The sequence below is a fragment of the Micromys minutus genome, assembly GCF_963924665.1.
Source record: "Micromys minutus genome assembly, chromosome: 2".
In the NCBI taxonomy this organism is placed as follows: Eukaryota; Metazoa; Chordata; class Mammalia; order Rodentia; family Muridae; genus Micromys; species Micromys minutus.
Window position 1 is genome coordinate 51,423,259 of NC_137971.1, and position 121,027 is coordinate 51,544,285.

A 121,027-nucleotide genomic window follows, 5' to 3' on the forward strand; every position below is an offset into this window, starting at 1 on the left:
TTTGCTGTCCTAGAAGACCAGGGCCCTGGTGTTTAAGGCAGGGTTTAGTGTGAGGTTTTGTAGTGTGGCAGTAAGTGGAGGGAACAGAGTAGAGGGACAGGTCAGGGAGGGGACAGAGCAGAACAGAGGCAAATGGAAAAGTCCTAAGAGACATGTGAGACAGGCAGCTGAGTTTCCTGGGTGTGAACTGTGGCTCCATTCCAGACAGAGGGCCATGTGATTACGGGCAAAAGAAATGGGTACTAAGACAAGGAGACCTGGGGAAGAGACAGAGGTCTCAATACTTTAGGATATTTGTCTTGAAGGGTATAGGGGTATGAGCTAATGTCAAAAAAGACTTAGTGAGGCTCAGTACAGGGAATCAATAAGAAAGAACAGGAGCAATGGCAGCTTCAAGAGGTTAATGAGGCCCAAAGACTGGGTGACATGGGACACATAATCCTCAAACATAGGATGCCACCACCCAAGCTAGGATCATGTCAGCTCTGAGGGAGGGACCCCCAGGCTCACCCTCTCCTGGATTAGCTCACAGCACAGTCATGATGTCCCCCAGAAGGCAGGTAGGAACACCAAGGGATGGCAGCCCCAACACCCTTAGTGGCAGAGCTAGTGCCCAGATCTTGCCACACCCTGACAGAGACCAGGGCCATGAAGCCAGGTTGGCAAGAAATTACCACTTTCATCTGCAATGGCACTGGGCTGGTTAAACTTTGAAGAAATGATTACTAAACCCTCTGCTATTAAATGGCTCTCCTAGTCACACTTTAATTCTAGCCAGAGTAACTTCTCTCTCCACCCTCCTTGCTTCCCAAATTTGGTTTTTTCTGAGAGCCAGAGTCTGCTGTGTCTCTGAGAGGTCCCCCATGTCCTCCAGGTTACCACGGAGGGTTCCAGGTCTCCGTGTGACGGGCAGCAAGCAGATATACAAGAGTCTTGGCTGGCTGTGACTTAGCGACATGGCTGTGTGACATGCATATGAAGAGGCTGGTATGGGCGGAGCCGTGGGAGAAGCAGGCTCACCACGCGAGCCCCGTGGTCCTGGGCCTGCCTCTGTAAAGAGGAAGCTGCGTGGTGGTACCCGGGAGAAAGCCATGGCGTTTCCTGAACTCCTGGACCGAGTAGGGGGCCAGGGCAGGTTCCAGCTCTTCCAGGCAGTGGCTCTAGTGACCCCCATTTTGTGGGTCACCACCCAGAACATGCTGGAGAACTTCTCAGCCGCAGTTCCGCACCACCGCTGTTGGGTGCCTCTTCTGGACAACAGCACCTCCCAGGCAAGTGTCGCTGGGAACGTTGGACGCGATGTCCTTCTGGCTGCTTCCATCCCACCTGGTCCTGATCAGCAACCCCACCAGTGCCTCCGCTTCCGACAACCTCAGTGGCAGCTTACAGAGCCCAACACCACGGCCACCAACTGGAGTGACGCTGACACTGAGCCATGTGAGGATGGCTGGGTTTACGACCACAGTACCTTCAGGTCCACAATCGTGACCACGGTAACAGCACTTGGGAGGCCAAAGTCACAGTCACTGTTGGCTGGACTTAAATGTTCCAGTCTCAAAAAGGATGCACCTCCCCAAGCCTCCTCACTTGAGGGCAACCATGTAGGCCTCTAGGGGACTGGGCAGCCGGAGTCCATCTGCAGTCATATTTAGTGGTACATACCCGTGGCTCCAGCACTAAAGAGACAGGAGGATTATCATGAGTCTGAGGCCAGCCTGGGGCACACAGAGATGTTTGTCTACACAGACGGCCTGGGGTGGCACTTCTGTTTCTGCATCACCCAAGGGCTTCACCCATAGTGGAACCTCAGCCATGACTCCAGGCCACTCAGACACAGAAGTCCGTGGTCTGTCTCTGGGCTGAACACAGAGGACCTGAGCCAACACTGGCCTCTTATCAGAGATGTTGGCAGGCCGGGGCAGTCAATCTGCAGACTGCCTGTCCTTTAAGCATGAAGACCTGAGGTCAGCTCTCCTGTACGCAGGGAAAAGCCAGGCCCGGTGGTGCTGCGATTGCAATGCTAACTCTAGAAAGGCGGAAACAAGTGGGACCCTGGGGCTCACTAGCCAGCTAGCCACCCTATAGTCCCAGGGTCATTGAGGAACCTTTCCTCAAAAATAATATAGACAGTTCCAGAGATTGAACTCTGACCTTCATAAGCATTACACCACGCAAAGGCACACACACACACACACACACACACACACAAAGACAAGGAGCCTGGTAGTGGTGGTATATGTTTAATCCCAGCACTCAGAAGGCTGAGGCAAGAGGATCTCTCTGAGTTTGAGGCCAGCCTGGTCTACAGAATGATTTCTAAGTCAAGCCAGCCAGAGCTACACAAAGAAACCCTTCTTGAGATGAAAAGCCAAAAGAGGAGTGGGGGAGGGGAGAGCCAGACAACCCAAGCCAGTGGAGAGGAGCAGCTGCCCAGGAAGCAGGAAGGATCCTGAATGAGGAGCAAGGGGAAGCAACCTCCAGGGAAGAGAGGTTTCTCAGCTAAGGGCCAAGGCTCTAGAGGGAGTAGATAAAGCCAGAGGGTCTCCACCTTTGACTGAGTACAGGGGTGATGGGATACTGCAGAAGAAACCAGGCTACTAAGCCTGTGGGTGCCCTGAGAGTCCCACACGGCTCAGCCCATGTTCAGCTCTGTTCTACCTCCTTCACCTCTTCTGCTCAGATTGCCCCCCCTGATCTCAGCTCTGCCCCTCTTTCCCTCCAGTGGGATCTGGTGTGTGATTCCCAGGCCCTGAGGCCCATGGCTCAGTCCATCTTCCTGGCTGGAATCCTGGTAGGAGCTGTAGTGTGTGGCCATACCTCAGATAGGTGAGTATGCCCACCAGGGCCATGCAGGCTCTGCTGAGTGAGCCCTACAGCTTTCCCAAGCTAGTTCACCAACTTTTCTCCAGGTTTGTGGGAGGTCACTGTTTCTCTGAATATTCATTCCTAATGTCCTCTCTGCCACAGCGCCACACAAACAACACTTCATCTGTTGCTTAGTGCCTCTGCTAAGGAGAAATTCACTTGCTAGCTCTCCTCATGTTCATGACCCTCCCATGGGTCATGTGACTTTCTACCTTCCTCATTGAAGGGCTCAGGGACAGAGGGCCCTTGGTGGCCGAGATCTGTGTTGCTGGCCAATGACATGCCTCCCCATGTGTACTGCAGGTTTGGTCGCAGAAGGGTGCTGACCTGGAGCTATCTTCTGGTGTCTGTGTCCGGCACAACAGCTGCCCTCGTGCCCACCTTCCCCCTCTACTGCCTGTTTCGTTTCCTGGTGGCCGCTGCAGTGGCAGGTGTCATGATGAACACAGCCAGTCTCTGTATGTCCCTATTTGGCGCTGGGTTGGGAAGACTGTATGCAGGACCCAGGATTGACCCTTTCCTTGCTCCTTGCAGTGATGGAGTGGACATCAACCCAGGCTAGCCCCTTGATGATGACTTTGAACGCCTTGGGCTTCAGCTTTGGACAGGCCCTGACAGGTTCTGTGGCCTATGGTGTACGCAGCTGGAGGATGCTACAGCTGGCTGTCTCTGCCCCCTTCTTCCTCTTCTTTGTTTATTCATGGTGGGTGCTGCAGCCCCCCTCCTTGAAAAAGGTTCTGCTCATTCTTGGGGATCAAGGTGGGAAACTCCTTTTCCTGCAGACAAAGGGTTTAGGAGTTCTAGTGATCAGGGCCCTGAAGATGTTCACCGCTGCTGCCCAAAGTCCAGGTGCCCCCTGTTCCATCTCACCTGCAACAAGCCAGGTGCCATCTTTCTGTAGTCCAGCAGCAAACTATCGCCAGCCCCTTTGACATGTTGCAAACCCCAAATCTCCACTTCACCTTGTATCATCCCACCCCTGCTCCAACCCTTCCCATCTACCTTCACACCTTGACTCCTCCAGCCTCAGGTCTCCAACTACCTGCCCGACTCCTCCTAACCAACTCCTTTCACCTACTTCCCAGGATGCCTTTCGCCCCTTCACTGCTTCCCAAGTCCAGCAGGCCACCGAGAATCACCGACACTATCTGTTCTCTCATTCCCTTCCCCTCCGCTGGTTTCAAAATCAGGAGTGCTCCAGGTCCTAGGGGGCGTGAACAGATGGGTCCTCTCAATTGCTGCTCAGAAGGGACAACCTGTGCTTCTGGGTGGGGAAGAACTTTTGTAATCATAGACCTGGATATAGTGTATGGTGGTTAACTACCAAAGGCTCAGAGGACTCAGTTTAGTGCATCAAGTGTGTGTGTGTGTGTGTGTGTGTGTGTGTGTCTGTGTGTCTGTGTGTCTGTGTGTCTGTCTGTCTCTGTGTGTGTGACAGAAAGAGAGAGGTTTGATTCCCAAGAGTATCCAGCAGCTATAACCTGACACAGAACCAGCTGGGCCCAGGGGAACAGTCAGGTACAATGAGGTCAAAGGGTCCAAGGATCAGTGGCTGCTGGGGTGCGGGTGCAGAGAGAAGCAGTTTGGTGATGTTACAGATACTGGTCCTAGCCTGAGACCGGGCAGGGATGGTGAAGCTGTTTGTAACAAGAAGACATATGACTGTGGGGCAGGGAAGGAGGGAACGTGTATGGCATAAAAAGATGCCATGATGCTGAGACACCCGGCAGCCTCTGTGGTCCTTCCTACATCCAGGCCTGCCTCATGGGTGAGGCTGAGGAGAGGCCATGGAGCAAGAAGGTAGAAGGGACAACAAAGGCCCTATTCTGCAGCCTCTTCAGGGACTAGAGAATATTGGGCTCCCCCAAACTCAGAGAAGGAGACTGGAAGACCACCTGCTGGTACAGGTGGGAATTCAGGTGTCCTTGCTACACAAGCCACTGTGGTCCCATTGTCCTTTTTGGCCTCCATTGACTTCAGCTGCCCGAGACTGAAGCTTTCAATACCCCCTGAAGCCACCCCATTAGGCAGAAGGCACAGAAGAACAGAACACAGAAGGGTGACCTAGGCCAGGCAACAGGGGCTGCAATCAGCGATCCCTCTTCCACTTCAGGTGGCTGCCAGAATCAGCACGCTGGCTCATCATGGCGGGCAGGCTGGACCAGGGCCTACAGGAACTACAAAGGGTAGCTGCTGTCAACAGGAGGAAGGCAGAGGGAGACACGTTGACCATGGAGGTAAGCCAGGACTAGGTCTTCCCTCAACCCTGTCCCCTTACATACTCTTCCTGGCTTCACACAGGAGCTCCCTTGGAGGTCAAGTAAAGGCCCCTGGGGGTGGGCCTGTGGGTACCTGGTGCTAACAGTCCCTATTCCCACAGGTCTTGCGGTCAGCCATGCAGGAGGAACCAAGCGGGAACCAAGCTCGTGCCAGTCTGGGCACTCTATTCCACACGCCTGGGCTGCGCCTCCGAACCTTCATCTCCATGCTGTGCTGGTAGATGCCCTAAAGCCAAGCCAGCTGCCCAGCGGCCAAGGATGGGGCCTCTGGCTAGGGATGCCTCTAGGATGACCTCAGGGTCCTTACTATCTACAGTTAGGCTCCTAGAGGAGACAAGCCAAGCTGGGTGGGCTGGTGAACGAGGATTGCAGGCCCATGTGCCTAGAAGGGATTGAAGGAGGAGATTCAGAACAATGATGCCGGAAAACCTGGAGAGGTGAACCAGACACAAAGCAACCCAGCAGACAGGCTGATCCATCTTATTTAGCGGTACTAGGCATGAGCAGGTTATCGCCCAGGCTTAAAGCTTCAGCCACCCAACGAAGATCAAATCCATGATGACTCTGGAGGGAGGGTTTATTCAGAGGATGCTTGAGCCAATGTGATAGCATTGCAAAGGGAGTGTCTGAGCAGAGAGAAATGGAGAGAGAAATGCCCAGTCTCCCATAGGCTGGCCCTCAGAGGCCACCAGCCTCTCTCTCCCTAAAGTGAGCCTGGACAAGGCAAACAGGGCAGACAGAAGAGCAGCCAACCCAGGCTAATCCATCCACCCTCACTCCTAGGTTTGCCTTTGGCTTCACATTCTACGGCCTGGCCCTTGACCTGCAATCCCTAGGAAGCAATATCTTCCTGCTCCAGGCGCTCATCGGAATTGTAGACCTCCCAGTGAAGACCGGCAGCCTGCTGCTGCTCCGCCGCTTGGGCCGGCGCTTCTGCCAGGCCAGCTCCCTGGTGCTGCCGGGACTCTGCATCCTGGCCAACATACTGGTGCCCCATGGTGAGCTGCAGCCTGGCTGTGGGTGAGCAGGAGGAGGTAAAAATGTGGTGCGGTAGATTAGGCTCTCCTACCCTCCCTGTGGGTGGAAGTGGAACCAATATACAGAGTGAGGGAAATGACAGAGAGAGGGTAATGGATGGAGCAGTGAGAATTTTAGGGGAGATCAGGAAAGCCTTAAGATTAACACGGAAATCACTAATACACTAGGGTGGGAGAGAAAGGGGACGGGGGCTCCTGGGAACAGATAGATTGGGGCCACAAGTTACTTACATAGGACACAGTGTGGGTCCTGGGGGGTAAGTCACAGGCGTTTGACAGACAAGCCTATATAGGACAGGAAATACAGGACCCCACTCTGCTGATGCCATTACTGTTCACAGAGATGGGGGTCCTTCGCTCGTCCCTGGCTGTGCTGGGGCTGGGGTCCCTGGGGGCTGCCTTCACCTGTGTCACCATCTATAGCAGTGAACTCTTCCCCACCGTGATCAGGTGAGGCTATCACAGGCTCAAGAAGAGCACCATAGCCTAGAGGGGAGAGCGCCCACCAGGTCTTCATGGGTTTCCCCGCTGCTGGCTTTGTTGGGCCTTCCTGGACCTAGGGTGGTCAAGGCTGTAGACAGGCAGAATGTGACTCAAGGGCAAATGTGCTTCCACAGGATGACTGCAGTGGGCCTGGGCCAGGTAGCAGCCCGAGGGGGAGCCATGCTAGGGCCTATGGTGCGGCTGCTGGGTGTCTACGGCTCTTGGCTGCCCCTGCTGGTGTACGGGGTGGTGCCCGTGTTAAGTGGCCTAGCCGCACTGCTGCTGCCAGAAACCATGAACTTGCCTCTGCCTGACACCGTCCAAGACATCCAGAAACAGTGAGTGGAACAGCCTGTGGACCACCTCCTCCCTTTCTCCCAGCTCTCCTCCCTCCCTCCACAGACCCCAAAACAGGCTGGCCTGGGAACTCACTCTTCTCCTGGAACAAAGGAGAAAGCAGAAGCCTAGGGAGGGCTAGGATGGCCCAGAGTTACACAGCACACTGGGAGAATGGACACCAGGGTAACAGGTGGACCTTAACTCTCCGCCCTCCATCCCAAAATGAGGAAAAAATGGCTGAGCCACCCAGGTCCACCTTGAAAGAGACAAAGGGGTGAAGGGAGAGAGAGTACGTGTGAGCAAGCTGGTGTTTGTCAGGGGGAGGTACTGGGGTGTCATTGTTGTTGCTGGGGGCTTCAAAGGTGGCAGACTCTGCCACTAAAGCCATTAGGTGGTTGGCTTGGTTGAACAACCCACCCCACCCTGATAAGCTCAGTAAGTTCAGACCTGAGCCCCAGGCAGGATGTTCAGTCCTAAACATGAACACGGGTCAAGGATCAGGGGTCATTCTGCTCCTTAGAGTCACACTTCTGTCTCTCCTGAACAGGTCAGTGAAGAAGGTGACACATGACACGGCAGACATCTCCATCTTGATGGCTACCCGGCTGTAGCCTTCCTGAAGAAGGACCATGACCACAACAACGGGAGGAGAAGAGAGGGAGAGAGGAGGGAAAGGGTAGGGCTGTCGGTAGTGGGTAAAAGATACCTGCCTCTAGGCTGAACCATCTGGAACCCACATGGTGGTCAGAAAGAAATGACTCCACAGCATTGTCCTCTGACCTCAGCATGGAACATGCCCCTTCCCGTGATACACACAAATAAATAATTTATAAAAGAATAAAAAGGAAGAAGAAAGGGATGAGAAAAAGGAAGGACAGTGGATGGGAGGGAGCAAAGGGAAGAAGAAGGGATAAGGGAGGAAGAGGAGGAAGCAGGAAGAGATGACTTCTTCCAGCCCCTGCAGACAGCCATGGAAAGCAGAGAGGTCCATCTCCAGGGACCTCTTTCGGGGGCTGCCTTTCTGGGCCTCCCTGTAATACAGTCCAAGGGCTAGAAGGCTGCTCCGACACCAACATTACTCTGGCTCCCCCAAGCAGCCGCACACCAGAGAGAGGCCCAGAGTAGGGGACACCTCGATGCCTACCACCCAACCTGCTGCAGGACTCGGAACTGAGTGTCTTCTTCTTTACCTCAGCTCAGGCAAAGAAGCATCAGCGTCTCAGGGTCACTGAGGGCCTTGATCAGCTGCCCTGGTCCCTCTCCATCCTCTCATTCCACATGCCTGTCCACAACTTCTGCCTGGGTCACCTTTCCACTTCCCACCTGACACCCTCCTAGGCCCTCCAGGGCCACTCCAGGGGCCTCCTTCCAGGGTTCAGGGACAATGACTTTGGCGGGATTGTGAACCATGGTTAGGCCCACACATCTGCCACTCCTCACTCTGTCAGGTAAGTTCCCTGAGAGTCACTGGTCCCTTGCCCCATATCATCACTCACAGAGGGCCTGCTGGAGGGTGTGACTGGCTAAAGATAAAGCCAAATGAATGGCAGCCCCACGAGTTTATGGCAATCTCCACGAGTCTGCAGGGTAAGAGACTGGATGGCCTTCCTGTGTTTTAGCCAGGTTTGGGGGCCTCTTTCTCATGCTGGGCCTCTCTGAATCTTGTGAAGTGTTGTTCTTTCTCACAGATGGAACAAATGAGGCCCACAACACACAGACTGCCCCTAACACCCAGCTAGAAGGAGGAGGCAGAATCACAATGCAAGTGCCTGTCTACAGGTCTCCTGAGCTCCACAGGAGCTCTGCCCCTCACAGAATCAGCCAAGATTCTTAGGGGTCCATTGGGACTGCTCACAGGAACGACCATGCGTTGTCCCAGAGACAGTGCTGCCCAGTGGACCAGTAGCTAACCCACCAGCTGCATCTCCTGGGCCAGTGGCTGCTCCCTGACACCTCAGAGGAAGGCTGCAACACACACACACACACACACACACACACACACACAACCACTTCTGAGTGACACTCCCCCAGACCAAAGGATAGAGCTAAGATTCAATTTGTACTGATGTCTCAGGACAAACTTGTTCTGTTGCTCTAGGCCCAGCTGCATTTCTTGGGGCTACTGGGTGCCTAGAAACTTCCAGGACACAGAGCTCAGCGCCAAGATGGATTCTCCTCTCTCCTATAGTATTCTTCTAGGTCAGGGTTGTTCCTCCATCTGTATTCAGAATGGCCACCCCTGGCTTATCCAGGTGGCTGAGATTATTTTTTTTTTAGGACAGAGGGTTCTGTCAGTCTGGGAGTGACAGCATAGCTGTCTAGAGTCACCTGACAAAGCTCTAGGCTGTGGCCCACACTCATTTAGATACACCTCTTTTTAATGGCTACTTTGGAGGTTTCTAACCTCAAAGCTGCTGAGATAGCTCCATGGTGGAGAGGCCAAGAGAACCTTTTGGAAAAATAAACTGAATAATAGGTACATCCAGAACCTTTTCTTTAGAAAACAAAGCCCTAGGTGACAGGTGTTGGCCTTCTGGTGCAGAGAGGAAGACGGAGTCCCAGTTACACAGAAACCAGGGTGATGAAGCCATCCTTTCTAACTCATTCAGGGTCACCATAACAACTGCTGCAGCTAGAGGAAAGGCATTCCTTCTAGGCTTGTCCCCAAGGAACTCCTGCTGTCTGTTTTCTGTGACCAACAGTGCAGGTGGGAAGAAAGAGCAGAGCCTGGGCTTTGAGAAGAAAACAGTAATAACGCAAGGCCCCAGGAGTGAGGCCATGACCAGCTAAGGACAGGACACCACAGCAGCACTGCCCCATGTCAAAGCCTCCCACAGAAGAGTAGGTGTGATCTCCCCGGGCTCTCAGACCGAGGCTGCAGGTATGGAATGCTGGAAGCCAGTAGGTTCAGAAGGCCAAGGAGAGGCCACTCTCACAGAGAGCTACCCCTGGAGTCTGCACTCCAGGGTGGCAGCATGCTACGGAGCCAGGAAGCAGAGCCAAGAGATGGAGGAAGAGGACAGAGGAACAAGTCCTCACAGGGGCTTGGCCACTGCTACACTTGAGGCCCTGAAGTAGCCACTGCCACCCACTTTGGCCACCAGGAGAGACCACTTTGCTCCAAATACTGGACAAGATGTCAGATATCTGGTACGACATGAGTGACCGGTGCACAGCCTCGGAAAAGAGGATAATATGATGCCATCAAGAAGTTAAGATCATAGAGCCCCAGCCAGATGCCAGTCTCCCTCCCTCAGCCCCACCCAGCAGACACTTACAAGTGAGACATACAGCAGTTGTCCAAGAGCCCAATGTTGTATTCAGTTCAAAGGTGGGGGGGGGGGGCTGGTCTAGGGAAGCGGCTCCGTAATGGTGCAGTGAGCAAAGCCACTTGTCATCAAGACTGAAACTTGAATCTCATCCTCAGGACCCGCATAATGGAAGCCGAGAACTGACTCCTGTAAGATGTCCTCTAATGGCACGCACATCTTCACACGCTAAATATTTAGAGGAAACTTAGCAAAAGTCAGGTGCACTCACTGAGACCCTGCACACAGACAGGCCAGGGCCCTGACCTAAGAGCACCCACCCGGAACAAAGTACACAGGACTGTTGGAATTTGGAAAGTTTTTTTCTTTTTCCCACACATTTCCGGGTTTGGGGTGTTTTCCAAGACTCAGACACATTTGTTAACAAAGAGAAAAAAAAAACTGGGGGAGCAGGGAGCCCATGGGCGGAGAAGTGACCCCAGCCATCCGCAGACACAGCCTCACTCCCGACATCCTCTGCGCCTGCAGCTAGCTGGTGCCACAGACGCAGCTCTGGTACCTCGATTATTTGTTTTTAATATATATCTGCATTTGCCTTTCCCACCCCCCGCCCCCCACCCCGCTCCTCCAGCGGCTTCCCAGCAATGCACGTTGCCCGGCGCAGCGACACACACAACAGGCCTTGGCCAGGTCCAAGCCCAATCCCTGGGCAGACCCACAGGAGTTTCCCCTCATGAGGGGGCTTGGGACACTAGGGGAATGACCCCCACTGCCCGGCCCCAGCCACCCAAGCTGGGCCGCTCTGGGTCCACCCGCCCACCCTTCTCCCAGCGACTCTGGAAACCCAAAGGAAGGGCAGCAGAGAAAACAGAATTTTAAAAAGGAAGAGAAAAGAAAAGAGAAAAGGGGGGAAAAAAGAGAAGAAAAGAAAAAGAAAAGGTGGGGTGGGTGGAGGAAAGTAGGGACAATAGACACAGCAAGCCTGAACCGGGACAGGAGGGCTGCGAAGAAGGAAGGCGGGAGGAACCGGGAGAAAGAAGAAAATCGAGGGAAAATAAACAAACGGCGCAGTGGACACTTTACAAAACCCCAGCCTTCCTTCCCGCCCAGCCCCACCAAAATAAAACTACCCCCCTTAAAAAAATAAATCAACCCAGGGCTGTGAGCACGTGCCCTGCCTGACAGGCGCAGAGCGGAGGACAGCCAGCCCCAGAGCTGACAGTGCGGCGCCGAGGGCAGCGGGAGGGAAGGGGATGAGCACGTAGTAGTTATATTCCTTTTCTTTTTTTGCGTTTCCTCTTCGTGGGAGAAAGCCTGAGGCAGCCGGGGAGAGGGTCCCCAGATCCCCCTGCAGGGAGAGGGCCGCACCCTCCTCCCGGGCCCTCCCGGGAGGAGCAGCTGGCAGTGGGGCGCGGTGCCTGGACTGGGTGCTCAGACGTAATACTCTTTGTCTTTGTTCTTCTTGGCCTTGCTGGGCGTCTTGGGGGCAGCAGGGGCCTTCTCCTTCACTACCGCCCCATTGCTCTGGGCCGAGTTACTGATGTAATTCCGGCTCTGGTCCACCTGGTAGGAGCCCTCGTCGCGGTTGCGGTACTTGTACATGGCATAGAGGAGGATGAGGATGCAGAGCGCCGCCGCCGCCACGATGCCCACCACCATCCCCGTGGTGCTGCTGGATTCGCGGATCACCTCCACCGCGCCCGGCGGGCCGCGCTCGCCCGGACCCGTGGGGTTGGCTGTGGGCAGACGGGGGAAACCGGGGGCTGAGGTCACGCCGGGGCGCAGGGGAGGCGGCCGCCGCGGCTCGAAGGCCGTGGGGACCCCAGGCCCCAGGGGTGGGTTCTCCAGCAGCGGCTGTAGTGGGTCTCGGTGGTTCATTTTGCCCGCGGGCAGGTTGGGGGCTGGGGCGGAGGGCGCAAGTAGCACCCCGGGGGCGCCCGTGGCCCCATCTGTCCTGAGGTTGGGTCGGGGCGCGGGCTTGCGGGGCGACAGGAGGGTGGTGCGGTCCGTGACCAAGGGGAAGGTGGTGTAAAAGTCCTCGTCGTCCGTGGGGGGGAGGCTGGAGTCAAAGACCTCCCCTGAGGCGAAGCCCGAGGCTTCCACGGGCTCCTCGCAGTCGCTGTCGTCGCGCTCGGCCTGACACGGGCCCCCCGAGGACGGGCGGCGCGCGGCGGGCGGAGGCAGGGTGTCTTGGGTGGCACCCACGCCCGTGAGAAAGGGGTAGAAGGTGGGGGGCGGGGGCACGAAGGGGGACCGGGTGGCCACGGGAGGGGGGTCTAAGGAGTCCTCCGTGATAATGGGCAATATTAACTCTCCTCCTAGAAAAAGAGAGAGAAGAGAGAAGAGAGGGCGTCAGCGAGGGCCGGGGCGCGGGCGGCCGGCACAGAGAGAGAAACAACAGCCTCACACCCAAATCGGTTCAATTGGCTTTGGCGGACACTACGCGGGCCGGGCCCGCCCGCCAGCCGGCCAGCGCCTGCGCTTTAAGCGCGCTGCGGCTCGGATGCCCTGGGCACCCCACGCGCGGGCTCTGTGACTCTGGGTTTTGGTCTTTTTGTTTCGTCTTAAGAAACCAAACGGAACAGAAAGGAAAGGAAATTTGAAAAGAAACGGAATTTTTTTTCTACTGGTTTAAGGTTTTAAAAACATACAACAGCAGCATTTAAACAAACCTAACAACAATATTTTTTAGGGTTTTTTTTATATATATTTCTTTTTGCTTTTTTTTTTTTTTTTGCTTTTGTTTTTAAAAAAGAAGATAGCATACCACGGAATTCAGGCAACTTACATCAACAAATAGGCCGTGTGATTTTAGCATGAAGAAAAAAATTACAAACAGAGCTGTGTAAGCGGGTTCTCCCGAAAAAAAATAAGAAAAAACAACTTTTCCGTACCACGTTTTCTGTCTATCTGTTTGGCATCTCCCTCCCTGAATTACTCCCTGAACAGCCTGCTTCCTCCAGAAAGCTCACTCTCCTCCCTCTCTCGAGCCCTCTTCCCCCTCATTGAACACGAGGTTGAAATTTGCACAGTGCGTGCGTGCGTGCGTGCGTGCAGGTTGGATCTGGGGAAGTGGAACCACTCGGTGCCATCGTGGGAACAGGAAGGGTCAGTGGAGAGGCCACAGAAAGGAGAGGTGGCATGCCTGTGTGGGTGTGAACTCTTGGGGTGGGGGTCTGGCCATGGAAAGGATCTTGGGACTAATTTCTGTGGACCATCGGAGGAAACTTTAAATAGGAACGCTTGTGTGGAACAGTGGGCAGGGAGGATCAGACACACTGGAGCTGGAGTTTGTCCCTTAGGATTCTGGGATGTAGTGAAAAGCTCAGACGATGCTTGGAGAAGATGCATGGAGGTGGGGAGGATTGGGAATGAGAGTGAGTGAGGGCGGAAGTCATGTGATTACTAAACTAAACCTAACTCTCCACTTTCTTCACCCTCCACCTCTGATTCCCACTGACTTCCCCCCACCCCCTCCCCAGAACCCCCATGGACCGCCAGAACCTGGCCAGGTTATGACTGCCTCTGGCCCTCTTATTATTGTTAAAACAATAATAAAACAACGGAAAGAAGGAGAAAGCAAAAAAAGAAAAGAAAATACATACACAGCCATGGGGGGGGGGGGAAGGACACGCTATCTAAAATAGGGCCCAGGATAACTAATTGGAAGGCCTGTGGTAGGGAGTGGGTATTTGTTTTCTCTTTAAGTCTGATAACTCGAGTACCCTGGGCAGAAACTGCAATTCCCATGAGTTCCCTGTGGGCGGGAAATATCGGTCCCATTAGCCCTTCAGGGGGCATGAACTACAACTCCCATCTGTCTCTGGGTCAACAACTACAACTCCCATCAGCCTCCTGGGCTTCTTCACTAACCAAAGCGCAGCAAGCCTCTGACCCCCGGTAGATAGAAGCTGAATAAGCAAGCTTTATGCTGTAAGGAGAGCTCAAACTCTGGCTTTGGAGGTTGCCTTTGGTTCTTTCCGTAACAGAGTTGAAGATTTCCTCTCCAGCTCAACCTACGCCCAATCCCTACCTGAGTTACTTCACTTGGTGTCTGCACCCACCGTCTCTCTCTTCTGGTTGCTCATACACCTAGTCTCACGTCCAGAGCCTTCTCTGCTCTGCCTACCCCAACCTTCTGGTTGGCTTAACTTCTCATACACCTCTGTCGAACTTTTACACCCGCAGCTCCATTAGTCTCACGGAGGCCACAGCAAAACCTTGCCACTGAAGGACAAACCTTATCAGAGTTCTCAAGCGTACTTCCTATTAGGTTCCCTTACACCACAAAGTTTAGAGCCCATGAGTTCCTAGCTCTCCGAAGGCTTAGTCATAGGAATTCTTGACCCAAGAGCAGAGAATGTTTTGTGCAGCCAGTATTGTCCAGTTCCACTGATGGAAGCCAGGAGAACCTCATGGATGCCAGGCAAAGCACTCTTTCTACCACTAATAGATCCCAACCCTCAACCCCAGCTTCTAGTGGATGAGGATGTTGATGCCTAGAAAAGGCAGAACTTCCAAGTGAGGTGAATGAATGACTTGACCAGTTCCTTCTGTGACTCCCAGATGCCAGGAAAGAGGCCAAGAAAGCCTGGATCATCGCCCTCATGCCTCTAGGCGGCTGGCAAAGTTGCTCACCCAAGAATCCAACCTGGAGGCTACATGTGTATCAACCGGATTCCTGTGTGACTACAGACATGTCCCGCCCCCACTGGGCCACAGTCCTCCTCTATGAAACTAGAATATTGTCATACATGGTGGCATATGCTTGTGATTCCAGCACTCAGGAGGTGGAGGCAGGCCGATCAGTTCAAGGTGATCTTCAATTACACTGCAAGTTCTGGCCAGCCTACGCTATATGAGACTCTGTCTCAAATAACCAAAATAAATAAACTAAGGGAGTGAGCTCCAGGCCCAGGTAAGCCTGGCAACGCTTCATTCCCATGACCTGGCCTGGCTCCTACCCTCTACCAGCTCTGCCTTTCACCTTTTCCTTCACAGACTGAGCTACTAGGAGGAACACCAGGGATTAGCCTGGCTTATGATTTTCACTCAGCTGGCTATCACTGGAGACCCAGAGAGGTGGCAGCCCCATGCTAGGGACATGTCCTTTCCTAAAGTCATCAGGCTGACTAAAGCCTGGCCCAATGGCTCTCTAGTCTGTGTGGTATCATGGTACATTCTTCCATTCCCATGTTCCTCCCCTTCCCAGTGTCCTCATCCCTGCACCGGGGCAAACTGCTTACAGGAAAGTAGTACCAGCGTGGGGCTAATCATGGCAGAGCCTCCTCCCTGCATGAATTCTGAGCTTGTCTAGGTCATTTCTGATCATTCACACCACCTCTTGACTCATGACCTCTGCCTTTTATTCCGAACAGGCTCCCTGTGGAGCCTAGAGAACAGCTCACACACACTCAGAATCCAGCCAGTACCCCATTTTCCAGGCTGACCCCAGAAGATGCCCTCTACTCCTGGTGCCTCTGACACTGACTTCCTACTCTTGGAGGCTCACTGCCAGGGAAGGCCCACAGGCCTGAGTGCCATCTGCCGATCTTACTAGCAGCCAGCAGCAGGCCTGGCACGAAGCTCTTCAAGGGGAAGTGAACAGCAAGTCCCCTGTCACTACCTGTCGGTGGGCCAGGTACGTGGGGAAGCAGAGAGTACCTTTTACGGGCTGAGTTGACACAGCCTTGCCCCACCTTCTTGGGCAAAGGGTACTGCTGAGAACTATGCCTGGAAGCATGTCCTTAGGCCTGACTTCTATTCTCTAAAAGCCCTGCAACCATTTGCATCTTAGACTGAGTTACCAACACCCTCAGAAACTCCGCGATCAAAGCTTTCCCTAACCCGACTTGTGATGGCCAACCTGCTGGCCATCACTAGGGACACATTAAAGTATCCTTAGTACAGCTCATCAGAAAAAGCAAGGAGCAGATCTTGGCTCTTTACCAACCTGTTGCCTCCAGCTGGGTGAGGGCAGATGGTAGATTCAGACCTGGACCACACATATCCTGCACTGCCTGTGCAGCTCCCACAGCCATTTGCCCCAACGCACTAGTCCTTGGTACACGCGGGTGTCCACGACCCACAGCCCCTGGCTCCCCTTTTAGATCTCAGCCTTATCCCTTCAGTCCTCCTCCCCTTAAAGGCTCTCCCAGCTTTTCTCTATCCATGGTCTGTGGCCATATTTCCCATGATTCTACCAATGTGCTTTGCATCGCAGCATCTTGCTCTGATACTACTTCCTCTGTGTGCCCAATACCCCCACACAAACCTCTTCCAAAGTGATTGATCGTGGAGAATCTCACATGGCTTCCCCACACCACCCTGGCCTGGGCTATGGTGCACTGGATATGAGCTTCCTTGGGGCACTGGTCTAGGAAAGATCTAGAAAACTCTACTGGGAAGGAACCAGTAGGGCATGAGCAAGGGAGGGTGCCCCAAAGGCTTCTGGGACCATTGGCTGGGATGGTCCCACTGCTGGCCCTCCCAGTAGACTTCTGAATAGGGGCAACACTCAAGGTGACTCATGGATGTTGGGGGCTCTGTGGTTAGCACTGCATCACTGGGAGACAAACGCGAGACTGTGGCCCCTGAAGCCATCAAACTCTGACAAGGACCCCAGGCAGCCTTTAGCCCCTCTCTCACATCTGGTAGTTGCAGGAGTTGCAAAATACAGGTGCTTATAAGAGGCACAGCCCACTCATCCTCTGCTCTTCTTATCCTAAGGAAATGGAACACCGCAGTGTACGTTGGGTCCACTTGCCAGAGAATTCCATTCTGGCTGGACACCAACCACCATCTCCAAGCAGCTCTTTCATCTCAACTCTTCCCTCTGCAGGGCACTCACACAAAGTAAGCTGGGCCCTTTCAACCTACAAGGCACGGGAGCCTTGATTAGAAACACATCCACAGAGTTCTGTGCAGTGGCTCATACCTGTCAAGCACATTACTCAGGAAGCTGAGGCAGGAGTATCACCATGAATTCACGAGTTTGACATCAGCTTGGATTACAGTGTCTGACTCTGTCTAAGAAAAAAGTCTACCTATGAGCCAGACCTTCTATCCAGTCAGAACATGTCTACCCCACAACCGAGTCTGAAGTTCTGAGTGATGCCGGCTAAGCCATCTGCTGGCTGGGAGCTCATTCACCAGTGCTGAGGGCCCTACCCAAGCTGGGGGGGGGGGGGCAGTGGGCAAGAATGTTAGCATTTCGGTGGATTAGGAGAAAAGGCAGCTCTTATACCTGAAAACAGCTCTGTAGGTCATGACTTGCTAAGCCACATGCCCACAGTCAGGGCCCAGGATACACTGCTAAGCAAACAGAACCCTGGCTAGAGTTCATCCCTACTCACCTGTTGGAGCAGAGAAGTATGCCACTGTGGGCTGTAGCGTGAAGGATGGTGTCCCTCCATACCTGTAACACCAGCTTGGCAAGGGCGGAGGCCACAGTGGTTTCATGGTCAGAGGCAGTGAGTTACTCAACAGGAGGATGTTTATGAGCACACACACTCAGATGCAGACCCCTATAAAGGTTTGTGTTTCTATATCCATGAGCATAAATTCCTAAGCACGGTAGCCTTCGTGGATCTGAGGTGCCTGTGTGTATATCAGTGAGTGTGAACAGATGTGTACATGTGAATGGGCCTCTCATGTCTGCTGCCCATGAGTCTGAGACATGTATTTTGTGTCTATGCTGTGTGATGTGTCCTTCAGAATATGTAAGCAAAATGCCTTGGCTCTGAGCACAAGCTGTACATTACCCCATAAAATAAATACATTTCTTCTGAACCTTGACATCTAGACTTCATTTCCCAGCAATCCTACCAATTGAGTATGGCTCCATTGTTGAGTGTTAGGCTCTGTCCGGTTCTTTGTCCCTAACAGCATTCAGTGGCCCATACAACAGCGATCTTGGACATGCTGTGTTAAAAATGGAGGTGCCACAGATGGAAAGAGGGTAGATTATTAGTATGCCCTCTGGGCAGAGCCCTGGAAACACACATCTGACTGAGAAAGCTCTCTTTCATTGACCACTGAGATTCAGGGCTTATCTGTTACAGAGATGAATGTTATCTTATACAGGCTTTGGCCCCTAAAATGGCTGTGGTGATAATAAAGGACCGTAGCACTCAAGTCGGCAATCCCGGGAAAGGATAGGAAGTAGAAAAGATAAATATCCACATGATACTGTGGCAAAACATTTGGTACAAACATTGCTTGTGCCAACCTGCTGAGGCAGAGGTGCTGAGGGAAAGTGTGGAGACAGAGCCCAGGACTGCCAGATCTTACTTTCTGCTTTTAGCAACTTGTTACAATGTAAACTTAAACTAGGGTTGGCTGTCTTGCAGGCAGGGAGGTGAGGAGGGAAGGTGTGATTTCTGCAGGGGTCAGAAGAGCCATTGTTCTCAGTCCCCACATGGGTAAAGACTGAATGGGCACAGAGTCAATGACAGAGACCTTTTCAATTGAGGGAGAGCCTTTTTCTGCCCAAGGGTCAGGGTTAAGAGCAGTCTCCCCACCTACCATTAAAGGGTCCTGGAGATAGCCATGGCTCCGTGTAGAGGATGGAGCAGAGAAACGAGAGAAGCCGGGGAAATAGAGACGAGGCTTAGGAGGGGCTGCAGTAAGACTGCAGTGACTAAGCCAGGTAACCACCAGAGGTGTGCAAGCTGGTATGGGATGTCTGCACTTACACACACCCAAAAACACTTTTCCCAAAACTCACTTCTGAAAGGGTCATGAGGATAAGGATGGGACATTCTGCCCAGCACAGCAGTAGCCTAAAGCCTTCCCAGAAACAGAAGCAGGAGTCACTGGAGACTCTGTCCTTACCATGGCGGGAGCAACACCCATCCGCTTGAGAGACGTCCTCCCCCATGCTCAGGCATGTGTGTTGTGTTGGCCAGCTTTCCCTACCCTCCGCTTCTTGTGGGGGGTGGGAGTAGACAGGCCTTGCTATAGACTCCGGGTTGACCTTGAACTTGCCATCCTGTTGCCTCGACTCCGTGAGCACCAGAAGTATAGAACTCACCACTATACCCAACCTCTCTCTTGTGACAAGCTCTTGTCGTAGGGGCTACCTCTACAGAACCACCCTGCTCTAGGGTATGTTGAAGCAGTGAGATAAATTATCTTTCAGTTCATAGTCTGCCGACCAGAAGCAGCAAGTTCGGGTGGCTCAGAGTAAGCCACCATCTACTACTTTGAAATAAACAATCTCCTGAGATGAGATATTTGCCATCCTTGGAGTGGCAGCAAGGGGCATTCTGGGACAGAAGGTAAAATTAAATAGATCTTTGGTGGCTGGACATCTCAGACCCAAGCACAACATTCTCTAGCTGGCCCCCAGATCTGCCTGCGCCTCTGCCTGAGAGCGTGGTACAGTGGTGGTTTATGGCCATCTCAGAAGCTCACTGTGGTCCCAAGATTTAACTCTAAGTTTGGAATGCAGTGTGGGCTAGAACAGCCTGTGTGGGCCCAGCCTGTGGACACCTCCCACTCCTGACCCCTTGCTCATTCTTGCACCTTGAGAAGTCATGAGATACAGATGACACCACCACAGGATGGAAGGAGACCAGGTTCTGAGTCATTACTATGAGGCTCCCACCGGATCAGCAGCATCGTAAGCCAGGGCTCTGTTAAACCACAGAGGTGTCGTTATAGAAACTAAAGTCACTCTGGGAGCTCCTAGGAATCCTAACGCACGCTTTGTGCATCTGATCAAATGTGTGTGCCAGTGGAATGAAGCCTGCCTATGCTTCTGAGGGTGGGTGACACTGTGGAGAAGTGCAGGTAGGGTAAATGCAAGATACTAATGCTCACCTGGGCACACACTAGCCTGTAGGCATAGGAAGGTTTGTGTGTACATGCTCCTGGGCATACAACCTGAAGGACATGTGTATATGTCTCTACAAAAACTGGGCGACCCTGAGCATGTGGGGATGCCCTTGTGGGCTTATTAAATGTATACATGCCTCTCAGTATGAGTGAACACACAGCAGACATTATTCTGAACTGGGTCTGAGGATGTACATGACCTACAAGTCTAAAGATAAGTGTGTGCCCTTTTATGTGCCACAGCAGGAGTATCACTAAGCATACAGTTACACCCATGTCTCTGAACATTTTAGGTGCGTGCGTGCACATGCATGTGTGCATGTGTATGTGTGTGTGTGTGTGTTCATGTGTGGGCCATTTTATACCTCTGTGTGTAGATGTGTTTGTATTCATATGCACCCCCTCTTTGGGGATCTGAAAGAATGTGGACATGGATCAATATGTGTGTGTCTCTGTGGGCTATAAACCTGTGAAACTGAGTGTGTCTGTGTGCATATGCTTCACAGGGTCTGAGGATAAATGTGTGAGTATGAATGTACACGCATGAGTGTGCCTCTCAGGGTCCCATCCAGGAGGACAGTGTAGAATGGGTGCAGGTCCATGAAGCTGAACCAACGTGTACATATGCATAGACTTCTGGGATCTGAACACAGACACCCCATTTTGAGGGCATGTACCCATGGTCCTTTGGTCTTAGTACATACTTACACTTCAATGTGTAGAGGCCACTTCTGTGGGGACAAACATGTGGGTCCATGATTCATCCCTCCACAGATGGACATATGTGTCTTGGTGAGTATCCATGGACAGAAGTATAAGTCCTGTGCACACAGACACGAGAGGCATGTCTGTGGATATGTGTGTGCACATGCTTCTATGAGTGTAAGCAAATGGTGTAAATGCCTGAACACAAATGTGTCTGCAGTTGGGAAACGTGTGGTCATCTGGCAATCTGAATGTGATCTGTACACATATGAGAGCAAGTGTTAATAGGGGGCTCAGTTCACAGATGTGTGCCTTTGTGAACTGAGCACGGATGTGTAAGGACATGTCACAAGGCATGTGTGTCTGTGATTCTTGAGCACAGATAAGCATACACACAAATATCTAAATGCACAGAGCATGCCCAGAGTACATGTTGTATGAGGAGGCTTTCTGGCTCTAAGCATGTCTGTATACATCAACAGATGCAAGCATGTGGGAGTTGCTGCTATGGGTTTAAGCATGCACTTCCACGTAGCTCTGAGCATATGTAGGGACCTGAGTGGGTTCAAGGCTCACAGCTCTGAATGGAGGAGCCTTTATGCAGCTGAGCCTGATGTGTACAGGTGTGAGTCCCCGAGGGCTGAGCGGGTGTGAGCTAGGCATCTCTAGGTGTTCTGGAAGCTCTAGGCACGTACGAGACACTCAGTGACTCTGGTACATGTGTGAGGGGGGGCAGGGAGGGAGAGAGAGAATATGAATATGAATATGTGAGCTTCTGGGCAGTATGTGAATTTGTATGCATAAGTGTACAAGTGTGACCCTTGTTGGTCACATGTGTATGCATACGGACGTGTGCCTCTGTGGATATACATCTTTGCATTCTTCCTATGTGTCTCAGGGGTGCAAAGCCCACAGTCCTACGAGGGCTGGGCTGGAAATACAATGTGTGGGCCAGGACAGCTGGGCTAGCAGGGGCGGTGTGTCATATTACCAACTGTAGGTGTTTGTCCCTCAAAGGCACTCCTACTAGAGAAAATTCTAATAATATTCTGTGTGACTGGACCTCCAGCCTCCAGGAAAATAATGTGCAAGATGACAGGCTCACTAAAAAGGAGGAAGACAGGGCCTGAAGTCTGTGGAAGGGATGGGGAGGTGAACAGGCCAAACAGAAGATTCCACGGCACATATTCCCACCCAGGTTGAAGATCTGAAAATGCGGAGGGTAGACAACCTAGGGTCAGGCTCTGAGCAGCCTGTCAGTAGCCAGGCTGCCTCCTCATTTGCCTGATGCCATGCTAGAAAAGGTTTCCTTATCTTGGAGCCTCAAAATGGACTCTAGTTGCAGAGGCCAGGATGAGAGGTGCAGAGATACGGTCCAGGCCAGCCTGACTTCCCATGGGGAGATGAGGACAGGAGGCATTTCAAGACTGTGGACTGAGTGGTGTAAGTGAGCACTGGAGACTCCAAGGTCCACTCTGTCCTCCCTCTAGGGCTTATGTTCAAAGACTCCAGACCCCAGCCTCCACCTCCACTATTTTCCCCTCACATGGCTCTTTTTTTTTTTTTTACAGAATTGCAAAATGCTCAGTGATCTTTTGGAGCCCTGACTTGGGGGCGGCTGACCCACCCACTTCAGGTCTACCTATTCTAATAAAGCCGGAAATGGCTCAAGATACCAGAGAGCACACAGTAGAACATGCTCATGCTTCAGCCTGGTGTGTTGTGTGAGTGTGTGTGTGTGTGTGTGTGTGTGTGTGTGTGTGTGAGTGTGTGTGTGTGTATGTGTGTGTGTATGTGTGTGTGAGTGTGTGTGTGTGTATGTGTGTGTGTGTATGTGTGTGTGTATGTGTGTATGTGTGTGTGTGTATGTGTATGTGTGTGTGTATGTGTGTATGTGTGTGTGTGTATGTGGTGTGTGTGTGAGTGTGTGTGTGTGTATGTGTGTGTGTGTGTGTGTGTATGTGTGTGTGTGTGTGTGTGAGATCTGTTTTGTGTTCTGGTTCTGCAGAGTTGAGAGAGAGCAGAAATCTATCAGCATGGAGTTTGTGTCCCAGAATGAGAAATGAGGCCGCACCCTTCCCCATACCATGGTCCCTTCCCAGAGCTCTCACAGGCCTCTCCTCGCAACCACTCACAGTAAACCTTGCTGGAGGCTGTGTCAGCACGCAGGTATTCCCAGACACTGCCTATCGCTTTAGTGGATGAGGCAGTGCTGAGAGGTGTTGTGGGCAAAGTCTGCCACAACTCTCCCAAAGTAATAGCTGGGCTTCAGGATAAAGAGATGGAGGGGTGGCTCCCAGCAGAGGGGCCTCCTACAGAAGACAGCATCTGTTCCTGAGGCACAGGCCCTGAGCTGTGTGGACAGTGAGGTCTTTCCTATCTAGCAGTTGGCACCTTCGTGAATGATCCTTGGCACACAGAACAATACCACTCAGCTCTTACCTACTGGGGAGGAGAGGGATGGTGGCAAAGGGCATCAGCCTCTGGTCGTGGGGGCTTCTACTGCTGTTCTGTGACCAGGACCCCAAGGCCCCTCAGTCTATGATTCTATCTACTCATAGTATCTGGGGTAACCACTCTTAGCTTCAGTGTTTCCTATGGAGCTGGTAGACACTCCAGACCCCTGACCTCAGGTCAGATTCACAGCCCTTCATGCACTTGCCCCAGCCTTGCTGAAACCCACAGCTCGGGTGCCACCATGGCGTGGTAATATAAAGAAGCCTCTGGGAAGCCAAGCAGGAGATGTGGGCGGCCCCTCTGCTCCAATTTCATCCAGGCCGCTGAGGCCTGTGCTTCCCTACTGGGAGTTCCCACCAGCCATATCCAGACCTTTTACCAGACCTGCTGTCAACCCCCAGTGACCACCTCCTGCTGTTCCTGCCAGCCACTGCCAACCTGCTCAGATGAGCAGCCCAGCCACCCCACCCTCATGCTCTTAGCCAGCACGCAAAGCTCACCCCCAACTTGCCCAGCTGCTCTCTGTAGCTGTAGCCTTGGCTTCAGCTAGCAACATTAAGCAGAGTCCCTGTGTTGCCACCACTCAGGATGCCCTTTCCCATAGGTTTTTCTGCAGCTGCTCTTAAGCTAGGATCTCCCCTAGGGGACGGTATGTCTGGCCTAAGGGGCACCTCTACCTAGTGCACTGCCAGATATAGAGGTTCCACGGAGGGAGCAACTGCCCTGCTTGACTTGGCATCTTGGGGACCCCATCAAGAACACCAGATACGTTCCTGAGGCTGAGTAGAAGGCCAAGGAAATGCCAACAGAGACCTCTATGAATGGCCAAGAGAGCGCCAGGCTTCAGGGCTGATGGGAGTTGTAGTTCCGGACCTGTGGGCTGATGGGAATTGTAGTTCCCCACCTCCCATTTCAGGACTCATGGGAGCTGCAGTTCCTCCTGTTTCTATAGCCACGTCTCCTTCTTTTCTCCCAGTTCCTCTTGATTCTCCTCCCCTAGGAGCCCAGGCTAAAGACTTCACTATCTCCAAGGATGGGATACCAAAAGGCACCTTGTCAGAGGGCATGTGAGGGACCTGAGGTCTTCTAAGTTACAAAGGGACTGCAGGAGAAAATAAAGCCTGCAGGACACCCTGGGCTGGGGCCAGGTGGCAGAGAGTCGCCCCCCTCCCCAGCAGCGTCGCAGGGGCCCGGGGCAGGGGAGGGGGGAAAGGCACTCACCAGTACTAGGCTCACACTCCTCCAGGTCCTCATCATCACTTGGACACTCAGCCGAGGCCACCAGGAGGTCATCTGTGTTCTGGGGGTGGGGGTGGTAGGGATGGCAAGAGGAGGAGTAGGGAAAGAGAGGGTTCCAGTGGGTGAGCAGATTCTACAGCTGCTTCTCCATGTATGGAACAGCACAGAAGATAGGGCCAAGGCCAAGTGCTCTCACCATTTGCTGGGTGACCTGGCATCTCAATTTCCCATGCTAAAGGATAATAAACAGATCTGTGGCTCCCAAAGATCAGACAAGTGTTAAACCCTTTACACTAGGAAGCCAGGGGATGGGATGCCAACCCTGGGCTGCAAGGTGTTTCCCACAGGTCCAGAGGGCCTGAGGCAGGGACAAGGGGTATTGAGAAGGCTCAGACACAGAGAGAGGGGACAGGGTCTGGAGGGTTTCCCATCGCCAGCTTCCCCACCCCATCACTTCTCAATCTTTCCCAACCCCCTTCCACAGAAAGAACCAGGCTCTGCACAATAATTAGGACTATGGTTGCTATGACAACAGGAGTCGACTTTGTCAGCATTTTCTCTGATTGCAAGAGGATCCCTGAGATGGAGTGAGTCTGAGGGGGGAGGGGATGTTCAGTGGGGTTAGGAAAGAGAGCCAAGGGGGGAGTCCCAAAGTCCAAGGAGGGGGGAGCTGGGCAACAACAGATGAGGAGAGAGCGGGGTGAGAGGGTCCCAGACTGCATCTGCCTAAGTTCCACTTCAGCCCAACAGCCCTTGCCCAAGGACAAAGTTATAAACTCCTCTTCCCGTCTACATCCTTGACCTTCTCTCTTTCCCACACAACCCAGGAGTGGGGCCGCCGTCTACTCTCTACCCCATGGCTGGTCTGCCTACCTTCTTCTACTAAAATCAGAGGGAATTTGGAGGGCATAGGTGGTCAAGTCGTGAGCCTAGGAGAGCCCAGGCCTTTCTCTTAGGGCTCCCCACTCCCTAGAGGAAAGACCCTGGGGTTTCTGGCCACTAAAGGTAGATAGGAAGGCGGATGGATACCTTGTCTCTCTAACCCAGCCACCTCAGCCCCAAGATTCCTGCAGGACAGACAGAAGGGAAAGAAGAGCCTGGAATACAGCCAGCCCAGCCCTGAGACAAGTTGAAGACAGACTGGTGCAGAGGAAAGATATATGGGACACCCCAAAATTCCACTGGGCCTACAGGCTGGGGCGGGGTGGGAGAGGCAGAAGCACTGTGGGGCTGAGGCAGCGAGGTCACTGTGGCAGGTACAAGTTCTCCATTACCGGTGCACAGACAATGGTGACAAGTAGGGAACCCAGCTACTGGGCAGTCCCACATTCAATTTTGACCAGCCACGATGCCAGGCCTGCCTGCTTCTCCAAGTTTGGTTTCCCATGTGTGGCCCTCACTAGACTCCCATCAGATCCAGGGAGCTCCTGAGCTGGCAAATGATCTTGTGTGGGACAAAGCACAGGGAGCTCTGCACAGCCACTCCAAACACACACTCAAAGGACAAAGCCAAGACCTGCCAAGCTGTGACCCTTGGTGCTTGCAGAAGTCCCATGCAGAAGCTTTGTGAAGCCAAAGCTTAAGGTCTCACTCAAAGCATCTCCAGCATAGAGAGGCTGCCCCTGGCCTCTACCAGCCTCTGAGAGGAGCTAACTGTCCCAGGAGACTGCATGTCACCATTCCACTGTATTATCTCTGCCCAAGATGTCATTATCCAACTCCAGTTGACCCACTGAGCTCTGACACAGTCGCCCTCCCCACTGTTCCCACAGTCTTCACCAGAATCTCCTTTCTCCTGGCTTTTCACAGTTGGTGAGCCGCTCCAGGTAACTGCCCACAACTTGATACCTCCTAGAGATGGTCACCTCACATAGTCAATATCGCTGGTCACTGTGTGAAGGCCTCCCTGTCCTAAACAATCACTGTGACTAGGTGAGGAACAGCTGTCTCTAGAACCAACCACCCCACCCCCAACCCAGACCTTCCCAGACCCAGGAGGGGTCTCACCTGGGTGGTGCTGTCCCTCATTGTGGGGGAGCGGCCCCTGCGAGTAGTGGTAGTGGCCATGGTGGTGGTGGTCTCCATGATGGTGGTGGCCATGTCGGCCAGCAGAGTGGTGGCAGTGGTCTCCGCACTGAGCAGCACGGACGGCCCTTCCCCTACTAGGCGTAGGTGGCCTTCGGTCCGCACATTGGGGTCGCTCTCGGCGGCCAGCGCCAGTACCTTGAGCCCATTGTAGTAGAGGCCGGACACCTGGCCCTGGAAGGGGCGGCCCTGATCCCGGCCCCCAATCTTGATGGCAGCCTGGCTGTTGAAGATGGTCAGCTGGCGTCCTGAGGATTGGGGATGGGGTGAGGGGGCAGACAGCGGAGAGGCCAGGAAGGGATGGAGAGTGGAGAGAGGAGGGGGAGGAGTATGGGAGCCAGGAAGAAGCCAGCACATGGATGGGGAAAGGAATGAGGAAGAGGCAGACAACCAAGGGAAAGTCATTGTTAACCAGAGCCCCTAGCTCAGCCTGTGGGACCCCCCACAAGAGAGGGTCACCAGGGCACACATGGGCTGGGAAAGGGAGCCTAGTCACCCCCTAACCCCACCATGCATATGCCTCTCCATTTACACCCACACCCCACCAATCCCACTTGGGGCTATCACCCCTCTTCCTTATCCTTCAGTTCCACCCCCATCTTTTCTCTCTATTCTCCCAAACATCCCACCCAGTGTCCAGCCTCAAGCCATGATGTCCTCCGAAGCAGTAGACAGTGGCGGCAGAGACAGAGACAGGAGTGGGTCCTGCCAGGCCAAGGTGGAGTTTGTGAGTGTGAGCAGAGGAAGCCATAAGATGAGAGACAGACTGTATGGGTCTGCTCCAGGCTGGCCCCACCCATTAGCACCCAGTGGCTGGCCAGGCTGCTTATCTTCTCCTGCCCAGCTACAGCCCAGCCACTGAGGCCCAGCCACTGCCCTGGAAGCAGGCCCCAGTGAGCTGAGCCCTTCCCCCAATATGAACGTGCAAGCCCAGATATGGAAAATGTTAAAGGGACCTTGCTTCGCTCACTGACAGCCAAAATCACTGCTCCAGCTCCAATCTGGCCCTGCACTTGGCAGTGTAATATTCCTCTGAATGACCCCTGTTCGGGGCTCGGCTGCTTGCTTTGGTTTTAGTGGACCTGGGGGTCAGTTTAACCCTCTGAGTTTGTTGTTTTTGGTTTGGTTTTTAGAAAAGACATTTATTATGTTTAAGTTTAGGTTTAACTTTGGTTTTGATGTTATTGGGTAGGGGCAGATGAAGGATGATTTTGCCCCGTTGTCCCATGGTCCTTCACTGCTTTCATTTAAGACCTGGCTTAGTCCTTGTTAGCCTCTGGTTAGTGCCTCGTTAGAGATCTGATTTAAAGTTAGAACCTGGGAGCCATGCCCCCCAAACATGGGCTGAGACAGTCCAACTTGTGACACATACCCTCTCTAGAAACACAGGCTCTCCAGGACCCCCGAACACCTGTCACTAGTGTGTCTCCTCCCCCAGGACCCTCCTACTTCTGGCTCAAGTAAAGATGTCCTCTCCACGCTTTCTCGCTTATGGCTGGGCCCAGCCCACGCCTTCTCAGAGCCTTTATAAAACTAATGTACAAGCGGGTTTCTAACAGAAGGAAGCCTGTTTCATTCCAAACCCATTTGACTACAGGTCTTATTATTGTGAGGTACCCCCTGGCAAGTTTTGGAAGTAGAAATTGGAGTAATTCCATAAACACTTATTGAGCATCTACTGTATCCCAGCAACTTACAATAAAATATCTGCTCCAAGAATGCCCAGCCCTGCCCTAGACTAGCCTATTCCTGTTCCTCTCATGGTGTACCTGGAGTGGAGCAAAGACCAAGAAGGGAGCTAGGCTCACAGGGTCAGTACTGGGCCAAAGGCCACACCAAGAGTGAATTTCTCCTTTTCTGTGGGAAGTTCAACCTGCCATTTTCTAGAAGAGTAGATACAAGCTTAAAGATAAGGTATGGCTGCCATAGTGGAAGGCAAAGAGTCTTCCCTTCCTTAGCCCCAGATTATCTTCTTTCAGCAGCACTCCCAACCTACCTGGGAAGTTGGGGGGAGGAAAGGTATCACAAGTTGTCCCAGCCTCAGCCCAGGCTCCTCCCTCAGCCTCTCTGATTCTTGGAGGGGGGGTGGGTAAAGGAGAGGAAACCATGGCCTCTGTGGCCCCTGCCCCTGCCTGCCATGAACGCCTCAAAGGGTTAAAGTTCACCCCGCTGGAGAGAGTGGCCCAGTGTGGCTGAGGGCTGCAGGTTTTAGCGATGTCTGCTATAGTCCCTTTAACTTTTTTGTCCTGCTGTGGGTTTATGACATCTGGTTATCAGTGTGTTTAGGCCCCTGGGTGCAGGGACTGGAGGTTACATTGGGGGATTTTATTGGGGTGAAAGCCCCGTGGACATTTAATGCACAGTTATCAGCTGGTTAAGTGGCTTTAGCACTTCTGCTCCCCACTAGAGTTTAGCCTTAGAGGTACAGAGCTTGCCCCTCCTCCAACTGGAATGACATGGCTGTGCCCTTGGCCCCCAACTTCTGGTGACAAGGACCCTTCTCCCTCTCACACAGCAGTACCACCTCACTTGTGCATAAGGGCCTCTTAGGGACCTGCTCTGTCTTCCTCCCTTCGTCCAGTCAGCCATCGGCCTGCGTTACTTCTAGGGGGCCTGAGACCAAGCAAGGCCTTTGGGATCTTTCAGTACGATCTGAGGCTGCAGCTCTTCCTTTCTCCTCCAGATAGCCCTTCTGAGCCTTTCTCTACTGGCTCTGCCCCACTTCCTTCCCAAATCTTCCTACCTCCAGGTGTCTTGTGGCCCTTTACTAAAAACCCCTGAGGTGAACTTGGTCAGAGAGACCCAACCTTCTAGCCTGTGTTTTCCTCCTACTGCAGATGTCTTAGCTCAGCAGCTGAGGGTGCTTCCATCTTCAGGCACTGAGGATCACTTTAGGAAGACACCAGGTTTTCTCTTCCCTGTTCCCCATCACCTCCCAGCAACAGACTGAATGCAGGGGGCAGAAGGGAGCGTCCTGCCCAGATAACACCCTCCACTCGGGGCTGGGCATGACAAAGGGGCAAAGGGGTCGGGGAGAGAGCTCTGCACCTTTAAGATAGTGTTTTTAGAGTTAGTTAGTTAGTTAGTTAATTAATTAATTCTGGTTAATTACCTTTGTCGAGCAGCCACTCATCTACTACTCGACCAAGCCGGTAGGGGATTCTCTGTCTAGCAATCGCCAGGCGCTCGTTATCAAAGTTTCCTTGGAAAAGTTTAGAAAGACAGTAGGTTTCTCAGGCAGCGCAGTCCAAAGGCGTTAGAAAGTAATTACGCAGTTCTCAGGGGATCCCCAGCAAGCAGCCACATTCGACAGAAAGGAGGGAGGCAGGGACAGGATGCTGGGCCCCTCCTCTCTTAGGGCCCCCTCCCTAGGCTCCATCCAGAGCCAGCCCCACCCTTGGGGGTGAGAGTAACCCAAAGGAGAGGGAAAACCAAGAAAAGGGAAGGGAAGTGTAAAGAAGAAAAAAAATAAAAATAAAAAAACCCACAGCTGGAAGGTCAGAGGTTAAACAGGTTTATCTTGTCAAGTTGTTGAGGCTGAGGCCCACTTCCTTCACCACCCCACACAGAGGGGTGGTGGGGTAGGGGTGGGGCATTTAGTAGGTTTAAGTTAGGGGGCTGTCCAGCTGGTTACTGCGTTTAGAGGGTGGTTTAGAAGTGGGAGGGGTGGGTTAAGCAGGATTTATGCGGCATTTAAGGGGGTGCCCGGCACACTCATTTCACAGAGCTTTATCTCAAAGCCATTGCTGACTCCCATTGTCTCCTGGACTCCCACTTCCCTCCACAGCCCTGGCTCACCAGACCCTTCCACCTCCGTCTCCATCCCTCACCCTGGACCTCCTCGCTGCACAGCTGCTTCTGCCTGCTCACCAGCTCCTGGCTCCTAGATAGTCATTCTCCTACAGAGGAGGGCTGGGGTGCCCACAGGCACTGGGGTGAGAGGGTCATAGGGAGAGAGGAGCTAGGTCTTACACTCTCTGCTATCCTGTTCTCCTGCCCAGAGACTGGAGCCTGGGTCAGCCTATGCACACCTCCCATGAACCTTCAGGAACACCTCCATAAATACGCCCTCCTATATTCACGTGTGCATGAGACGGCCTTCTCTATAGATCTAGGACCTCACTGCTGGTGTCCCCTAGAACCACTGATCCTCACCCAGACCACACCCCATTCTCCTCGGCCCTCTCATCCTATACCTGCAGGCAACCTTGGCCCAACTCTGATCCTGGCTCTGCCCTGGCCCGTGCCTTGCCTGACTTCTCCGTCTCAGTTCACTTCAATACGCTCAAGCGCTCTGTGCAAAGCCAGCTAGCTTCTGCACCTCGCCACCCTCAGAGCCCAGCCCCAGCCCCATTCTTCTCCTTTATCTGTACACCCTGCCTGCTCCCCGGCCCTTCTCCTTCGGACAGCTTTCCTTCCCCAGCTTTAGCCCCGCCCCTCTTCTCCATCCTTGGCTTCCCATCTGGATATCCACCTGTTCTCTCAAGCTCCAACCCGAGACATGAAAGGAGTGTGTGTGTGTGTGTGTGTGTGTGTGTGTGTGTGTGTGTGTGTGGCGCAAAGAAGTACATGCACAATCTATGCAGAAAGTGTCTTTCGTGTTTCTCTGTGAACTGTGGATGCTCCTAAGCTGCCATGGTGGACAGGGACTTGACTTCCTTTGAAAACATGACCGCTCTTTTCATTCAAGCCACTCATGCTGGGGCGGAAGCAGTCCTCCTGTCTGCATAACATGGCTACACTAGCCTAACGAGAAACCAGGGCAGGCCTGTGTCTGTTTATGAATGGCTGTTGGGACAGTATATGCCTGTGCTCATGTGGACACGCTTTCTTAAGCACTTTTAGGCAATGACACCCTGCCTTCCCTACAGATTCAGAGAGGCTGGCTGACTTGACATGGGTCACACTGTCTGTCAGTAGAGATCCAGGATTAAAGGTCAGGTCCCACAGGCTGTATCTGAGTTCTTCAAGAGTCAGGCGGGAGGCACACCTTTAACACCAGCACTCTGAAGGCAGACGCAAGTGGGCATCTGTGAATTCGAGGCCAGCCTTATCTACATAGCAGCAAGTTCTAGGCTAGCCAGGGCTACAGAGTAAGGCCCTATCTCAAACAAACAAACAGTGATAGGAATATGTCCATTCTCACTGCTTCAGTGACCTGTGGTATCGCTCAGGAGCCACCCCCACAGTGCACAAGGCAGCATTCGGGCCCTCCCTCAAAATACCCAGGAAACAGGCAAGAGGTGCCAGACAGCCTTTCCCTATACCTATCCAGGGGTCCGTGCCTTGCTCCTAGCCTCTGGCCTGATGAAGGAATGTGCTTAAGGCCCGACTGGGCACGGAGAACTCTTTATAACCTGTCCAGCACAGGCCAATGTCCCTATCACTACAAAGGACATACTTGTTCCTCCAGAGACAGAGGAAACTCTGATACCCAACGCTGCCTGTGGGTAGAGTAAAGGGAGCAAAGACGGGCCCGTGTAGGAGAGTTGGCATGTCTGACCTCTTATGCCAGGGCTCTGGGATGGACTACCATCCCTCACAGAGCTTTTATATGGACCCATCTGACCTTCCGTGTGTCTGAGATTATCTGAGTGTCAGGCTGGCCTATAGGTACGTCAGCCTCTGTTTATTAGGAGAATGTGGGAAGCTCTTACCTCAAGGGCTGCCCACAGCCTTTTGGGCTTAAGCCTCCGTGACTGCGAGTGAGCCCCAAGGGTTTGCAGGCCAGAGTGCACACTCTATCACTCTGCCTAGGAGCAATGGAGATCACAGGTGGCCATCTTGCTGCTGTGACTGGCACCAGGCACCTGCAGCTCTGGTCCCTGTCCTTCTCCCTGCACTGCCCCACCCCCTTGATCTGCCTCTTGCAGGGCTCTGTCCACCTCTCTTCTCCCTAGCTGAGTCTGTGTCAGCGGCTCTGCATCTTTGCGCATCAATCCTGGAGCTGCCTCCATCTCTGCAGATGTCTCTGTGACTATTTCCAGAACCTTCCATCACTCCTCCTCTGGCTTCCTCTCACTAGGCTCCCTCCTGAGCTTCCTCTTTTTCTTTTTTTTTCCCCCTCAGAGCCTCATCCTCCTCCCTCCCCTGGGTTCCCAAGACCTTGATTTGTCCTTGACCACCACAGCTGTAGCCCTAGGAATTAAGGCTCTCTGTGTCCTCATCTCTGGGGTCTCAGGCCAAGTACAGGTCCGGGTACCTTGGACGGTGCTTGTGAAGGCTACCGAAGGTGTCTGACCCTCCTTTGCACACTTGTCTCTAACTGTTATCCCGCATCTCTAAGCATTTTCTCCAGGGTCTACAGGGGCTAATGTGGGTCCTTGACTTTGAGTTTTTGGCTGGTTCTGTTTTTCTCAGCCTCCCACCCAGATGTGTTCATTTAACTTATAATCTTTCCTAGGCTCCTGCACGGGCCTCACCATTTCTGCTCTGCCGCTTGGTTCTACGTTCACTCTTTCCTCCATGGTACTGGATACTCTCTAGTTCTACACTTCTTCATCTTCTCTGCCCATGCTCAAACTGGCTTCTGGCTTTGCAACCTCATCCACCAAATAATACCTTCCCTTCTTCAAGGTCCTAACTTCTCCTTAGTCACACCTGGCCAGGGTTCCATCCAGTTTTTTCCGTAGCCACGCCCTTCCCCACCCTGCCCCACCTTGCTGTGCCTCTTCTGCGGACCTGTATCACCTACCTGCCGGGTACCGCTCGTTGACGGGCCAGCTGTCCACCTGCAAGGTGGCATTGCCACCACTTCGAGTAAAGCGCACTACGTGATATTTGCCGTCGCTCACGATGGCGTTGGGCTCATCAATTGTAATGTCGTCCGTGCCCACATTAAAAATCACCCCAACAGTGCCCTGGTCCTGGGGACAGGGAGATAAGGGTCAGCAATGGGGAGGAGGCAAGTATCTCTGTAAAACTCCATCTGAGGTCCCAAAATCCTTTCACAGGTTTTATAAGACACCTCTTCAGGTCTCAACTACCTAAGGCGGTGGGTAGGTTTGCCCCTAGCATATGCAGGCAATAGAGTACCCTGCAGGCTTATCAGTTAGAGACAAGGAGTGCAGAACCAGACACAGAACTCTTCCCACTAATGTCTGTCTCTTGCCCTCAAGAATATTTGAAAATGGGTGCCTGTGTTACACAGGGCCCCTAAGTCCATGTAAGGATGACGTGGATGTAGCAGCCTCTCTAAAAGATCACAATTAGGAAAGTTCACAGTCTCAGAAGTCAGCCTGACACCCCCCGCCCCTGACTCCAGCCTGGTCCCAATCCCAGGTCTGCACAGCCTCTCAACCCTGACCTCTACAATTGCAGTGTTGGGGTAGCCTGGCCCCTGACCTCTACAATTGCACTGTTGGGGTAGCCTGGCCCCTGACCTCTACAATTGCAGTGTTGGGGTAGCCTGGCCCCTGGAAGTGTAGGGGATGATGGGCAAGGGAAGGGAACGGGACTGTAGAGGTAGGCCAGCTTTATTAAGGGAGGGAGATCTTGGCGTATTGGGATGGGATGGGATTTGAGGGGCAGGAAGAAGACGGATAACCTGTAGAAAGGAAGCAAAGAGCCTGAAACTGTAGGAACCAGGCTCTCGAGGAAGCCTGAAAAGGTCATCAGAGGTCCAACCTACAAATAATCTGGCCAGCGGTGCTGGAGAGGAGGAGCTTTGCTGGGATCTCAAAGCATGCACAGCGACCCTGAGGAAACTTGTAGTGTCACATTTATCCCAGGAAAAAAGTAAGGCTGGGGGTGAAGTAACACCTCAGTCTCAGGGCTCAGAAGAGAGGACCTAGCATCTGCGTCCCAACTGGCCTACCTCCAAAACCAGTGTCCTTGTTCTTGTCTCATGCCCACGAGTCTGGGCAGACACTCACTTAAAGAGCTGAGGGGCAGAGCATGAGAATACCAGGGCAATCCTGCCTTCAGGACCAGCTTACCTCACCAAGCCGGTGGAAGGCCCACTAAACTCAAAGCTAAGCATCAGTTCTGCCCCTGAATATCCCAGCAGCCATCACACACATCAAGAGTCAGCCTGACCCCCTTCCCACACAGGGCAGACACAGGACCTTTGGACCCCTGGACCACTCTCAAGAGATCTAGCCTAGCACACAAAAACACACTGAAAAACTCTCAGTCCTGCCTGAGCAAGACAAACCCTTTGGCTGTTAGCCACATTGAAAGAAAGCTCAAAGGCCTGGCAATGGGGGTAGGGGAGGTTCAGGGAGGAGAGCAGAGGAGAGGGGTGGGTTGAGAAAGAGGACATGCAGCCATGTTCCCTATGGCTATTTGTGGGGTCCAGTACTCCCCATCCCAAGATCCTGCACAAGCCACACACACCTGTATGCACAGACTGTCATCCACCTCCAGGGAGGCAAAGCAAGGAAACTGAGGCCGCCTCGCCTTAACCATCTTAACAAGCCCCACCCATGCACCACCCACAGACTGACAACATCCCCAGGGAGACTCGATCATCATCTGCTCCTCACACAGGCAAGGGAACAGCCAAGCCTCCTGGTTACTATTGTTAGTAATGATACCACCCAGAATAGTATCAGCCCCTTGGATGTCTCTGAGGGTTTCTCCCCCTCACAAGACTCCACCGGGGCAGAGACAATGGTCAAGGGCACTGGCAGGCTGGGAGCTGGACTGGCACAGGACTGGCCAGGGGAGCTGGAAGGCAGGACACCTGGGTTTCCTAGGAGGCAGCCAAGCTTGGAGCTGTGCACTCCGGGGGAGAGGCAGCTCCCCAGAGCAGCTCCTGATGTGAAGTCAGTTGTCACTTCTGTTAAAGTCATTAATTCCTAATTCCCCAATTACCTCATTAGGCGGTGGTGGGGAGAACGCGGCCGCTCCTACAGCAAATAATTATGGGAGTCAAAATTAATTTGGCAAAGTGGAGCGACGCTTTATTAGAAACGTCAAATTGCTTTTCTCTTATTTTGCTGCCGCCTCCCCACTCTCTGAGAACTGCTAACCATGCTGTGGTGGAGCTGATGTGTCACTGGGGGAGGAGGGGGCTTGGGGGCTGCCCCCAAGGGGCTGTGAGCCCATCTGGTACCCAACTCCCCCTCGGTGCCTGCATCTCTTGGGACCTCCACCCTTCTCAGCATCCTCCCCATCTTCTGTAGCACCTAGGCCTAACTCCTCCACAGTGCTGCACTAGGGGAGGCTTGAGGGAAGGAAGATCCCTCTCTCCTCACAGACTTCCTGCCCCTCCTGCTAGGCACAGGTTACCAGGATGCTGAGTACCCCCACCAGCCTAGCCGTGCAAGGAGCACATTACATGTATAATCCCTATTGAAATAGGATCCCTATTGTCACAGCCTTTGCCCTCTCCGTGTGGGCACACCTGGGGAAACTGAGAGCTGCAGTGTCTTGCACAGACACAGAGCACAGCTAGGGGGACTGCTGAGTTCAAATTCACACCATCAGCTCCAAAGCCACACATGTCCTCACAGGACAGACTACACAGCTCAGAAAGTCTCAGTGAACCTTACTGACACCCTGCCACATGGACAGGTAGCTGAAACCACAACCCTGAGGAAAGGAGAGTACACAGCCACACTCTGCCAGGGGCATTGACACAGGGTCTCTCTGGGTCACCTAGACCCACAGCCACCTCTCTGTCACAGCTGTCTCCCGCCCATCACCACTCCTCTGTCCACAGTCCTCTCTCTCTCTCTCTCTCTCTCTCTCTCTCTCTCTCTCTCTCTCTCTCTCCTCATAGGCTGCCACACAACTCCAGGTCTCTTTCCCAAGCCTGCCTCTGCCTCAACCCCTGCTCTTCCTTCCATGTCCTTCCCCTCCTGAGAACCATGCCTGTCACCCCCCTCCACTGTCACCAGCCATGCCTGTTCTCAGGATTCCTTCCCCTTCACAATGTGATGTTGGAGGAGCTATGGAGTGGGAGAGGCCAGAGCCTATCCTTACTCAGATAGGGAAGTTCAGAACCTACTCTAGCCTCCTTTTCTGGTATTCTCTCTCTTCCCAACCAATTCTTCCCTCCACAAGACCCAGGACTCCCCACACAGATCTTTCCAGCTGGCACACAGAGGCTGGTCAGCCTGGTCTACCCTTACAGCTCAAGGCTTTGGCCAGGACCAGCATGTGGGATACAAACCAGAAAGTAAGGGGGAAAGGGGCCTAGTATAGAGCTGAAGGTTGAGGTCACAAGCTGGGGCCTAAGACCATGGAGAAGGAAGGGCTGAGGCAGAGGCTAAGTTCAGAATGAAATATGACAAGGCTAAGAAGAGGATGCAAGGCAGGACCAGAGGTCACAGGGAAATGTGTGGGGCAGGACTAGAGGTCACAGGGAAGAGTGTGGGGCAGAACCAGAGGTCACAGGGAAGGGAGTGGGGTGGGACCAGAGATCACAAGGAAGGGTGTGGGGTGGGACCAGAGATCACAGGGAAGGGAGTGGGGTGGGACCAGAGATCACAAGGAGGGATATGGGATAGAGATAAGTGGGTCATGGCCAGGGATCACAGGGAAGGGTGTCGTTTGGGGTCAGAGGTCACAGGAAGGGGTGTAGGGTGGGCAGAGAGAAAGGAAAGGGTGTAGGGTGGGCAGAGAGAAAGGAAAGGGTGTAGGGTGGGCAGAGAGAAAGGAAAGGGTGTAGGGTGGGCAGAGAGAAAGGAAAGGGTGTAGGGTGGGCAGAGAGAAAGGAAAGGGTATAGGGTGGGCAGAGAGAAAGGAAAGGGTGTAGGGTGGGCAGAGAAAAAGGAACTGATAAACCAGCAATAGACTAATGGATGTGAGGCTCAACCAAGAGATCAGTGAGGAATGAACTTGACTAGAATCTGTGGGAAAGACCTGGTCAAGGGTCTGCTGGGATGGCAAAGGTCATGGAAACAGAAGTCACAGGTAGAGCAAAGACAGAGTGGGGTTTAGAGTCAAGACAAAGAGGTACAGGTGGCCGCTGGTGGACAAGGAGGCGTGAGGGAGAGGACAGAGACAGCAGTGAATGGCCCAGAGACAACCTCCAAAGGTGAGGACATTTCTGAAGGCTACAGTAGAAGAGCCTGGAAGGCTCACAGGCCCTGGATGACTGGAAGACAGTGGCCAGGAGGGGCCTAGGTCTCAAAAGAACATCAAGGAATGAGGGAATGGGGCCCTGAGTCCTCCCCATGAAGAACAGTAGTAAGGTGACATCCCCAGCACTGAGGACTGAGGGGGTTGGGGTCAGAATGGTAGGAAGAGGGCTGAGCCTCGGTCCTTACAATGTGCAGCTGCAGGTAGTCCCCGAGGCCGGAAGCGCTGTCCACTCGCACCAGCACAGCACTCCGCTGGTGGGTGCTGAAGCCTACGGCCAGGCGGTCCATCCTTGTGCTGGGCCGGTCATTGGGAGGCCATGTATAGGTGATGAGCGCTCCCCCCTTCCCAAAGATGTACGTGGTCCCAGCTGCAAAGAGAAGAAAATGGAGAGGAAGAAGTGTCAGTAGGTTTGTGGAGTTGGTTGGGAGCCAGAGCCTGAAGACACTGGGGTTGGTGTACTAGGGCTTCAGTTAAGAAGCCCACAGAAGCCACCAGCCCTGTGACTCCAGGTACCCAGGTGTGGGTTGGTGTCTGTACATGCACACTGACAGATGTAGCTGCATCAAGAATTCTAGTTTTAATTACAGTGATTCAGAGAGTGGTCGCGAGCAGACCCAGACAGCAAGAATGTCCTGTGCAGGAAGGACCTGGGGTCTGCTTCTGACCAGCTCAACTTCTCCTAAGTGCTTCTTTGGGACCTGAGCCAAGCATCAAGGAGGTGAGAGGGAGCCTCAAGTGATGGCGGGAAGATGAGCAGGACTGTGGGCAGCTGTGACTCATAGGTCCTCTTTGGCACCTTGCCAATGCCAGCCCCTTTGTCCCCTCCCAGCCCCCTGGGAATCTTTCTGGTCTATCCAGGGATCCTTGCTTCCACCCTCAGGCAAGGGTACCTGGGTGCCAAAGCCCAGAAGCCTGGAACCCTGCCCAGAAAGGAGGAGGCAAACATGGGGGGATGGGGAAAGTTGACAGCCAGAGGAGGAAGGAGGCAGAGAGACAGATGGACAGAGAAGGACAGAGAGGGATGTAGGTAATGGAAGTGGGAGAGTGGGAGCCTAAGATGTAGGCTCCCTCTCCCAGCCCTCCCCCACCCCACCCTCTCTCCTCTTCGCCATCCGGCTGCCGGGGGCGGGTGTTAGGTCCCTAACGATCTCAGCCCCAAAATAAACCCCATTAGTCGCCATGTTCCCTCCTGCGGCTGACTGAGCTCCCTGGGGGTGGAGGTGGGAGTGGGAGGGGGGCTGGTCACCCAGTTTCCCGGAAGGGAGCATGGTCTGGGAGTCCTCAAGGACTAGACTCTTGGGCCTGCAGGAAGGGAAGGAAAGAGACTCATCTTGCATTCCTTAGGACATAAACAGAGCAGATGAGATTCATAAAATGCTTGATTAAACGATTAGCTACTAACGACTCCTCTCAAGGCTCTTCTTGGGGTGGGGAGAGGGGTTAAAAGGGAAGACTTAGCCAGGGAGAGAGGGATGCAGATGGATCCTGAACACACAAGCACGGAGCAAGCCTGCAGAGAACACAGCAGAGAACTCTAGACTAAGGGAAGCAGGGATCTGGGGTCTCTCACCCAGTAGGCCCCGTGTAGTCTGGGCAGTCGAGTGGAAAGAGGGATCCACTGAGGATCTCTAGGTCCCCACAGGAGAGGGAGGGGGACGTCTGAGTGCTTTGTGAGGCTGGGGAGGGGTCAGAGGTGGTGAGACCAGAACAGAAGGAGCATCAGTCCCCTGCTGCTCCCTTTAGTATCCGCCTGGTCTCCTACCCTCCCCACGGAGTAAGAATGGAGACGGGCCTCGGGGCAGGGCAGACGTAAGAAAAACCACGTGGATGTCTAAAACAGTCATCTTTTTTTCAGCCGGTAGTTCGGAACGCACCCCAGCAGACAGGAAAGCCAGCTCTACCCCTGCAGGCTCAGGTATACCTTCTACCTTAGGCTCTAGAGGCACAGTGAGGAAGGTTGGGCCTTCAGGTTGAGCAGAGGGCCGGTTCCAGTGAGGGGTATACAGTGAACATCACTTCTATACTTTTGGCAGGCTACCTGCCCGCCTAGAACAGGCTGGGTCTGGAGACCAAAGCCAAGAGCCTGTGCCTCAGCCAGTACAGTCTCTCGGCTCCCAACACTGCAGCACTCCAGAAAATCGGCTGTTTCCATGACAACCAGAATACCCAGGGTCCTCCCTCTCCCTTTCACTCACAAGCTACACGTTGAATTTGGGAGATTGGGTTTGGGAAACAAACATGTTGACCTTCCTCTACACACTCCCTGACCCCTGGGTTCCAGGGCCTTCCAGGGAAAGGGGTATTTCATTGGGCTGCTTGGTCCTTTAATACCAGGGAACGAAACTCCATCTGCATGGAGTCTGGCCCCAAATCTGTCAGGTTTAAGGAGGCCCTTCCTGCCGGCTTTCCCGCTGAATGCCTTCAGCGTGCTCATCACCATGGACAGCGCCATGCCTGCTCCTAAAGCACCGGAACAACAGCAAGCCAGGTGCTGGTTAGACCGGAAAGCCAGAAAGATCTGAGATGTGTGCCAACAACCCAAGTCCCAGACCTTACAAGGAGACACAGCTTCAAGTGACTCACACCTAGATCCCACACCCACGCGCGGCCCGCGAGGCACCCAACTGCACACAAAGCCCCAGCCCAGAAAGGCAGACCCCGCCACAGGAGTCGAAGCAGCCAAGGAAATATGGCGGTAAACGCACAAAGGCAGGCCTCCGCGGGCGGCCAAGGGCAGGGGCCGGCGAGGTGCAAACGGGCGCCTGCGCCCCAGCCCTCCCACTCCCCAGCCCCGGTCTCCCCCAGGATTTATGATCCAGCTGTTCTCACACTGCAGCCAGTTTACTGTGCTGGGCGGACCTGTTAAAGCCGAAGGGCATTTATTATACTGTGGGGGGAACCAGGGTGGAGAGACACTTCTTGGTCAGAAGAGGGAAAGGATGAATGGTTTATTGGGCTGGGGCTGCAGTAATTACCCCGGGGAGACATTTCTCTCCCCAGCACTACTGCTCCCGCACGGGCGGGGACAGAAGGCTTGGTTTACGAGGAGGTCGAGTGCAGGAGGAGGAGCTACTGCCAAGTCCCACCCCTCCGGCCACGCTCGGGAGACGCTTCCCGCAGCTCTGCCAGGCAAGCAAACTAACCTCTCTAGCCCTCCCCCAGGAAGGCACGCCAGCCTTGGTGCCCAGGACAACACTCCACATCTGTAACTTCTGACAGCATTCAGAAAGGGGTTGAGACGCAAAGGGGCCTAAAGCAAGTGCCAGTGTTGCCCAAGACTGTTATAGACCAATTGTTCTTTTCCACACTGGGAAACAGGGAGCTGACTGTGCATAGATAGCATTCTGGCCAGACCCACACCTCTGGAAGCCCAGAGCAAGAGTTTCTAATCAGACATAAGGTGTCACAGGCCCAAGATTGGCACCTTCTGTACATCCAACACAGTCACCTCAGTGCCTCCTAGACCCAAAAAGTCACAGTCATAAAACACTAGATCTGATCATAGAGTCAACATATGCATGCACACACACACACACACACACACTCACACACCTACATTCTAGAAAGAAAACAACTAACCATTAACAATGTTTCAGGAACCTAGAGTCGCAGCATTTCCACTTAAAAACTACCCATGCAGTCATGCCCCAGGGTTGAAAGTCCATGTGCAGGGGCTGTCTGCCAGTGCCCCAGGAGCATCAGAAGCTAGCACAAAAGATTTCTGGAAGATCCTGAGTGATCAGAGATAAGGCCTCTGCATAATCCAGAAAAGCCTGGGTCTTGGGTGCTTTCTATTATGAACAAATCTTCCCAGGAGGACCACCACAGGGCTCCTGCACAGGCCCAGACACCTAAACTCATCTCTTCATCTACATACCTCAACTCTTAGCTTCATCCTGGCCTTGCACCATTCAGTCAGGACTAAGTTATATACCCATCCCCAGACCCAAATTACGTGATAGCCCCCTTCTGCTGGAAGCCACTGACTGGGAACTGAGCTGAGAGTTAGTCTGCCTTTACCGGCTCTTGAGAGAACAAGAAAGGAACCAAGAGCTCATCAAGGATTCATAAACCAGGACTGGGATGAAGGGATCCAGGAGGACCAGAAAGGTATCATCTCCTCCATCCATTTTAGGTCTCAGGTGGTCACCCCATACCCTATAGTGACATCAGGTACAGAAATGTCAGTGGCAGGTGGGTAGGGACATTATGTAATGGGGAAGCTTGGGGGATGGGAGGGAAGGTGGGGAAGCAGTGAGGAGGGAGGAAGGTAAAGAGACTCAGAAGCAGAGAAGCAGCTGTCCATGAGGAGAGCTATCCTCACACTAGGAAACCTTGGAGCAGGAGGAAAGCTGGCTGGCCTCCAGCTCAGGGAGGAGTCTCAAGGGAAACTGGTTCTCTCATCTTCCCCATAGCTGAGGTGAGCAGAGGTAGGTTCAGTCATGACAAATTGCTTTCCCCACTTCTAGCTTTCCTTAGCCCCTTCCTTCCTCCTGAATCCTTCTCAGCCTCTCCACCACTTCATCATGTCCTGGGTTGTCCCCCTCTAATCCTTACCTCTTCTACCCTGAGAAGAAAACCCCCCAAAACAATGCTCTTGTCAACATGTGATAGTTGCTAGCCCCATTCTCTTGATGTTGTTCCCGTAGCATCAGGGGCTGTGACAAGAACCTTCTGGGAGACCTCACATTATAGAGGGATAAAGCATCCTGCACAGCCCAGGAAAGCCTAGACGGTTCCCTCCTGTTCCTTCCCCCTGCCTGACTCCAGCCCATTATACCTGAGCCAGCACTTGTCTCTCTTGCCTTCCTCCTTCACGACTGCCCCTCTTCTCCCCACAGGGCTCCCCTCCAGGCCCCAGGCCCCTTTCCTAATACCTCAAATCATTGCCTAGAATATCCATGTCTGGGTGCCTTTGGGAGCAACACTGGGCCTGAGGAGAACCAGAAGAGAACAGCAAGTAGGCTGGGGTAATGAGAGGCAAGAGAGAGCCCAAGGAGGCAGAGTTGGGATTCGAAGCATGGCAGGGTGAGGATGTGGGAGAGAAGAGAGTGCTGTCTGTGGCAGAGAGGGGACAGAGGGACAGTCCGGAGACACTGCTCCTGGGGAATAGAGGGAACAAAGTAGTGGCATATGGGAGGCAGGGAGGAACAGGGACAGAAAGACCACATGACATGAAACATGAAGTTCAGGGGGCTTTTTGCAGACACAGAGCAGCCCTGGGGAAACAGGCAGTTTGGAGAAACAGAAATGGGAGGCACTGAGGAGAATGGATGGAACACAACAGTGTGGTTGTAGACAGTGATGGAGGAACAGCAATGGGGCTGAGCAGGAAAGGTGAGGGACAGTCAGAAATAAGATGACAAGGGACTGAGAAGGGGGAGGGGATGGAAGCCCTGAGAGGGGAGAATGGTGAGAGCTGAGGAGAGGCAGGAGCGGAGGGTCTGAGATGAGAGGTGCTGGAGAGCCGGGAAGGGGGTCTGGATCAAGGAGGAGATGAGGTCTGGAGATGGGGCCCACAGGAACAGGGATGGAATTGGTAGGGGCTTAACTAAAGGACAAGGTGCAGAGAGATGGGTGCCAGGCAGAGCGGGAATGGACTAACAAGAGCTGATGGGGTCTCTGGGATGGGAGGTGGCTGAAGCCCTAAGATGGCATATGAAGGAGGGCCTGAGACAAAAGCAACGGACACTGCTGTGGATTGAAACCACCAAGAGGGGCAGGTGTGGCAGGAAATGGGGCGCCTGGCATAGATGTTGTGGGGTACAGTCATGGAAAGTGACAGACTCATAGAGTCTGAGGGACACGGACAAGAGGTGACAGGTACAGACAGAGCTGGGACTAGATGGCCTCCTGAGGATCCTGGGGGGAGGGTCTCAGATATGAAGGAATGAAGGCCGAGGACTAGGGGAAAGTGATGGAGTCAGAAGTGTAAAGATGGCCTGTGTAAGAAGGACGGGCAAGGGCTTGGAGACAAGAGGGTATGAAGGACCAGGGTGGCAATGAATGGGATGGACAGGACTGACACAGGAGAGGTGACAGGGACCCTGGGACAGAAAGACTGGGCCCCGGAGGTGACATATGGAGGGTCACAACTGGAAGCAGAGCAGAGATGGGGATCGAAAGTGAATAGGTACCAAAGATGAGAGTACAAGGGGGTGTAGATGATGGTGTCCGCAGACGGAACGGATCGTTTGAGAGGTGGTGGAAGGCCAGGAAGGGAAGCGAAAAGGGAAGGTTGCCAGATACGGAGAGGTGGGAGGAAGGTAGCACACCAGCCGCGGAAGGTGAGGGTAAGACAGGCTGAGAGATGAGCCGGCCGGCGGGGGGATGGAGGTGATAGGGAAAAGGGATTCAGGGAGGGCACAGAGACAGGGTGAAAGGACAGGCGACAGGGCTCTGGGAGAGACAGAGGCTAACAAAGCACAGGAGGAAGAGCAGGCGCAGGTGAGGCTAGGAAGCACTTAACGAAGACAGGGATGAGGGTGAGCAGGAGGAATGGAGAGATGGAGGTGAGGGTGGGGCTGGCATGATGGGAGCTGGAGATGGGAGGTGAAGGGGCTCCGCAGCCGCAAAGCCCAGCTCCGTGAGCACACAGTCGGGGTGCGGCCCTTGGAGCTCCCAGGGCCTGGGCGGAGCACCCAAGACCCCCGAAGCCAGTCCGCCGGCGTCGGGGCGCCACTTACCGTGCCCGCTGCGGGTGAGGAAGGGCATGCGGTTGATGGCGATGGGCACGGTGCCGTGCTTGCTGTGGAAGTGGTGGACGTGGTGGGTGGTGCTGAGGCTGGACGAGACCCGGGCCCCCTCAGCCGCCCCCAGCAGCAGCAGCAGCCCCAGCAGAAGCGGCAGCGGCGGCGGCGGCGGCGGTGGCGGCAGGGGCCCGGCCAGGGCGGGGGGGCGGCGCGGGCACCCCCCCTGCCCGCTCCCCCCGGGGGGCATCTCGGCCCGGGGGCGGCCACCTCACAGCCCCATGGCCGGGGGCGGGGACGCGGGGCTGCGCGGCCCCGCGAAGCCCCCCTCCGGCTGCGAGCTCCGAGAGGGGGGTAGGGGTGAAGCGAAGGAAAACCAGAGCCCGAGCCTCAGTCCGGAGCCAAGCAAATCAACTGGATCCCGCCGGGGAATCCGGGGTACGCGCAGCGGGGAGGCCAAGGTCCATGGAGCCTGGATCCATCGCGAGCGGCTAGGGGTCCCCCCTCAAGCCGGGGCCAGGCCGGCGCAGAGGGCCGTCAGCGGCCAGCGGGTGGGGGCATGGTGCTGGGGAAGGGACGGTAGGGAAATCCTGCGGAAAAACCCAGCGGGGCGGGAGATGGGGTGCGCAGTAGCGACGGAGGCCCGGCTCCCCCAAAAGCGAGAGCCCCGCGGAACCGACCCGGCGCCGCTGCTGCCTGACGGAGGCCAGAGGAGGAAGGAGGGAGCGGCCGGGGGAGGGGGCGGGAGGAGGGGGAGGGAAGCAAATCCGGGTGATGGGGGGGGGGGAGGAGAGGAGGGAAGAGAAGAAGAGGGGAGCGGGGCCAAGCAGAGGAAGGCGCGAGCCTGCGAGATTCCGGCGGAGAGATGGAGGCAGCGGAGTGTTGCTGCAGAGGCTGAGAGGGCTAGAAGGGAGAGGGAGGGACGGACGGAGGGAGGGACAGAGGAAAGGAAGGGAGGGGAGGGGAAGCGCAGGAGGGGGGGGGCAGGGCGGAGGGACCCGAGCGGCTCCCGATCTGCGGGCGGCGCTGGGCAGCTCCGCGGCGTGGCACCTGGCTAGCCCGCTCGGCGCTCGCCTCTCCTATGCGCGCGCCCCGCCCCTCCCCCGCACTCGGGAGCGTGCTTTCCACCATCACCATCACCATCACCACCACCGCCGCCGCCGCTGCCACCCCCCTCCGGGAGAAGGGGCCCTGCTGAATAATTGAACGGGACTGAGGCTAGCAAGAGAAGCCGCTCTCTTCCTCCGCCTCCTTCCCTCCCCTCCCCCATCTGGACGAAACCCAAAAGTGCTTGCTGGTCCAGCTCGCAGAGATGTGGCCACAGCCCTCTTTAGCTGTTCCCCCTTGAAACACATGTGGACCGGTTTGAGTATGAAAACACCCACGCGTCCCCGTAGGGACCAGTGTGCTAGGAGGCACACAGCTCAGACACATATATGCGTGTGATCAGATATTGGCATACCAAATGCTTGCAAAGGCACAGACACCCGTACATGTTTGATTATAGGTAATGGATGGCCAACATAAACTTCCCACCCCCTTAAAACTCAGCCTCCAAGACAGTCATCCATAACCATAGAAACAACCCATGCACTAGACACACACACACACACACACACACACACACACACACACACACCTACCCGCCTGCCTGCCAAGGTGCTTGTCTACCCCTACACAAGGCCCCCTTCCTTTTCTGCAACCCTCCCTCCTCCCCTGCCAGTCCTCCTGTCTCCTAGCCTCAGCCCCTAGCTCCCCAGGGTTCTCCAGGACACTTGTTCAGAAGGACAAAAGCTTCCAGGTCTGATTACATCCAGCTAAAGAAACCTTTCTGTCTTAGGATGCCCCCTTACACTGGGATCAGCTCTTCAAACTTGGGGGTAGATTAGAAAAGTACTTGCCGTGGCCCCAGAGATACATGCAGATAAAATCCCTTCCCCCATTTGCTTGGACAGAAGAGCCAGCAGGGCAGGAGGCAGAGGAGAAAAGGAGAACAGGGTAATGGGGACCCTGAACAAGTAGAACAGGTGAGTAGGAAGAAAAGGTGCTGACAAGTGGAGCTGGGAGGGGAGGCTGGATCCTACTTATTGGTTCCAGATCCCATTCTGGTGCAGAACTGTCACGGTGAGCTCACAGGTGCAATGAGATCCAGGACAAGCCAGGTGTGGAGCTAATGCCTAGAATTCTGGCACTTGACACACCACTACAGAAAAACTATCTCAAGCTAGGGTCTAGCCTGGGATATATAGTGAGACTCTGTTTCTGAGACAAAGCAAGGAAGAAAGGAACGAAAGAAAGAGAAAGGGAGGGAGCAAGCTCCCTCAGGACCACCAAGATGATGGGGCAGGTCCACACACATCACAGGCTTCAAAAGTGGAGAGCAGTCCTTGGAGGTGCATAGCCCCACAATGGGGTGGGGTTCCGCAAGGTCTTGTCCATCTGCCCACTCTCCCCCATCCTCGGGGCCCTGGCTCTGGAGTACAGATAGACACAGCTCCAAGCAGGCAGAAAATGTATGGCCCCAGAGGGAGAGAGGGAGGAGCTGCTGGTGGTGACAGGAGAGGAAGGGAAGCCGCCTAGAGGCCAATCGATATTGGTGAGTGGGAATTGGAGAGAGCTGGTGGGACGGCTGCTGGGGGGCGGGGGCGGGAGAGACACAGACGGAGGGTATAGAAGAGAGATAGAGGTGTGCAGGAGATCAATAGAGGCAGCAGAGATAAGAGATGAAGATGCAGGCATGGTGAGAGAAGACAGGCTGGGAAAGGCTAGACAGCAGGAGCCCAGGGACTGTGGTATGGAAGTTCTCTTCCACTGAACCCCCTTTTCTCTCATTGAATGGTCCCCATTTCGCTCTCCCTACTTGTCTCTTGATTGATCTTTTTTCTCCAAGTGGGCCAGAGTTGACTCTTGAGAGCTCCTCCCCCCCAACCTTCAAACCTCCCATGATACAGATGGAAAAACAGAGGCAAAGGGCAGGAAGAAGCTGTCCTAGTCTTTCTCCATCCAGGAAGTTCTGAACACCCTCACAGGGCCGACTCTGCCCTGCTCTCTTGTCCCATCCTTCCCATGCCCCTTCACACACACTTAACATCCATACTGTTCTGGCCGACAGTGTGCAGGGCTTGGAGTATACAGGGCTCCAAGAAGGAGCTGGCATGAAAACCCAGACAGAGAGGCCCCAGGGGGAAAGAGAGCGTGGCAGATACCCCACCCAGTCTCTCACCTTGCCCTTACAGTAGGGTAGACAACCAGAGCAGCTCCAGTCAGCCTCAGGACAGCACTGAGCCTTGAGGAGACTCCAGGTTTCACCCACCTTTTCTTTAGTTCCATGGCTTTGCTCAGGCTACACCACTAGATACACAGACCAGTGTGTGGAATGATGACACTTCCCAGGGTAAGGCTGAACTCCCAGCTCTGGTGTCTCTTCTTTCTCCCAGCCAAGAACCTAGAGAACTTTCTCTCCCCACCCCTGCCCAAAAGCAGACTGATTTCCTAGACACACATCCTGACTGCAGCTCTAGGTCCTTTCCCGACGCCTGTGTTCTCCGTGTAGTTGCACAGCAGTGCAGGGACAGCCATACTTGGACCAGATTCCCTATATCCTGAGCAAGAAAAACTCAGCATGGGCATTGCCACGGTTCCCAGAAACCCTTGTGCAGCCGGACATATGACAGCCAAGAGCCCCCCAGTTCTGGCAGGACACCATGACAGCCAAGAGCCCCCAGTTCTGGTAGAGCTCCATCACTGAGGTTTGGTGAAGGATCACATGGGAAGGTTTTGCTGGTGGCACCCAACTATCAGTGGGAAGGGCTACAGAGAACAGCTTTGTGCCAACTGGAACCAGGTAGAACACACAACAGGCTGAGGTGGTCCTGGGCTGGCTGGAAGGTTTAGGAAAGCACACAGAACAACAGGTCAGAAGGAACTCCCGAGGGACAGAGCTGGGAGGACTGGCCACAGCTGAGAACCAGGAAAGTACAGCGAGGTGGGGCTGGACATTTTATCAAAGGAAAAATCAACAGCCTACCAGGGGGTCCCATCCCCTGGTGTGACTCAGGACTCCTATCCGATGACACAGAGCCAAAGGAGTAACAACGAGACAGTGCTACCTGCTGTAACCACCCCAGGCACCCCCAGACCTGTTGGCTCACTTTCACTTTGTGTTTGAAAAGCAGAGAAGGCTTATGTGTGTCCTGGTGTGTGTGTGTGTGTGTGTTTTCTGCATGTCACCCAACCTATCCCCAATCATTAGAAAGAAAGGCCAAAGCCTCTACACCGTGCCATACTCCCATGGCTGGCCCAGCTGTTCTCCCTCTGCCCAGCAGTAAAGCAGACGATGGCCACCAACCTCTGGGGACTAGAAAATGCTGTCAAAGCTGTTATCTCTGGGGAGGGGCCTCAACAATATGCAAGCTGGCAAGTGAGGACGCTAGGGACTGACCTTGTGGCTCGAGGGGACAGCCTGCAGCTGAGATTCTTGGGGAGAAAGAGAGGGGAAGTGCAGGACCTGTATCTAGGGAAATCAGATGTCCAGCCAGCTCAGAACCTGGAGAGGCCACCCGGTGGCTCCAGAGACCTGGACGGCAGTGAGAGGCAGCGACCACTAGCCTCTATGGCTTCCGTGGCAATGGAGCAGAAGAAAGTAAAACCCCTCTTTCCTTCCGCCCAGGCAGCTCCTGGGCTGAGGATGGGATGGAAGCCCCCAGAGCCTAGGCCTGCTGGCACTCACGGTCATTGCAGACAGGGCCTCCATAGGAAGTCATGGTACAGTCACAGGTAAAGCCGTCCCACTGCTGCAGGCAGACGCCCTGGTTGGCACAAGACTCTTCGGTGCAGGTGGTGCTGGGGCCTGGAAGGAGTAGGAAGGAGAAATGCCCCAGGCTCAGCCCTGTGTCCAGGGGCTGCAGAAGTTCCCCAGCCAGCCAGAGGCTCTGTCCTTGATCCATCAGACTAGAACAGATAATAACCAGGATGATGGGAAGGAATAGGGACAGGGGGCACTCAAAGACCACTAGACTTCTGACTAGTAGTCAGGGTGGGAGGCAACAGGGAGAGTTTGTGTCTTGACTGTCTCCCCTTGTCCCGGAGCTCTTGGGACAGGCTCCCACAAGACCTGAGAAGGAGGCCCCCTTGTCAGCCTCGGGGCCCAACACTCTGCCTCACACTCACCATCACAGCCCCTCTCCACCTGCCCGATGCGGTGCAGGGCGTCCGCGATGAGGTCTGGGAGGCGCCCATTGAGGTCCACAGAAGCCAGGCAGCCCTGAAAGCCATCCCGAGAGGCCACCAACTTCGGCAGGTTGCTGAACATATTCTTGCTCAGGCCACCGATGTACAACTCCCCTGCAAAGGCAGAGGTGTCAAACCCCTGCCATCCTTGTCCCTACCCCAATCCCAGGATGCAGCCATCCTACCACTGGGTCCTCCCAGACACCTGAAAGGCTCATGGTATCCTTAACAGACACAGCGAGCCTCAGATTCACCACCTCTTCCTCTTCCCTTCGCCATCTGCCTGCTCCCTCCCTCAGAAGCCAGATGCCTGGGGTAGTGGGGGTGGGGGGCAGCTGAAGGGACCCGCTCCATGTTCTCTCCTACACGTTTGATTCCAGTTCCGGCCTGTAATCAGGGCCTTTCATGGATGTGCAGTCTAGTCCCTTCCACCCCCGCTGCCTCCTTCCCAAAGACTGTTTCCCAGAAGGAAGGCCTTCCCTCACTCAGCAGCCTTCTCTCCTCTCATGTCCTCCTGACAACTGGGGCTCTTGGAGGAGGTCTTCCTCAGAGATGTCTAACCTCCTACCTGGCCTCTAGTTCTTCTGCACGACTAGTGGAGTTTCTGCAGCCTGGACATCCTAGCTGCAGCCTAGTCCCTGGGTCTGCTGCCACTGCCGATTCTCTGTAACACATCGCCCTCTACTGGGCACAAGAAGAATTTGCAGCAGGTGAACCAAGCTACTGGGGCTGGGGACTCAGGAGGTGAATTCACTAGTCTCTGAAGATCTTCCCCAAGTTTTGACACTTTGGGTTACATGGACACACAAGGAGCCCCGTGAAGCTGAGGGATGCTACAGGCATGTGTGTGCAAGGAGGTCTCTTGGACCCAGATGTCTCTCTCAAACAGGTGCAAGCCTACGTCTCTGTTTCGGTGCCCGGTCCACCGTCTCCTTCTCTCCCTACCCTTCCTGTTATTCTTTTTCCTCCTCTCTTCTTCCTCTTCCTCTCAGACACCTGCTCTGGGGACTGGCAATGATAATTTCAGTGACTTCTGTAGTCATTGGAGAAGGTGGGACTCTGGCCAGTGCTCCATCTGAAGTGGCTTCACAGGAGAGCCCAGGGAAACACAGCTGGGAGACGTCAGCCAGACCCCACAGAGAACAGGAAGGAGGAATGGGGAGAGAAGCCTTGGCCCCCTTACAGGGGAATTGATCTTGCTAGAGAAGAGGGGCCGGGGTAAGGCTGGCCTTCTGCAGAGGCCCCAGCCCCACCTTTGAGATCCAGATTCCGGGCACCGTTGGAATGCTGCGTGACCGTTCGGGAATCAATCTTCAGCGTGTGCACGTTGCCTGGGTCCCTGGACACCACCACATTGTGCCACTGGTTGTCATTAACTGGTTTGTCTGAGTTTCCCTTCATCAAGGACGGGCCATTTCCCAGGTCAAACACGTAGTGGATGTACCTGCCCCACAGTAGGGAGGAAACACCAGATCAGACGGGCGCCGCCAAAAGGCCAAGGGAGAATGAGCTACTGCTGGCGGGAAAACTGGGGGCCTGGGAAAGAGGGGGCACAAGGGATCCCTTGGGAAGGAAACGAAACAAAATGGCATTGGAAGGTTGAGGCATGAAGTCTTGTCCCGGGGTGGTCACAGAAGAGGACCTGACAGAGGGGGGTTGGTGATACAGTAGGGGTTCCCTGGAAGCAGAGTCTGAGCTACTTGAGGGTGCAATTCTCCAGGGCAAGAGAAAGACTGGGACATAAAGAGGACAGTGGCCAGGGAAGGGACATAACTGGTAGCCCTAGCAAGGAAGTAGCTGAGGAACCAGCAGCCTGGGAGCAGGGTTCAGCTTCTCCATCATGGCTGCAGAGGGACCCTCCTGGGTGATGACTAAGGGTGAGGCTCTTGACCTGATGTCTGGGTGCCTTGAACATTCCCAAAGGCCAGGGAAGAGCTCTATCTGGGTCAGCAGGGGACACCACAGTGCCCGGCCCCTCACCCCTTGACCAGCTCGATGACAATGAAGTCATTGCCGTTGCCCGAGTTGAACAGCAGAAGTCCATCGGGGGCTGTGGTCTTGAACTGGAAGAAGAGGTGCATGGAGGCGTAGGCTTGGAGCGTGGCCAACGCCAGGTAGCTGCTGCGACTCTTGAAGGTGACAGGATCGGCCACGATGGCACGCAGCCCAAAGCGGGCATTAAGCTCACAATAGGTGATGTCTCCATCTTTGCACTGGTCCATGTAGGGTTGACCATTGAACACCAGCCCACTCAGGTGCCCGATGAAGTTGGAGGGCACCACAGAGATAAACCGCCGCTCTGTCATGATGCCCGTCTCAATGTTGTGGAACTCCAGCCGAGTGTGGGCTCCTGCCATCTGTCCTGCTCAGGACAGAAGACCAACATGAGGGAGAGGGATAAGGCACAAAACAGGGGGTCACCTCTGGGACAGGGTCTCATCTTCCCAGAAAACTCATCTCCCCAACACAAGGCCACAGGAAGGGATCTTACTGGACGTCCCGGGCCAGCGCTACCATCCCACTAGTCTGGGGGAAGCTGCAGGAATCAGTGGAGGCCCAACAAGCTTCCAGGATGATGCTGCCTGTAAGGAGCTGAAACGGTCCCTGGGGTCCAGGTCCAGACCCATAACGACTTCTCTGGAAATAACCACCCAGGCAGAGGTCACCGAACACAGCTCTCTAGAAATATGCTCACCACCCTGGGTCTTGGCCACCTACCCTCCACAGTCACGTTGTCCACAGACAGCTGCAGGCTCTTGCCACGCCGTGCCACCCTCACCGTGTGCCACTCATTGTCGTTCAGCTTGTGCCCCGCAAAGAGTGTCTCGGGGCCTTTACCTGCAGCACCAAGGGGGGAGTGAGCGCAGCACGACGCGGGACCCCAGGCCGGGGCCGCCTGCCTGCACGTGTATATACTCTGCTTCCAGCACACACCAGTGTGCATGCCGGGAAATCTTCTACCTATTCAGTCCTGCCACACACTTAGTCGGACTGCAGAGGATATCACTGGTTATGGAACGGTGGCCGTGAACAAAGACACACCTTCCTCTGCTCTCCTAAGTACCTATAGTATGACACTAGCAGCTGAATTCTCAGGCCTGACACTGAAAACACTACAAACCCCAGAGGAAGGGCACCTACCACTTCACCTTCCCCGTGCACAAGCCAGCTTGAACCCACCGTGACCTTCCTGTATATTCCTGTTTAACTCTACACCCTGGAACTGCTACTCCTATGCAGTGCTCAGAGCCTGCATGGCCAGGCCTGTTCTGTTTCTCAGAATCTGTGACCATTAATTGGTAGTTGATTGGCATACAGTGGTCAACATACACATCTGTCAGGTGTTGCTGGGTTTTGTAGCACCTCTGGGCCACCCCTGTTTCCAAACGCTGTCTGCCTGGGGTTCAGGGTGCTGGCCTTAAAGGGCTTCAAGTGTGTGCCCACACTATGACACAAATATGTAAAACAGGTGACACTGAGCGCACAAACTCTCTATTGTGCCTTCCTTGTCCACATCCTCATCTAGGTGATCTGACTGCAAGGTACACCTTGCGGAAACTGAGGCTGAGCACCTAGCTCAGTAACAGACCTGGACCTGTCTACATTGGCTTCCCTTCTAACTCCTGCTTACAATCCTCACTGACAACTCTTGAGTTTGACAGGAACTCTGCAGACCCAGACATTACAAAGATGTAGACTTTGAGGCTCTGGGCAGGCCCCTACCCTTCCTACCCAAATCATTTTTCCCATGTATTTCGCCTGCCCCCTTGTGGCAACTGGCGGAAATGCATCATTAAGTCTCCGGATTTTGTGTTCTTGGAGCAGGTGCTACCTAGCTCCAGACTGCCACTTTCTTCCTACTACTACTGTCTTGGGCAACCGGATGTCCTGGCCCTCCCTTTCCCAGAATCCATAAGCATCCTTACCAACTATCTCTTCCTGGTTCTGCTTCATTTTGTTCAGCCTCCCCTCCACAATTCCCCATCCCACCCCAATAACTTCCCCTCCCTCCCAACAGGCCTGACCAATCCCCTCACAAGCCAATAATAAAACTACACCTTCCCCCTCCCTCCATCCCTTTCTCCTTAAATCCCAATGTCCAGCCTCCCAGACCTCTGGGTCTCTGCAGAAGAAGAGGCAAGCCACTTACTGGGTGCGCAGCCGACGCGCAGGCAGTCTGAGGGGGCCATGGGGTGGGCAGAGGGGGAGGGAGAAAAAAAGGCAAAAACAAGGTTTTGTGTGTATTTTTTTTTTTACATCCTTCACAGGGAGGGGTATCTGCAGGCAGGGATTCCCCCTAGGGCCACTTTCTGGGGACCACGCGTGCCCAGGTGCCTTCTCCCCGTCCTCAGTTGGACCCTTGTCCTTCATGCCCTCAAGAGGGCTCCAACCCTCCCTGGAGCCAAGAGGCAGGGCAGTCAGGTGGTGGGAAGAGGGCTTGTGTTCCTCTTTTGGAGGGGCCCAGGCCTCTCAATGTGTAAAGGAGACGGGCACCTTGGCAACCTCAGCCGTACAGGGGATACAGGGGATGAGGGCTTGACCGACCCCACATCTACCCAATCAATGGGAAGGAGATGGGTAAGGAAGGCCAGGGTCCCTGCATCCCCTGCTCTGGGACGACACCCTGGTTAGAGCTCAGGTGTGACATATTACTCCTCAAGCTCTGAGCTCAAAAGAGGGGTCTGCCCCAGGGCCCCCTTCCTAAGGCCATAACCCTCCCAAAGCCCCAGAGGCCAGCACCACCTGAACAGGAACCTTCCTTCTATCTGTCCCTGTCCTGGGGGCAACATGCTACCACTAGGGATCAAAAAACCCCTCCATCCTGAAGAACTAGTATTTTGTCAGTTTTTCTAAGGAGGAGCCAAGGCCTCAGATAGGGACACCAAGATCTGCAAAATGTGACTTCTAGGTACAGTGCAAATCACTGGTAAGCAAAGGCCCACAATCCTGCCCTGCCCTGCCCTGGGTTTGACATTGCTGTCCCCCAATTTCAAAGCTGGAGGGGTTTCTCGTGGTTAGAAAACCTATGTCTGCTCAGAGCCAACATTCCAGGCCAGCAGGAGCCTCTGATCAACCGTTTGGTTGGTGGGAGTCAGCTGGTTCTTTCAAGGAGACAGAACCTTGGGTCACTGGAAATCTGAAATACTCTTAGGGTGACATATCACTTCTTAAGTCCAAAGCCCTGGCCAGGCCTGCGGCTGAGGGTGTGGGCGATGGAGGTGTGGGTGCTGGGTCCTTGCCTCAGTCCTATACACACTCACTGAGTGACTTCAGACAGATCTCTTCCTTACTGCTGAGAGGCTAGCAGTTTACAGATGTGCCCTGGTCTGACCCTGGCCTGTCAGAGAGTAAACAGTCTCTAACCCTGGGTGACAGTGATGCCCTGAACTCCTGTGGGTTCTCCACGAACAAGCTCTGCCTGGGTGCCCCATGTCCCAGGATGCACCTGGCATCCCTTGGGCCTCGGAAGGTTCCTGCAGTGGTGGTAAACAGATACCCACTGTGGCTCTGAGGGTCATGGACCCTGGGGCAGTACAGCTGAGCTCCACACGCGTTGTCAACCACAGCAGAGTGGGAGGAGCAACAGGGACCCTGAGCCACAGCCTGGGCACCCAAGGAGCAGTGGAAAGTCAAAGGGCAGACAGGAGAGGACATGAGGAGTCACAGAGAGGGGAAGGAGCAAAGGGCAGAGAAAAAAGAGGAAGGACAGGAACAGAGGAAGGAGTCTGGTGAGGGTGAGGGGAGGTGCCAGGCTCTGGAGTCAGGTCCCAGGGGCTCTCTCCAAGCCAGCAGAGTCTTCACCAATGAAGGGTCCAAAAAAGAAAAAAAGGGGGCTGGAAGTGCAGGTCAGGCTCCTGTAAGGGAACAGAGCCAAGTGAAGAGCTCAACTTTCCTGTCCCGAGGAGATGCAATGTGTCGTGTGTCCATCTGTCCAGAGAAGAGGTGACAATTCCAGCCTACCCTGCAGTGATTCCCCTCAAGAGCCTCCTTCAAGATGGGTATCCAGGGGGCAGGGCCCTCCCTAAGCAAATCAGGGACAGCCAGCTGGAGAAAGCAGCCCTTCCATTACATATTCCCCAAAATGCTGTTCAGAGCGTGATAATCAAGTAATTCATTAGCCAGCAGCCAGTGCCTCAAGAGCAGAGAATGGGTGGGCATGCTGGTGCTGGAGTAAAGATTGGGCTGATGGTGTGAGCATGGGAGGGGAGGAAGGAGAAGGGGAAGAGGGGAGGGGGAATGGAGGGAGAGGGGAGGGAGGGGGAGGAGAGGGGAGCAGGAAGAGAGGAAGGAAAGGAGAAAAGGAGGGGGAGGGGAGGGGATGGGATGGGATGGGATGGGATGGGATGGGATGGGATGGGATGGGATGGGATGGGATGGGATGGGAAGCACTCCACTTAGAGAGAAAGGAAAGGAAAGGCTATGGCTCCTGATTTGGTCCAGCTCACTTCCAGGGGTGGGGGTAGGATGGAGACATAGAGCTTCGAGCTCTGTTCAAGGAGCCTCAGAAACACAGACACATCTCTCAAGATGCAACTGCTCAGAGCACTTGCCCTGGTACCGTCTCTACCCAGGCCCCCAGCCTAGAGAGAGTCACACAGCCCAGCCGTGGGTGGAGAGGCAGTGGGCTCTCCTGTCCCAGGAGCTAAAGGGCTCTGAAATGTTATGTCCTGTGACTTAAAACATGAGAAAGGCCCACAAGGGCAAAACAGCGAGAACTTAGGAGCAAAGGAAACTCTGAGAAGGGCCCAAGGACGCTAAGGGAGAAGAGACAATGACAAGAATGTCCGTCTCAGAGGTGAGCATCTCTGGACACCAGCAGCTTCTAAATGGAAAGCAGGAAATTCACATGGAGCAGGGTTTAAGGAGGGGACCCCCTATGGCTCAGACTATGCCCCTCATGGAGATATCATGTCACTTCCTGGGGAGAGGCCAGACCCAGGATAGGCAGCAAGGAACAAGCCACCCTGCAACAGGGCCAAGAATCCAGGGGACACCAGCATTCCCAGAGGCAGAGACCAGCTCCCCTGTTTGGGGTTCATGGCTTTGCTCAGAGGCTGAGCCGCTGGGGGAGGCCGCTCTCCAAGCCTCTGGTTTCTCTGTCTGCAAAGAGGTATCAGAAACTTTCCAGCCCTGTCCTTTCTTGATTTTTTTTTTTGTTTGTTTTGTTTTGTTTTGTTGAGATGTGGTTTCTCTGCGTAGCTTTGGCTCTCATGGGACTCTATAGACCAGGCTGGCCTTGAACTCACAGAAATCTGTCTACCTCTACCTCCTGAGTGCTAGGATTAAAGGCTTGGGCCACTGCCGCCACCACCCACCTGGCCCTCTCTTAAATAACATGTTTCCCATCTCCAGAGACCATCACAGAAGGTCTCTTCTACCAGGGCCTTCTCTGGTACCTCTGTTCCTCCTTCAGGCCCAGCTCTGTGTTTTCTTGCTGAACCATGTGGCTACCTCTTGAACCTCTGGCCTCCTCCCTGCTTGGAGACACAGACCACAAATCAGAGACCAAACCTCTAGTTCCTTAGCCTCAAGCCCAGCCCAGTACTACGGTCTTCACATGGCTGCCTCTCAGGAGCCTGGCAGACCCTGGGTGGCTCCCAGGACGAGGAACAGAGTGGAAACTGAGGTTGGCCCGAGTGTATGTGGAAGCCACACTGAGGTCAGTCTCAGGTGTCCATTCCTCAGAGGCTATCTCCCTTGACTGTTGAGAGCCACACTGGAGTGTGTGTAGAAGCCACACTGAGGTCAGCCTCAGGTGTCCATTCCTCAGAGGCTATCTCCCTTGACTGTTGAGAATATCTCACTGTGATCACCTATTAGGCTATGCTGGCTGGCCAGTAAGCCTGGGCGTCTTCCTGGCTTTGCCTCCCCAGTTAGAATTCAGGTCTTTATGCTTGCAAGACATTTTACCAACTAAGCTGATTCCTCAGGCCCTTGGGTGAGGATTCTTAGCCCCCATTTTAAACAAGGGAGCAGGAGAGAAGCAGGCTTAGAGAGGGGGATTAACTTACCAAGTCATGAAAAATACCAGGCTTGGACCCTGAGTCTTCTGGCCCCAAGCCCAGAGCTCTTCCAACCTCAGTTCTGGGCTGGACGGCTGAGCAGAAACAGCCTGTGTCTCTAGTGCCTACACAGAGGTTCTCAACCTGTGGGTCATGACCCCTTCAGGATGGAATGACCTTTTCATAGGGGTCATCTAGGGCCATGTGGAAATATAGGTATCTACATTGTAACCGTAAGTAGCAAAATGACAAAAGTAGTAACAAAAATAATTTTACTTTTTTGTGGCGGTCACCATGTGAGAAGCTAACTGAATTAAAGGGCCTCAGCATTAGGAAAGTTGAGAAGCACTGTTCTTGCTCCTTAGCAGGGAGTCCAGCCCAACCTCCATGCTGCCATCTGTCTGGAGCACGGCAGGCCCTGGGTGGTTCACAGGATGAGGAATAAGGAACTCTGGGATGTACTGGTAATGCGACATGGAAGCCAGCTCTTGAAGCTGGCTCCAACTTGGGTCCCTCTCCCAGGTTAATGTGCCACACGGGAGTATTTGGTGCCTACATACCTCTGTGCCCTCATATCAAGTGGAATCTGCAGACAGGTGTGTCTGCACCAAGTGTCTGGTCTCAGCTTTGTCATGGGCTATACTAGAGATTAGCTCTCAGCAGCCACGTCTCTGTATGTGGGGGGCAGGGCACAGCCAGAGGTGTAGAGCAAAGGCTGCTGTTGGCTGTGATCAGTCTGAGACATCAAAACTAGATCTCTCTGGACCTTGTTCTGACTTCAGAATTTCATGAGACACAGACAGACAGGTAAGCCTATAAGAAAAAGGCTAAATCCCAAGAGTTATGTCCCCAGGGTCCACCAAGATAAGATTTCCTAACCAAGAATGCCATCTTGTCTAAAACTCCAGCTTCTTGCCACGGGATCGAGAACAGTCCAAAGAGGCCAAAGACATGTCTTCTCTGAGGGTCAAAAGCTCTAGGCTTCTTCTGCTCTGTCCCACAAAACAGAGCAGAGCCAGTGCTTAGCGGTGTGAGTTCATGCTCAAGACTGAGAAAGCCAGAGTGACACATGAGACCCTGGGCAGGAACATCTGTCTAGGACAGTGTCAAGGGCATAGTTGAGGTGGGAGGACAACATCTGTTGTGTCCCCTGGCCAAGCTGTCATCTGCCCACCCACTCAGTGAGCTATGACTGTAGGTCAGAGCAGAGCTGGAGGAACCTCAAATCAACTCGAGGCCCTGGTCACCCACTCTTCTCCCAGCTCCTGCCTCTCAGCAAATCCCTGGCCAAAGAGCACAAAGGCCAGGAGAACAGTGTGCACAGCCAGTGAAAGGATCTAACCAAGGCCCCCAATGTCCATGGTCTATCCCAGATATGCTCTGAGGATCAAGGTTAGGCTGAGAGTCCAGGTCCATATCTAAAAGCTTGAAGCTCTGTGTGTTCTGGAGAGCACTCCTCCCCGTGACCTGAGTCTGCTTAGACTCTGGGGCTTGAAGGCTTCTATGGGGCAGTCCTTAGCTGGGGCACTTTCATAGCATGTGATGGATACTGTAAGGCCTCTCCACTCAGGGGTCCTGCAATGCAGTCTGTGAGGTGCCCTCCTGGCTCTAGCTCCTAACCTGGTACACAGCTGTCCCCCATAACAAGAACCTTTGAAACCAGTCAAATGAATAACTCTGTGCTCTCTTTCAAAACCCATGGCCCCAGGATAACCTAACAGGATAACCTAAGAGTGTGCTATCCCTTTGCCCCTGGAGATGTGCAGGTAAGGCCTGTTCTTACATATGCAGCAACAGACACAGTAAATAGTCTGAGGAAAGGGCCAGCAGCCTGTCAACCCCCACCCAAAGCCCATGGACTGGGTTTGACACTGGCACCTCCCCCAGCCATTACTAGCTTTGCTGCATTGGCCAAGTCAACATAAAAATTTCATAACTGGGCCAAGAGTGGTGCCTCGCACCTTTAATCTTGCTTAGCACTCAGGAGGCAGAGCAGATGGATCTCTGTGAGTTCAAAGCCAGCCTGGTCGACATAGTGAGACTCTGTCTCCAAAGAAAAGTTTCATAATCTGTAAGACAAGTTGAGCAATGCCTGCCTGGTGAACTGGTTATCTTCCCAGAACAACCATAAGGCACCTATGGGACTCAGTCATGAACACAAGTGTGAGGTCGTATGTCCTTGTGTCCAGAGTACACAAGGAACCTATATACAGCCGTGAAGAGACAGCTCTAATCTAAGGGTGGCTGCACGCAGAGGCCAGCTGTCTGCTGTCCTCACATCTGCCACTAGGCTGTGCTGAGCATGGGCTTGTCCCTAGCAAGTGTCGACATGCAATTCCAAAATGAATGAGCCAATGAATGAGCAAATGGGTGTGCTAGCAAGCAGGAGTGAGTTTGTGCCACCTTGTGTGTGCAGGACAGATGCCACCACTCCATAAAGGTGACATAAGAGGACAGTTGTCACACTCAGATGCATTCCGACAGGTAGGTGGCCGTGCTGAGTCATCAGCCACCAGCTGAGTATGGCCAACCATGGAACACTGATCTTAGTTGTGTATCCTTGAGAGAGACAGCCCTTGTGGGTTCATACTCAGGATGCTACTACCTATCTCAAACCGCTGAGGTCACCTCTGGCTGGTGCCACCACCAGCTTCTCCAGACAGAGGGGAGTGTAGGTCAGAGACAGGCCAGGGAGAGGCCAGGAAGCCTGGGACAGGGTGGTTACCGAGGTTGACGGTGAGCTTCATCTGCCCCCCGTCCAGCTCGAGACGCAGAGTGTCAGCCGACTCCCTGGAGGTGGTGGCCATCATGAGTCCATAAGCCCTCTGGGACATGAAGCGCAGGGACACATCCTCTGCTTCTGTGTGCATGGCACTGGGCAGCATGATCTTCATGTACATGGAGCCGTCATAGCTTAAGACCGTGGCCTCTGCCGGAGCAGTGGAGGAGGGGGAAAAGGAAACAGAAAACATGGAAAGGGAAGAGAGAAGACAAGAGAGTCATTACTAGGAGAAAAGTGGGCGGGGGCTGGCCTGAGGGTTACTCTGGAGAGAAAGAAAGCATAGAGGTAGAAAATGGGGTCCTTCTGAGGACACAGGACTGGCCTCACCTCTCTCGCAGACCCGGCCCAGAAAGCCGGTCCCGATGCAATCACAGACGAACCGGTTCCAGCCCTCTCGACAGACGCCCCCATTTCGACAGGGGGCCGATGCACACTGCTTCAGGGTCTCCCGAGAGCAGAAAGGAGCAACACCCACAGCCCCCTGTGCCTCAGCCAGGCCCCGGAGATCTCGACTCCGTCCATCTATGAAGAGGTCTCTCACACAGCCCACGTAGCCAGCCCGGAGAGCAGCTGTCCACACCTCAGGAGGCAGTGGCAGATCCACTCGGCCCCCCTCAGGGAGACCGCCCAGGTACAGCTCACTCTCCAGGTCCAGGACCTCGCTCTCTCCCGTGGCCAAGAATGGCGTGCTGCGGCTGTTCACAGAGATGGAGCCTGGAGACCAAGGGAGAGCAGGCTTCAATGTGGAAGGAAGTAACAGTGTGGACAGGGATGTTCTGAATTTGCTCCTGAGGGTCCCTCCATCCTGTGCCCCACAGTAGGCTCAGGAGAATGAGCAACAGCCTTGGCCCTGTGGTCTAGCCTCACTGACTAACTTTTCCTAAACTACTTAACTAGTCCACAAGTCCAGGAACTTGCAATCCAGATGTAGAGCCATACCCAGCCCAGCACAGCATTCTGTATGCCTCTGTTCAGACCCTTTCCTAGCCACCTAAAAGAAACATCCAAACTATACAGGAGGCATATACATCCAAAATCCTGTCCCTAAAAGGGGTCAGATCAATAACTGGGTTATTCCTATCCCAGCCTTTAGAACCAGGAGCTGAAGTGGAGAAGCTGAAGGAGACTGAGGTAACTGAGTCCAAAGCCCTCTGCCCGAAACAAATCCTCAGTAGCTAACACTTCAAACACACTGAAGTCTCATGGCCAATCTGGGGACTCAGTCCTTTACTATCTGGTTTTGAACCAGTAGATAAGGCTTATAGAAACTGGGGAACCTGCCCAAGGACCACGGCAGAGGAGGGACATGATCCTAAGTTAAGTCATTTTTGTCTTGTTCTTTTTTGGCAGCTGTTGATTTTGTTTTGCTTTTAAAAAAAAAAAATTGTTTTTACTTATGTGTCTGTGTCTGTGTGCATGAGTGTTTGTATGTCTGTGTGCATGAGTGTTTGTATGTCTGTGTGCATGAGGGCACCTACAGAGGCAAGAAAAGGAGGTCAGGTCCCCTGGAACTAGAGTTACAGGAGGCCATGAGCTGCTAGACATAGGTGTTAAAAACCAAACTCCAGTCCTTACCAAAAGCAGTAAGTCTCTTAGCCACTGTCTCTAGCCCTTTATTTTGCTCTGGATGAAGACTGAGAGCAAGCTTTAAATATGATTTGTTCTCTCTGAAACTCAAGTTGAAATTTGGCTGCTACTGGGGTCATGGGACATGGGAGTTTTAACAATGAGGTCATTGGCCGTGACTTTCCTTCAAGGGTAGGCTCAGGAGTGGGTCCCTCAGGAGATCAGGGCGTTAAACAGTGAGGCACCTGCTCCTTCTTGTCTCCTTTGTGTGGGAATGCCCGCCCTTCAGTTTGGCTCTGTGTTAGGACAATACAAAGGCCTCCCCAGAAAAACTGACACTATGCTCTTAAGCTTCAAAGTCTCCAGAACTGTGAACTAGCTAAACTTTCCTTTACAAATACCTGGTCTCAGATGTCCTGCTATAGCAACAGAAAACAGACTGAGACGGGACTCACATTAGAAAAAGGCCTGGGATCTGGTGGGAGTTTCAAAGCCTTTATTGTAATCTTAAGTCAAAAACTACCCTCTTCGTGTGTGTGTGTGTGTGTGTGTGTGTGTGTGTGTGTGTGTGTGTGTGTGTGATTTTTTGGGGGGGTTGTCTTTTTAATTAGGGTATCACACATCTCAGAATGGTTTAATGTAACCAAAGATGCCTTTGAACCTTTTAGCCACCTACTTCATCTCCCAAGTGCAGGGATCATAGGCTTGTACCATTGTGCCCAGCTTGTTTATATTTGCTAATTTTTTTTTCTTGAGATAGGGTCTCACTCTATAATCCTGGCTGCCTGAAACGGTCTCCTCCTCCTAATGCTAGGATTAAAGGCACACACCACCATGCCTGGTCTAAAGAGGTCTAAAATCCTAGCAATTGTTTAAATTATGTGTGTGTAATGTATGTGTGTGATATATGTGTGCATGTGTGTATCTGTGTAATGTATATGTGTGATGTATGTGAGTGGAGGCCAGAGGATAACATTTAGGAGTCATTTCTCCTTCCACCATAGGAACAAACTCAGGTCATCAGGCCTGGTCAGTACGAGCCTTTACCTGCTGAGCCATGTCACCAGCCCTAGGTTCCCTTCAAAACTGTGGCCCCAAACCTTTTCTCTCATGACAAGGCATCACTTTCTTCAGAGACCTGCTCTACTGCTGGGCCCCTCTCCTAACAGGACCTCAAATGTGGCCCCTGTGATCATCCATCTATCTGTTTATGGCCAGAGTCCCCAGAGACTGCTGGAATCAAGATTCAGCAAGAGCTGAGTGCTGATCCGAATAAGGAAGGAAAAGAGGAGTTCCAGAGAGGGAACTGAAGTGAACTTTGACCTCTGCTCCAGAGTCAATCAAGGTATGGAACAGGAGCCACCTGACTCATTCACTGACAGAAGAACAGATAAACAAATGTGGGCATGGCACTGGGTGATATTCAGCTTTTGGGAGGAAGGGAGTTCTGACTCACACTACAACACAGACAGATCTTGAAAAACACTCTACTCATTAAAACTGCCAGGCATAAGAAGACAAATATAGGGACTGGAGAGATGGCTCAGCAGTTAAAAGCACTGGCTGCTCTTCCAGAGGTCATGGCAACTCATAACTGTCTGTAATTCCAGTTCCAGGGGATCCAACACCCTAAGATATACATGCAGGAAAAATCACAATGAATGCAAAGAGGAGTAAACAAATAAGTCGTTAAAAAGAAGACAAATGTTAAGATTAAATATGGTGGCACATGCCTGTGATTCTAACACTCTGGAAGGCTAAGACAAAAGGATCTCCATTCCAAAGTTATTCCAAAGGTAGACTAGACTATGTGTGAGACCCTCTGTTGAAAGGGAGGAAGGAAGGAAGGAAAGAAGGAAGGAGGGAGGGAGGGAGGGAGGGAGGGAGGGAGGGAGGGAGGGAGGGAAGGAGGGAGGGAGGGAGGGAGGGAGGGAGGGAGGGAGGGAGGGAGGGAGGGAGGGAGGGAGGGAGGGAAGGAAGGAAGGGAGGGAGGGAGGGAGGGAGGGAGGGAGGGAGGGAGGGAAGGAAGGAAGGAAGGAAGGAAGGAAGGAGGGAAGGAAGGAAGGAAAAAAGAAAAGCTGGGGAGATGGCTCTGTGGTTAATGTATCTGCTGTTAAAGTAAGAGACTCAGTTCAAATCCTCAGAAACCACAGAAACGCTAGGTGGGTGTGCTGACCCACCTGTAACATCAACCTTAGAAGGCAGACACAAGGGATCCCAATAGCAAGCTGGCTGTCCATATCTGTAAGCTCTGGGTTTGATTGAGAGACCTTACTTCAATAAATGAAGTGGATGATTTCTTCCATCAGCCTTGGATTTGCACATGCATGTACACCTACATATGTGTGCCTCCACACACACGAAACCATGTACACAGACACACAAAAATGGAGAAAGAAGAGACAGGAGAAGTACTGTATGACTTCATTCATCTAAAGTCCCGGAATTGTCAGGTTCAAACAGAGATGGTGGCGAGAGGCTGGGGACAGAGAGAGCAGAGCTTGTGTTTTAATAAAGACAACTTCAGTCTGGGAAACTGGAAAGAAAAACTGCACCTGGACCGTGCTGAGGGCTGGGCAGTAACATGAGTGTAATCAATGCCCCAATCACAAGTAATGACGAAGACTGGAAATTTGTGTGATGTGTAATTTGCCACAATTTCAAAAAGAAACAAAAGCAAGACAATGTAGATGGCCCCCAGAGTCAGGTCAGTGTGCAAAGGCACTGGTTATGCAAGGTTTATAACCCAAGTTGTATCCCCTGAACACACAAAAAGACATGAAGTGTGGCCAAGTTCCCAGTATCCCTATGATCCGATGAGAGGTGGAAATAGGACAATCGCCCAGAAGCCAGCTAGTCTGAGCTACAGTGGGAAACATCAGAAACAAGAGAGATCCTTTCTCAAAAAGTGGAAGGCCAGAACTAGCTCCCGAAATGTCCTCAGACCTCTACATATAGGCTGCGGCTCAAAAGCAATGCATAAAACACAATAAAAAAAACATACAAAAATGGGAAAAGGGAATCTGGGGTGTGGCTCTGCAGGAGCAGGCTTTAACTGTCAGCACTGGGGCATGGGATACAGGAAAACAAAGGAAGGTCTAAACAGCTACCCCAAGTCCCCAGATGAATCGCTGACCCCTGTATAGAACTCTAGGGACTGTCAGCAAAGACCCACAGCGCTGGCATGAGGCAGAGCCAAGGGCTAAAGTCCTTTCTCATGGCTTTCTCTGGCGCATCTAGGGTGGGGGTGGGGTGGGAAATGATGGCATGGCCTCACTTCTGGGAGCCTGGTGGTTCCCTCCTCCCAGGCAGTGAGCAGAGGAGGTCACTGACTTGCAGGCCAGCAGTGGTGACGGCTGTAGAAATGGGAAAATTTAGTTGACGTTGATAAGCACTTAAATTGGATAATGTGTCAGGTCTCATTTATATCAATTCTCTTTCCTGGGTTTAACAAGATGGAGGCAAGCACACAGAAATTACTGGGCAGTAAACAAGAGTCTGAGAGAAGGAGGCCGAAAGGGAAGGGCGGAGGAGAGGGCAGCTGGAACAGAAGTTCTGAAAAGTCGTGCACAGCCATACCACTCTGAATGCATCCAGTGTCAGCCAACCCTGGAAGCTACGCAGGGTGGGCCTGGCTGTGTGGTACACCTGGACCTTAAATCATTAATAATCCAAGGGCTAAAAATATAGCCTTGTGGCAATTTTCAGTATTCAAAAATCATTATGTTTAATCTATACACACCAAGAAAACTATGTTCCGTTCTGTTCTACATGTACTTTATGCTTATGGTAACTAGTGAGATTTCAATGCATACTATCAAACCTCTAAAAGAATTAAGTACTGACAAAAATATATTCATATAGTGTTTGCCAAAATGCCCCTAAAAATCTGTACATGTATCTCTCTTTTTAAAAAAAAAAATAAAGTTGTAAGAGGAAAAAAATAATGACCACCATGAAACTACTATGAACTACTATACAGCATTATGTTATCTATCTCTCTATCTCTCTATCTCTCTATCTTTCTATCTATCTATCTATCTATATCTATCTACCTATCTATCATCTATATATCTATCATCTATCTATCATCTATCTATCATCTACCTATCATCTATCATATCATATATCATATATCATCTATCTATCATCTATCTGTCTATCTATCTATCATCTATTTATCTATCTATCATCTATATATCTATCATCTATCTATCTATCTATCATCTACCTATCATCTATCATATATCATCTATCATCTATCTGTCTATCTATCATCTATTTATCTATCTATCATCTATCTATCTATCTATCTATCTATCTATCTATCTATCTATCTATCTCAGGCCAAAGCTAGCTTCAAACTCCTTATGTACCTGAAGATGACCTTGAGCTCTATCTTCCTGCCCCTAGTACTGGGATTACAGGAGAGCACCACCATGCCTGGAACCTAGGCACTGTGCTATCCCCAGCATCTACCTTCCATTAGGCATTTTGATAAGAAGTAATCCAGGAGGATGTGTACAGGTGATATAATACTACCCGTCTTTTATGAGGAGCCTGAACATCATGGATTGTGTTTCTTTGGGGGTCCTAGGAGCAGCCCTCCCAGGCAGTGAGGAATAGCTGTTTCCTGTTAAGTTAAAGAAATAAGACTCTGGATAAAAGGTGACTAGAGAACCCCTTTGTTTGTTTTGAGACAACGCAGCCCCTCCTGGTTCAGACCTCACTATATAGCCCCAACTGCCTTCAAGTTTATGGTGCTCCTCCTGCCTTTGCCTCCCGAATGCTGGGATTGCAGACATGAGCCATCACTCCTGTCTTTGAGACATCTCTCCATTAGGTGAGATGCTGGTGATTCCAGACATGCTCTCTCCCATCCGAAATGACCTTGGGTAATCGTTCCTGTCACAAACATGGAGGAGTAGAGTGTGAATCCAGATCCCTGTGCCTTCCGCCAGCTCACTATGACAGAAGGGCCACGGGAGGACTGGGAGAGGAGACTAGGAGCAGGAAATGAAAGCTTGAGAGGATGGGCAAGTAGAAAAGAGCGGCCAGGGGAAGGGAGGGTCCAGAGGCCTCCTGACCTTTGCGCCCGTCCCTCTGGAAGTCCACGTGGCACCATTCGCCGTCATTGACCTTGCGGCTGGATGCTCGCAGCTTGATGCCCCCAGAGCCCATGTCCAACAGAAGATAGAGGTAACCATCCAACAGCTCCATGGCAAAGTAGTCGGCCCTCTGGGTAGAACTGTGGCTGCCTACCCCTGCCCCAGCCCGCCGGCCCTGGCTGAAAAGCAGCAGCCCATTGGGCTCAGTGGTTCTGAAGTCCAGGGAGATGGAACCAGTGCGCTTGGCGCTCCATCGAGGCAGTGCGACAAAGGCCTCAGGACTCTCAAAGGTCACAGGGTCCAAGGCAGCCACATCCTCACAACGGAAAGACAAATCCCCCTGCAGCTTCATCTTCGGGTCCCCTTCCTTGGCCAGTCGGGATAGCTCCAGCTTGAAGTCATTATTCTTGTAGACCACCTGTAAGGAGGAGAGGAGTCTGGGTAAGGAAGCAGAAGCCTCCCTGGCTGCCATGGCCATCATTCACCCATCCCAGTGACCCCAAGCTCAGCACCATCAGCCCACAAGGTCAGGCCTCTGTTCTCAAACTACACATTCCCCTTGCGGCCTCTGTCCTGTCTTCCAGGTCCACACTGGCCAGAAAGCTCCTTCTGTGGGTTCTTGGGTCCAGCTCAACTGTCACTCACAATGACAAAAAGAGCAACTGTTGCTACCGTCACTATTTTCTGAGACTTAAGTTCTCACGAAGTTCAAGATGGCTTCAAACTCACTATATAGCCAAGGACGACCTTGAGTTTATCTTCCTGCCTCTACCTCTCACATGTGCACCGCCACGCTCAGTTGAAGTGTGCTGTTAGAACCCATGGGTACATGTGTGCTGAGGCAGGTGTCCTGACAGCTAGTGTCCCGGTCCCACCTGCTATCTTTTAATGGACTATCTTCAGTCTGTGTTCTGTACAAGGACAATTCACAAGGTCAGAGCAATGAGGGAAAAACATGCCTGAAGACACATGAAATGTGCTTTGGCCTTCAGTCTTCGAGCCCACCAGCCTTCCCTATGGACCACAGCCCTGGAGAGCCTCAGAAGACAGGAAGTTCCAAGGCCAAAGGAACAAACAGGGGTGACGCCCCACTCCTTGAGTCAATAGCTTTAGGTTTTAATGAAGGGTTACACCCTACCATAGGCTTACAAAGAACAGAGACCAGGGCCAGCTGGCCAGGGCAAACTAAATCACAGGGCAGGCTGGCCAAGTGCAGCCCTACTCACGTCCTTGAGGCAGCCCATGAAGTTGTTGCTGACAGGTGATCCAGGCAGGTCGGCTGTGTTGGGGCTGCCCCCAATGTAGAAGAAGTCATCAGAGCCCAGCATGGTGTAATCCTCCTGCGTGTAGCCTGTGGTGGTCAGGATCCCGTCCACCGAGATGGTCACCTGCCCAGCCCGAGGAGGGGGAGAGACAGGAGACAACCGGCATCAACTCCCTGGGAAGAGCCACAGGTGGGCAAGGGAGGGACCAGGGGGCAGTGGGGGAGGGGGACCCCCATTTTTATGTCTGCTTGTCTTGGAGGCGGAACAGTGTGGGTGGAGAGGAAGAAGAGGGAAGAGGAAACAGCACAAGATTTGATGGTTTCGGTGTGGGTTAAGGCCTAAGCTCTACAGGTGAGAGTCTGAAGGTAGCATGGGGCGCTCACCATGATGGGCTCAAGAAGCAAGTCCAGGGAGGTGCTTATGCACTAGGCGACTCTCCCATTAGAGAGATGTGATTAGATTAGAACAAGTGGCACCCTCAGCTTTGTCTCAGTGGAGCACTGTGGCCACACATGTGGCTTCCCAGCCTCTATCTAAGGGAGAAGAGCCCTTCCTTCCTTCCTGGTTAGCAGTGCTGAGACTCACTTGCAGCTCCTCTGTCTAGGCACTATGTTCTTGCAGCCTTGGCTGGGGGAACAGCAGAGATAGCGGGGTCAGGGGGGTGCTGGGAGGGACCAGTTAGCCTTCTAATCTTAGGACAGGAGCTGTATGACTTCTATGGGGGCTGGCTCTTACCTTTGCCACTCAAGATCAAAGGTATCCTGACATTTTGAGTCAAAGCTAACTAACTGACTAAACTAGTCAAGAAGTTGCTCTAAAGCCTAAGTTGGCCTTGACCTCACGTCTCCGGCCTCCGGTTCTTGTGTGCTGAGATTATCCACCTGGACAAGTCACTGGTTTGCTTTGCTTCCAAAGAAAGCAGCCTTTCAGTCTTCTCTGTAGGTCCCACCCTTGTTGCTCTACTCTTAGGAACGTGAGACTAGGGCTAACCTAAGGAAACATCTTCCCAGGGTGGAGAATTAATCCAGAAAGCAAGATGCCAAGAGCAGACATGTGTCTGGTATGCAGAGAGGTCCTGTGCACTGGGCTAATGGAGGCAGACGCTACCTTTGGGTCAATTCAGCAAATGTTCACCTGGTCCCTGCAAGGTTTAGTCCCCAGAAGAACTCTGAGGCTTCACTCACAGGTTGGAGGGGAGGAGCCAATGGCAGTGGTAACACCAGCTCCTCTCTAGGAGGCTGTGGCTTATGAGAGTCAAGAAGGCCATTAAGGACCTGGTTCAGAGGGAAGAACCCACCCTGCACTTCCACAAGCTGCATCTTGGAACCCTTCTTGCTCCCCAAATATGTTTCAGAAGTATCCCCCCTTTACAGGGAAAGTGCTGAGGTAAGGGCCTGCCAGTCACACACTGTGATGTCCCTTACTCTAGTCGGCAGCATAGGCCACTAGTCATTTTCCAGCTCCTCTGCTTCAGTATTCTGTTGTCAGAAGGGTGGGATAGAACTCCTAAGAGCACGGGGACCCAAAAGTGCCCCTCCCCGTACTTGGCTGGAGCCTCATGGTGAATAGGGTGGGGCTGAGCAGACTGAAGAAGCAGCCTCCTGCGAATCATCAAACCTTGTGCTGGAAGAACTGGGTTCAAGGACAGGAGGAGACAGGTGTTTTGGGAAGGGTCAGTCTGAATACTTTTGAGTCTTGTTTTGAGGGGAGCATTGGTCATGATCACCTTATCCTGAATCTAGGAAGAGGGTTTGGGTAGAAAAGGGAAGGGTTAGAGAGGTTAGTCACAAAAACATGCAAACGAGGTTAGAGACTAGACTGGGCAGAGGGGAGCTGGAGAAAGGAAGAAGGGATCAGAACGGAAGGGTGGGGTATGTCAGGGAAGGTGAGGCAGGTAAGTGGCTCTCTCTAGGGCGATGTGGCTACTCTTCCTCCAGGCCCCCTGCTGCCGTCCTAAAACACTGAACTAGGCTGCCATTCCGTTCCTGAACCTAAGTGGGCTCAACCCAACCAGGCTGCCAGCAAAGATGGCTTAACATGTCCCTGGAATCCCCACTAACCTCAGCCCAGCCCAGGAGACATAGACATAATCATGAAGGTCTATATCAGGATGCCTTGTGACCTAGCGCTGGGTCTCTAGTTAAAGCCTAACTCCCTGACTAGCGTGAGGGCTTCCCACAAGTACACATGCCCAGCAGTGCTCATCACCGGTTCTGAAGCCAGGGTAGCATCCTGGAATCTCCCTCATGCGAAGGGTTCTCTTCATCCCACTACATTTGCCAAGATCAAGGTTGCCCTTCCTTGACCCTGAGTTAGAAGGATCTGACTTAAAGCAGACTGTGACTTAAACCAAGACATACTCCTGAATTCCCTTCCAAGCTGGGGTGAATCTCAGTTTGCCTGGTATCTCTATTCAGATCAATCATGGCGGGCGCTGTTGGGCAAGGATATCCTTAATCTCCCTCTCATGGCCTATGGCTGGGGACAGGCTAGCAGGAGGCAGGGAACACAGGGAGGTTTGCTGAGGAAGGGATCAGCCAGGTGGGTGGGGAGACGGTGAGGGAGAGTGGAGGGCAAGGCCCTGAGTGAGGAGGAAGTGGAGAGAGAGGGACTGGAGGAAGGTGTGTGGGGAAGGCAGGGAGGGAGATGACTTGGATTAGTAAAACCAGACTGTTCCCTCAGACAAATCAGTCCAGACACAAAAATGGCAGGTTCGTTAGTAAAAGCAGGAAACAGGGGAATAATTCCCCTGCCCCCCTCCACCCCAGGGGTTCTTGATGCCCCTGCCCCCCAACCCCCCCACGAAGCTTCTGGAAGGGGTGGGGCCAGCAGGGGAGGAGGGGAGGAAGGGAGAGCATGCCACACAGAACAGCCACTGCAGCTGGGACCCATGCAGGTTAGAAGAGTAGGCACTGCCCAAGCAGGACAGAGAGAAGCGGCCAGTAGGTGAGAGGGCATGCAGGGCAGGGGAGATGGGGAAGAGCAAAGATGGAGGCAAGAGAGCTGTGGAGTGCAGGAAGAAGCTTCCTTCCACTGAAGAGGAGAGACGAGCAACCACTGGGCCAAAGATATTCATGGACTCGCAGTGGGAGAAACATCAAACCTGAGCATCTTCCTTACACATTCCTCTGCCATTCCCCATAGACCATCTGCACACACACCTGCACGCACGCACAAACACACACAAACACACACACACACACACACACACACACCACATCCTAGAATGCTCCTTTCCACAAAGCCCTGCGGACCACAGCTAGGTCCCCAAGATGCAGCAGAGGACCTGGGACCAAACCACATTAACCAACTCAACATGGTGGGTCCCAAGGAAGCCAAGGGGAATGAGTGGATTGTTTGCCCTGAAGATGAGCCTAGTTCCATCAGCACATGCTCTCCAGGGACAGGGAGGGGGATCAGGGGCCTCCTGTGACCTGAAGGGACTGCCAGCCCCTCCTCTTCCTCCATGCAGGAAGGCTGGATGGAATGGGAACCAAAGTCTTAACCACAAATATATCGACATGAAACAAGTGTCCCATACCCACTGAGCCCCAGGAAGAAAGGCTAAAGGAAAAGGAAACTCTCATGACACCATCAGAGCCATTTCCAGGGGCCTAGCATGACCACAGCTCCCTTTGTGGGTGACTAAGTGAACTCTTTTGAGCTGTGACATAAGTAACACTGAGCCAATGTGCTGCTTGTCTTCTGTTAGACCACGTTCCTGTCATCACAGTCTCCAAGGGCTCCACGGGCTTGTCATGGTTAAGGACAGCTAGTCCACAACAATGTTCCCAGCAGCCGCTTTGGAAGTATGGGCAGAAGTGTAACAGCAAACAGGGAGAGACTGGCAGAGAGTGACTGCAGCCCTGCTAAGCTCGCCTGGTGTTGTCTCAGGCACAGTCCCAGGCACAGCCCTGCCGTGAGTCTTAAACTCAGACTTCAGGAATTTTAGAAGTTCAGGTCAGAAATACCAGGTTCTTCTTTGTTACTTGCTCTTTTCCAGAACAATTTTGCTATTCTGACTCTCATCTTTCAAAGGGCGAAGTAACTTCCAGTCCTCCTGTCTGTCTCCAGCTCAGCATCTGATGAAAGTGATAAGCCCCCAGCTTCCCCATCTGCTAAGTGGGGTAAGCTCAACCTCCCACCTAAAATCCAGGCACCATCAGTTTAAATGAAAGTCAAAATGTCGGCCAGGAGGATTAGCTAGAGGTGGCTGAACTGCTCACCACCAAACCAAATAACCTGAGCTTTAGTCCAAACCCAAATGTTGGGGGAAAAAAACAACTCTTATAAACTGGCCTCTGACCTGCTTGCACACACACCATGCCATGCTTCCTATATACACATATAGATTAAATTCATAAAAATGTAAAAAGAAAAAAGAGGAAGCCAGGCATGGTGGCATGTGCCTTTATCCCAGCACTTACTCGGGAGGCAGACCCATGGGGAATCACTGTAAAATCAAGGGCATCCTGCTCTAAGCTGTGAGTGTTCATGAGGAACAGCCAGGGCTAGAGAGAGAGATCCTATCTCCAAAGTTGGGGGGATAGCTGGAGAAATGGCTCAGTGGTAATGAGCACTAGTTGCTCTTTCAGAGGATGGGGTTCAGTTCCCAGCACCCACACAGCAGCTCACAACTGTCTGTAACTCCAGTTCCAGGGGATTTGGCATCTTCTGGCCTCCTGGGGCTCTGAACATGCAAATGATGGAGATATGTATAAGTGCATATACATGCAGGCAAAATGCCTCTCCATATAGAATAAAAATAGATACAAAAATAGATATTTTAATGTAAAATATTTGAAGAAACTCCAAGTGCAAAAGCTATTTTGAGGCCCTAATGTATGCATGAACAGCATTAGCTTTATAAGCCGGCACTCATCAGCCTGATGGTGCTCAAGTGGAGATATATGGGCAAGCCTTTTCCCACTCTCCTCACCAAGAGAAACGCTCATACTAAGAAACCTAGTAAGTGAGTTAGAAAAATCAGCACAACACTACATGAAACCCATGAGAGAGATCTGAGAATCAGAACCTGCCGAACCCTTTTTTAAACTTCAGTCTGGACCTGGAGGAGCCAATCCCTCGGGCAAGGTTTGAAGGGACTTCTGAGGTCTCACAAGGCAACAGATTGCTCTCCTATTTGTGCAGACAATGCAGGGAAGTGTGGACTTTGCAGGCTCAGAAATAAGCAGGCTCTTTATCGCCGCTGAAACCAGGCAGGGCTGCCGGCTTCTTGACCAACTGAAGTCAGCCCTTTGTCTTCTCTCCTCCTCCACATCCCCGAAGCATTCTGAGGTTGCATGAAGTTGTTCTGAGACTGGTTCCTAACAAGGGATTGCAAGAGGATCTCCAGTGGGGCCAGAGATGCCTGTTCCACAGGGTCTGCTGAGGGACAGGAAGGGAAGCACTTTCTTCACACAGCATCCCTATCCTGGTAACAGAGGGAATTGCCCAGCGCTTTATTAAGCTTAATGAAATTATAATTCCTTTCTAGAGTACGGAACTTGCTTTGACTGATCTTCACACAGACCTGTTGTACAAGCCAGGCAGGTGCACCAGCTGCCTGCTGGGAGCTGAGGGAACTGAGCTTTTCTGGCCTGGGCCCTTGTGGTAAGCATTTTACCACAGAGACTTGAATGAAGGTTTGTTGGCTCCTAATCCTAGGGTGGTACACCCCCAAATAGACAGTTTTTCTCAGTTACATTTATATATGTTGTGTGTGTGTGTGTGTGTGTGTGTGTGTGTGTGTGTGTGTGTGTGTGTGTGGTGTATTCTGGCAATCAACTCAGGTTATCAGACTTGGTGGCAAGCATCTTAACCAGGTGAGGCTTCTTGTCAGCTAGTAAAGAAAGTTCCTAATGATAGGTTCTCAAGAACAGTGCAGTAGGTAGCAACTAACCCTCAAACCCAGCAACTGAAGAAACAGCACCTATGAAATGCTTGTACAGATCTCGGTAAGAGCCATTTAAACCCTCGGAGGCTAGGCAGCCTGCACACGGTACGACATTGGCCATGGACACTAACTAGCCTCTGAGGGTGAAGGAAAACACACACATACAAAAGTGTCAGCAAAGGCTTGGCGTGGCTTCAGAGGTGAAGCCCGCTGAGGGGCAGAAGGAGCCTCTCAGTCCAGCTTTGATACCTCCCTGCTCCCTAGACTTCCAACCAGGCAGACCTGGCAGGCTGGGCAAGCCAGGCAGCTGCCCCAAACCCCTCCCACTCCACGAGAGCAGACACGTCCATCTGCAGGGTCCCCTGCCTGGTGTTCAATCACTCTGCATTATTAATAGGCAATGACTAACGGGCTGCTGTGGAGCCGGAATTGGGCAGGCATGAGGGAATCCCATGGGATCTCACACTGCAGGGCCTCAGGGCACAAACTCTGAGGCAGGCAAGGGAAGGAGGATGAGGTCCTCCCAACTTTCTCTGTCTTTCTGCCGTCACGCACTGCACCTGCCCTGAAGAGCCAGCCCCACCAGCCCGCCTCCATATAGAGAATCCTTACCAGGTCCCAGAAGCTAGCCAAGCTTGCAGCCCCCATTCCCACCAGCCCTTACACATGCAGAGAATCAGCAGTCTCCCAAACACACAGCATGGCTTCCCACTAACACCCCTAAATATCACACCAACATTTACACACAGTCACACCCACACACCAACACACACCAGCTGCCTTTACACTGACACCCACAACAGCATTCACCAGGAGCGAGCCCAACCCAAACACAGGAGCTTGGCAGGGACAAGGAGAGCTGCCCCATTCTACCCCTGCTGGGACTCCTCCTCGAATGCCCTCAACAGGGAAGGACGCCAAGCCCTGTCAGAGGCCATGCAGGAGAGGCAGGGGACATAAAGGGGGTGGGGCTGAAAGGGAAGGAAGACAGTGTGGAACACAGTGTTAGTCAGAGCAGCAGAGCAGTGGGGGGATCTGGACGCTATCCCTGGTGGGGGAAAAGACCACTCATGCCATGCAAAATGTGAGGGAGACAGATCTGGGAATCCTCAAAGTTGGGAAGTAGGGGCCAACAGCCAGCACAGGGCAGCCCCTACACTGGTATGAACTGGTAAATTGAAGGAGGTCCCAAGGCCATCCTCCTTACCCCTTTGGGGAACATGCCCAGCTGGCTGTCACTGGAGATGGCATCCCCAGCCCTCTTCCCAACTTGAGGGGCCCCTGTCTGGAGCTGACAGAGAGCATAGCATAGCGTGTCATGGGATGGTGTTTTCCATGGATTTTCAGGAGACCAAGAAAGAAACCAAATCAAAGAGAAAAAAAAAAAAACAAAAACAAAAAACAAAAACAAAAACCAAGAACTAAAACCAAGGAGCTGGGGAAGAACAGAAGAAAGTAATAGAAAACAGTCCAGCATCCGGCTGGCCTAGCCGGGCGGACGAGCGTGGGGGCCTGCCCCAGGTGTCTCAGGACAGGAACCTGCCAGGATGCAGGAGCTCAGGGCAGGGACCCAGCAAGTGCCTGAGTTTCCATTTATCTTTTGGACTTGAGTTTGGATCAATTAAAAAAAAAAAAAAAAAAAGAAAAGAAAAGAAAAAAGGAAAGAAAAGGAAGGAGGGAAACTAAAAGAGAAGACGTGAAATTTAAAGATTGTCTGGGACAAAAGGAAGAAAAAAATAAATAAAAACAAGAGCAATTGGAGAGCAAAAACCAAGTGAGGAGAGGAAACAAAAGGGGGAGAATCGAACAGTTAAAAAACCCACGGCAAACCAAACGGTAAGACAATTAGAGTGATATCTACCAGATAATGCAGTTTGTTTACCATAGCGTGTCCAATCCCTGCGTGCTTCATCGGAGAGGGGGAGGGGTGTCAAAGAAAAAGAAAGAAACAAGGACAAAAGAAAAGAACGAAAAGAAAAGAAAAATAAAATGACCAACTGTGAAACTCGGAGGGAGGAGTGCTCAAACCCTCCCCCACAGGCTCAGTAGAAATGTTCAAAGAAAAGTCATAATGAAAGAAGAAAGCACACACACAAAATTAAACCCCTTCTTCTCCCAAACCTCCCCAACCCCTCCTCTGGATTTCTCGTCCCCTCATCCCCTCCCGAAGGGCATCTGCAGAGAAGGGGAACAGTTAGAGACCTTGGTTAGTAAAGAAGAAAACAACAACAACAACAAAGAAAAAAAAAAAAAAAAACTGGACCAAGAAAGCAGAGACTTAAAGATGGCCGACATTCCGCAGATGAGACAGAAAGTTAGTTCGGTTTGTCACTCATACCTGGCCCCACCTGGCCCTGCCCATCCCTTGGTCCCTTGGGTTATAAGCGTGTTAGTAACACACACAGAGTTGGCAACGGGGAGGGGGGTTTCCAACAGAATGGGGGAGGGGAGGCAGGGTTAAGAAGCAGACCCAGTGTGCAGGATTAGTAGGTCCTACAGCTGAGGTGTTAGGGAGTTAAGGGGAGGAGAGAGGGGGGCATGGGATCAGGAAGGAGTGGGCCACTGATTCAGGGGTGGGTGAATGGCTTTGTTGGCTGACTGGTCACCCAGATGGCTTTCCAGAAAACTGGCTAAGGAATGAAATGGTGCTGGCCAACTGGCTGACCAGTGGACATGTCGGGTTAATGGGTTAACCGGCTGGTGACAGGCCAGCTGGCTGACAGGTTAGGAGAAGAATGGGCAATGCCCCTAATCACAGAACTGGCAAGGACAGGAGGTGGTTTCATTTGGAATCCAAAGACAGGATGAGAGGGGACATGGGTATCTGCTTTTCCTGGAGATGGAAGATGGGCAAATTGACCCAGGGGTCATTGGGGGAGAGGGATCCCCCTTTCATTGTTTTTTTTTTCCTTGAGAACTGAAGAATGAGCCACCATCATAGTGAGGTTTTGGAGGGGAAGCTAGCCTTCCACAGACTGCAGAGGGCTCATGATAACACCATCCCAAACCCTCCTCCCACTCCCCCCTCCTCCCATGTCCCACCCCTAGCTGACTCCCCAACCTGTCCACTTGCCCTATTAACCTCCCAAATTCCCCTGGGTCCTTCAGCCACCCTCCCTGCTCTCTTATTTACCAGTGAATAGCTGAGTTTCCCTTAAAGACCCTGAAACAGGCAATGGTCTCCCAGGACCCAGGCTCCTTTCATGGACACCCATAAACCCCTGGATCTCCATTTTCTACAACCAAAGCCAAAAATTCACTCCCCCTCTACCCACAGAAAAGAAAAACAGAGAAGCCCTGAGACCTCAGCGTCCCCTTATCTTCTCTGAACTATAAGCCACATTCTTCTATGCCGTCTCTAAAGAGCCTACCTCTATGTATTTCTCCTCCATTCTCCCTCCCATTGCCAAAGACAATATTCACTTTCAGAACCAGCTGGTAGTGGAGATGGAAGAATGCAGTTGCCTGGTTCCCATTAAACACTAAGCAGCAGACTTGAGACTGTGATTAGGGGAGTGGTGTTCTAGGGAACTGTTAGCTAAAGAGTTTTTGTAACCAGTGGCCACAGGAGCAATTGATTAAGATGATTAACAAGGAACTCATATAATTAAAAATAACAGAATTCAATACTTAGATGCTAGAAGTGCTGAGTAGCCAATATTAATTATTAGGTATGAGGAAGCAGTTTACATAGCAAGAGAAGAGTCTAGTCACAAGTGCAATGATTGGAGCAAGGTGACGAGAGGATCTGTATAGCAGGACTGTCATGAAATAAAGAAGCCTGCTAATCAGAGAAATCAACAAGCAACCTCAGGGCAGACAAACTAATGGAAAAGTTTTGGGGAAAAGAGTTGAGTTTTCTGATGTCATTGCAGGAGTTGAATAAGGCTGGGGTAAGGACACTACAAGTAAAAAGTCCAAAAACTGTTCTGACTTGTTATGGAAAATAACACAGTAGTTGGGGAGCAGCATTCACAAAGGAAGCTCTAGTGTTGATGGACAGAACAGTAGATTAAAGCCAGGACAGAGAGGGGAAAGATGTAAGTTCAAACCCCAGCCTCCTTCTGATTTCTCAAGAGAGCCAGACTCTCCCAAGAAACTGCAGAGTTGGAAGAGATGAGCACAGAGCCCTCTATACCGAGGAGTGGAGGATGACAGCCCTGATAGTCATGTGGTACCTACAGTCAAATACTGGAATGAAGCTTTCGTTAGAGGCTATGCCTGTGGTACGGTGGCCCACACAGAAAGGCCCAGATCTACAGAATTAATGTCTCAGTCCAGCAAGTAACCCCTAGTGCTTCGTCCACTTCTATAGCCCAGAAGCACAGGCATAAGGGATGCCAGGAATGAGGAGGGTGTCCCAGCCCAGAGAGGAGTTTGTCATTAAAGCAAGAGAACTTGCTGCAGCTAAACAGCTTTGGAGAAAACCATACCCCAATCTCCACCTTAAACTCAGATGCAAAAGTCTCCGCTGAGGACAGCCTGTGGGTCTGCACAAGCTCAGCCTGGGATGAAGGAACGCCTTGCTCCCTAAGTCAAGAGGCTCAGACTGTTCAAATCGTCCTGAGGTTTGAGAATGTCCAAGAATGTCAGAAGCCAAGAGGACTACAGCCTCTATGCGTTTTGCATGGATAACAAAGAAGCTACCAAACACCTGCCGAAGCAAGGAAATGAAGTGGTTTAATTCAGATTTCACGTTTCAAGGCCTCCTAACCCCCACCCAGACAGGCTAGTCTTCTGGTCATAGTTATCTCATTAGTAAAGTGGAGGCCATGGTTCCCATTCACAGATTTTTATAAAAACCTACACCACAACGGAACTTTAATACCAGCATCTGGGAGACTGAAGCCAGTGGATCTCTGAGTTTGAGGTCAGCCTGAACTACATAAACGCACACACACACACCCTAGGCAATTAATGAGACCCTTGAACATGGAGATACATTCCAGGGCAGTCTGAGAGACACCCTGAGAGGCTAGCACTGAACAGAAGCAGGACAAGTTATGCTACTCTTGTGAAGCAGATCAGAACTCTTTCAGGAAGACAAAAAGTATTCAGGCATTGTTTTGGTTTGAAGCAGAGTCTCCATACAGAGCCCAGCTGGTCTCCAACTAATGGCAATCCTTCTGCCTCAGCATCCATCCAGACTTTGGGGGTCACAAGCCTACATCACAATACCCAGTGACAGTCATATGGAGTAGTTTGACCTGTTCATTTGGTCATGAGTCCTCACTTCCAAAATCTGTTCAATTAGGTTTAAGAAGGAAATAGAATGAACAGGCTGTGTATTTAATTCCGTAACAGAGCACGTGTCTATCCTGTGGAAGGCCCCAGGTTCCAGCCTCATACTCTGTTTAAAAGAGGGAAATGTTTCCTGAAGGAAACGAGGCAAGTCGGGGGCAAAACTTAGAAAAATAGCTAAGAGGCTCAGTAGTTGCTGGTATCAAACCTTCAGTTTGCTTAAAACCTGGATGTAGAGATAAATGGTCACAAATATTAACACACAGGTAAGATGTGAGAGGATCAAATACACGTTCTCATGGACTCAACACAAGAAAGAAGAGAGTTGGTTTTGGGATGGACCAAGGACAGCCGTATGAAGAAAGTGTCACCTCAGCTAAGGAACTAAGAAGGAAAAGAAGTACAGCTAATGATCACAGCAGCAGGAGCTCTCCAGTGCCCACATCATGCCGTCAGTGTGCTGAGTGTGGTAAGACATCCACCACATCCAGTTAGTCATCAGCAGTTCCTTCCCACTTGGCCTATGGGGAACTGAACTTGGGGGTTGCATAACTTGCCTAACAACTATCTGACTCAAATCCCAGCTTTTAGTGTTTGCCAGCAGAGATCTGAATGGGTGGTCTGTTTGGGAGAGCTGGGGAAAGCTCCCCTCAGGAAGAACAAGGAAAGGCAATGTAGACAGGTCTGGAAAGTTGCAAATCTAGGATCTAAGGCAGATTGTGTGCCATGAGGGACAGGAGGCAAATGAATAGGTAGTCTAAATCTTTTGGGGACTCTACCATTGAGTGGGTGCTTCACTCAGTACATAGGGGACTACTTCCTGGAAGACCCCATCCTTCAGGACTGCATCCTTGGAGTGTGCACCATTAGTACATCCTCAAATTTCTATCCTTGAGGATTGTATCTTGAGAGATTCCATTCTTAAGGACTCCATCCTGAAGACTCCATCTTTGGAGACTCCATCTTTGAAGCAATATCCTCAAGAACTGGAAGATTCCATTTTGCAGGCCTCCATCCTTGAAGACTTTATCTTTGAGAACTCCATCCTACAAGGATTCTATTTGAGGACTCCATCTTTGATGACCACAGTCTTCGAGACTCAATCCTTGACAATCCTATTCAGGGTCATCCTATTATTATAGGCTCTATCCCTTGTAGAACTGATCCTTGACAGATTCTATCCTTGGGACCCAGAAGAAATTCTGAAAGTCTGTACTGAAAAAAGGCACCATCTGAGCTGAGCAAGAGAAAAACCATGTGATGTTTTGGTAGCCAGTTTGTCTTTCAATTTGGTGCTGTCGAAAGTTAAATGGATTTGCATATTCTTATGTGGTAGTTGGAAGTATAGGGGTATGAAAAGTGAGTGAGTCTAGGATAAAGCTAGACTTCAAGGAACCCTCAGGGGTAATCAGTTATTCCTGCTAAGGTCCCCCAAAATAGCTTCAAGAACATGTGTCAGTAAGGATTCCTCTGGTCCCAACTGCTCTCTGTGCTCCAAGACCATCTACATGACTTCAGGAAAGATCATCTAAACCAGGAAGTTTTGGAGTTAAACTTTGGCCCACCCCCATAGTTAAAAGGAGCTGATTTGGAGGCAGGTCATTCCAGAAAGTCATCTCCCCAGCCACTCCAGTCACACAAGGAAAATAACAGATCTATAGCACTCTAGATCCTGGTCATCTTCCATGTCATTTCTGCTTCCTTTACCCCCCTCCAACACACACACACTGCATTTTAAGGATGGAATCCATGGCCTTGTGCGTGCTAGATCAGTATCTGTCACTGAACCACATACCCCCGTCCTGATGTCATTTCTTACATTACACCCCTGACCTACTCCCTACTGACAGAACTTGGGAGAGGCTGAACATTGTTGAAAGCCACCTCATCCTCTATCACCTGTGTGAATATAGCAGGATTCTTTAAATCCTGGTATGTCATCTGGGCTATCTACACACTTGGATGAATAGGGAGAGTATCTTCCCAGAGGTGGCTCATGCCTATGGGAACAGACTGGTTTCTGGAGTGAAAGAAATTCCTCAGAAGCCCTTTGTAAAGAGAGCTCTCCATCCATATCTTTAAGCAGACATTTTCTGTGGCCCATCATCCCTGCTTTTGGGTCAACGTGATTTGCCCATACTCAGAGCCATCCTATAGAACAATCCAGGAGCAGAGAATTTCCATCCATTACCAACTTGCACCCATGACTCTACATGTTCCAGAAAGAGATAAACATGGATCACTCTCTACACTGTGTCCTGAGGTCATGTGTCACTGCATCTATGAAGGTAATTCAGCATTACCAAAGACTTTTCCTTCCTCTTGGAAATCTTCCCAATTCCCATAGTTAATTCTGGGGTGCACCGGGCAGACGTATGGCTTTATTCTAATCATTTTTAATTCGTCTGTTTATTTATTTCTTCATCTGTTTTTTCACATGTGTGGCATGATTGCATGTGCAGGTATGTTCACATATGTGGGCACACATGTGGGCATGATACAAGTGGAGTCTTGAAGCTGTCACTGGATTATGCTCAATAGCTTCCTTAGCCACTCTTGCCTCTGTTGAATAAAGTTTCTCACTAAATCCAGAGCTTGCCAATTCTGGATAGTCGAGCTAGTTCGATTGCCCTAGGGACCCCTATGTCTAACTTCCAAGTGCTGAGATTACAGATGGCTACCATGACTGCCCTGCTTTTACAAGGGTTCTGGGGATCTCAACTCTGACTGATCCTCATACTTGGGTGACCAGCAATTCTTTCCACTGAGCCATCTCATTAGCCCCTATTCTGTTTATTTGGAACAGTTCCATCCTATCTCAAGAGATGCAGAACAGGGAGCATGTCCTTCTCAACTCTATCCAGCAGTGTGGCTTACTTTTTTTTTTTTTTTTTTTTTTTTTTTGGCCAAATGGCATGTGGATGGATAAAGATTGAGGGCTTGCAATGACTTGCAGAAGATAGCAGCAGCTGACTAGTCCCAGGAACAGTGAAGAAGGGAGCAAAAGGCACTAAAAGCAGCTTGCCTGAATTACCCCCCAAATAATGTGTGTGACACCTGAATGTATCACAGAGATACGGAGCATACCCAACTGCTCCAATGGGGATACCACTCAAAGCTCGAACTGGGAATGGGGTGAGAAGACAAGAGTGGGGAGGGGCTGCATGGAGAAGGAGTGACTCCACAAACTTGTCACTCTACAGAAAAGAGAGAGGGAGCCCTAAGAATAGTGCATTGACAGAAGGCTGCAACAGGCTGCTGCAGGTTTCCGAAAGGAATAGTGCAATTAGTCACGCCATTGTCTTAGCAAGGGGAATCTCCATTAGATCACCCCTTAGTGATGTTAAATGAGGGCAGGTGAGAGGGTGAGACAGTCAGTCAGAATCTCCGAGCCCCTTTGAGGAGCTTCCAGTGGGAGAAAGAAGAAGAGGGGAGGAAGGACAATAGGTTAGAGACAGGAAGTCCAAAAATTCACTAGGAAGAGACCAACCACCAAGCCCTCTGATGCAGAGTCCAGCAGAAAGAACGGTTTTCCTGGTTGCCTTTAGTGGTGGAAAGATGAAGCTTGCTGCCTGCTGACTACAAGACTAGGGACCCAAGAGAAGAAAGAACTGGGCCCCCACACACCCCTCACATAAGTGGGTCACTATGGAGAAGGGGAGACAGGAGGCCCCAGGGACTGCCCTGGGGCCTCACCTGCTAGTGAAGAGAGATCAATATGATTAAACATGGGGACTTCCTAGGAGAAAACTACCCACAAGGTTCTCATCCATAAAGTTCCCAGTAAGCGCCATATGCAGTGTCTGAAAGTTCAGGGGACAATGCAGAGAAGTATGCCATCCTATATTAGGAGCTGACCCCAAGCCCCTCCTGAGCCCCCCATGCAGGCTGGCCTAGTCAACAGAAGGTAAACGTGAACATGAAGGAAAGCCTAGCTTCATCAACAAAGGAAGAAAAGCAAGCTGTCCCAGAGAAGCAAGACCAGGTACTTCCCCGGTTCTGACTCCCCACCCACTGGCTGCCTCCAGTTCCTCTCTGTGCGTTCCTACCTCTGCCCTGAGAGAGCCCCGTGGAGGGAAGACCATGTTCTGCCCCACTTGTATCTGTCTTCCTCAGTGTGCTGCTGCCCACCTGACAGGCCCCCTCCACACCCCACAGAACACTAGGTCTTCATTCCAGCTCCAGCTCCCTCCGTCCAACCCTACAGCAGCCTCCTGCCCATCTACCGCCTGATCCCTGGGCACCAGACATCAAAACCCTAGCTGTTCCCACTATTCTCAGAACAAGCCTACTCCTGGCCGCAGGCTTCTGCCCAGGAGCAGCTCTGGGGCCTCCTCCTAGCTCAATCCCTGGTAAATAAGGTCTCAGGAGCCATCACACAGCTGAGGTCATGCCTGAGGTTGAACTGCCCCAACCTCTGTTCTTCTCCAAAACCACACTGCCCGGCCCTGCACTCTCCCACCCCAACCCAAGACATGCCTCTGTCGTCCACGTATGACCTGCCCCAGACAAAGCTGAGCCCTGGCCTTCTCCCTGCTCCCCCTACCTGGCGCAGGTTTCGGGTAACCCGGACGTCGTGCCAGGCGTTGTCGTTGAACTTGCCATTGACGGGTTCCACAAGGGCCTCGAAGGCACCTGAGCCTAGGTTGATGACCAGCCAGACAGCCCCGGACTTGAGAGACAGGTTGACGTAGTCCGCCGACTTCCCTGTGTGCAGCATCAGCCCGTTGCGCTGCAGGGTGCGGAAGGCCAGGGTGATCTCATCGGTGCTGCTCTGGATCGGGTTGTGTGACAGGTCGTAGCAGAAGAACTCATTGCCCTTGAAGGTTGCCACAAATTCCTCCTTGCCTGGACGCCGCGGTTTGGGAAAATTGGAGAAGGCTGAGTGGGTGGGGTGTGCCAGAGCCTCCCCATTCACCTCCAGCAACCCAAACATAGGTTCTGGACACTAGAGTCCTGTGGACCCAGCTCTAAACTCAGATCCCCCTTCCCCTCCCCCATGCTGTCAACCTGGACCCTGCTGTCTTTGCTACCAAAAGTCAACTTCCCCCAGGCCCATTTCCAAAGCAGGAGGCTGCTAAGTGGCTCTCACACTGACAGCTGACAATTAAGCTGCCACAGGGCCAGACAAAGCTACAGGCTTTGCTGTCTTCTCCCTACCAGTTCTCTCGACCTCCGGAACAAAGGCGTGTGGGGGAGAAACTAGAGGCTCTGCCTGGCTTCTCCCTGGGATGCCTCTCTAGGACTGTGGCACCAAGTGTCTCCCGAGCAGCCCACCTCTTCCCTGTACCCAGTGACGGGGCAGCCTCAGGCCTCCCCGTGAGTGATGGGACCAGTGGGTCCGTTGTCTAGCCCTGCACAGATGAGAAGCCTACAAAGCCGTGGAGTGGAGAGGGACGGGGACAAGACACGTGGGGAGGCATTGCAAGTGACAGGAATGTGTGCCCAGTGACAGGCCACTCTGCCACGTTTGCCTGGGAGCTCTCATCATGCCAGCTCTCCCTCCTCTCCCAACTTCCTCCTCTAACCCAAGACACCCCACACGGCCCCGTGAGCGGCAGGAGAGGGCCTGGCTCTCATGTGTGCATGCCTGTGGATGTACATGACCTGTGTGCACATGTGCAAGTGTATGTGTTTATGTATGTGTACCCATGGAAACAGTGCCCAGCCCAAGTTCCTTTCTACTAGTACTCTTTAGATGGGAAGCCACAACTCATGGAAAGACCATAAGGATTGCAAGGGGTGGGGGGTCCACAAGTGGATGACAAGTAGAAAGACCACGACTGGAAATAGAGAGTTGGGGTTCAGCCCTCAATTTCACACACCAAGTCACAAGTCCAGGCAGAGAACCAGATTCCAAGCCAAAGAGACTGGTGCCCGGTACCCAGGCAGTGATGTCTGTCCCCTGTCAGTAAATACTGATCCTGCAACCTCCCTAGATGGGCAAAGGGCCAACAGGAGTGTGTCATGAGGGTCTTTAGACAGAGACTGAACTCTCTGAGCTTCTTAGGAGGTGTTCTCGAGGCCCAGGGGAGGTAGGCACAGAGGACCACTGTGAGGCACCTGTCCTCCCCTAGGAGTCACCCCATGTGCAAACACGGAGATCTCATTGCAGATTCTGTAGAACTCCTTTTCTCCAGCACACAGCCTGGCTCTCTCCCTCCAGGCAGGCTGCCCACACTGCCCCACTGCATCCGGATGCCAAGGCACCAGCTGCTGCCCCAATGCCTGGCATAGCCCTCACTGCAGCTGGCAAGGCCTTGTATACTGAGGCCACAGGGCAGCGGGCTGAGGGGGGTAGGGCATGGGCCACACTGGGACTATCTGAATCCCTCCCTCTATGTAGGGGACCTGAATCGAAGGTGAGGTGACTGGCAGAGACAAGGACACATTTAATGGTGATGCGGGGAGCTCAGTGTAGAAGGGTACAAAGACAGACCCTCAGTGGGACAGAAGAGAAATGGAGACAGGCTGTAAGGGAAAGAGTGGTCACGTGGAACCCTATCGATAAAGAACAGGAGGGAACCCTGAGGGGACAGGTAAGGAGGAGGGCCAGCCAGCACAGAAAGGGGACAGGGACCTCTGGGGAACTAAAGCCAAGGCTTTCTGGGGCCTTTGTTGTTTCCATAGCAACCAGGCCTGCTGCTCAGACACTGACAGAGCCAGGGGGCTCTAGGACCAGAAAAGGGAATGCATTTGACCTTGGTTTCACCACCCATACTGTCAGAACCGCCCAGAAGTCAGACCTCCCTCCCATTCCCTCACCTTCACTGCGGTCACAGCAAGTAACATTGCCGAGACACAGACAGGCGGAAAGGAAAATAAGGCAGCCACCTGAAAAAGTGATTTGGGACCAAACAAAAGAAGTCAGGAATAAAAGGAGAGGTGGAGCTGAGGCTGGACTATGGCTGCCAAGGCAAAGAACAGAAACGAGGCCGTCCTGGGCTCCTCAGGTGGACCCAGGGGAGGAGGCAAAGCCAGTGATGCTGCAAAGCGTGAGCTGGCTGGACCTCAGTCCTCTTGACCTAGAAATGGAAAGATATTTCTAAGGTCTAAGGGAGCCTGAACACATTTAAGAAGAGGGATGATTGGCAGGTGAGCAATGGTAGCAAGAAAACTGAAGATGAGAAGGAGAGAGAGAGAGAGAGAGAAGAGAGAGAGAGAGGACCCTGAAGGAACAGAGCTGGACCCTCGTGGAGGCTGTTACTCCAGGGATCAGAATATATAATGGAGCCCTGGGAGCTTCTTGGAGCACTAGCTAGATCTGAGATGATCAAATTCTGAAGCGCCAGGGGGCGCTTTGCTCCATCAGCCATACAGGCCAGGCCACGGTCAGGAACTACAACTCCCATCAGCACGCAAGAAACCACAACTCTTTAAGAGCTCCTAGTGTAGGAAGGGAGTCACTGCCAATACTTGTTTGCTTCTCCATCAGGGAGTCTGTGGCCTCACAAGTGCTCCCAACAAAGCTGAATGTGGCCAGAACTGAGAGAGTTTCTAAGTGCCATGAAAGGGAGGCACACAGCTGTCCCCTTTGCAGACCAGCTCAAAGGCCTCCTCTGGGAAGATCTCCAGCCCCTCTGACCCTCCTGGCTCTGGGGAGCCACAGCTGTGTGTTCTGCTCATTTGGCACTTACTGCCTAGGAACTGCCTAGGAACATCTTGTACAGCTCCCTCGGGAGGCAATGTGATGTGTGAGAGAAGACCTGGGTGCCGGTGCTGGCACACGCTCACCCCTCCACTGGTGAAGAAATAAGTTAACTCTTCCGAACAAAGCCTGCAGTTCCCAGGCTCTTACACAGACCACAGTTAGTGAGGCGCTGGGAACCATGACCATTCACCGATTTTAAATAATTGTGAGCCATGTGTGCTGGCTCACACCTTTAATCCCAACACTCAGAAGGCAGAGGCTGATGTCTTTCTGTGAGTTCAAGGCCTACCTGGTCTACATAATGTGTTCTGGCTAGCCAAAACTACATACGAAGACCCTTATCAAAATTAATAATTAATTAATTAAATGTGCTGAGCTCATGCCCATATATATGTATGTATATGTGTATATATGTGTGTGTATATATGTATATATATGTGTGTGTGTGTGTATATATATATGTATATATATGTGTGTGTATGTATGTATGTATATGTATGTCAAGAGCTGTGCAGAACATGGAGAGAGAATAAAATCCTGTCCTCAGAGTGCTCAGGACCAGGAGAGGCAGCAAGCAAAGTGACAAGATGTGGTATGACTGATCCCAAGGGGATGCAGACAAAACTCCCAAGGGGTATCCAGGCTGGCCCTGGAGTTCAGCAAAGACAGACTGGCAGACAGCAGGACACTATCTGGAGGATGGAGGTGAATACAGAGCTTTGAGAGTTGTTGGGGTGACCTGTACTTTTCTCAGCAAAGAGTCCTGAGAGAAGTAGCCTCTGGCCTAAAAAGTAAGCTAGAGTCCCAGGGTCCTATGATGCTGAGGGGCCTCATGCTGGCCTCTGGGGCTCTGATTGTTTCCCCACCTATGAAAGCAATGATGCCTACCACTAAATGTCACCGTGGCTCACTGGGACAATATAAGGGACACACACAGATCACAGACGTTATCAGTTTCCCCAAAGCAAGGTACCTAGCATGCTCTTGGAATATGACGGTACCAGCCACCTGTCATTCCACTGTTGCAACACTTTCTAGAGATAGGTCTGATTGCTGCCATGGGAAAAGGCATCTGTGTTCTGTCATCAGGACAGCTAAGCTGTGGGAAAGAGATGGAGGTTGTGATCCTTCACAGTAGGACATGGACCGTGCCCCTGGGAATGGGGGACAGGCAGACCTACTGTAGGCCTGGAGGCAAGGCACAGGGGGAATGCCACACACATGTGAAGACTCCTCTCTGCCTCTCAGAGTGCAGTTAGCCTATAGCGGGGCAAGGGTTGGGCTGTCTGGAGACCATGGGATCACTGACCTTTTGTTGGCTGGTGCACATCGCCGGCTCCTCCTCTCCCGGCCCCCCCCTCGGAGAACAGTAAGGACCCTACTGGAGAAGCAGAATTGGGGAGTCAGGCACAGGGGCTTGGCAGCCAGTCCCATCCCAGTCTTGAAGTGATGGAAGGCCCTATTCAGGACAAAGGTGCTGCTTGCAGGCATGGGCAAGTAGGGGAGAGTTTCTCTGGGGATTCCCTGGCCTTCAAGGTCTCTTGAGAAGAAGCCATGTGACAATCCAAAGGCCACCAGCTGCAGGTGAGGAACGAGTCAGTCTAGGGTAAGGAGACCAAGTTGGAGGAGAAGGGTAGTTCTGGGGACCAAGGTCCTGAGCACCTGTACCCAAGCTTCCCCATCACCCTTTGGGACCACTGCCACATCTATGGGGCTCATGCTACTCCCTCAGTGGGCAACTCTGTTCACTTCTTGTGCTGGGTTAGAGAATATTCTTGTCAACCTACATTTGCCAGACTTATAGCTGTGTTACATCTCAATTCAGCTACCAAAGCCCTCCTGTTCTGTGCCTGTCCTCTCATGGGCCACCTATAACTGCTTCAGTTACTACAGTGAGTGCTCTGAAGGCCTCCACCTAAACTATGAGGCTACCCGGGTTTGTCCCACCACACTCTCGGAAGGGCTGTGCTCACCCAAGAAAGTCCTAGCTATGCAGGGCTCAAGGGGATAGAAGTAAATCTTCCTCAGAAATCGGTTCTCAGCATCGTTCCCTGGTTCACCACACAGGGCTCGGCTCCAGCACCCCCAGAGGCACAGGTTGCCATGTCTGGGCTCCAGGCTGGTTTGAACTTCACCCACCCTTGCCAGTGAACACATGCTCTCTGGAGCCTGGCTCCTAGGCAACCAGCCCTACTGCTAGATCCACAGGATGAGGAGAATTCAGGGATAAAAGGGGAAGTTTCTCTCTGTGCTCTTCCTCCAACTCTAGTCCCCAGTCCCCAGAACTAAAACTAGACAAACATCTGAGCTCAGAACCTTTTAGATGAGGGGAGGCATCTCTGGGACACTTCAAGAAAACATCCTCACTGTCTGAGGTGAGCCACGGCCAGTGCTCCCCAAACCAAAGCTTTAAAGAAAAGAAGGATGTGAGTGAGTCAGCCAGGACCTTCCTAACTTCTTGTACGGGACTTCCTCCTGCCCTCCAGGCCCTCATTTATCAGGCCTAAATCCATCCCAAATTTCAGACCTTGGCAAAACCCTCTTCCAGCCTAGATGTGGTCTGGCACCATTTCTCAGTTAAATACACAACCCTGTCTTTTGAGCAAGTACAGCAGTGCCCAGGGTGCTGGCAGAGGTGGATACAGGAACAGCAGGGAAGTCACAGCTGGGAGGATCAGTCAGAACTCCTCAGTTCCCCTCCAGGTTGCTTAATGCCAGGCTTCCTCTACCCTTGCAATGCTGAGACTAGATCCCAGTGTATGCAAAGACAGCCATCTACTACACAGCTATGCATCAGTCCCCAGCTCTGAGGTTTTGGCTGGTGGGAGGGACTCAAGGGTAGGTGCAAGCGAAAGGACAAGTCCCAGCCTAGCCACCTAGTAGGGGTATCATGCCAGGTAGTATGGCTGTCATGCCTCCTGGTGACACTCTGTCATCACAATAGCTTGTCATTTGTCTCTGGTATACTGTCGTCTGTCAGATAGTGATAAGAGACTCAAAAGATAATGAAGGAAAAGGCAAAGGGCGAGTCATTGTGGGAAGGGAGGATCCTATACCTCCAGCCTCATGTCTTCCCTTTTCAACCCATTCTAGGGACAGGGATTAAGTGGAGTGTCTTCCACAGCAGCAATGGAAGGGGAACGTGCTGCCTCAAATCCTTTCTGCAACCCAGGCAGGCCCTTTTCTTTTTACTTGCATTCATAGAAAAGAAAGAGTGACCAGAATGAGAGGATGCAAATCAAACACCGGCATGAGAAAGAGAAAGGCAAGATGTACCACAAGGAAGATGAAGAGAAAAAAAAAAAAAAAAAACGAAAGGAGACTGGAGACAACGGCAGGAAAGTATACATCTGACATCAGAAACCAAGGTGATGTGAGGGTGGACAGTGGGCCCGAGGGGAGGGAAAGGGGACGGAGAAGGCCAGCCCCACCCCCACCAGGCACCCCCATACAAATAAAGAAATGGACAAGGGAAGGGAAGGAAGGAGGGAGGCAGGAGGGATGAAGGAGAAGGAGGGAGGGGAGAGAACAGAAAAGCCAGGCACAGTTTGGGGGAATCCAGTCCAATCGTAACGAAACCAAAACTTCAAACCATACCTTCGCTGTTTAACGTCAGGTGAGCCGGACCTTGGAAAGGGGAAGAAGAGAGAGAAAAAAAAGAAGAAAAGAAAGAAAGAGAAGAGGAAAGAAACAAAGAAACACGAGTCATGAAATCCGCCAGAGAGAAGGGAGGGAAAGTTGCTGCCACAATTTAAAACCCTTTAACTTGTGACAGACATCGGGGGAGAGCTTCCAGCCCAGCAGCTGAGGGAAGGGGCCCGATGCAGAAACAGAGGGTAGAGGGAGGGGGAGGGGTGTCAGAGGGTGGGTGAGCGGTGTGAGCCAGAGGAGGCAGGGCAGGGGGTTGCTGCAGGGGAGGAAGAGAATTTTTTGGTTTCTTATTTTTTTTTCTTCTTGCCGAAAAAAAAAAGAAAAAAGGAAAAGGAAAAGGAGGGTAAGCATGGCACTGGGGAAGCTGCTTTTCCCTTTTTCTTTCTTCTTTTTTCTTTTTTTCTTTTCTTTTTTTTTTTTCTTCCAGGAGGTGAAGAAAAAAAAAAAAAACGGTCAACGAGAAAAAAACAATTCGGATGGAGGAGAAAATAAAACACAACACAAAAATCAAAGCCACCTGGAGAGAAAGAGAAGTGTCCCGTTAGAGTGGAATTGAGTGGACTAGGGGACTCCAACCACCACATACACACACACACACACACACACACACACACACATACACACATACAAACACTCACACAAACACACACATACACACACACATACACACACAAACACACACACATACATGCATACATGTATGCACACATACACACCAGGCACACATATACGTACACACACATACACATGCATATATACACATGCATGCATACATGTACACGCACACACACCAGGCGCACACACACAAACAAACACATATACACACACACAAAAACACACACACCAGGTGCACACACACACCAGGGGTCCACATGACCTTGAGGGACTGTGGGTAGTATAGAAACCTGGGCCTTAAAGGAAACCTCCACACTAGGACTTAGAAAAGCTTTCGCTACAGCCCTAACTCTCCCAGCTCCCACTCTAGTCACACAGAAAGAGCAGGCTCCAAAGAAAACCTGCTTGTTTCTGAGGAACCAAGGAAGCTGGAAGAAGTAAACCGAGTCTACGGAGACCCTGGAGTAAGATGGTGAGATCCGTCCAGAATCTGGAAATCCAGAGACTCTGTGCCTTCATAAAACAAGGTCCAAAGGACAGTCAAGTCCTCAGGCAGGAGGCCAAGCACTCTAAGAGGTCCAAACCCTTCATGCCTAAATGACCCAACTGGTCCCCTATCCCTGGCCACCCTTGCTGAGGACAATTTAGCCCAGTGAGCAAACCCTGGCAGCCCTAATCTAAGGTAACCCTCCTTAACCTGAGTCATTTCAGAATGAACCATGCCAGAACCCCAGGCCCCTGGGAGGCTGACACCACCAGACCAGCAACAGAACTGATTCCCCTGGACTCCCTGAAATGACCAACTAGCCTTACCTAACCCCTGCTCCCTGCCTGACCACAACCTTAACTCTCTGCTGTGGAGTCTGGCCAAGACGGTGGTAGAGAAACAGTCTGCTGTCAGGAAAACCATCCCAGCTCCTGTGGCATGAGATGCTAGACCTTGGGATGGAAACAAGCCAGTACGGAGACTAAAGAGCTGCAAGTATCTCTGGGGCGCAGAGGATGAGTTAGCCAGTGCCCGGGAGGTGGTAAGGAGGCTGAGGAGGCTGGGAAAGGTACAGCGGGACAAAGGCACAGCCACAGGCTCCTGGCAGCTTCCCCTCCATCAGTATCACTCCTTTATCTCACCTCTAGGTTAGAGGCTAGCTTGAGGAAAGAGGTCACAATGACTGGGGCAGCATCAGAACAACACAGTTCTCAAGAGGACACAGGGTCTATTCAAAGCACTGGGAGGGCCTCCAGCTATTAGGTTGTGTTTTTATTCTTTGCTTCAAATAGTCCCTACCCTGCCAGTCACTCTTACCCCACAAAATTCCTCCTTCTAAAACTTGCCCCACCCCCCCACGCCCCCCCACCGGCCCTGAACCCTCCTCCCACTCTGCCTGTCAGCAGCAGCCTTGCTCTGAGGCTCTACTCTTAGAAATCCAGGCTCCTGTTGCCCTTGATCCAGTGTCAGAGGGCCCATAGACACTGTCCTCTGCCCCACCCCCACAGCCCCTTAGGCCTAACTACTGTTGGGGGAAACCACACACCGCCCCCAAGACCCTTCCGCTGCCCAGCTCTCTGCCAGCCTCATTAGCATGCGGCACTCTCCCTCTGTCACCAAGGCAACCAGCTGCTCAGCTCCCTCAGGCGTGACAGCATCAGCCATCTTGGTGAGGGGGGACCCATTCCCTTCCTGTCTACTCCTGGCTCATCCTCAGATGACCGGATGACCGAGGGATTCTTCCCTACAACCTGTCTCCTCTTCCATCCCAATTATAGCTTGCTCTTTGTCCAGCCCCAGTACCCCTCGGGTGCTCTCTCCCCCATGGCTACCTGTGGCATCTAGCCCCTCCTTCCACTCCTCTTACAGTGATGGCTGGTGCCCTCAAAGGCCCTTCCTCGATATTCTATTTGGCTAATTTGGGTCTCCACTCCCTGCTCTGAAGAGATTAGGGAGAAAGAGGAGGTGCTCAGGACACTGCACAGCAGGATGCCTAGGTTCCTGGAGGAAGTCAGGACTTAGGCCTAGCATCCCAGCATCAAGGGACAGAGAAGGAGAGGCACAGGGGAGCCCCTGAGAGATCTGAGCCTGTGTCCCCACGTGGAATCTCACCCTTGACTTATATACCTAGACCCCAGAACGACAGCCACGGAAAGAAAAATTAAGAGACACAGACACACACAGGGACACACAGAAAGATCACACGATCACATTCCTGCCTATGTTAGCGCGCGCGCACGCACACACACACACACACACACACACACACACACACTCCGAATCCCATATACACCCTGGGCTATTGCTGACATTCAGGCCCACATCCACAGCAGCAGGTTATCAGAACACCCCACACAGAGCTCATTCCCTTGTCTCCAAAGCCGACCTTCCCTTGATCTTATCACCCCTTTCCTATCCCTGCTCCAAGACACTTCTCTGCAGCCTCTGCCCTTCCCCCTTAGCTGGGGCCTTCCCTGCTATGTTCCTCTCCCCACCCCCATGTTCCTCTCCTTCCCCCCTCCAGCTTTTTAAAATCCTACCTCTTGCCCTGTCTCTATGCCCCCTCCTTCCCAAGCCTCTCCCCTCCTCTGTATTCTCTCCCTCCATCCATCTCTCCCTTTGTTGCCGAGGAGACATCAAGAGCAGGTTAAATCACTAAGTCTTATCTCCAGCCCTCAGAAGGCTGTGTCCACCCAGATGTGCAGGCTCTCTCCTTCTTTCTCACTTGCATACAGACCTAGGTAAACAGTAACACACAGAGATGCAAACACAGATGCAGACACACAAAGCTCTGGTCATTCCAGAGACGTATGGACAGAACAATAAGCTGGCGCCCAGTGTGCCCACACGGACAGCCAGGACACATGAATGTGTGCACACACAAACACACAGACACAGACACAGGGCCTGGTCTGCTGAGACCAGGGCACCCAAGGAGCCCCAAAGAGAAGAAACGGAGAGACAAGGTAAACTGAGGATACCGTGAGGAAACTGGTTCCATTCATACCCAGACCTACGGTCCTAACTGCCTGCCCTTCCCAGCACTCACACATCCTTGGTGTCTCTGTGCTCTTCCCAGAAGGGCCAGGCCCAGTGGTCTCAGAGTACATCCTACCCACTACCTTCCCAGGACAGGGGACTGTGGAGCAGGGGGTAACCAGGATATGGCCTTCCCTCACAATCATCCTACCAACCTCACTGCGATGACCTGGAAGAGACTGTAATCCTGACTCCAAGTGTAGACCACCCTATCCTCAATCTTAGTCCGCCCCAGAGAAGGAAGAGAAACAGAGAAAGTCAAAGATAGGGACAGTTTCTAAGAACAGCAGAACCCAGAGCATCTAGGGAAGAACAACAGAGATAGAGAGAGGACCACAGACAGAGCCCTGGAGAAAGAAAGGCAATGACAGCAGTGTGTGAGAGAGAGAGAGAGAGAGAGAGAGAGAGAGAGAGAGAGAGAGAACCAGACAGAACGGAGAACGGACAGAGATCCAAGAGAAGCCCGCTGGACCCTTGCCATGGGACTGGGTTGGACAAAGAAGCCATGGGCAGCTTTAGCAGAATAGAAGAGCTGGCCCTGCCCACACACCCCAACCATGGAACAGACCCCGCCCTGCCTGTAGTCTCGACCACACTCCCACTGGCCTGCAGCAGCAGCAAGAATTCTCTGCAGCACAGGCTGTATGTAGGCCATCAGCCACCCCTGCCACCCCTACTCTCTTTACATGGCCACCATACACTTCCTAAACTGGACAAAAACGTGTCTACCTACTCACTTCTGGGCGCTTCCAACACTACCGGCTATGTTCCTCTCCCCCATCATCACCTCTGCCCAGAGAGCCTCTTCCCTTCACCACAAGGCAGAAGGCTGGGAGCAGCAGAGAGCAGCATAGGGTAAGGAGGAAGACCTGCCCTCTTTGCAGCCGCTTCCCAGTCAATGAGCAAAGAGGCCCAGGAAGAGGTAATCCGATGGAGAAGACCCCAGACTTCCTTCCCCCTGGACACCCCGCAAACATGAGCAGGCAGGGAGCTGTTGCATGGCCAACAACACCCCTTTCAAATGAACCCCACAGGAAAATATGTATTACCCTAATGATCAAGAAGGCTCCACTCACCTTCCATGGGATGTTCCTCTAAAGTCAGCCAAGTTCAGAGAAGGAAGCAGGGAGAGAAGAGAGAGGAGACCTGTTAGCAAATGTGCTTCAAGGACCAAGGGGTTCCAGGTCCCCAAGCCCACCAAGGCCCTTGACACAAATAACCCAAACTAGAAGCTCTAAATCTCAGGGAACAGTTTTGCCTCAGACTGGGCAGTGACCACACTGTCCCCTGAATGAGTCCTCCCAAGTCAGCCAGTACAGGAAGGCTGGGAGGGACCTCTACATATTGCATTAGATTCTGTTATGCTAGGAAATTGAGGCCCAGAGCAGGGACACAGCAGCCTGAGATCACACAGAGACAGGAAGCAGGGCTGAAGCAGGGTAAAGAGCCGCCAGCAGCCAGCCTGGCTTCCCTACGCCCCGAGGCGGGCTCCTCTCTTGCATTCATTCCACTGCAGCTCAGAGACAGATGGGGACATGCTCAAACCAGAGACTGTCTTACTGAGCTTGCCGAGACACACTCACGCTCAGTGACACACTGACACACATAAGCACCGAACAACCCACTCTCACATTTAGCTCTCATACGACTCACACTGACAGTGTCAAGTCAAGGATCTGACCTTCCCATAGCCCAGTACCCACCCTGGAAAAAAAAAAAAAAGGCATCCACACGGAGTCAGATCATAGTTCTGTGGCATGAGCTAGGCCCTGGGATTGATCCAAGAAAACCCCAAACTACCCAACTAAGTCACTCAACCTCTCTGTACCCCAACTACACAGAGGGTGAGCTGGCCCTTCTGACCCTGGCTCTGTCTCTATGATCAGGAGAAATGTCTTCACTCTACTGGCTTATTAAATTTATTTTCATTTTTTTTATGAGAGTGTTTCACAGTCTTGTTCTATATCCAAGCTGGCCTGGAACTAACTCTGTAGTCTCTAGCCTCTAACTCAGGGCTATCCCCCTGCCTCCTTAGTGGTGGGATTACAGGCCTGCACTACTGCTCATCTTTAAGCACTGCTTGGGATTAAATTCAAAGCTTTGTGTATGCTAAACATATATCCTACCAATGAAGCTGCACCCTCAGACTCCAGAATGTGTTGGCTTATGTATCTGTTTGCTTGTTTGTTTCAAAATACTGGATAGGCCAGACTGGTCTCAAACTCTTTATGTAGCCAAGGTTAGCCCTAATACCTTAATCCTTCTGATTCTATGTCCCAACTGAGCCAAAATCCCCTAAATGGTTGGGTGAAGCAAAGAGTCACCAGCTAAATGTTTACCTTAAGTTTAGTCACAGGACTAAAATCAGAGGACCACACTGAGGACCTCTAGATTGTGCCACACCCTATGGGCCATCAGCCTCAGCTATTTGGGGCCTGACCTGGACCTTGGGGTACACCTGGTGGGTAGAGAGAAGGTGGATGTGAGCAGTTCCTTCAGCTAAGCCACAGATCCTCAAGCAGGCTTTGCTCTGGCCTGCTTGATGAGAGGACCAAGGCTCTCCAAGTTTTAAACATGTCACATATCCACTGAACAAGAGGATGCTAGACGGAGCCAAAGGCAGGAGAAGCTTCACAACCTACAAACACACAAACCCTCAAGGGGAGACACATATGCAGATCCTGAGATAGAGACGAATTCACATACTTGCATACACGCTGTCTCCTCCCTCCTGTGAGCTCATTTTGTGGGATTTGTTCTTGGGGAGGGGCATTATACTGCCAAGACAAATATGTTATTCCTCATACCTCATACCTCCCTGTGACACACATGCAGACTGACTGCAAGCACCAACACCTGCACAACAGCCTAATACACATTATTCCTGATGCATCCACCCCCACTCTCACACACCCCCAATGAACACAACCGTTTTGCTACCTACCCATCTCTTTGTCCACCCACAAGCTTCCACGTTACAAATACACTCTACAATACACAGCCAAAGCTGTATAGACCACAATTCTTCTAAAGCTGCTGAGCCTCATCACAGCTATGAAGGCGTTGTCTAGTTAAAGTGACCCCTGGGTACTCTGAGAACTGCCATGCTGAAACTCTTTGGTCCTAGCATGCTAGGGCTCTGGCCAGTCCCAAGCCGCCACCTGTTCAAATGAGTCATTTTGATTTCTATATAATCCACATGGCAGATCTCTCAAGAAGTATTTCTAGGCTGGAAAGATGGTGATTAAGAAAGCTTCCTGCTCTTCCCGAGGACCCTAGCTGGGTTTCTAGAAGCCACTTGAGCAGCCTACCATCACGTGTAACTGCAGCTGCAGAGGGAACAGATGCCTCTGGCCTCCTCGGGCAACTTCACTCATGTGCACAGACTTGTGCAAGACACACACAGTGGCACAGGATTTAATCGTTTGATGGGTTTGGGGGATGAACAAGTGGTTAGGAGTACTTCCTGTTCTTACAGAACACTCAGGTTTGGTTCCCAGCATTCACATGGCAGTGGCTCACACCACCTTATAAGCTCCAGTTCCAAGGGAGCTGAAGGCCTCCTCTGACCTCTGCTGACACTGCGTCGTGTGGTACAAATACCTGTTCTCGGGGACACACACATACACATAAAATAAAATAAAAAAAATTTAAAGAATATTTTTTTAACTTTTAGAGATTTATTAATCATATATGCATACTACAGGTGTTGTCAGATACACCAGAAGAGGGCATCAGATCCCATTACAGATGGTTGTGAGCCACTATGTGGTTGTTGGGATTTGAACTCAGAACTTCTGGAAGAGCAGCCAGTGTTCTTAACCACTGAGCCATCTCCAGCCCCCTGAAAGGAATAATTCTTTTTTTTTTAATATTTTTTTAAAGATTTATTAATTTATTTAATGTATGTGAGTACACTGTAGCTGTTTTCAGACACACTAGAAGAGGGCATCGGATCTCATTACAGATGGTTTTGAGCCACCATGTGGTTGCTGGGAATTGAACTCAGAACCTCTGGAAGAGCAGTCAGTGCTCTTAACCGCTGAGCCATCTCTCCAGCCTGAAAGGAATAATTCTTACGGTATGCTCAAAAACGAGAAGCCAGCAAGGTGGTAAACGTCTTTCCTTCCTCCGCTCTGCGCTGTCTGAGTCCCTCATTTGTCATCCCAGGCCCCTCTAGCTCTCCGTCCCTGTCCCTTAGTCAAATTGTCTTCTCCATGTTCTGCTCACCCATAGCTCACCTTGATGCCTTGGGGCAAAGGCCTTATTTCCAACCCACAATTCTTGATCTCTAAAAAGTGTCTCATGATGCCATCTAACCCAGAGGGCCTGGCCCTAGGTTAGGGCCCTCTACCTGGTGGACCTGGTGACTACTCATCTGTCACATTCCACACCACTTGGCTGCAATTCTCATGTGCTCAGTGGTATATTCTCTTGTCTCTCTGAGGCGGAGACTCAGCTGAACCACTCTTAATTGTCACCCATTGTCCACTTGCTGATCAAAGCCACCATGCTCCTTCCTCTCAGAGGATTCCTGCCCTTAACCTGTCTGAGGTGGCTTCAGAACCCTCCCCCCAAGCCCTCTCCTTTCTTGATTGGGCTAGACACCCAGAAAGCACTCCTCCCTTTTCATACAAGTCACTAGAACTTGTGGGTTCTACCTCCTAAATCCTCCAGGCCCCATTAGTGCAGCCCAGCCAAGGCCCTGTCTGTTCTATGAGAGCTTAAATAGGCCTGAGAGGATCTTCAGTGAGTCCTGTCACTCTGCAGTTTAGGTCCACATACCAACTAAGTGCCTTGGCACATCTCAAACCTACTGCAGTGTATATGACTCTATGCTGAACTTCACCAGGGAAGGTCTAGGCTTCTCAGTAAGTGCCCTCAAATCTCACCACACCCCCTCTTCAGTCTCCTAGCCTGCAACAATCCAGGCTCCAGCCACACCCAGCCTCTTTACATTCCCCTAATAGGCCATGTTCTATCTACTCTTCCCAAAACACACATCACGCATGCATATGTGCGCGCACGCACGCACACACACACACACACACAGCCATCCAAGAAAGCCAATGTTTCCCCTTAAGACCATATCAATATGTCTATATTCTGAACACAGGAGAGCAGCAGTTACCTTCTTCCGGACCAGCTCTGTGATACACACTGTATTACCACTGCCCCCGTTAAAGCTACATGCAACTGTAATTTCAACTCAGCTTCCTGATGGGACTGCAAAACTGTACGAGACAAAACAATGTCTCATTCATCTCTCTACCTCCAGCTGCTTGCTCAGCTCCTGGCTTGTAAGAAGACATGGCTATGTTTGTTGAGTGAATAATATAATAACACTTCTTGTGTTCTGAGCACTAAAGTAGGCCTGGATCCTGTTGTGTGCTGTTTCCTGTACCCGCCATCACTATTATAACCCTTGAATACAAATGACTATGCCTCCGTTCGAGTTGAGGAAGCCAAGCGTCCAAAAACAGAAGCAGGGCTGGATACATGGCTCATGCCCACAACCGTGAGGACCAGAAGTCATATTTCCGGGACCCATATAAAAACCAGGTAAGCCCGGTGGCCCACCCATAATCCCAAAACACAGGAGGAAGTAGAAACAGAATCCCCAGGGCAAAATAGCTAGCAAGACTATTCAAAATGGCAAGCTCTCAGTGAAAGTCCCTGCCTCTGTATATAAGGTGGAAAGCAAGTGGGGAAGACTCCCAACCATACAGACATACATGTTCACACATATGTGTACATATATGTACAAACATGAATACAGCACACATGCACATAGGGGGAAAATGCAGAAGCGACTTGTCTAAGGTCACACTATTGGTGGCAATCAAATGAATCTAGAGAACCAGTGGGATGGCTCGGTAGATAAGGGTGCACTCCATGGACAACTGTCTGAGTCCCAGCCCTGAAACCTATGCAAAGATGGGAGGAAAGAACTAATTCCACCATGGTTGCTCTCTGCTCTCCATGAGAAGCATGGCACACTAACTCCCCCAACAAACATCATGTATGCATGCATGCACACACAACAACTATAATGTTTAATAACATCTTAAAGGCTGGAGAGATGGCTCAGCAGTTTAAAGTGCTTATTTCTCCTTCAGAGACCTGAGTTCAGTTCCCAGCACCCAGTGGAAGCTCACAACCATAACTCCAGTTGCAGGGGACTTGATACCCTCTTCTGGCCTCTGGGGGTACCAGACCTGCGTGTGGTACACAGGCATACTCATGCAGGCAAAACACTCATACTCATAAAAAAAAATAAAATACATATTTTAAAGTTTTTAAATCAATAATTGATTTAATCCAAGACTGGGCTTGGTGGCACATGCCTTTAAATCCCACCACTTGAGAGGCAGAGGCAGGCGGATCTTTGTAAATTCAAGGCCAGCCTGATCTTCAGAGTGAGCTCTTGTACAGCCAGGGCTACGTAGAGAGAGCCTGTCTCAAAAAAGCAACAAAACTTAACCTAATCCCCTCTAAGCTTTAAGCTTCCAGTGAGGGCTGCTGTGACTCAGTTGGAGGAATGCTTGCCTGACCTCAGTCCCCAACACTGCATAACTAGGAACTGTGCTACATCCCAGAACTCAGAAGGTGGAGGCAGGAGGATCCGAAGTTCAAGGCCATGTTTGACCATATAACTTTTCTTTTTATGGGGAAGAGTTTTATGGCAGATGTAAGAGAGAAAGCAGGCAGAGGGAACAGTTCAGGCTGAACATAGCTGGGAGACTAAACCTGACCATGAGAAGAGAAGGGGAGAGCGGGCAGAGAGGAGCTGCGAGACAGAGACCAGGTCCAAGAGGCTCAACTACATATCTTAGGTGAGCTTAGTATAAACTACAAAACAAATCCTATCGCCCAGCCTCACCCTGACCCAGTATGGAATGGAAACATCTTGAGAGGTCTTTTCTTAACCTAGAAGTCAAAACTGCTAGAAGCTTCTGGAGTGCCAATCTACACTGTATTTTATTTTCCACAAAGCGCATCCAATCTTGTCACCTCACCATGCTGAAGACATTAATTCTTTCACACCCCACACTCTCAGCAAGGACTAGCCTAATGCCACCTCTTCCTCAAAGCGTCCTGGCCATTGGAGTGAAGAACCACAGTAAACCTATTGATCCCTTGGCAGAGCTCCTGGAGCACTGTCTTCCCATGGCTCGGTCAGTTTTCCAGGTTCACAAAGCCAGCAAGGAGCAGAATGGAGCCTCGAAGCAGAGTTGCCAGCCCAAACAACAACCCTGTCAGTGTCTTTCTCTGGAAACAGCCAGCTTAACTCTGCATCCCCCAGAAAGGTCCAGCCTTTCTGCCTGGCATCCCTTCCAGCCCTGGAAGCTGTCATGGTCACATTTCTGACTTAACTTCAACTTGCACATGCATGGGTACTCAGTGCCCTGGCAGAGGACAGAGACACCACTGTCTTAACTAACATGAACTCAGAGCTCAGTAGATTTGTTATAGATATCAATGAAGATGGGAAAAATGGAAGGGGGGGGATTGTAAGCAATGAAAGCCATGCTCTGATCCCTCAAAAAAAGACAGCCATGCAAGAAGGGTCACGTGTAGGGGAGAAACCATGGCAAGTCGGTCTGCGGTGACACCTGAGGGAACTCATGGCCTCCCAGAGTCCTTAGTGGGACTCAGAACGAGTGTGATAAGATTTCCCGCTGAGACCTTGTTCTCAGCCTTGTGAGTTTTATCCTTCAGTGTGATAACCTGGCTCTCCAAGATGAGTTCCTGTTCAAGAGCTCAGAACACAGTCTCCTGCCTCTACACCTCATGAGCACCTCTCTAAGACAGCCCAGCAGGACCTCTGCATATCTGGCTTAGGGAAGAAGCTGTGGCCCTGAGATCTGAAGTAGCTACTGGTTTTTGGAGAAATATTGCCCCAAAGAATCTCCAATAACCATGGAGCCAGAGGGATGGCTCAGCAATTAAGAGCACTGCTGCTGTTCCACCGGCCCAGGTTCAGTTCCCACATGATAGCTCACAACTGTCTGTAGCTCCAGTTCCTGGGAATCCAACATTCTCTCCTGGCCTTCTTCAGTACTACCCCATGTGGGACACAGAAATGCGTGCAGAGAATACATCCATACACAGACTGACATGGTGGTGCAACTGTTTGGTTCTAGGATTCTCTCTCTGTGAGTTCCAGACCAGCCAGGGCTACAATGAAAGACCTTGCCTCAAATAAACAAAGAAACATGTTCTTCTCGCTGAGCTGCCCTGTCTGGCCTCAGTGGGAGAGGAGGCCCCTAGCCTTGCAGAGACTTGAAGTGCCAGGGTTGGGGGTTGCACAGGCCCCACCTGCTCAGAGAAAAACGGGAAGGGGAAGAGGAGGAGGAGGAATAAATGTGGAGGGTGACAGAGAGGGGACCAGTGAGTGGGATGTGAAGTGAATACATCTTAAAGATTAAATTAAATTTTAAAAAGAGAGGGGGCGGGGGCTGGAGAGATGACTCGGTGTTTAAGAGCACTGACTGCTCTTCCAAAGGTTCTGAGTTCAGTTCCCAGCAACCACATGGTAGCTCACAACCATCTGTAACGGGATCCGATGCCCTCTTCTGGTGTGTCTGAAGACAGCAACAATCTACTCACATACTCACATACATAAAATAATTAAATCTTTAAAAGAGGAAAAAATTTAAGTTCTTGCCTACACACACACACACACACACACACACACTGCCCAGTGATGGACTATATACCCTGGAATTATGAGCTAAAATAAGCCCTTTCTCCACTAAGCTGCTCCCAGGGCATTCCATAATAGCAGGAGAAATGAGAACCTGGGATAGCTATGTCTAAAGAAGGCCAGGACCACTCCACTCCACACACACCGGATCCACTGTCCCAAACCTCATCCCCTTCCAGACTTCCTGCCCTTCTCAGCTCTCTACCTCCCTTCCAACCACGCAAAACTGAAACTTCTCATTCTCTGAATCCTCCCTTCCCACCTCGACCACAGAGGCCGTGTCTCCCAGCTTCGGTCTCAGCATCTGCTATCTGTCACTCCAACTATCCCAATGGCCAGCACAGCTGCTGTCACCCTTCTTGGCTACTCCAAAACAACGTTTAGGGCAGGAGGCATCTCGGTCAGCAAAGTATGTCTCACATACAAACTGAAGATGCGAGCTCAACTCCAGACAACTCAGGTAAAAGTGTTGCTGTGGTAGCACACCTTTGCTACCTCAGCACTGGGAATGCAGCTCTCTAGGGCTCACTGGCCAGCTAGCCTAATCTAATCAACAAATTCTAGGCCAGAGAGAGACCATGACTCAAAAAAAAAAAAAAATGACAAGGTAGATGGTACTTGAAGAGTGACACTAAAGTTTATCCTGTGGCTTCATGCATGTATGTGCACATACATACATATATATATATATGTGTGTGTGTGTGTGTGTGTGTGCTTATACATTCTCACAGACACATATACAAATAAATATAATTAAAATATCACTTAAACTACCTTCCAACTGGTTTCTCCCCATCTAACTGCGGTACAGAATCCCTCTATACCTTACTCCCTGCTTCCTACATACGGTTCGCATCTTCATCGCCTCCCTGCTCCAATCCCGTGACTCCATAGCCTGTTCACACCCACTGTCACATGAATGACTCAAACCAGATACTCAAGGCATGGCCTCAGCTTCTGCCATGAACGCTTCTTTGCCCCAGTGCTGGATGCTCCTCTACAGATGGCACCCATATTTCCTCCCTTCCATACCGCTTTGATAGTCATCCCTTTGCTTGACCTGGCCTCTCCTGAGCTTGCTGATCAATGTTCAAAGTCAGTCCCAAATAACATTTCACAACCCCATTACCAATCCTCTGGACTTGTAAACCCTTCCCTTCCTTGAGACCCCAGTGTCCTTTGTTTACAGGAATGGCAAGGAGGAATTTAGCTCTCTGGTAGAACCCTTGTCTAACATGTGCTGGGCCCTGAGTTCAATCCTCAATACTAGTGAAATAAAAATTTTAAAACTCTGCTCCCACTAATTATCTACCATCCATACACACATACACACACACACACACACACACACACACACACACACACACATACACACACACACACACACACACACACACACACAATAAATACAGTAAAACCTACTTAGAGTCTCTCCCTGTGAGCTTTAAAAAGAATACAGGATTCAGTACTATGCTGCCTACAAGACACAAACTTTATTAGTGTTCGTGTACATCCACACTTGCCACATAACCATGGAGATCTGGGGACAACCAGCAGGAGTCAGTCCTCCCTGCCACCATGTGGGTTCTGGAAATTGAACAAGTTACCAAGGTTGGTGGCAAGCACCTTTGCCTGTTGAGCACCATTTTGTTTTTAACACAGGGTCTCACTATATAACGAAGGCTGGGGAGGAACTTGCTATGTAGCCTAAGTTGGCTTCAAATGTGTAGTGTTTCTCCGGCAGTGGTCCCCAGACGCTGGTAATACCACCACACCTGGATAGCAGTCTGTTGTTTAACCACTACACTACTCTGCCTGCCATATCCTTAGGCTTTGGGATTTTGTTTGTTTATTGTTATTGGAGGTTGAATATTCTTTTTAAAAGTGTTTATTTCTTTTTATGTATGTGCATAACTCTGATGAGTTTCTGTGCACTGAATGTACGCCAAGTGTCCACAGAGGCCGGAAGCATTGGATACCCGAGAACTGGAATTGCTTGAGGGGGTTGTGAGCTGCCTTGTGTTGGTGCTAGGAACCAAACCCAGATCCTCTGCAAGAACAGTGCTCTCCACTGAGCCATCTCTGCAGTCCCAAGCCAACTGTTATTTCTTGTCTGAATGTTTGGGTCTGGAAGTATTTCGAGATTTTGGATGTTTTTAAAATTCTAGGATGCCTGAATACATATAATGAGATATCTTGGGATATTTACTCCCTCACATGTACCTAGGCATGTGGCCTGCAGGTGATTTAGTACAGTGTTTCCACTCTGTCCATCAGACGAAGTTGGTGGGGAAGATTCCTCCTGCAATCCTGTCAGTCCCCCTCAGCATCTCAGTTTTTAGGGCTCTTTTAAACCTGAGGTTTCTGGACTGAAGATACTCAGCCTGTATTTACTGAGCATTTTCGGTGTCACATGCCATTCTCTGGACTTTATATAAACTCACTGAGATCGTTGCAGTGACTCTTTGAGGCAGATAGCATTATGATAGCACCTCACACACAGGCAGGCAGAAAGACAGACAGACAGGCATGCAGACTCCCTTAACTTCTCCCTGCATTCCCTTTGTATCTACTTCCTCAACTAAATGTCCAGCTCTGGAGCAGACAGCTCATCTCACTCCCTTCTCCCTCCCTCGGAGGCCCCAGCACACTACCAAGGGGTCCACAATCACCTGTTGAATCAAACTGCCAGCCAGCCAAGGACACAGTGTCTATCCCGGCAGCACGCACAGTGACCGTCCTCTCCTTGTCTCCTGTGAGGTGTGCACCTGACACTTGGACCAGTGCATCTGTGCTTTGACTCCATCTGAGGTCTCCCACACCTACCTGCACACCTCTTCTTTCTTGGTCGCTTTTCCTGCTCTTCTCCACACACACACACACGGATCACATAAGGACGTGCAGATGGATAAACCATGGCAAAATCCCTGTCTACGCTACCCCAGGCTTGTCACCCAGTCAGCAGCAGGAACACTGATGCTCAGTGAGCCATCCTTAGCTCTGTCAGCAATTACAGTGGCCAGATGCCCCAGAGAAGGCAAGCAGCAAATATTCTGCCAGTTGGGTTCTCAGCAGCTGGGTAAGCCAAGACCCCATGAAATTACAGGGGAGATTCCAAAAGATCCACAAATCCATATGTAGACCGAACATCTCAAGGCAAATTGGTACATCTTGCCTATAAAGCTAAAACTATTTCTCCTAATGTATATTTTATTAACCACAGTGGTGAATACAGCATCAAAGTCATCTAAAAGCTTTTCTGAATTCATGAGAGCTTGGAGTCATTTGTTTTCCCAATAAACACATATAAAAATAATAACTAACTCTTTGGAAGGTTATACTGTGAATTACTGACTTTTTAAAATGTCCTTGGTTTCAGAAAAAGATGGAAACCACTCAAAATCAGGTAAAAATGAAGTGACCGTAGCTTCCAAAGCAGGGTATACACCCTGACTCTCAGAGTGTTCAGATCTATCAGGATCTGGTCCCCTCAGCTTTCCTGTTCCCACCCGGAGTAATTTACAGTGGGAGGCCATATTCTTCCTCCTTGGGTAGATAAGAATGTGCTAGAAGGACCAGAATACGGCTTGGGAGATAAAAGTGCTTTCTGCCAAGCCTGGCGACCTCCGTGCCATCCCTGGGAAAGGGAGAATTCTTGTAGGCTAGGCTCTGACAGCCACATGTGTGTTGTGGTATGAGTGCCCACAATAAATAAATAAATAAATAAATAAATAAATAAATAAATAAATAAATAAATAAGTGGAAATTTAAAAACAAATTTTAAAATGTAGGTTTGAGGAGATAGATCTGTGGTATTTACTGCTCTTCCAGAAGACCTGGATTAGGTGCCTAGCCTCATTCAAAACCTTCTGTTTCTCTACCAGGTATGTACATGGTACGCACACATACATTTGAATACACACACACACACACACACACACACACACACACACACACGTGAGATAACAAGCTAGCAATAGTGCTCACCACTGAAGCCTGACAATCCGAGTTTGATTCCCAGAACCCATGGCAAAGTGGAAAGGGGAGAATCAGCTCCACAAAGTTGTCCTCTGACCTCTGCATATGTGCTGTGGTTCGTGTATACCTATGTGTGCGTGCACACATGCACACACACAAATAGTAAATAAAATTGTAATTCTTTAAAAAGAAGCAGATGCTGTTTCTGACATCCTCGGTGTGTCTTAGAGGAAAGCCTGACAAGATGGCCTACAATCCTAGCATTTGAGGCTAGCCTGGACTACATAGGAAGAATGGCTCTCTCTCTCTCTCTCTCTCTCTCTCTCTCTCTCTCTCTCTCTCTCTCTCTCTCACACACACACACACACACACACACACACACACACACACACACATGCATGCACAGAGAAACAAACAGAAACAGAGAGAGAGAGAGAGAATTACACACATGGACACAAAGAATGTGCTAGAAGTGAATGGGCCGCTGCTTGCTTATTACAAAAGCTGCTGAGGGACTCAGGAACAAACCTAATGAAAATAAATAGACTGAGGGCAGCAAGAGGCAGGAGGGGGGTCAGGGGTTCTTGCTGCACCTGCCAGCTCCAGATGCACACAGTCAGTGTGTTCCACCCCACGCCCACCCACAATGCAGATCCCAAAACATACACATGTGAGTTTTCATCAACACATATGGCTTTACCACAAGTCTTTGTTCTCTCACATACTTATTAATATCTCTCCATTCATTCCCCAAGTCTTAATCAAACACCCACTGGCTACTGTGTGCTATATTCAGTGCAGAGACTCAACCTGCCCTTTATCAGACAAAGCACCTCTCTCAACCAATCACACACAGCAATATCTACACACTATATCCACCCCTTCCCCTTACCAACTGTTACACACAGTGGGTCAGCTGCACATAGCCATCTTTCTTAGTTCTTCCAACCCAAACATTCATTTAACTCTAGCACATCGACTCAACAAAACCATCTCTCTCAACTACAGAAACTTACACACACACACACACACACACACACACACACACACACTCACACACACACACTTCAACACATCTGGACCGAATGCTTTCAGAGAATGGATTGGCAGAGATGCCTCTGAGTGCAATTCCTATATACTTAGGCCTAATTCCACCATGGTGGGACCGTGCAGCAGTTACTATAACCTCTTCATAGCTCAAATTTTCCCTCCCTTAAATCAGAAAGGTAGTTCAGCCTTTGAGGGTGGGGGTTGGTTGGGGTTTATTTGGTTTGTTTGTTTGAGACAGGGTGTGGCTGTCCTAGAACTGCCTCTGTAGACCAGGCTGGCCTTGCACTCAGAGATCCACCTGCCTCTGCCTCCCAAGTACTGGGATTAAAGGCACTGCCGCTGCCCAGCCCTCATCCTGTTTCCTTAGGAAGGCTAAGTGAGGCGGTGTCATAGCAACTGGAGAAGAAAGTTAAGGTTCTGGAAATGTCCCATGAGTTCCAAATGTCTTATGGCGGTCTCTCAATGAAACACACACTGGAGACCTGCACATGGCACAACCCCTTCAGCTGCACTCCAGCCACTCTGCCAGGTACCGGCCTCCAGTCAGAAAGAACAACTCAAACAGACCCATTCACACATAGGCACCCAAAACACACTGGCAGGCTCGCAGGCCTCTGCACACGGTTTCACAGTTTAAGGAGCGCCTGAGCTCCTTGGAGAAAAGGCGAGAAGGTGTCATGTTAATATACTCAGTTCCTAAAGATGTATCCCTGAACATAGTTCCACAAGACCCACAGCCCCTCCTTAAATTTTCTGTTTGCTTGCCTTTTTGCTTTGTTCTGAGACAGAGTCTCATATAGCCCAGGCTGGCTTCAAACTCACTGAATGTCTGAGAATGACCTTAAAGTTCCTGGTCTTCCTGCCTCTGCTTCTCAACTGCTGAGATGATACCTGTGCACCGCTACACCTGGCTCCTTACTTGTCATCTACCATAGCTACAGATACACAATCGGAAATGCTAAGGAACAGACTTCCCATAACAGGGCAACATCGCAGACTTGGCTCATCCCCAGGCTGACTGACTGCATACACCCTTGGAGACTCCGTTCCCAGGGCCACACACTCCCTCAAAGACTCCACCTCCTTGAAGGTCTACACATGTACATGTACATACACACACACACACACAATTGCAAAGTGACCCCTGACTTGTACAAGTAGAAATAGAAAAACAAGTACTACCACACACACCTGCTGGGTAATGAGCTAGCACCCTGAAATCGATGCAGAAAAATCTCTCCTCTGACCAGTCACACCAAAGTAAAAGTGGCTCCTTCCTTTGTCCCCTCTAAAGCACAACCTAGCTGCCCTCAGTTCAACCACTGTTCTTTCTCCTGCCTGTGGACTCAGTCATGCAACCTCTCTTACAAACTGGGGTTCTTGCAGAGGCCCCCACATCTTCTTTCTCATTCCATATTCTGTCTCACCTTCCAGGGTGTCAGCAAACCTTATCCAGCCCTGTAATCTCCATCCCAAACCCAAACCTGAAAGGGCTTCCATGTTGGAAGCACAAGCCTCCCCTCCCAGTCTCGAACCTGGGAGAGACTGCCTGTCAACTAGGCCCATCACCAAAAAGGTCAACTTTTAGTCAGGAGCCTCAGCCACCCTCTCATGCAAATCTGGGGATTCTGTGACAGAAAACCAACACAATTCCCGTCCTTCTGGTCGGTTGGGTCATAGCCTCTCGGTCCCCACCTCCTTCTCTGCCCTCTGGTGTAGGTCCTCAAGCAGATTTCTGTCCAGCTCTCATACATCAGTCCTTCTCACAAGACAGGGACTACTGCCAGCAAACCCCAGCTCTTCAGAGGCTTCGTTCACTCTGATCCCTCCACCCCTTGAACACCCGGCCTTGAAAGGTCGAAACCTGCCTCAGGCCAAACAAGACCCCCCCCCACCCCGCCCCAGGTACGGGTCCCTACTCTGTGTCTCACAGGCCCTTCCATAGCCACGGCCTGCGCAGGCCCCACCCGCACGACCTTACCATCCACTCACAGGCCCTGAGCCACCAGTCCCTTCTAGACCTCACCACACAAGCCCCCCACAGTTCGTGCTAGCTCTCACCCTGGCCACACCCAGGGCCACACCCACACTATCCACTGCCAGCTTTACTCTTGAGCTGCACTCGCCCTCACACACTTGCGCCAGTTTACTAAAATCTAATCTGGACACCTCCTTGCCACCGTGGCGGTCTGAAGAGCGTTCTCCCTGTGCCCCCCGCCCCAGCACAAGCCAGTAGACCCTGACCCACGCACCCTTCCACCTCGCGGCCGCGCAGGAGCTCACCTTCACTGCAGAACTTGCCGCCGAAGCCAGTGTGGCTGCAGTCGCAGCCTACCTCGCCGGGGGCTAGCACGGTGCAGAGGCCGCCGTTGGCGCAGGGATTGCGCGCGGGCGCGCACAGGGGGTCGGCGGCCGCACCGCGCAGGCCCTGGCTACCCAGCAGCGCCGGCGGCCGCTCGCCCAGCTTCAGGTTGGCCAGGAGGCCGCGGAAAGGCGGCTCGTACTTGACAGTGCTGAGCGTGAGCGCAGATAGGCGCACGTCCGGTGGGATGCCGCCCACGAACAGGTCGCTGGCCACCTGCATCTCGCGCCGCTTTGAGCGCACCTCGGCGGCGCGGGCTTCGCCGTCTACTGCCAGCGCCGTGCGCCGCGCGTCGCGGGTCAGCAGCACCATGTGCCAGCGGTCGTCCGCCACCGGCGTGTCCAGCTGCAGCGTGGCGGGTTCGGCGCAAGACAGCGTGAAGCGCAGCCGCAGGCGCCCGTCCACCAGCAGCAGCTCCAGGAAGTCGCAGTCGCCGCCGTCGTCCAGGTAGAGCAGCAGCGCGCGCGTGGCGTTGGTGCGCAGGCTGAAGCTGAGCTCGCCGGTGCTCGCCGCGCCCGCCCAGCGCGCGTAGCGAGCCCACTGCCCGGGGCCGCCGCCGAACTCCAAGCCACGGACGCCCGCCACCAGCGCCAGCAGCAACAGCAGCGGCGGCAACTGGGGTGGCGGTCGCCACCGACTCCCGAGCGCCATGCCTCCGGCGGCCCCGACGCCGCCCGGCCCCCGGCCCCGCTCAGGCTTCAGAGCCGCGGGCGCATGGGGCGGGGAGGGGGCCGGGCGCCCCTCGCACGGAGCGGGGCTCCCTCGCCGATTCACAGTGCCATGGACCCAGCCGCCGGGGCTCACGTGTCCACGTCCCCGGAAGGCAACAACGGCGACTGCGACGCTGGAGCCCCTCCCCCGCGGCGGGCTCGGATGGGGGAGGGACGCCTGTAGAGAAACAGAGAGGAAAGGTTTAATCGAGGGTTCAGATTCAAGGGGTGTCGTCGGTGTCTGGCTCTCCATCTCAAATTAACAGGTGACTACCTGTTACCTGTTTCCCTTTCTCACTTTTTTTTTTTTTTTTTTTTTTTTTTTTTTTGGAGACAGTCTCATCTAGCCCAGGCTACACCCACACGTACATACTCCTTATGTAGCGGGAAATGACCTGGAATTAATTACTGATATCCTCCTGCCTCCACCCCTACCTCTTTCATGTGTTGGGATTATAAATCTGGTCCGGCATGGCCTTGAGGTTTTCAGCTCGCTTGACCTGCATAGGTGCTCCAGTAAAGAGATACCATCATACTGGGAAGTACTGGGGTGGGGATAACAACTGAGGTGGTGCTCACTGTGTGTGGGTATTATTGCTTTGAGGTGTGGAACTGCGAAAAAGTGGTGCCCTACAGTCTATACGAAATCCAATTGCGAAGCCCTCACCTAACCCTCTCTAAAATCCACGGGTCAGGACCAAGGCCAGTTCCTCGAGGGGGCGGAGCCGAGGCGCACTCCTCCAGCAGTTTTAACCCCAGCCACCTCTCTGAGCTTCCTAACCTCTGGGCCTGGCTCCCGCTTTCAGCCAGGGATCAGTCTCTCATCAACTCTTGATGTTGGATAATGAAGTTGCTAAATAATTCATTGGAATTAATTAAATGCCAATTCGTCAATGGTACCACAGGGTTACCGGGCTGGGAAGGGGCAAGGGAGAAAAGCCGGCCAGGACCCAGGTATCCATCCACTGGAGAGCAAGACATCCAATTCTGTGACTCCATTTTCCCTAAACCACACTAAGCTCTTTCTGGGCTCCCAACCTTATGGTGGCCCATTGTCAAACGTTCACTTTCCATTTGCCCAGGTCTTTCTGAAGCTAAGGGTGGGTCATCCCCAACCTCCCTCCAGATTCAGGTCTTGGGTTTCAGGACTGGTTCCAGTAACTGGGCTTCTCTTCAGTACTCAGCTCTTTCAGGCCCCCCATCCAGGGCTGGGGGGAGCTACCAGGAGGCAGGCAGGTTCATTTGCATAAAATTGCCTTTCTGAAATGATTACCCTTGTAACGGGCTGTCAGAGAGCAATTTATACCCCACGACAGGGAGGGGAATTTGCATCTCGTTAAACTCCAAGTCGTAATTATTTATATCCAACAACCCTCCTGAATATTGCATTGATTTTATTTTGGGGAGGGAGGGTGGGAAGGAGGGAGAGACGGAGGTGATGAGAAGCCTGGGAAAGAAGCAGGGAGGGGCCGGAGTTTCAGAGGAGCCGGGGACAGGTGGAGAGGAAAGAGAGGAAGGAGAGAAGCGCATGAAAGTGGTGGAGGTTGGAGAGTAATGGAGGGGAGAGGAGGGCTGGTGGGGAGGAGAGAGATAGAAGGTTGAGAAAATTCAATTCCAAATTCAAATGGCATTTGTAAGAGCCCTGGATCCGGGGCATTTTTACAAATACCGTTTAACTTAATCACTCAAAGAGTTCCATTACTCCTGTTCACCCTTGAGGGGTCCTACAGAGAAGTCCAGAGACCTGGCCAAGGTCACACAGACAGGCAACAGCATATTGGACTTCAAATCCAAGTCTGTCCAACCCCGCACGCCCATGATAGAGACAGAGAACAGAACAGCACAGGTGAGCTCCCAGAGGGCAGAAGACTGGCACAGGGTAGTGGGAGAACCAGAGAGCTGAGAGGAAGCTGAGGTATAAAAAGAAGCAGGCAGGGCTACACCGAAGAACCACATTCAGGGTATAGAGAGAGGGACAGGACGGCAGGTGGCTGGAGTGACCCATGGTCAGAAGAAAGATGGGCAGAGAGGGCATGGAAGCCCACAGGAGTGGCTGGGCAGACAAATGAATTACTTACTGCTGCAAAGCCAATCCCTGTCTCAGCTCTTTCACCCCTTCTGCTGCTGCTGCCTACCCAGAGTCCTTATACCATGGTGCTGGGGGAAACCAAAGTATCCTGACACAGCACCCCCCCTGGGGCTGCCCCTTCCCAGTCAGGGAGAAGATAGCCAGGCCTGCAGCCCCCATTTCCCTGCAAGCACTGTTGGTTATATATAGCGAGCCACTGCTTCTCCTCATTGGGTAATGGAGATAATTAGCATGCGCGGGCTAATTAGCCAATCAAATTAAATGCAGCACCTGCTCCCAGCCTGATTGACGCCCTCACACCCCCCCCCCAAACACACACATACACACACATGCACTTCCAGCCCAGGGCAGGGGCAATGGACCCTGAAGCTGGAGAATAGAAAAAGCCAAAACTCCCCATCTCCAGAAGGGGCAGCAAGAGACACCCCCCCAACCCTGGTCCCCTCCTCTTCCAGGGTCTCAGTCTGGCCCAGCCTTGCCTCTGTCTGACTCTTTCCTAGCCCCTACCACCACCTCCAGACACTATTTTGGGGAGAGAATTAATTAGCTATTGATTTCCACTGGTGGAAGGAATGAGATTGTGTGCTGTTGTCCACTAACAAACCCCCACCTTGGGGGAGGGGTGCCTTTCCTCTGCTCCACTCCCACCCCAGTCCCCTGTCATACTCACAACCCAGAGACTCAGCTCTCTAGGGTGGTAGCAGAGGAAAAAGCCTAAGGAAAGTGTCTTGTTCTGTCTGTCCAGCCAAGAAGTTGAAGGAGGATGGATGCACAGGGTGGGGAAAGAGGTGAGGGTTCCAGAGGCTACCAGGTAGGGGGTGGGTCCTAAGAGCCAAAAACAGGTTATCTGGCTGCAGGGGCAGGTGCAGAATGGTTGAGAGTCCAGAAAGGGGTGACTCCAGTGAGTCTGGAGAGGGGCAATAGAATGGCCAGGTGCAAGCGCCTGTCTGTAGGCAGCTGTTAGGGGCAGAGCCTGGGTTTGTGCAGCCTCTAGAGAAAGCGAGGGCAGGGTCTAGCTTGCAGACCCTCCATGCTCATTGCTCATTCTCCTCACAGCTCTGCAACGGAGGCCTCGTGACTCTGCACCAGGGTCAAGCAAAAGGAAGCCCAGCCCTTCTGGAGTCCCCTCTCTGGGGACCCGTGGACCCTTGGGACAGCTTCAGGCTTGCAAGGAGGCAGAAACAGCCCTGAGAGAGCAAAGCAGACACCTGGGTCCTTTCCACTCCACCTCATTCTACAGTGCCGGGGACACCTGCTGCTCTTGGCTGCTCTCTGCAGCCTGTTCTTCAGCGGGACAAGGCTTCTGCTGGCTCTACCTCCAAACACCTCTTCTCCTAGTGAACAGGGGTTTCTGGACATGGCAGTCTTCCTCAGGCCTCAAACCCAGGCTCCAGAAATCTACTCCATTGCCTTGAACAACTACATCAAGGTAAAATTGTTCAGGCAGTTGTGCAAAGCAAGGCCCCTCTCCTGGGCTTTGTGCCCACAGTATCCAGGCACCGAGGTCTCCCCAAGACCCATGCTTTTTCTCCAATGCAGGGACACTGGCCAAAATAGCCCCTGGTGACTCTTGCCTACTTATAGATGTCAATGTTGTCCACCCTGCCGGTACCTTTTGGCCATAGGCCACTGGTCCCCTGGGGAGTTGACCTTTCCCATGGCATCACAAGATTCAGCATCCTGACATCACCCCAGCACCCTTACCCACAGATAGACTCAGGCAAGTGGTGTGGTGCAGAGGGAGCTGGGGTAGGGTGATTCTGGTGTTCTTGGGGCCTCTGTCATCATCTCCTAATGACAGTAGTCACTCGTCCTGTAGATCAACATAGCCTACCCCATCTTCTCAGAGCCAGGCCTGCTCCATTGTAGCATGTGAACTGCAACATTTTTGGGCTCCATGCTCTGTAAGTTGCCAGATTGGATCCTTGAGGTACCACCCTATGCCTCCCCTGGCCCTAAGAAGCAATGTCATCACCCATGTTAACAAACCAAACAAGGTCGAGGGCGGGGTCTCTGGCACAGAGGTTGAGTCTACTGGTCCCAGACTCAATGGCATTCTTCAGTGTTGTATTACCCACAGGCCATCAAGCAGTATCTGCGGCCCCCAAGCCCACCTGCCTTTATTCTGGCCTTCACTGTGGACAGACTCCAGACCCACCTCAAGTTCAGTCCATCTTTTCCCTAAAGTGAAGCAGAGACCGGGCTGGAAATATGGCTCAGCACTTAAGAGAAGGGCAGAGAGTGTCCAGTGTTGACACAGAAGAACAAGACCAAAGCAAAGTTAACCAGCCTCTTATTCTAAATACTCCCACTGGACCAGCCAGTCCTGACCAACTGGACTCTCTTGCCTGGGCTCCACAACTCCCAATGCAGACTGAGCAAAACAGATACCAATTCCATGCCCATCCTAACCAGCAGCCTTTGCCCAGCATCCATTCAGCTGGCTCCTGGGTCAGCCCCCACATACATGCATGCATGCCCCCAGCCTTGTGAATGCCAGCCTCTCTCTGGTTCTCCTCTCTCCATGCCAGCTGGGAGAGAGACAGCAGGGGCCTCCCCCAGGCGCCAGGGAGGAAGAGCTGGGTTTACACACATTCTGGTGGCCCCAGAAGGCAGCCCACGGACAGGTGGGAGAAGTGCGTGTTTTGAGGGGGAAGAATTTGGCTCAAGATCTAAAGAAATTTGCCAGAGGTCCAAGCCATGCGACAGTGGAGTAGGCTGCCTCAGAGGGGGTGGGGAATGAGTTCCCCGTCTGTGGAGGTGTACAAGCTAAGGAGGGATGCCTGCTATTCAGAGACTCTGGGCGTAGGAAGGGGGTGGCTTTTGAGTCATACCAAGGGGACATCAGACAGTGTGGCCCTTGGGTTTATAATGATTTCTAAGGACACTTTTTCCACTAAAGCCCCAGGCTACAAACAGTTCTTGTGTTCTTTCCTACTCTCTAGCCCTGATGACCTAGGGAAGACAGGAGAGGACCCAGACAGACAGATATCCAAGCCACAGCCTCAAAGCAGGCCAGCATGTGCATGGTTAGAGCTCAGGAGCCCAGCCTCTAATGCCAGCTATACCTCTAGCAACCTGTGTGACCTTTAGTTGGTTACTCAGCCTCTTTGAACTCCCATTTCTTTCAGAATAGTAAGAGTATTGTCACCACCAGGAGATGTGTAAGAGAGCAGCGTGGCTGAGATTTCTGAAGTTTGGGAAAGTATGTACTGTGTTAATGATTACTTCTAGAGCCTCTCAGCCTTTTACAGCCTGCAACATTGCATGTGTGTCTGGCATTTATTTTAATCCTTGCCAGGGCCTTAAAGAATTCCCCTGACAAGGGAGGAAAACAAAGTGGATCTTAGTGAGCTTCCCTTCTCCAAGAGATGGGGCCACACAGGGTGACACTGCTAGGTGACAGGGCTGAGACAGTCTCTGGTTTGAGTCTGTCTTGCCTCTGGGACCTTCTCCATTCTCTTAAATATCTCATCATGCCCAGGAAGAAGGGAGAAAGGAAGAAGAGACCTGAGGCCAAGTAGGCATGGATGCAAAGTGATATCTGTGTGCCCGGAGACAAACAGCAAGGGGAGGACAGGAGAGTCAGCTGGAAGTGTGCGCGTGGTGAGGCTGCTGCCAAGTGAGGAGAGCTGTGTAGTGGTTGGGCTGGGGGCTGGGGCACAGTGAATGGCTTGATAGAACAGTCGCTGGAACACAAGTACATGGAACCCTGGGGTGTGCGGCGGGAGGGGTGGGCACAGACGTCAGTCATCCATGCAGAGCTGGGGCACATAAACCTTTAAGAGTGCACCCAGTGATGCAGAAGAGACAGATGGCTTCCAGGGGTGGCCTCATGAGTAAGCCTGAAGTGGTTGGAATGCTCTTGAAGGTGTCTGACAGGTGTGTGTGCATGCACGTGTAGAAAAGGATATAACGATTTAAAAAAAAAAAAAACCTGCCGCTGGGCCAGCAAGCTGGCTCAGGGAGTTGCCAAGCCTGACTAAGTTTGATCCTCAGTACTTACACGGTAGAAATAGAAACCCAAGTCCTGCAAGCTGTCCTCTGACCTCTACATGTGTGCCATGACACACATAAACACAATGTTAAAACGTATTTGAACACCTATCGCTGACTAGGAACTTTCCAAGGGCCTGAAAAATACACCAGACTAAAAAGTTCACAGTGAGGCACACAGTAGGTGCCTACTAAATACAATTGGGACGACTACAAGTATAGCCATCAAAATCTTCTCAGCCAATCCCTGAGACATGTCTCAGACGTGGGAATGGGAACATACCCCTTTTACAGATAAGGAAAATGAGGATCACTGGTAGGCAAGGCATGGGCCATGAAGCCTCACCCTCATCAGAAAACGACAGTAAGGTGTGCACTAGTGAATGAATCTCAGCGAGTCCACCGGCCTATCAGTGTGGAAGCGGCCAGAACAGAACTACACCAACAGATGGAACCACAAGGGGTGGGTGGTGTGTGAGGACACACTTCTGGGAGTCCCCGTGGGGGCTGAGCCCAGAGCTTGAATTGAAGGGACAGACAATATGTTTCCAGTGTCATGCAGAGAGCCTTGTGTGGGGGACAAATGCTGGGGCAAAACTAAAGGTTCTGCAGAAGACCAAAGCTGGCCTGAAGTGACTGTGGTCACAGTCAGGTAGGAGTGGGTTTAAGAACTTTCTGGAAGTACATTAATGACAACAGTTTGACAGAGAGGGAACTTAGGTGGGAGTTGTAAAGTTCGGGTCAAGTCAGAGAGGATGTGACCACCTCGTACCCTAGTGCACACACATACAGACCTAGAACACAATGCTTAAGACCCAGACTAACGTGTGGTGCATGTGATACGGCAGGCAGAGGTTGGTGTGTCTGGGAAAGTGTGTAGGCGGGGGTGTGTGTGCTCAGGAGAGGAGGAGGCAGTGCATGCCAGGAGGACAAGGGGGTCTGAGGAGTCTGTGAGCCTGAGTTCATGAACAGCGACAGATGCTGTGCGTCTCTAAGGGTAAGGGCTGGCAGTGCTTTGTCAGAAGACCTGGGGACATTCAGGGGCTCTGTGTGTGCCGTGTGCTAAAGTAAGGCTCCTGGAGGAGGTCTCTGAGGCAGGCAGGAGGTGGCAGTCTCTCTGGGCGGGGAGCGTGGGTGGTTTGCTGCCAGGGAGTTGTATTGTATACGCAGGTGTGTGCGCCTGTGTAGGTGTGTGTCTGGGTGAGTGCCACCAAGCGTGTGGATCCGTGTCAGGATGTCTGTGTTACTGGCAAGGGTGGACAGAGAAGAACACTCAACCTGAGTAAGGACTGAGCCAGGAGAGACAGGGAGGTCCCCAGTGGCTATTCCAGAGCCCTGTCCCTTCCTCTCAGGAGCAGCTGTCATGTGGATTCAACCAAGGAGCAGCTCCTGAGCAGCCACTGCCTGATCAGTCCCGCCCACCCCTGTGCGGCTGAGGATGAAGGAGTCTGAGCACACTTCCCTTAGCAAAGGTAAGGGGCCTCCCAACCAGACCCTTCTCTGCCAGCTACAGAAGGAAGTTGCTCTGGTTCTGACATATCCATCCCTGAGCTACCCTCAGGTTTGGAGTGGAGAGCCAGAACCCGAGTAGCTGAAGCACCCACAAAGCAGAAGGCCCTCCATGTAGTTAACTGACTAGCCAATCTCCCCCCCTCTCTTTTTCCTTCTGACTCCCTTCTCTCTGCCTCCTTTTCTAGCAGAAGACAGAGGATAGAAAGCTCTCCCCCAGAAGGAACGCCCAGACACTGAGAAGGTGGACAAGAGGGAGGGGCAGGGATGACTGGAATGTCCATGTCTACCCCACCCACCCACAATATGTGCAAAGAACGAAGGTGCACGAAAGCCGGAAGTAGTCAAGGGGGCCGGAGACCCGAGACCCACCCCTCAGATTTTCCTGTGGAGCTGGACACCCTTTCACTGAGGAGCACCAAGAAACTACCCCTCCCTTCCCTGCTGGTTCACAAAGGCCCTGGATACCTCCTAGGACTCAAGAGGGAGTCACAGCAAAGGCTGTCACAGCCCAATAGCCCCCCACAAACCCAATTTCACCTCCAGTAGACAACCCAGGGTCCTGTGCTCATAGCTCCATCCCAAAGAACCCAGGCATGAACTGCTCCTTCCTCTGGGGGAGAAAGCTGGAGCATGAGAAATAGTCCCCCACCTCTTTGGGGTGAGGGGATAAGCCCAGGACCCTGAAGGTTCCTCTACCCCTCCAGTACTCTGTGATGAGAATCCTACCACTGCCCTCAAGTGTATTCTCATCCAAGCAGAGCCTCCTCCTACTGGTTTCCCTCTCTGTCACCCCCAGCTTTCCCTAGCAAGCTTCTCTTCTCTCCCTCAGGCCCCCCATCTTGTCCAGCTCTTCCCCGTCACAGACTCATCTATGCCTAGAGCATCTTGGCATCTTCCCCTCTGCTCCCTCCAGATAACCTCCTCTCCCCTTGGCTCCCATCCCCCAGTAGTCTTTTCTTCAGTGGTTGCCCCCAGACCTCCCTCTCCACTTCCCAAACCTCTCTCCAGCCTGCCTCCTCTCCCACTAAGACCAGTGTTTCTCCCCTGCAGACCCTTCAGACCACAACAGCTCGCAGCCTCTCTGGTCCATCACTGCTTCCAGCTGCCAGGACCAGCATAGACTGGGACCTCTCCCCCCATCTCAGAGCCCTTCTCACAGCCCTATGGATGCCCCTCCTTCAGACCCCATCCCTTCCCCCCATCGACCCTCCCTCACCACCTTGCATTCGCCCCAGCTCAGGGCCAATGCCCCTTCCACAGGGAGTCCCCCAACCTCCCCCAGCGGCTTCACCTCCTCGCTGTCACCCAGCCAGTCCTCTTTACTCGGCGCCCCCGCCCCCCAATCCGTCCATTCTGCATCCGCCGCCCCCTCCGACCCGCTCCCCTCCCCCGACTGGCTCCCGCCCCCCACCCGTCTCCGCCGCAGCCCCCCCCATACCTGGTTCTGGGGGCGCCAGGAGCTGAAGGGTGGGGAATCCGAGCCTGAAGACCGCTGGGTCTACGGCAGGTAACAGATCCGGGGCCAGCGGTATCGGCCGCCTCGCGCCTCCAGGTCCCCGCCGCGTCCCCGCCCGCCCCGCCGCGGTGCCGCTCGGAGGAGGATGCTCTGAGCGTCAGGGCGGCTGCTCCCGCCGCCGCATCCCTGCAACACCGACTGACGGCAGCATCAGCACCAGGACCCGCCCCTCAAGCACACACATTGGACCACGCAATACTGACGGACGAGCGGTGCAGCCAATGCGAAGGTGCAGAAGCCTCCAGTCCCGCGGCTTCCTGACCCGCCTCCCTCCTCCGCGAGGACCCAGGCGTCCCGGCCCCAGGGCATCCGAGCCCTTCCCCACCTCTCAGGACCTTTGCCTGGACGTCAAGTCTTCTTAATCAGCAGGTGCTCTCCCCAACCTCAGGGTCTTGCGGATCCAGGTGACCTAGCCCCCCTGTCCCCTAGGTTGGGTTGTCGGATCCCACACCCACCTGCCCCTGCCGGTAGGTCCCGAAGATAGTGCCCAGGGCTGGGACAAACCAAAGGGAAGGATTGAACCCCGGCTTGGGGCACCAAGAGAGCAGGTCCCGAGCAGGGCCTGGGCCGCAGCGCCCTCTGCTGGCTGCATCTGGGGGCTGGCCTGGGCGACCCGAAGCCAAGGAAGCCTCTCCCACCCCAGGATTGCTAGTGGCTTTTCCAGTCGCTCGCAGGGATCCTACCAGTCACTGTTTCAGTATCGTCTAGCTGGAAGCCTCCAGAACAGAAGAGCTAGGGACTTTGCTGAGAT

At 52.2% G+C, this 121,027-nt stretch overlaps 2 protein-coding genes across 18 annotated transcripts; one reads left to right on the forward strand and one right to left on the reverse strand.

Annotated features, from left to right (window-relative positions):
• Window positions 1–1,091: 1,091 nt before the first annotated feature.
• On the forward strand, window positions 1,092–7,614 carry SLC22A12 (solute carrier family 22 member 12; the record flags this gene model as incomplete). The annotated part of the gene is made up of 10 exons (XM_080913505.1): window positions 1,092–1,493; window positions 2,723–2,826; window positions 3,169–3,323; window positions 3,400–3,568; window positions 4,979–5,102; window positions 5,246–5,361; window positions 5,928–6,142; window positions 6,523–6,631; window positions 6,799–7,002; window positions 7,551–7,614. The coding sequence occupies 10 exons, from the start codon at window positions 1,092–1,094 to the stop codon at window positions 7,612–7,614; spliced, it is 1,662 nt and encodes a 553-aa protein (XP_080769631.1).
• A 4,089-nt stretch (window positions 7,615–11,703) lies between these two features.
• On the reverse strand, window positions 11,704–111,104 carry NRXN2 (neurexin 2; the record flags this gene model as incomplete). 17 transcript variants are annotated; one of them, XM_080913465.1, is made up of 22 exons in its annotated part: window positions 11,704–12,008; window positions 24,496–24,574; window positions 26,521–26,846; window positions 29,711–29,800; window positions 33,293–33,464; window positions 37,818–37,999; window positions 49,051–49,170; window positions 49,491–49,664; window positions 50,804–50,994; window positions 51,531–51,912; window positions 52,269–52,388; window positions 53,701–53,727; window positions 60,279–60,482; window positions 60,663–61,049; window positions 66,989–67,427; window positions 68,236–68,397; window positions 76,053–76,076; window positions 83,958–84,259; window positions 88,372–88,440; window positions 90,660–90,689; window positions 95,430–95,447; window positions 110,375–111,104. In XM_080913465.1, the coding sequence occupies 22 exons, from the start codon at window positions 111,102–111,104 to the stop codon at window positions 11,704–11,706; spliced, it is 4,533 nt and encodes a 1,510-aa protein (XP_080769591.1). The 17 variants fall into 17 exon arrangements, with proteins under 17 accessions (XP_080769591.1, XP_080769590.1, XP_080769587.1 ...); XM_080913464.1 differs by having other exon boundaries at window positions 88,372–88,443; XM_080913461.1 differs by having other exon boundaries at window positions 11,704–12,590; window positions 88,372–88,443.
• Between the last annotated feature and the right edge of the window lie 9,923 nt (window positions 111,105–121,027).